This window comes from Podarcis raffonei, chromosome 5 (assembly GCF_027172205.1).
Source record: "Podarcis raffonei isolate rPodRaf1 chromosome 5, rPodRaf1.pri, whole genome shotgun sequence".
In the NCBI taxonomy this organism is placed as follows: Eukaryota; Metazoa; Chordata; class Lepidosauria; order Squamata; family Lacertidae; genus Podarcis; species Podarcis raffonei.
Window position 1 is genome coordinate 29,471,260 of NC_070606.1, and position 144,179 is coordinate 29,615,438.

General features: G+C 41.7%; 1 long non-coding RNA gene across 1 annotated transcript; it reads right to left on the reverse strand.

Annotated features, from left to right (window-relative positions):
* Window positions 1-111,583: 111,583 nt before the first annotated feature.
* On the reverse strand, window positions 111,584-113,634 carry LOC128413899 (uncharacterized). Its single transcript, XR_008330514.1, has 3 exons — window positions 113,588-113,634; window positions 112,566-112,709; window positions 111,584-111,633 (listed from the first exon to the last, which is right to left on the reverse strand). It is a non-coding gene; the product is annotated as an uncharacterized LOC128413899 (long non-coding RNA).
* Between the last annotated feature and the right edge of the window lie 30,545 nt (window positions 113,635-144,179).

Sequence of the window (144,179 nt, forward strand, 5' to 3'; positions counted from 1 at the left end):
ATTTGAGAACAAATTAGGCTGATCTCTGTCAGTGCACCCTTTAGCCTGTGGACATGGTCTATGTGGAAAGCCTATGGTATTTGAGATGCTCTAGTTCTGAAAAAGCGATTAAAGGAGAACATGGTTGAAGTTCATAAAACAAGATGAAAGATGAAAAAATCTTTTTAAATAATTCCAGTGGCACCTAAATATAAGCTTTTAAGGTATGAGCTTTCGTGTGTAATACACACATCGTCAGATACTCTGAAGCAGAGGTTGCTTCAACCTTATAACTGTACTGTTATGGCAGTTGGTTTCAAAGGGAAGGGCAAGGGATTTTTAAAGGGATAGATGACCAAAATTAGCTTTAGTATGTATAATGGGATATGAATCCAATATCTACAGGGAGGTGGGACCAATTCGGATGGTCCTCCCCCGCCACTTAATGGATCCAAATGGTTTCCAGAGAGTGGTAGGGGATGCTTTATCCCATGTTGATGGCCTTTCAGCTGATTCCCTGGTGACCCGCTAGAATGTGGAGTTAACCAGGGCTATTGACTGTTTGGCTCCGAAGCGCCCTCTCCAATTGCATGGAGCCTGGACAGCCCCGTGGTTTTCCACGGATCTGAGGGCAATGAAACAATCGTTGAGACGGCTAGAGCGCCGGTGGCGGATAACTCATTCCGAATCTGACTGGACACAGGTTAGAGCTCAATGTCGAGCCTACCAAGTGGCGATAGCGACGGTGAAGAAGAATTTCTTCACCGCCTCTATTGCATCTGCAGAAAACAGCAGCAGGAGACTTTTTCAGCTGATTCACAATTTAGCGGAACCACCTGCAACATCGGGGCCCAGTACGGGCCACATGTTCTCCTGCAATGATTTTGCAAAGTTTTTTGCAGATAAAATCGCTCAGATTCGGGAAGAAGTAGACTCCACCGTGGGAGCAGGGCCGGGGCGGGAGAGTGCTAGAGTTTTGTCTAGTCAAGTTGAGTGGGATCAATTCCAATCTGTTACCTCCGAGGATGTGGACAGGCTGCTTGGACGAGTGAAACCAACCACCTGTCTCCTGGATCCTTGCCCATCCTGGCTTATAAAAGCTAGTTGGGAAGGACTGGGCGATGGGCTTCGTGGGGTGGTGAATGCTTCCCTCCGTGAGGGAGCCTTCCCAGACCCGCTGAAAGAGGCGGTTATTAAACCGCTTCTTAAAAAACCACCTTTAGATGCCAACTATCCCCCAGTCTCAAATCTTCCATTCTTGGGCAAGGTGATTGAGCGAGCGGTTGCTGAACAACTCCAGGCACGCCTGGAAGAAGCGGACCATTTGGATCCCTTCCAGTCGGGATTCAGGCCTCATCATGGGACTGAAACTGCCTTGGTCGCACTGGTTGATGATCTCCGGCGGGCTAGGGACAAAGGTGAGAGCTGTTTCCTAGTTCTGCTGGATCTCTCAGCGGCGTTTGATACCATCGACCATAACATCCTTCTGGACCGTCTTGAGGGGCTGGGAGCTGGGCGCACTGCCATACAGTGGTTCCGCTCCTTCCTCCTGGGCCGTGTTCAGAAAGTGGGGGGGGGATGAGTGTTCAGACCCCTGGGCTCTCACTTGTGGGGTGCCTCAGGGTTCTGTCCTCTCCCCCATGCTTTTCAACATTTACATGCAGCCGCTGGGAGAGATCATCAGGAGGTTTGGGCTGGGTGTTCATCAGTATGCGGATGATACCCAGCTCTACCTCTCTTTTAAATCAGAACCAGTGAAGGCGGTGAAGGTCCTGTGTGAGTGTCTGGAGGCGGTTGGAGGATGGATGGCGGCTAACAGATTGAGGTTGAATCCTGACAAGACAGAAGTACTGTTTTTGGGGGACAGGAGGCGGGCAGGTGTGGAGGATTCCCTGGTCCCGAATGGGGTAACTGTGCCCCTGAAGGACCAGGTACGCAGCCTGGGAGTCATTTTGGACTCACAGCTGTCCATGGAGGCACAGGTCAAATCTGTGTCCAGGGCAGCTGTTTACCAGCTCCATCTGGTACGTAGGCTGAGACCCTATCTGCCTGCGGACTGTCTCGCCAGAGTGGTGCATGCTCTGGTTATCTCCCACTTGGACTACTGCAATGCACTCTACGTGGGGCTACCTTTGAAGGTGACTCGGAAACTACAACTAATCCAGAATGCGGCAGCTAGACTGGTGACTGGGGGTGGCCGCCGAGACCATATAACACCGGTCTTGAAAGACCTACATTGGCTCCCAGTATGTTTCCGAGCACAATTCAAAGTGTTGGTGCTGACCTTTAAAGCCCTAAACGGCCTCGGTCCAGTATACCTGAAGGAGCGTCTCCACCCCCATCGTTCTGCCCGGACGCTGAGGTCCAGCGCCGAGGGCCTTCTGGCGGTTCCCTCATTGCGAGAAGCAAAGCTACAGGGAACCAGGCAGAGGGCCTTCTCGGTCAGATGTCAAAGCGATAAACAACTACCTGACATTCAGAAGACATCTTAAGGCAGCCCTGTTCAGGGAAGTTTTTAACGTGTGATATTTTACTGTATTTTTGGTTTCTATGGAAGCTGCCCAGAGTGGCTGGGGAGGCCCAGCCAGATGGGCGGGGTATTATTATTATTATTATTATTATTATTATTATCTCTATTCAGACCAGGTCTCTCCATAGTTTTTATTTTGGTAATGAGTTGTAATTCAGCAACTTCTCTTTCAAGTGTATTTCTAAAATTCTTTTGCAGTAAGACAGCCACTCTAAGATCCTGCACAGAATGTCATGGGAGATTGAAGTGCTCTCCTATTGGTTTCTCTTTTTTATGATTCCTGATGTCAGATTTATGCCCATTTATCCTTTGGTGTAAAGTTTGTCCTGTTTGTCCAATATAGAGAGCTGAAGGGCACTGTTGGCATTTGTTTATTATGCTTCTTATGGCTATGACAGATCAACACAGCTATCTACTTGAATCTGAAGTTCATAAAATTACTCATGATGTAGAGAAAGTGGCTAGAGAGATGTTTTTCTTCCTCTCTCACAACACTAATGATCTACAGTTATCCAATGAATTTGCCTGGAGAGAACAGACAAGAGAATGCATAGCATCCTTCACATAGCACATAGTCAGCTTATAAAACTTGCTCCCACAAATGTGGTGATGGCTTCGGAAGGGGAATTGATGGCTGAGTGGAGGGGAAGGAAATGGATGACAATGGAGGAGCAGTGACTCCCAATCAAGATGGGTATACATTCCCTCTGCATTCAGAAGCAGCGTGCTCCAAATTGTTGGGGAAGAACAGGAGAGTGCTGTTGTCATCACCTGCTTAGGGCTTCCCAGAGACATCTGCTTAGCCAATGTGGCAAACATGACACTGGACTTGGAAGGCCTGTGGTCTGATCCAGAAGGCGTCTCTCTTTGTTCTAACCATCCACCATTGCCACACAGCTGATGCAAAAAAATTGTGGAGGAACCAATTTCTGGGTTTTATTCACATTTTCTGGTGTTAGATTTGAAAATCATGGGAGTATCTTCACCCAGTTTTATCCTGTGCTTGATCAGGTTGTTGCCGTGCAACTCTGTCTCTCTATTTCCATGGAAATATGGATTAATATATCATGCACAATCTGCTTGTGGTTAGTTTTCATGCACAACCATGGCTTAACTCGCTAGAGCTTACTTGTAATTTCTTAGAAAATTTCCCATGTTGACAGTACACTTATATTTTGTGAACATAAGTATTATTCTAAAGAGATTGTTCACTTCTAAACTTGACTTGATTGCTTCCAAATTGTGAATATTCCAAACTGATAGCATAGTTCTTGAGCGAATAGCCAATACTTAAGGCCAAAAATAATTTACCAGCATTATTTCTGGGTAGGTAGCATTTACTTGCACTGTTTTTCTCTTGCTAAATGAAGACTATAATCTTGTTTCCTAGCATCTTGAAAATAGAAATCCAAATCAATGTACCACTTTCACTAACAGTTGAGCTTTTAGAGACGTGCCCTTGGGGTGATCTGGGCACATTTTCATTATTTTCTGATGTTAAAAGGCCAATTGCAGAGGGAGGAGCAGCTGAGCAGTGACATTTAACAACAGCAATTGGGTAACCAGCATATCATTTTAACTCTAATATCTCAAACTAGTCTGAAGAGCAGAGAAGTGTGTTATATCTGTGGAAAGGATAGCTAGGTTGGTATTTGGCTACAATACCTGAATATAGGATTCATGACACTGGCCAAATGGTAATGGAATTATGGGAGTGTTGCTCATCTTTGTGCATAACCCAAATTAATTCACAGTGAGGAATCTGCTTGGTTCCTTTATCTAGCACAGTTTCATTTAGCCATTGTTGGTGTGTTTCCTATACCATGAAATACAAGCAACACTCCAAATTTTAAGCAAATTCTGGCTCAGCAAACAAAACCATGTAAAATGATCAATTTGAAAAACAATCACTTGGTGGTGAGAGAAGTTGAGATACTGGACTTGTTACAAGTGATCTTGAACTTCTGTCATTCTCTCAGCAAAACAGGAAGGTGACGTGCTAGCTCCCATATTGCTTGGGAAACCTCTGTTGAAGGGACTATAAAAATTAGCTAAAATGTTTGTTTTCATTTGAATGCAACTGTGGCACAATGTCAGATTCATTGGCAAAAGTAATTTGGCTCAGCAGTAGACCTCATCAGACACTCACCTCTGCATGTTTGCAGAACACAGGCAGGCAGGCTCAAGCAAACATGCTAACTCTGCCCACATTGTCCCCATCCCAGATTAGCTGTATGCTTCAGATCTTTGCATGTTAAGCGGGGTGGGGGTGGGGAATTGTTTATGTTTGGCTGAAGACCCTTGGAAACCTCCCCTGCACAATGAGGGTTCACATTTATGTGGAAAATCCTAAGCATATTCATCTGAATGTGCTAAGATTTCTTCTTCAGACCTTCTGCTCAATGCACGAGGGTTGGAGCTGGAGCTGGTGGGAAAACTGGAGGCATGCCCAGTGTATTTATTGTTCTAAAGGGGAGGTTGATTTAGCCCTATTAATTTCTACTTGCCCTTCCGTACATTCAGACTAAAGACCTGAAGAGGGCCAGGGTCTCATACTTCATTTATGTGGGTTTCTCAGCAAAAGTTTGGAAGATTTTCATGCCCAAGTAGGTTTCTTCCTCTGTTAAGCCGAGTAGTTCTTTAGAATCCTCCTCCCTTAAAAACTAATGCTTGATATTTACTGCAGATGCATAAACTTAACGTAGGTCAATATTTTGACTGAAAGGAGAGGCAGATGGGTTGAGAGAGAACAAAACATTCTGTTGAATGATCAGATTCCATGAGATGAAAGTCTCGTTCTTAAGATATTGCAGATATTAGGATAAAACCATGGGAATCTCTCCTAGAATTAAAACAAAAAGCAAAAAATCTTCAAGCCTGGTTCATTCAAAGTTCATGGAGTTTTTATGAGTTCCGTATAAACCCAATTAACAATTTAGGAGAAAAATGGAATAAGAGAAGCTGGTAAAGGCAATATTTGGTGGTGAAGATATAAAGTTCTCTTTATAGGGGACAAGTAGGAACAAAATGGGGAAGAGAGGACACTATCATTGTTACTTCGGTTTGCTTGGACTTTTATGTTAATGGACCTAATTCCACTGACCAGAGCCAGCATGCAGGAGAGATTAGCTTACAACAAGTGGTGACAGGCGGGTACCTCATCTACTGAATGCAAAGCCATAGGATCCAAAATGTATAGTGAGTAAAAAAATAATGTGGAGGTTTTCCTGGCTTCCTACCGGTGTGTGCAGCTCAAAGGAATCCATGTTTGTAAATGAGGTCTGAGTGGCATCCATGGTCCTTACCTGGGTGTGTGTGCACACTCTATGGCACTTTTCACTAAAATATTGACCACAAATATTGTATGGTGGTCAGATGCCTTTTGTTTGAGAAACATACAGAGGAAGCAGGAAGGAAGAGAAAGGAGCCTCCTTTGTTTAATAGGGTAGATTTCTATACAGTGGTACCTTGGCACACAAACGCCTTGGTTGTCAAACACTGAAAACCCAAAAGTAAGTGTTCCAGTTTTCCAACGTTTTTCGGAAACCAAACGTCTGATGTGGCTGTTGTTTATTGTTTCCAGGGCACCTGCACCAATCAGAAGCTGCGCCTTGATTTTCGAACATTTCAGAAGTTTGGTGCTTTTGTTTTTGCTAATTTTTTATGTTTTTGTTTTTGAGGCTTTTTCGGTTAATTTGTTTTTGTGACTGTGTGGAACCCAGTTCAGCTACTGATTGATTGATTGATTGATTGAGTGAGTGAGCGACTGCGGAAATGGATAAAAGCCCCCCATACAAACAATGACTATCATCAGTGCAGGTTAGAAAAAAATTAATGTTAATTTTTATCATCTACAATATTGTCTTGTTTATTTTATAGTACAGAACATTGATTATTACTTTCATTTTATGGATCTATTGTCTTGTTAGATAGTAAAATTCATGTTAAATTGCTGTTTCGGGGGTTGTTTTTAAAAGTCTAGAATGGATTAATCTGTTTTGCATTACTTTCTATGAGAAAGTGTGCCCTGGTTTTGGAACTTGTTGGTTTTGGAACGGACTTCCGAATGGATTAAGTTTGTGAACTAAGGTACCACTGTATGTAGGGAGGTTTTGTTTATGTAGAATAGCCTTGAACCAGGATTCTCCATCTGAAGCCTTGTGGCAGTGTCACACAAGAGCTGACTGTGCAGCAGAGCTCCAGGATGAAGCAATTGCAGTGGCAAATTAAAATTCTGGCCTGTATTTGTTCAGCTGGTCATATGTGCTACTTGTGCAGTAGCTGCAGGTTGTGGCTCATGAGACCATCAGGAATGAACACAATAAGCACGTGTTTTGTAGGTTGGAAACAGGTCACAACTTTAATTTATATATACAGCAGGTAATGCAGGGTTGGCAGTGACAGTAAGGCAAGGAATTTGACTCCATTCTAAGCAGCCCTCTATGCTGACATGTTGTTTTCATTTTGGTGGGAAGCATCCATAAACACCCATGAGAGTTGACCAGTGTTAGATCCTGATGTGGTGCAAGTGAGGGATTGATGCAATGCTGGTCCCCTCCCAAGATAAGGGCATAACTTGTGCATTCCCTTCCACTGCGCTTATGGGATCCCCCAAACCTCCCTACCCAGAGCCAGTTGAGGTTGGGAGTAAAATTCTTCCCTGGCCCTATCAACCAGTGGCCTAAGACCCAATGGAATACTAGCACTGAGAGCAGGTGGGGAAGCTTGTGGGGCAAAATGGCCCTGACAGTCAAGTGGCTGAGACTTTTAAGCTTTCGGCTGCCCCACCCACCTCTTGTGAAATCCTGCATCTTCCCTTGGAATCTCATGAGAACCAGCTGGATAACCAAACCCCACCTCTTGCTACCTAGATACGCAGCAGTGCTGGGCAGTTGATCTCTCTCTCTCTCTCTCTCTCTCTCTCTCTCTCTCTCTCTCTCACACACACACACACACACACAGAGAGAGAGAGAGGGGGGGCACATGGAGCAGTGGCACACATATTCACAGTTTGTTCAAATCTTATTAATTTATTACTTTTGGATCATTGGTCGGAAACCTTTCATGAAATATTTAAAATCACCGACCCATGCATAGTTAAATGCATTTTAAAAAAGAGTTGCCTTCCCGAATGTATCATGTTTCCCCCTATATTGCTCCCCCATTGAACCCAGAGAACTCTCGGAGAATAATCAAACTTGAAAATGTATCTCACAAGATACATTTAATCCACACTCTGATGTGGTATCACAACTGTAATCAACAAGACATTCAATATCCAAGCAGAAATAAACATTTGGAGCAATTGTATACTCTCCACATCGAGGATTTCCAGAAAATAATTTTAGTAGCAGCATTTCTGTAGGTGTGATACATTAAGAAAAATGAACCGTGTTTATCAGCTCTCAAACATAGTGTTTCCCCTATAATGGTGCAGATTTTGACGTTGCAAAAGGTTACTGAGGTTCTAAGCAAACACAGATCTCTTTCTGAAAACAGAACATTCAAATGAAAAGTTTTGTGACTAGAGATTGAGTTTCAGTTACTTTTCCTTCAGAACAGATGCCCATTAGGTTCAATTAATTTGAGTCAGCTTAAAAACTAGTAACAGGCAACTGGGCCCCAGTCTGACACCCCATAGTTCTTCATAGTTCTTCATCTTTGCCCAACAATCCTCCTCAGATGATGCACCACAGAGGAAAGACCCTTAAACCTTTATTCCAGCCTCCAGTGTGAGCTGCACCTTAATTGGCCAATCCTATGTGCAAACCAAGAGACAGTCAGATGAGAATCTATTGCCAGAGCATCTGTTGCTGTTCTTGTTGGGAAAGGAAGGATTAAAGAGCCCATTGATTACTCCTCCCTGTTTTTTGCACTGGAGTTTGCATCTAGTTACAAGCTGCATATACACACCATACATTCAAAGCACATGACTATTCCAAGATAATCCTAGGAACTGTAGTTTAACCACACAGAGCTACAATTCTCAACACCCTGAACTAACTACAGTTCCCATGTGCTTTAAATTTTCAGTGTGTTTGCAGCCACTGTGTGCATGTGTGTTTTTACAAGATGGAGGATACTCTTGTTCCTCAGCAAAACTAAACAAATCTCCCCCTGCTCTCCTCCAGCAACAAGCGTTTTAGATTATGAATTGCATTTTTGTAGTCTTTCACTGTAAATTTGGAAAATGCCAGAGGACTACCAAGACTCTAATAAAAATAAAATAAAAAGTAATATACTGTACAAAGCTAGATTCAGGCCATCCCTACTCCTAGATGCCTTTGAGATTCAGCTGCAACATGGAGTGCATGAGGGAATCCAAGCGTGTTCCTTGCTTCCTTGCTTTGGATGTCACCACTCATACATCAGTAGAGAGTGGAGAGATCCGTGGTGTATGAAGATTCCTAGCTCCGAATGGGCACAGAAAGGCGGCTACATCCAACATGCTGGTCTAATAGTTCAAGGCACATTGCAGACCCTCCCATGGTAGACTAGAGTGCTCCAGCACACTGTTCAGAAATCACAGACAGTGAGCCTTGTATCACTCAGTTCTCTGGAGTTAGAGCACTAAACCCCAATAAGCAAAATGTTTTAAAACATTGTTTAAATTGTTTCATTTAATCTCGGTGTTTCTGTACTTCCATTCCGCATAATCATTTAATTTAATGCTTTTCTTGGTCATTTCTATGGCCCACTCTCAGGAGGATCCTCCTTCTCCTTTCTCTAATATGTAAGGTTAACCGGCAGGATTTTTTTTAAAGCCTCTTTTCTGTACATTACCATATTTTATCTCCACCTCTGTAGCTTTCTCCCTCAGCCATTAATCTCTGGTGTGAAGCTTTGTCAAATTCTATTTTGAAAATTTATCTTCACTACATCAATTGAATTCCCCTTCATCTGTTATGGCAATAATATTTTCAAAGAACTCCAGCAGCCTAGTTAGGCACGACCTCCCCTGCATGAATCTGCACTGCCTCGCTTTAATCTGCCTATCACAGGCCCACACTCCTACTTAGATCTCTTAAGATAATTAATCCCTTAAGAAAACATGAATGTTAATACTTCTCCCACAAACAGTATTTTGATTGTGGCTAAATTGGACTGTTGAGTGGGTAGAATAGGAGAAGCTTTTGAGAATATAGCCCACACTACAGATTTCAACTGGTTTAAAAGACATTCCCTCTTCTCCACGGACCACTGGGAATTGTCCTGTGTGGAGGCGTTAGAGAGTTGTAAAAGATAATTCCCAACTCCTAATGAAACTACAACTCCCAGGATTCTTTGAGGAAAGCCTATGCAAGAATACAGTATTAAAAAAAAATCTAGGGGATTAGAAACTGGCAGAGCTGCAGCTACTCTAGTTAGATCTCTCTCCCCCTTAATAATTATTGTCCTGCAGCTTTTTGTCCCAGTAGGTGGTGGCATATCATGATTTGGGGTTGTTTGGGGTGGGTTGCTAGTGGTAAAGATGGAGCAACTAGACTCAGGTCTAATCTGGTTTACTTGGGGCTTTTCCAGGGTGCCAGGGTAATAACTCTTCAAAGACCCCCAAGACACCACAGTTGCCCTTCTTGAGGGGGAAGGGAGGAAATTGTTCAGTCATTCAAGGCTTCTGCAGTGAAGACTGAATGAAAGAATTCATTTAACTTCTCTGCAGTCTCCTTATTCTCCTCCAGCAAGCTTCCCCCTCCTTTGTCATTTTGTCACAGAATGATCCATCAGCCTCCTAGCTTGGTTTGTACTTCAGATGCATTTAAAGATTTTTTTTGGTCTTTGTTTTTAATGTCATTAGCAATGTGTTACTTTTCTACTTCTTTACCTTATTATCAACCTACTTTTGGTGGGACAAGGGAGTTTGTGTTTTTCTTCATTTGGAAAATACTACTTCTGCTTTGGGCGGCGGGGGGGGGGGAGCGAGTCTTGCATTTGATAGGACTTCTTGTTACTCTTCATAGTCCTATCACCTCACATTATCCCAGACATAATTTGTATCTAAGGTAGCAGCTCACATGTTCAGCTGTACATAATATTAAATGATGTATTCATGGGTGAATCCCCCGTCTAAAGACTGAAATATTAGGTATCTACGAACACACATTAAGCATTTTCAGCCTTAGATGGGAGTGTGTTTGTCCTTGCACTGAACTCCACCAAGAAATTACTATTGTTTAATCACTGAAAAATCCATAAAGCCTGAGAGCTCTATCAGCATCCATAAGCCTTGTAACAGCTGGGCACTTTAGACTCCATTGTATGTATCCTGAAAACATAAGAACCATGTTTCAGAGTACTCCCAGTTTTTCCAGATTCATATTGATAAAAGTCCCCGGAAGAAGAAACGCTTTGCTAGCACTGTTGCCTATTCATGTAGAAGTTCTTCATCAAGGACTGAGCAGGTTGTAAGAGAACCTGTGCTTGTTACAGAGCAACCTTTCTCAACCTTGGGTGCTTTCCTCAGATATTGTTGGATCACAACTCCCATAATTCCCTGGATATTGAAAAGGTTGGCTGGGGATGATGGAAGTAGTCCAACACCATCCGGTGACCCAAGGTTGAAAAGTGTTGTCATAGAGAGTAGAAACTCAAGCTGTACATGGCAGCAGGAGACCTAGAGTAAAGTCGGATTGGTTGCAGCCAATGGGCTTCAAGTACTTAAAAATTCTAATGCATAGGAAAGGCAGTTGGTGGAGGTAATTATGATGTCACCACCTCCTACTGGCCTCATGATGACTTTTAAAAATCAGTTTCACACAGTGAAATTGATGAGGTGGTCACAAGAGGTATTTTCGTAGGATTTTGCTTCACTTTGAAGCTGTGATAGGAGAGGATGGCACTAATTATTGTGCTGAACCTTCAACGTTTCAGAATATTGGGTAAGTATCCTGTTGGAAATCTTTTACTTCACATCACTATGTTTCTACACAAAATATGAATACAGAATATGTACCAGTTAAAGTTTGCTACAAGCCTAATGTTGAAAATTAAGTAAGTGATGCTTTGAATGATGCTTTGAATATCCTTCATCAACTCTCATGAAAGTTGAGTTGCATGATTCCTTTGTTATGTTCCTTTTACTTCGAGGAAGCAGAGCTCTTTCAAATATAATAAATGCAATGGACATATAATATATTAATTGCATGCTTCTGATCAATTAGTATCACTAAAACGTTCTTTTACTAACCAGGAAATAACAGTTTATCTCACACTGAGACTGACAAGCAAAATCTATTAGAAAGTGGTTTCTAATTAGCTAAGCACTGCGGACCCCCTGTTTTTTTTAAAAAAAGTCAAGCCATGGACCCACTACTTCTAAAAATGTTGATATCTCTATGGTAGTTTTTGTTACCCTGGGTGGGTTATGGAAACTCCCTGGGGCCTGTGGACCACCTATTGGGAACCACTGATATTATATATACTGTTCTCTGGTATAGATGGTAACATCGTAGCCCCAGTATATTTCAAGTGAGCTTTGAAGAAATATGGGTGCCGACCTTAATGCTGCTTTTTGCTGGCATGACTTGGAGATATAGGCTGTATGCATATATTATCAGTTACTCTTTTTGAGGAAGTTAAAACAGTTCCAACTGATATGCGGTGTATTGCTAAAGAGTAAATTAGCTTTCACTCTACAGGATTAATTAAATCTCCAACCTTTTTATATTCCCAGACCTTGTCTTGCAGTGTCTGGGAAGAATGGGGGGTATACTGTTGCACTTAGATTTAATTAACCTGGATATAGCTATGCAAGGGAACAATTCTGGTGTTGATTTGTATGCTGGTGAGGCTGTTAGCCTGTTGTTTTCATGCATCTTTGTATAATGCTTAATAAATATGTAAGTAGCTTGTAGAGCTGTTTGCTCTTCCGGTGAATTATTGTGATCCTTCATAACAAGTGTGATTATGTTTTTCACTCTACCAAAATGAGAAGTGATCTGAAGTCAGCCCATTAACTAGGAAGGCAATGTACAATAGACTTGACAAGGAAATGGTCTGGTAAAGTTTGGGCTGCTTGATTCACAGTCCACCCGAGTGAATGCAGCTAGCATGGCCAATCCAATGAATACTTATTTGGCAGTGAGTCCTATTGAACTAAGTGGGACCCACTTTTGTGGCAATCCTGCCAACATACCCCCATCATGGAGCGGCATGCCCATGACCCTTCCATGTTAGCCGTGGATGAACTGAGGCTATCCACATGCAGCAAGGGGAAACACCCCAGTGAGCTTACCCAAATGGACACCACACACATGAGGAACAATCCACCAGGCATAAAGTCCCCACGGTGCTCTCACATCAGCAGCCAGTGGCACAGGGAGTACCTAGAGCCCCCCTCCCATGATGAACAACCACCATTTTGAATGACTAACCACAGGGAAGGGTGTATAGGCAGTCCAATGCAACAGCTTGCTTGGGAGGGGGCATGCATGACAAGTGCATAGGCTCTTCCTCAGACAAGGGTTCAAACCCCACTGCAGGAGCAAGATCCATTTAAAGAGGAATTATATGGGGTAACCTAATAGCACTATGAAGGGTAGCTGGTAGCTCACTCAACAAGCCACTCAACTTACCTTGAGCAGGCAAGGTAAGTTAAGGCCAAACTCATCTTATGAGAATTTGCTTACTTCCAGTGGGAACGCTGAGCCCTTTTGCCTCTTTCTTTTGGATGGATGATTGACACACTCAGAGGAAATTTCATAAAAGCTTTATTCTTATCTCTCTCCAGCATACAATAAATGGTCATTTAGGGTTTCTAGTTTAATTCAGTAGGTGTTATCAGAGTAATTACAAGAAAGAGAGGCACCTTTTAATGTATGCATATATGAAATACCCCCCACTACACTGTTTTCATTATAGCATAAGTGTTTTGTGACCTGCCTCCTCCCTCTCCCACAGATTTGGCAAACTGCTAGAGATAAAAGTAACATAGGAACATGCCTTTTATAGAGTAAGATTCTGGTAATCTAGCTCACCATTGTCTGGACTGACTGCTCTCCAAGCTTTCTGGCAGGATTCTTTTCCAGTTTTACTTGGAATGCCAAGAATTGGATTTGGGACCTTTTGCATGCTAAGCATCTGCTCTAACACCAAGACCCCAACCTTCCACCATCCCCTTCCTATAATAAAAATCAAATAGTCACAATAACAAAATGGAGCCTCCATATTCAGAAGCAGTATACCAGCTCAGTCAGTGGAGCATGACATTCTTAATCTCAGGGTTGTGGGTTCGAGCCCCACGTTGTGCAAAAAGATTCCTGCATTGCGGGGGTTGGACTAGATGGCTCTCGTGGTCCCTTCCAACTCTACAATTCCATGATTCCACCGACCAACAAGTATAGGAAATGGGCAAAATAGGTGTGGAGCTTGCCTTGATGCTTTGCTTGCAAGATCTCAGAGTTCCCCGAGACATCTGGCTAGCCACTTTTGTAAACAAGAGTGCTTGATTTAAAGTCATTGTGGCCCAGTGGTTAGAGTCTCAGCCTAGGACCTGGAAGACCAGGGTAGAAATAGTCAATCAGCCATGAAGCTCACTGAATGAACTTGAACTAGTCTTAGATTATATTTAAAGTAAAGGTAAAGGTAAAGGGACCCCTGACCATTAGGTCCAGCTGCAGACAACTCTGGGGTTGCGGCGCTCATCTCACTTTACTGGCAGAGGGAGCTTCCAGGTCATGTGGCTAGCATGACTAAACCGCTTCTGGCGAACCAGAGCAGCTCATGGAAATATAGTGCTGTGAGGATTTCTGTTTGTGTAATGCAATTTTCTCCATCTCTCCTGCTCCCATGCCCTCTAAATATTTTCTAGGAATTCCCCAACCCTCCAATTTGGGGAGGGTGCTGGATGTGTGTAGGGGACACTGCAAGTTCAACTCTGCAAGTGCAAATCATTGTACTAACGAAACAAGTGCATTGGATACCATCCACTATCTCACAACCTAATCTTTATCACAGGGTGGTTGTGAAGATAAACTGGGGAGGGAGGGAGGGACAGCACCTTTGGCTCCCTAGAGGAAACGTGAAATATAAATGTAATTAAATAAAAACTAATCTTACTGTAATCTAGCAAAGCAGTTCCTATTAATCATGATACAAAGCATGAAATGTTAAAATTATTTTTGCCTGTAATTTCAAAGTAAATATGATTTCTAGAGGAATAGGATCCTTTTCCTATTTGCTGTTTATCATCCTTTCAAAATAACGTTGTTGCCTGCCATAGAAGAAAATAACAGCCTCTAAAACATCTTTGGAGTTAAATGGTGGGCAGTTAGATGCTAACTAGAAATGATCAAATCTGTAATGAACCTTTTCCCCACACACAATGGGGAAAATGTTTCCATTTTCAAATGATAAAACTAGGCAAAAGAAAATTTATGATCTAAACTTGCAGCAAATCATTTGTATTGATCTGTTTGTTTCAATTCTGCTGAGGCTAATGGAAATAATTTGTCACCTGACTTGTCCCAGTTGATTTGAAAAACTACCGTATCATTCATCAGGCCAGTTGAAGCCCTGGTACAAGTGTGCTGATACAAAGTAAAGCATCTAGGAACAGAGCGAGCAAATTATTATTTTTTTATCCTTTATCCTTTGGTTTCCCATGCTGAATGCAGTGACACTATGAATTTTGTTGTTTAGTTGTGTCCGACTCTTCATGACCCCATGGACCAGAGCACGCCAGGCACTCCTGTCTTCTACTGCCTCCTGCAGTTTGGTCAAACTCATGCTGGTAGCTTCGGGAACACTATCAAACCATCTTGACCTCTGTCGTCCCCTTCTCCTTGTGCCCTCAATCTTTCCCAACATCAGGGTCATTTCCAGGGAGTTGTCTCTTCTCATGAGGTGGCCAAAGTATTGGAGCCTCAGCTTCACGATCTGTCCTTCCAGTGAGCACTCAGGGCTGATTTTCTTCAGAATGCATAGGTTTGATCTTCTTGCAGTCCATGGGACTCTCAAGAGTCTCCTCCAGCACCATAATTCAAAAGTATCAATTCTTCGGTGATCAGCCTTTATGGTCCAGCTCTCACTTCCATACAACACTACTGGGAAAACCATAGCTTTAACTATACACCGTGAATTAGTGGAATGCAGAAATTACGAATTTGATTTTGTAGTCTCAATAGGACAGCTGGTCTAAGTTTGTTTTCATGGGATGCCTGATTTTTAGTTGGCTATTTAACTAGTATAGCTCAAGTTCTCAAAGTCATCAGGAGATTCCTCAGTCACAGAAAGAACATTACAGTACACAGTTGACATGCAGGTATAGCAGAGTTGCCAATCAGCTAAGAGAAAAATAACCTGGCTGGGTTTTTGTTTTGCTTTCATGCTGCTTGCCATAAACCCTCAGTGTACTAAGCTGTATACCTCTGGTGAACAGGCAGCTTTGCACTGGTTCTTGCTCCAAATCATCTACAAATAATGGCAGCTGGTAGCTGGTACACATATATTCATCCAGGGGTGTCGGGTGGAACAAGCAATTCCAGTGAGTAGTTTGGCAGCTGGAATCACATTTCCTCACATTTACATTTCCTGTAAACCAGCCCGTATACAGGATTAAGACTTCAGCCTCATATGTAGTTCTTTTTTGGTGAAATTTAAGCTCCTCCAGTTTTCTTTTTGCTATTTCCTCCTCAGTTCAGCTTTAGTCTTCGTTAATGAGTCATTTTTAACTGATTACACTTACATAAAATTAGCATTTGCAATTTGCATCTCCCCCTGTCCACCCCATTACACTGGCAGCACTGGCAAAATTAGGCCCATGTTGGGCTGTCACAGCTGTGGTCATATAAAATTCTCTCTACCACATTAGAGCATACTGCAGGGTTTTTGTTTTTGGTTGGGTGCAATTTTGTGGTTTACTTGTTAAAAGCGCCAAAGGATGGCTATATTTTTAATTGCAATATCAAAATGCATGAGAATGAGACTGCATTTTAAATTATAAAAATGGAAAGTGAAAAAACAAATTTACAAGCAACACAAGATTGGCGAATGTTGTTGTATCCTAGTACTTAATAGATTAATTGGTCATTTAATTGATTAAAAGCAACACAGTTAATTAACTAAACATTATAATTGGTCAGCAGCCCTTGTAATTACCCAATTCCCAAAAGACAAATGTCCTAGTAGTTGTTGTTAATATGCATGCAATTATTCTAAATTGTAGAGCTTTAGGCTTCAAATGTTACATCTTAATCAGAATGGAATCTAGAAAAGGTTTCCATGTAGCAGTGGCTCCTTCAACTTTCCACAGTCCTGGGCTGCTATGGAGAGGGGCTATATAACCTAAATGAGCTATTGTTTTAAGTGGAACTTGTCAATCCAAAACCTATTAAAAATAATCAATAATTTGTTTATTGAAAAGGATAAAAAACAGTTAGAGTAAAATGTCAGCCATTTGAGAGGTGCTCTAAACAATGGCCGAGAGAGTAGAAATCAATACACCCCCTAATCCTCTATTAAAAGCAAGCCTGTGATCAAAGTGAGCTCTGTTCTTCCTATGACACTCCTAATTTTCCAAACTTTCTTCTTTCAAGGAACACTTTCTACATCAACTTCTCTGCTGAGAAATCACTGTCTTCTAATGGAACCCTTGCACATTGCAGTGAATTTTCTGGGGCATGTTCTTTCAGTTAAATTGAGCATTGGCCAGAATTGGTCAGCCCCATTACTTCTCCTTGTGAACTGAGACCACACCATTAAATCATATTCAGCAATCCAGTGCAACCACCTGCTCCCATATAAATCTACCCACAAGTTGGGCTATTCCCCAGAGGCCTTGTCTGAGTGCCCCCACCCACTGAAATATGACAGATGGTAAAGGGCTTGCTAATCCTAAGGTTGGCAGTTTGAATCCTCATGATGGGATGAGCTTCCGTTGCTTAGTCCCAGCTCCTGCCAATTTAGCAATTCAAAAGCATACCAGCACAAGTAGATAAATAGGTACCGATGTGGCGGGAAGGTAAAAGGTGTTTCTGTGTGCTCTGGTACTCTTCACGGTGTCCTGTTGCGCCAGAAGCGGTTTAGTCATGCTGGCCACGTGACTCAGAAAAGCTATCTGCAGACAAACACCTGCACCCTTGGCCTGAAAGCGGAGAGAAACACCACACCCCATAGTTGAAATTGACTGGACTTAACCATCCAGGGGTCCTTTACCTATGGCAAATGGCAAGGTAGGGCAGTGCCTTGTTAGTGGAGAGCTCTCCTTCTCTTTGGAAATTTGCCTTGGTCCTTCCATATTCTCTTTTAGTAACAAACCATAGGTAGCTCTGAGAACTTTTGGCTGACTCTGAAAAGTTTCCTCTTGTTTCCGCTGTTGTGATTAATGTTTCTGTTAGCAAGTGGGACCGGCAGCAAAATGGTGCAGTGTATCCCCACTTCCCTAAGAAGCTTGCTGCTGCTTCAGCTTGGCTCAGAAGCATTGTTCAAGCCTCTTGGGGAATGGGGATGGTCATCCCTTTGCCTTCCTCTCCATCCTTCCTGTTATAAAGCAGGAAGAGAAGTTTAACTTCATGGCTTGTATCTCCCAGCTCTAATCCATGCACTCGATAAAGTTGTTAGGGGTCTCAGCAAGTCAATTCTTTCTCTCTTTCTTTCTGTGAGTCACCTGCTCTCAGTTATAGACTAAAGTGATAGACTCACGCAGTCTGTCAAACTTTTGGTTTCTTTATATCTCCCTGCTGCTGCCACAGAAGTGAGTGCTGCCCATAGGGAACAATAGAGAAATCCAGCATCATAGCATAGCTGTGCGTTTTCACCCACCTCCAACACAAGGTGGGAGTTTCTCTCTTTGGTGTTCAATATGATCCTGGAAGTTACACTTCCTAGAGAATGTGGTGAGTTACTCTATTCTTATCTGCATATGCTCAGAGTCAACTGTGCTCAGTACTTTGTAAACCATGGAAGCTTGCAGGTTCCTGTTGGTCTGTTGCTGTTTAATTAAAATAAACCATTTTAATTCTTTTAAATATAAAATAAGATATCCTTCTCACATTTTCTTAAATTGTTGGCAGCCAGACCAAGCAAATTATGCTTTATAGCTCTATTATCCTGTTGCATGCTGTTGTTGTGTTACATTGCTGTGACAAGGAAAAGGAATATATGTATCCATATTCCAAATTTGCACTCAGCCACCCAACTTTGCTATTAGAGGGAACAAAAAAGAATGGTTTTTATCATTTTTGGCGTGTGTTTTTCTAGGATTTCCTTATGCTTGTGTTAGACACTTGCTCAAAATATTTTAAAGAAAATACAGAATACATCTCTGGGTGATATAATGGATTATGGGCAATCTGTTTTTCAGGGAAGCTTGTCTGACATCACTGAGAAGCCCCTGGTAATCTTCCAAGGAACTTCAGAGTTCCCATGGAACAAAGTTTGAAAACCACTGCTGTTATGCTGCAGTGGATGCTAACCAGCATGCAGCCATTTTCATCCCCGCCTTCTCCAGATATGCAGAGTGGAAGTCAATTTATGGCTAATTCCTCGGCAGGAATGCTTGCTCAAACCCAACAGAGCTTCTAGTGGGTATACCAGTTTATGAGGCAATCTGTCATATTTAAGCAGATCTCTGTTCCCTGACTAGCCTAAAGCAGAAGCAAGCTATCTGAGTACTGCATACTGCACTGTTGTGAAAATGTACTAAACAATCATTATGGAAACTGGAATGCTTTGAGCATATTTCTACTAATGGATCAGTAACTTGCATTCTGATTGGTTGAGAGACAATATGTTTTAAGTCACCCATACAGAGAGATCAGAGCAGCCAGCAGCGTTGTAGACTTAAAGCTACTTGGCTGCCAATCCTTGCTTATGAGGCAGTTTCAAAACTATAGATTTTCATCCTATAATTCATTGTGTTCTACTCCTTTGTGGGAGTTGTGGACTTGGAGTATAAATGTGGAAAAGTTCCATAACATCTGCTGATAATTTCTGCCAGATGAAAGTGATAATGATGATGAATATTTCTGTTGATGCTACTGATACATCGGCGCATCTAAGCTCACTTCCACACTGTATGAATATCTAATTGAAAATACATGACTTGTAACACAACTTGTTGACTTGGACACAATTTTAATCGTCTTCATTCACTTTAGGATTTCTGCTTTCTAATTTTAAAGGAATAGCATATCTGGTGAAAGTTTCTTGGTGGAAGTTTTGCTATAAGGCGTTTGACTTTACCTTGGTAAATGCATTTTATGCTTTTGACCTGAAGAACTTGATATTTTTGTGTCCTCAGCTGAAACTGCCCAGCATTGCCTTGAAATTCTAAGAAATGAGAGGGGGGGAGAGAATGAGTTATGAAAGGTAAAGGTAAAGGGACCCCTGACCATTAGGTCTAGTCGTGGCTGACTTTGGGGTTGCGGTGCTCATCTCGCTTTATTAGCTGAGGGAGCTGGTGTACAGCTTCTAGGTCATGTGGCCAGCATGACTAAGCCGCTTCTGGCGAACCAGAGCAGCGCACGGAAATGCTGTTTACCTTCCCGCCGGAGTGGTACCTATTTATCTACTTGCACTTTGACGTGCTTTCGAACTGCTAGGTTGGCAGGAGCAGGGACCGAGCAACTGAAGCTCACCCTGTCACAGGGATTCGAACCGCCAACCTTCTGATCAGCAAGTCCTAGGCTCTGTGGTTTAACCCACAGCGTCGCCCGCGTCCCTGAGTTATGAAAGGATAGTGTAATTTGTTAATTTTAGGCTGTGCACAGTTTTCGCTCCCACCAACCCAGGGCCCCAAACAGACCCAGAGAACATATGTCTTGGATCTGTTCCTGAATTTGAAAGTCGGGCCAATATTTAATTAGGGGTTGTTTTTTTAAAATTCCACACAGTCAGGAGGAGGGCAAAGGAAGAAGACACTGTACCTCTTTTGCCTCTCCTATGACCATATACAGAGAGCAGAAGGATTCAGTCCTGCTGAAGGAACATTGGGAGGTCTCACTGGAGACACAGGATATCCAAGATGAACACTGATAAATTCAGACATACAAAAAGAACATACCAGAGGCTGCTGGCTCATGCTTCTGCCTCTGACTGTCAGGCTGTCTTTTTTTGGTGGGGTGGGGAGGCTGCTCTACCCAGGAATCCCAAAGAATGAAAAAGTTATTGTAAGTTCCGTTTCCCCTTTCTCCAGTGGTTTCAGGTTTATTCATTTGTTTGGTTTGATTTATAAACCCTCCCTTCTGCATACAGATAGACAAATCCATTTAAACATAAAACAGCCATTTAAAATTATTCATAGCACATCAAACAATGCAGTGGGTGAGGTGCACAGTCGCAGCTGACCACTTCACTTAACTGCTTCCAAACGCCTGAATAAAAATATGCATTTTAAAATGGTACCAAAACTCATGTGAAGTTGGCACCATTTCTGAGAAGAAGGCATTCCAGAGAAGGAGTGCTACTACAGAGAAAGTTTCATGCCACTATCACACAATGCACTTCTCCTGGTGGCTATTTGTAAGCCCAGCACTGGCTGAGACATTCCAGTTCCTGCAGTCAGACTTTACCTATCATGCTAATCTCCGCTGTATGGATAATTACTCTGTGGATCCTAAGCGGGAACAGCTGAACCAGGTGTCTTGGCTAAAACGTGTATGTGTATATATTTATTTGGCAGGCTACCCATTTGAAATAATGGAGATAGAGAATCCACTCTGACTCATTGATGAGCCAGTCTGCTGTGTTAATCTCAGTCATCCCTCCTACGCGCACTGCTTGAAAATGTAGTAAAATTTATCACCACCTTGATTATGATCTTGCGGACTTCCAGTTGGAGAATGAAAGATGTCATCTTTCTCTGGTGAATAAATAATATAGGATTTGTCAAAATGGATGAGAATTGTTAACTCCTTGATACCATTCAGAGAAGGCCCAGAATGCTAACCTGCTTACTCTCATAGTCTGCTAACTAATCCTTTCTTGGCTGTGCATCTGGCTTCTGAAGTCAGGATGCTTTGCTAATGCGGTAGTTATCAAGCCTAAGGAGAACACTCTGTGGGCCTCTCTGGGAGCCACTATGACAACTGTTGTTCATAGTTGACACCAATATAGTGATGAGTAAATATCCTTGTCATGCCCTCCAGTGGTAAGGTGTTTTGAACCTCCTTTTCTTCACAGGCTCCATTGAACACACTGGTACCAAACACAATATCCCCATAATTCAGAAGTGCTTGCTAGTTATAGCTGTAGCACTGTGGAGACATTAGCAGTTCAGCTGAGCTCAAGGCATGGACAAGTGACAGAACCTGGGGTCTTTGAGGAGAAAGCAAAATGCTTCTTCCTCTCATCATCACCTCATAGGGCATGCAAATATTCTTCTCTTCCTGGCTTGTCTGCTTTTTGAGCTTCTCCCTAGTTCTTTCCCCTAGCCAGTTCCTCTTCCTGGGATGTCCATCATCTCCTTCTTCAACCTTTCTCTCTCGAGACTATCTTGGGTCTCTGGGGAGGTGCATTGGTAGCTCTGCATGTGGTGACCATTGTTGGCTCCCAGTTCCAGTCTCCTGACCCCTCTTTTCCTCTGCTGTTCTCCTTCTGGTTTCAGGGACTCCCTCCACACCACTTTAGCCTCATATTTCCCACCTGCAGGTGACAACTCCCCACAGATGTGACCAGAGCTGATTTTTGATCCAGTGATGGGCGCCCAGTACCAGCCACATGTACTGACATCAGCCAATAAATCCTATCCCCATGTGCTCTTGCCCTACATTCAGTGGCAGCCATGGGGAGAGTCCGTCACCTAGTGGGAAGGCTGACAACACTCCACGGCCTACATCTGTAGTCATATTTGCTTTAACATCTCAAACTAGAAACGAGATAAGAACTCTCTGAAAACAGCCATGTGAAATCCAGAACAATCACTCCTGTCAGAAGACAATCATGTCTAGTGGTTGGCCTGGTATAATATCCACAAATGGTCAAAGTCCTGGTCAGTGTCTCACTACTGGATGTTGTCATCAGCAGTGCAATTTTGTCATGAATCTAGCATTTCTCATATCTGTGCTAAGGAAAAAAAGCTCTCAATCTGGTTGGGAAAAAATGAAGTAGTGGTCTCTGAGACGGGCAAAACAGGCCTCATCCCTGGACAAGACCTAAGAAGATATTGTTTGGGTAGGGAAAAACTTGCCTCTTTTGCCCAAGAGGGTGCCATAAACTTAACAAAAACTTGGATAAACACCCTCAGAACTGAAAAAAAGATAACTGGAAATCTTCTGAAGTGGAAATATTTAAGGAGACTGCTTTTGAAGGATCAACAGATGCCACAGTGATCTTAATCCTGGCACCACTACTGTCACTCTAGGATGAAACACTCTTTAATCATTGATTCCTCTTGCAATGAGCCACTTCAGGCTTAAAAGGGTTGAATATTGCCATTCTTGAGGGTCCTATAATTTACCATTTAGTGTCTTTGAGACATCTTGCTTTAGACTTCTGCAGCCGTGAGAACAATGAAATGATTGGTTGGCATTAGGGACAGAAACCTAATGCTTGTAAATACAGTAAAACTGCCTTTGGGCAATTTGGCAACTGTAAGGCATAGCGTTGGAGGTGGTCTTCTGTTCCCACTGATCAGATATTGTCTGAGGTAATTTCTGCTCAAGGTGCTTATTTTGAAGCCAGGAATTGCACTGTATATTTGTGTGACTTCATGAACCACTCGTTTCTTTTATTCAAGAAGGGTGATGAGGAAAATGCTAACATGTTGGTAGTATACAGATGTACGATTTGCTTTCTTTTAATGGAAATGTACCCTCACCTACATGGGCCAAGCCCCTACCTGAAAGAGTGCCTCTCTCTTGCAAAAGACATAAGCTGCTGAAGTAAAATTCAAACCATGTCACAAAAGCTCAGATACAAGCCACACCAGAAACCTTCTGTCTGTTGGTCAGGGCTGCCCAGGTTGCTCATAGGAAACCACTGTTGGTGCACGCCCTATCTCTCAGCCAAGAGGAGGTACTTCTCAAAAGTAAAGACTGCAAAACCAGTGAAGTAGTTCAAATTGTTACTTTTTCTTGATTAAAAAACAACACTGAATCTATGTGCCCACTGATGCGCAAACAGACACAGCTGTGCTGCTTTGCTTGTCTGACTTATTAGTTTAATAATCATGGAAGTGACTCCTAAAAACTGAATAGGTTTCTTGTTTCGTTTTTTAAAAAATAATAATAATTATTGCAACCATTGGTGCAAGAAAATGTTTCTCCTGCTACAATCTCCTGTTCTTCTGTCACAATTAATCGATTTTCGACTGTAGATGCATACTTTATTAATGCTGTTGATGTGGAAGCACTTGTTAGTGCTATTTAAAAATATTTATAGGTACAGACAGTACCCAAGAACTTACTGCACTTGCTAATTTAAACCAGTAGGCAGCTTAATTTGACAGGTATTAATCTGGGATGCAAAAGGGTCACTCAGCGAAAAATGTTGGGTTCGGAAGCCAATGAAACTGCTCAGAATCACCTTCCCCATTTAAAGCTATGCTTAAAATAGTTACAGACTCTTGGACGTGCAAATAAGCATTTTGTGTTGATGCAAAATCTACTACTTTGCTGGTAAGGCTGCAATCCTAAACAAATTTACTTGGTAGTAAGGCCCAATGAGCACAATGAGATCGATATACAGTACTAAGTAATCACATATTAGATCAGGCTTGTCAAACTGCTATAGTCATACATATCTCAGCCATGCAGTTAACTATATCTGGCTGAAAGTTTCTCTGTCTCCAGAACACAATCCAGCTCCAATAAAATCAGTTTCCATTGTACCTGTGTGTTGTTATCATCCATATAGTTAGGCTGCTTAAGCCCACAACTTTAATGGGATAAAATAACCCACCTAAGCAGGTACAGGGATTACAGAAACTGCTTTTGCCACTTTAGAATGATGCTTGCATTACAAATTTAGAAAATAATAATAATAATAATTTATTATTTATACCCCACCCATCTGGCTGGGTTCCCCCAGCCACTCTGGGCGGTTTCCAACAAAGTATTAAAATACTTTATTTTTTAAAAAGACCTATGACTCTCATTCAGAAAAAAATGTTGTGCTTAGGTCCCATCTGATGCCCTTTTAAATGTGTTGTGGGAGGAAGGGATTACAGTCGTACCTTGGTTGTCGAACTTAATCCGTTCCGGGAGTCCGTTCGACTCCCGAAATGGTTCAAAAACCAAGGCACGGCTTCCAGTTGACTGCAGGAGCCTCCTGCACTCAATCAGAAGCCACGTAGGACTTTCGGCTTCCAAAAAACATTTTCATACCAGTACACTCATTTCTGGCTGTGCAACATTCAGGAGCCAAAACGTCCGAGTACCAAGGCATTCGACAACCAAGGTACGATTGTATTGGTTTGTTGTGCTTAGGTTTACAATGTATTTGTGGTTTTTATATTGTAATTTTATGTTGTGAACCACCCTGAGATCTGTGGATGAAGGGTGGTATACAACCAACAACAACAACACTAATAAGGGTTGAGTGAGTTAATAACAAGTTTGTTGTTGTTGTTGTTGTTGTTGTTGTTGTTGTTGTTGTTGTTGTTGTTTTATTTATACCCCGCCCATCTGGCTGGGTTTCCCCAGCCACTCTGGGCGGCTCCCAACCAGATATGAAAAATACAATACAGCATTAAACATTAAAAACATCCCTAAACAGGGCTGCCTTCAGATGCCTTTTAAAAGTAAGATAGTTGCTTATTTCCTTGACATCTGATGGGAGGGTGCTCCACAGGGCGGGTGCCACTACCAAGAAGGCCCTCTGCCTGATTCCCTGTAACCTCGCAATGAGGGAACCGCCAGAAGGCCCTCGACGCTGGACCTCAGTGTCCAGATGAGAGTGGAGACACATCTTCAGGTATACAGGACTGAGGTCATTTAGGGCTTTAAAGGTCAACACCAACACTTTGAATTGTGCTCAGAAACGTACTGGGAACCAATGTAGTTACCTTGTCTCATTGATTTTATTTGGACTTAAGTGTCGGTAAGACTGTGCACACTTCTGTTCTGAACTCCATTGAATGACATACTTCAAAGTTAACATCCATAAGTTTAGCCTGTAGCTTTCTGGGTTCAGAGCTCCCTGTTTATAACTCCCACAAATATATTTTTTTGGTAACGCTATCCTAAATTTTCATCCATCTCTCAAGAGAGGACTTTCTGAAATGAGTTTCTAGTCTCAGATGAGACCTTGCAGTTTTTCCTTTGACCTTAAATAATTGAACACTTTAGATGTTTTTGATGGAGCTTTAAACATTCAATACATTTTAACTAGTCTTGAAATGTGTCATATTTTACTTTCATACTCTTCCATCTGTGGTCAGAGGTCATGTCTGAAGATAAAACTGTATCGTCATTTCAATGCATTTTAATATAGCTTTTAAGATTCAGGTGTGTGGGTTTTTTTAAAAAAGGGTATCAGTTGCTATTGGAGTGCATTAAAACATGGGAAATATTTCTAAACTTGCTATACCAGCAAAAAAAGAAAATAAGGGGGGGGGAGCAACAGCACATATGTACATAATGCTATACCAGTGTAACATTACAAAGCATTTTATAAAGCATAGGGTGGCAAACAACATAATGGCAGCAATGTTTGTTTGTTTGTTTGTTATTTCTCACCCACCCTTCATCAAACCATCCCAGGGCCAGATTACAGTCCAATTAAACAAACAATTTTAATTAAACTGAGAACAGGTGTAACCATGGCATAGCATTAAAAAAATCTCAGTTATAAAACCTGCATGGAGCCCTCAATGATTTTTCATTGCATCAGCTAGCTAACGTCACACAGAAATTAATATTACACAAACTGCCTGGGCAAACAGGTATTCTATCTGGTGCTGAAACAGGAACATTTAGCAGCAGCAGTTGTATATGCAAGAGGAGGGCATCCCATAGTCAGGCCACTACCACAGAGAGGGCCTGAGCCTGTGTCACCACACATTGCTCTTCCCCTGGTGATGGAATAACAAGGAGAGCCTCCTATCACTTTAAAAAAAGAGTGCATATAGATAGAACATACAAAACAATGATGTTATACAACAGTATGCAATATAAAGATGTAAGAGTTCTATTGTTCTGGATCAGTTGTTCATCATTCCCACACTTTCTAAGCACCTACAGATCATGATGTCTCAAAAGAAAATAGCACTTCCTTAGAAACTGAGGTGAATAACTTGAAGAAAATGATGTTTTCAGGGACAAGTCTCCAGGTCCTCTCTGTTCAAAGCTTCGAGCGAAATTTCTTCACTTTCCTGAGCCGTGTTTCTGATCATGGAGATCAATGCAATGCAACAAAGCATTGTGTTTCATGACACTTTTGGAAATAAAGACAAGTTTGAGTTGGGGGTGGGGGATTGGTCACCACATTTTAGATGTGACATCCCTTCATAATAATAATAATAATAAATTTTATTTATATCCCGCCCTCCCCAGCCGAAGCTGGGCTCAGGGCGGCTAACAACAATAAAACAATACAAAAGTACAACACAAACAACACTCTAAAATCATTCATTATAAAATTAATTAATTTTGAGTTCAAGTTCTTGCCCTATTGCATGAAAATACTCTATATTTGCCTCCGTACCAGTCATGGTGCTCCTGGAGTTCTTCCAACTGCCCCCCCAGCTATACAAAAAACACAGTAAGGACCAAGGACCTGATGTGTAGCACTGGTGTCCCTAATTTAGAACAGGCAATGTGGCTGGTGCTTACTGGGATGGAGCTGTGTGGGTTCACTAGCAGGGTTGCTGGTGCTGCACTAGTGTGTCCATGTAGCTCTGACCCCACCCAGTACCATAGCAATGGTGCAGTCAAGCATATATTCATTGAACTGCAAGTTTTTGGAAATGCTGACGCAATCACGTAACTACTTTGGGATGCAACAACAAATGTGGGATGGATGTTTGTGCTAAATCAAAATTATTTCTTGAAGTTGCATGCTGAGGAGGAAAAAAAAGAGGAAGGACTTGAGAAAGAGGGCTCAAGGTGTGTGTGTGGGGGGGTTAGTCTCTGTAGTCTTATACTTTAAGCTGTAACAATACCCAATCCACAATACATCTCTCCTCCCCCCCCCAAAGCCCTCCGAAACAGGGTTGGGAGGGAAATTAGCTAGCTGTACTGAGTGAATCTTACCTTCACCTCTTTAGCTGACCTGGATACACAGTATGTTATGGCCTTGCAAGCATCAACTTTATCCAGCTCAGTGAATTTTATGTTCAAGTCTTTCCCCAGGCATTTAAAAAAACTAACTTGTTACAAAGCTCAAATTAAATCACTGCAGGCAAAAACATAGAAAGCTTGCGGCAACTGAGACAACACAAAATGGCTTCCAGAGAAATGAGGGTAGTGTAATATTAATGGTATTTGTCTTGGGTAGTAGAAGGTGAGATATATGTATACGTGAGTGTGTGTAAGAGAAAGGTATTTATTTCTTTTTTTATGCATAACAAATGCCAGGTTAAGTAATTGGGGCCCTCTTTGCATATTATTGTTTGGGTTACAAACCACCCTGACAAATAAATGTGTACATAATATTGAAGTCATTTGACTACTTTCTGTAGCACTGGAATCTAGTATAGCCTGAGAACTGGATTGGGGATTAAAGAAGCAGAGAGTTGAAGTCAGGAAGAAAGAAGCTGACTGCCCTAGGTCAAATAAAGCTCCAGGAAACACAAGGAGTGTCAAAACCTTGCAGAATCTAAGATACAGCAGCCACCTCTTTTGAAACCAGCCCAGGAGAGGAAATAGGCAGGAAGAACCAGCTGCACAAATATAAGAGGGGAGACGACACCTGGCTTACCAGTAGTACATGTGAAAAGGATCTAGGGGTCTTAGTGACTCAAGCTTAACATGAGTCAACTGTGTGATGCAGCAGCAAAAACAAACAAAATGATGCTATTCTTGATGGCATCAACAAAAGTATAGTGTCCCCATCAAGGGAAGTGATAGTACTGCTCTGTTCTGTTCTGCCTTGGTCAGACCACACCTGGAGTGCTGTGTCCAGTTCTGGGTGCCCAATTTAAGAAGGATATTAACAAGCTGGAATATGTGCAGAGGAGGGTGACCAAGATGATCAAGGGTCTGGAACCAAGCCTTATGAGGAACAGTTGAGAGAGTCGGGTATGTTTAGCCTGGTAAAGAGAAGACTAAGAGGATATAAAATAGCCATTTTCAAATATCCAAAGGGCTGTCACATAGAGGATGAAGCAAGCTTGTCTTCTCCTGCTCTGGAAGCTAGAACCTGAACCAATGGCTTCAAGTTACGAGAAAGGAGATTCTGACTAAACATCAGGAAGAACTTTCTGACAGGAAGAGCTGTTTGGCAATGGACCAGACTGCCACAAGAGGTGGTGGGTGGACTCTCCTCTCTTGGAGGTTTTTAAGCAGAGGTTGAATGGCCATCTGTCATGGATGCTTTAGCTGAGATACCTGCATTGCATGGGGTTGGACTAGATGACCCTCGGGGTCCCTTCCAACTTCGATTCTATTATTCTATGATAATCACACTGCAAGTTTCACCACAGTATGACTATAAACTTAGTACATGTTAAAAATGCTATAATATTAATAAATGTTGATGATATATTGCAGAGTCTCAGGAACTGTCAGTTTACACCAGGGAAAAGGACAATATGAGCTGATCTCATTTCAGTACTAGGGAATGTGTGCTATTGAATTTCATTATAGTTGCTTTATTTGTTATTTTGAAATTGCTAGTATCTCCAGGGCAAGTGAACAGATCTAGAAAATGAGTTTTGAATAAACAAAATTGCACACTGTTCACCTAATTATTACCTGTGTTGCACTAATGGTCGAAAGTTCAAAACTTAAAATTTGTAACATAGTAGCCAACATTATTTGTGGTTGTGATTCTGCTCCTCAGTCTTCATATTTTCAGGGAGTGAATTGTATAGAAATAAATGAGACTTACTTCTGAGCAAAATTGCAATCCCAAACACATTTCCCTAGAAGTAATTTCCATTGAAATCAACAAGGACTTGTGTTTTAAGACTCTCTCTGGTAAAGAGCACTGGAGAAATAAAAACATCAGCTCAAACAGAATGGGCCAGAATGCCCCCCTCATAAATATAAATGATGCCAAAAAATGGGATGTATTAAAGATAAGTAAGAACAATATTTCAGAACTTAAACCATTACAATGTTATATTTTGTTAACCCCTTCAGATCGCTTCTAGTCTATAAATGGTATTCTAGAAAAACAACCCAGAATGTTAGTTTTCAAGCTAGCTAAACCAACAAATTCAGCAGACACACATACTCAGATGAGATTTATGTAGTAAGCCAAAATGTGTCAGGAAAAATAGACCAACTACTGGCAGGGGCAGACTTTGCTCTTTCAAATTTCAGTGGTGCCCTGGGAGAGGCCAAAATTCAGTGCCCCCTGCCTCTTGCCTTCCGTTACGCGTGTGCTGTACAACATAGTTGTGACACCCTGTGGTGCCCATCTCAGCTTGGCGCCCAGTGCAAGGGAACTGTTTGCACTGCCCTAAATCTGCCTCTGCCTCTGGGCTATCCAAACCAACCAAATTCAAATCTGTGTTTTATGGATATGAACTACTGTTGAAACATAGTTTCTGCAGACATTTTTGTGGTCCATTCCATGAATCCCATCTAGTAACGTGAAGCTGGTGTTCTGGATCACTTTTTCCAGAATAATGTTGCTTGGCTAGAATGGATATCCGAGCTTACCTGGCCTTAGGAGAGCTCACAAAGCCTGTGCCTCTGCCTTGCCTCTCTCTGCCTGGATCTCGGCGGGAGGGACGGACACCAGATAGTCATTCAGTGAGCTCACAATGACTTGCTCACTGGCATCTTGAGCAGTTCACAGTGAAGTCTCTCTAACCTTGTTTTACTCTGTAAAGCTCTAAACCACTTGGACCGAAAGCACCTGATTCCTCATGATCACTGAGACCCTCCAGTGGGGCACTTCTGGTGGTTCCCAATTCCCCTGAGGTTCAGTTGGCCATAACTAGGGACCAAGCGTTTAGCAGGCCCTGCTCTGCGAAACTCACTGCTGATAGAACTTCAAGCAGGAGCCAACCCTCCTTTTCCTGAGATGTCACTCTTCCAAACACTTCTTTGTCTAGACGGGTCTTTACAACATGCTTTCTAAACATGGAGCTTTGGTTGATTTCATAGTTATATGTTATGTGCCATCTTTCTGTATTTTTTATGAAACTGCAGGTGGTGACTTCGTAAGTAAGTAAGTAAGTAAGTAAGTAAGTAAGTAACTCCTGGGAATCACCCCCTGCCCCTGGCTTTCTATGTGGCCTGGACATGGTAGATCAGTTTCAATTGAATATAATGGTCAGACCTGGCATCTGGATCTCTGCAGAAGTCCCAGAGGGTGGTTGGTCTGTCACACGTAGTAAGGACTCCAGGAGTCCGGGCAGTATTTTGGAACCATCCTACTTGGAAGTTGGTGTTGTGTGCTGTTTGTCTGGAATACCAGTTATTTCCCAGGATGCTTATGCAAGCATGGTTTCTGTGGAGGTTTGGTGGCTTACTGCATGAATCTCAAATTCTCATATATGTACTGTTAATTTTGAGGATCGGTGTAGATTAGAAGTTGGTGTTCTGAGCCATTCCGGTTTGGATCCGGCCTTTATACCATTCAACTTTCAGTCTATATGCTCCATACAAAGGCAGTTTAATATGAGAGACATTTGTGTGAAAGGAGAAGGAAGGCCAAAACACCTGACCTATTTATTTCTACATGTTTCTATTTTACTAGGGATTCAGTGAATATGAAATTTATAGGCAACTTAGAAGTCTGTAGTCAAACGCCTGGCTGGAGAAGCTTATTTATTTAAGATATTTATGTACCACTTTTCAAACAGACCTCACAAAGCAGTTCACAAAAGGGCATTACAGCAATAACGATCAGTTTAAAAAGAGAGAGAAAAAGAAAATGTTACAATAGAAGGTGAAAACAATTGTTTAGAACAAGCTATAATGGCTTCCTTAGCATCCTGCCCAGGTCAGGATGCCCCTGTGGTAATGGCTGGAAGAAGGAAGAGGAACCACCACGGACATCTGGATTGTGGCAGCTCACCTGAATGATTTATTTCTTCTCCCTTCCCCTCAAGGCAAAATAGTCTTTATTGATTTTAAATCAATACAGAAAAAAATATAACTGTTCAGGTTGAAGCTGCAAGCCCTATTGACTACAGTGGCTGATAATAAGGCATCTGCTTTACAGTATTGTTATCTTATGTATTTTTACTTGGAAATAAATCTCACTTGAGGGGGGATTCCCTTAATGCTCCCCATTAGTGGAAACCCTGCACAAGGAATTCCACTTGCCTAACAGGGTTACCCCCTCTCCTCCCTCCATGCCCCCCCAAATTGGCTTGGTGGGTGGTTGGAAGAACCTCTGGAACAACATGCAGGGAGATGAGGGGAGATCATTCGATCTGGCAAGCTGCAGTGCTTGTGCAGATGGAACATTTGTAACAGAGCAATGTTGAATTCCTCCCACTGTATTTAATGGGTCTTATTCCCAGCAAAGTTGAAATTAGTGCCATTTACATCCCAGTGCAGCTATGGTATATTTGGATGTATTTCAGTGGGACCTACTTCCAATTACACATTTGGGAGTGCAGGCCTAAAGGGGGTGAACTTTGTTTGGACCATGCTCAGTGTGGTTATCAAACATTCCTCAACTACTTATATAGGCTTCAGGGTTATTAAAATAAGAGAGGCGCATTTATGGTAGTTTTGAGGTCATGTTTTTTTTTTAATTCTCACATGAGGGCCCCTCTCCTTCACTTTAACATATCGGAAGGTTTTGTTTAATTATTGAAGAACTTAATATTTTAATCCTCTGAAGTAGCCAGCTCTAGAGAGGGAATTGGTCGTGAAACTCTAACTTTCATTATGGATCTGCCAATATCCCAGCATAGTAATGTGCCATTGATTTTGCTATTATGGCCGATTACCTGCTTCAGCTAAGGGGTAAAAGGTTCATGGATTAATTCAGCCATATATTTTTCCTTTAGTATTGTGTATAAGACATGCACAGACATGAGATGTATGTGAATAGACCATTATGGGGAAAAATCTACTTAGTGTACATTTTAAAAAGCACCCTTCCACAGCCTTCCTCTATGAAAGATTTTGTTTGGTTTAATGATAAAGCTGATGAAACATTGATCCCGTGTTCTCTTCTGAAGCCTTGAAGAAATTATTGTTAATCAATGTAATGGAGATATCATGAATTCCTTGAATATAAGCTTGGTTATTGTCAAAATCATGATCTGAAGTCTACCATACTTACTCAATTAGAAGCCATTTTATGAAAATTATGTATAAGGTAGAATGTATTATCCCAATAACCTCCAGATTTGACTCCAAGATCTTCCAGATTCTATGTGCAAAGTTGTGGCCCTCAAATAATTGGTTTGCTTGAAGAAGGGGTAGCTGGCCAAACTGAGGCATTGTTTGTGAGTGGCTTCCACCAGTTGTTTGTGAATTATCAGAGTCAATGGTCTCGGGTAGTGAGTATGCCAGACAGTGAATTGGAGTTTGCCAGGGCTCCTGCTTGCCTCACTCTTAGCTTGGGTGACCAACCACCCAGATCCCTAATGGGGCAAGGCTCTTTGCTGCCCCCTCCACTTCCACTTTCCTCCCTGCTTCACTCTAGAAATATCTAAATTTTAAACTATCTTGCACCAGGTCTTGATTACTTTGGCCAGAACTTACTGCCATATTTGGATAGATGAGATTAACCCATGGAATGTTTTATACCCTCAATATTTTATCCATCTTTCAGCAGACTGATAGTTCCTATAGATTAAGCTACAAAGCAAGTGTACTCAGAAGTGAGTGTACTTAGGATTGCTTCCTTAAAAACACAATTTTAAGGATTACATATTGTAATCCTTAATTAGAATACAGTAATAATTTTGTAAAGTATACAGTTTGGGGTTTTTCCCCCTCCCCCCTTTACTTTCCCTTCTACATGGGTCCTGTTTCTCGTTTTCCTCTTTCTCCCTTTTATTTACGTCACACCATGTTTAGTGCACATAAAATTATGCACGTTTTAACTTTCAATAAAGATGTCTGAAAAAATAATTTTAAAAGGAATTGCTTCTTTAAAAGCATGAAACCTTTGGTGGCAAGCATCAGACTGCATTTGTAAATCACACTTGAGTGAGACTTTGTTGTTGTAGTTGTTGTAAATCCCAGTATAGTAGGCAGAACCAATTCAGAGTGGGAGGTGGGAGGGCTCTTTGGCCTGGTTCTTCGGGCTCAAAGGGGCCTCAGATTTAGACACTTGTTAGTGTTTGTTTTGTTTTGTTTTTTACATTTGATAAGCTTCACGACTTGTTTTTATGCACATTGGATCAAAATGTAAAACACACACTCAGCTTAGTGCTTCAGATTTAAACTATTAAGAGATGTGGTTTGGAAGAATTCATTGTTGTGGTTGCTAACTGATAGATTTTATCATATTAAAGAGTTTTAAATGTTCATAAATATTAATAAAAATGTATCTGTTCTGAGGGCACAGACTTAGACTGTGATGATTGTGCCCTCTCTGACAAACTGATTATACAAACAAACCACTTGCTCTTTTACATGGTGCCTTACATGAAAACAGTATTGCCATTTTTAATATTTATTATGGCTAGTGGCCTCAAAAGCTGGAAGTGGCCCAGCCTTTGCACCTGGGGTCAAAAGGCAGACGCAAAGGTTCACTATACCCACAGGTCTCTTTTTACGTTTCTTAATTTCCTGACCCAGATATGAGGCTGGGATCCCCACAGAAGCTCAGGTGTTTGGCTCCAAATGCTCTTTTTAGAACCACCACCCTACAGATGAAGTGCTAGCATTTTTTAAAAGAAGCCACTTTTGACAGGTGTACAAAACATCAAACAGATAACGATGGTGGTGATGATTGATTTTTTAAAAAATAAAATCTACTGGGTGATGTGTATTTTGGGGAGGAACTCATAGGAACTCATAGAGAGCCAGTGTGGTGTAGTGGTTAAGAGCGGTAGTCTCGTAATCTGGGGTACCGGGTTCGCGTCTCCACTCCTCCACATGCAGCTGCTGGGTGACCTTGGGCCAGTCACACTCCTCTGAAGTCTCTCAGCCCCACTCACCTCACAGAGTGTTTGTTGTGGGGGAGGAAGGGAAAGGAGAATGTTAGCCGCTTTGAGACTCCTTAAAGGGAGTGAAAGGCGGGATATCAAATCCAAACTCTTCTTCTTCTTCTTAGTCTATCCAAGACTCCATTGCCACAGTCCATCCCAAATACTTTATTAGGGATAAAATCAGACTATCACAATTGTTCTTGCAAGTATGGCTGCCAAAATTAGATCAGTGTTCATGGGAGAGCTGTAATTTAGTTCATGTCAAAATGACATGCCTTCAGGCACCTTGCTGCTCTGGTTCAGCGAAGTATGTGATTTTCCAGATGGTTATACTGTGATATTTAGTTTTTATAGTGAACATGTGATTGGTTTCTATGTCTGTTTTATGGCTAGCTGTTAAACTGACCTGACCATTGCCAGAAGGTGCTATGTAGCTGCAGTAGTTAAAGCCTCTTTTATTAGCTCTCTTGATACCATGGGCAAACAGATCGAAGCTACCTGCTTGAATACAAACAGCATACCCATCCTTTGGTGATAAATTCATCACAACTTTTCCGTTATTGGCAACTCCTGCTGTTCCATGCTGAAATGACTGCTTTGTATAAACAACCTGTTGCATGATAATGGCAATTATTATTTGAAAAGCAGTCATGAAAAATTGAGTCCCCAAAGCGTATCAACAGATCTCGCTAGATTTTTTAATACATCTAGGCTTAGGTCTCCTCCTCCTGCAGGGATGCAGAATTTCCTTTGGATGCATGCAATTTGTGAAGCAGTGTGAAGCTGAAAAGGCAGGCGTTGTGCAAATCATTATATGAACCCATTTCCTACTACTGAGGAGTGATACATTTTAGGGCAAAGGGTAGAACAATGTTATCTTCTCCCTAGAGTTGAACATGTTTATAATCGAAACAGGACTTTTGTGCTTGCTTCCTGACTGACATGTCTTCCTCCACCTTTTGGCCCTAAGACTGAATATTACTATGGTTTCAGATTCTTTGGCAATGACAGTTGACTTGAAATTTACTATAAACCTGTGGCCTCTTCTCCCACTGTACTCTTTTGTGACCTAAGGGCTGGAGTTAAATAGCACTTCACCTTGCCATCTCTCTCCAAGAAAGGTGATAGGGTTAATAGAGCAGAATAAATTCAAATGTGCCCTTGATAGTGTATTAAAAGGCTGGCTGGGATGCTCTGGCTTCTCCTGCCTCTGACAAACAGCCAAACACAACCTTTTCTGGTACCTGCAAGGATTTGTGCATATCCAGTGGGATATTCGTTTGAAAAGCAGGCCATTCCACCCAACCTATATCACAAATTGGTTTTGAAACTCCTTTCAGCTTAAAAAGGTGGCTTCCGTGTAACACAGGGAGGCATCTGGCCTTTGCTTCTCTGTCATGAACAATTGGTATAGCTGAAAAATTAGTTTGGATAGGCTCTACTAATCTGAGGTCCGGGGAAAGCATGTTAGAGAACTGATCTAGTTTACTTCACAATCATCAGTTTCTCGAAAGCTGTCAGCTAAGTAATGTGTAAATGTTTTATGGGGAGATTCTGGCTAAAGCCATGGTGGTGGACTTATTGACATTTGATTCCTCCTCTTTTACAAAGTACTTCTTTGCAGACTGGATAATTAACTTACGGAACTTGTTGCTGCGAAGGGTGGTGGAAGTTACTCAGGTTCGGCACTTTCATAAGACAAGCTGAGACCATTATTTCAGGCAATAGGTGCAAGGAAGCAGTGAAACCTCCCCAGGGTCCCCTCTTACTTGCTTCATCCTTGCTGCTGCTGCTACTGTTACCACTAACCAATCTCTCAACAAAGCTCTCTGCCTCTTCTGCCTCCCTCTGAGGAAGCCTTCTTGTTCTGAATTAGCTGGTCCAGGGGACACGGTGGATGCTTTTCACAACCAGAATGCCTCACTCTGAGGAAGGATGCCCGTGGCTCTCCCTCAGAGCAAGGCAATGAGAAGGGTGGGGGGAGAGAGAGACCATCAGTGTTTGGCTGGCTCCTGTGTGTGATCCAGTAAGGCTGCCCTTTAGGTGGAATTTTAAAATATCTTTAGGAGTAAGTGATCCAGTACACACAATCGTATCACAGCTTCTTGGAGCCATTGTGGCCCTTATAGCTTTTATGCACAGTGCTTAATTCCTATGGTCCTACACCAACTTGCACGTTGGGGCTTTTAAAGCAGTAAGCACAGTGATATATTACATGGTCATAAGAACAAACCATGATTTCAGGTCAACTGTGCTCTACAGCCATTCTTCTGCAGTAGCAATGCCAATGTATATTGTCTTTATTTTTAGAGAACAAAACAAAACAAAACACAAAACTCATGTCAGTGGGAATGGGATAAACATCCTTAGCAGTTATTAATTTGCTTTCTGGTGTGAAAACCATAAATACAACCTTGAATTAATGAATAACCCTTTTTCCCTTACCACAGAAGAGTAACTAAAGAGTTTGTTTTCTTATGGAGCTGCTTTAAAAACAACAACAACAACAACAACAACAACAACAACACAACACAACATAATATTTAGATCCATATGGGAGGTTTGTTTCTACATGGTAGCTTTGCAGGCAGGCATTGGCGATAGAAATTTTAGCCAATGCTGCAGTGTCAGGTTTGGACAACTAAGTATATGTATGTGGCTCTGGGTGGAAATGTACATTGTTATTCACATCAAAAGTCACATTCAGCTGTTTCAGTAGGGCCAACGTGAACCTTGTTGTGTGGATGAGGAGATGCATTCAGATCTGAATCTGCATAATCTAGACATTTTGGGGCTGTTTCCATTTGGCCCCCTCTCTTTCCTGTTTTCTGCACGGATCTGACTTCTTTTTATTCTGGCAGCCATTTGGTATGGCCTGCCAGGTTGAAGATTCTTTTGTGGCATCCCTCTGGTTTTTTAGATTGGTTTTATCAGCTGCACCTGCCTCTGTTTTCACTTGCTGTTTATTTTGCTGCTGTTGTTTTATGTTGGATTTTATTGGATTTTTAAACTATTGTAAGCCACCCGTAGGATCGCAAATGCAGTGTAAGGGCAGGATATATATCTCTTGCCAATCTTTTTGTCCTATGGTGGTTTTATTGTTGCTGCTGCTCTTGGTATTATTTTAATTTTATTGCAGGCCCCTTTTGAGCCATCAAACGTAAAAGCAGCAGGATATAAATTGAAATACGAAATAAATTTATTTGTCTATTCTTCTTTTTAGCCTGTGCAGTTTATGCATGATTTCCACATGTTTGGATGCTGTTGTGGGAAGCCAAGAATTAATAAACAGAATAGAGCAAATTTTCTAGAGAGGGGTCTCCATTAAAGGTGGCTATTATTATAGCATTTTGAAGATTGGAGAACCACTGAGAATTGCCGTATTCCAATTGAGCAAATTATTCTGCACATTCACAGCTCAGTGACTGAGAAAATAGCAACAGTGCTTTAATGGCAGTATCTGTGCTCTGATAGGATTACTCGCGGCCAGCTAACATGTAAGAATTGACATTTTAATAGTAAGATTATTGTTTGGGCAATTGTACATGGATTAGCCTCGTCAAACACCCACTGACAATAATAAAGAAATTATATAATTGTGTAGTAGGGCATTGGCATGTGCTATCTTGCATTGCAACCAGCATTCAGTTTTAGAATAATTGTTCATAATGTAGCCAGATAAAATGTTGCTGTAGCTGCTGAAAAAGATACATCCAGTTGCTTTTACTGATTATCAGTCTAATCGCTGGCGTCTACGATTTGCATCACGTAATAACTAGTATTAACAAACTTTTTATCAGGGAGTCTTTTTGTCCATCTCCTAATCTCACATTCATGCTTTAGAAAAATTGGATTGTGAATTAATCTCTGAAACCATGAAGACAAATGAAGCATTATGCATGGGGATCAGATTATTAGGGCTGACACTGGCTTCTAGAGACACCCATCCAATAATTAGAGTGTCTACCATGAAAAATGTAAAGAGAGCTGGTATAATCAAATTACTTCTACACACAATTGCCACAGGAAATAACTTCCGACTTCTCAGGTTGCATATCATGTTTCTTGTAAAATGTTTTTGTGGTCCATCTCTGTCCCAATGCATGCATTGCTGAGTCAGCATGGGAGCAACTGAAAAGTACCCTCCTATAGCTGGCTCCACTTGTCTTGACAACACATGGAAGCTCTGATCCAATCAGACACCCCTCTGCTCCTCTTCCTTTCCATGTGAGCACCATTCCCAGATCTAGTTGTTGTTGCTGGCATGGGACGAAATACAATATCAAGATGTCCCATGTGACTTCAGCCTCTGTACACCATAGAGAATATGTGGAGAACCACAGTTGTTTTCCCTATAGCTACTGCACACGTCTGTTGATAATGTATGAATTTTGCGAGTTGTTTGATGGTTTGGTTTAAAAGAATAAAAGGAGAATTTCCTGAATGCCTAGATTCAGATTTGGGGCAAATACTCTCGTGGTGAGAGAACCCAAGCAGAGATTTAAAATCACAAAACATGCAGCAAAGTAAAGCATGGAAATATAGGCTTTTAGACCTTTAAAATATCCCATTTTGATTTGCTTCCCAAGCTTCCTCTGACTTCCCTTTTAGCATAGAAAAGACTACACAGTTTGCTAAGTTAAAAATTGTTTACTTACAAACTCTTCAAAGGTCATATTTATAAGCAGTCAGAAAACGCAGCAGCCAAATTACCAATTATTGCAAAAAATGGTAAAAATGTTTCTAAACTGTTGATCTAGAAACACAAAAATGGCTTGTAAGCCATGCCCGCAGTCTGAGCCTGGAGCAACCAGGTTATACCTCCATTACACGTGAAGTTCACATGGTAGATGAAGTGTTTCTAAATTACTTGTACAGTAACACAAAGATGGCGGGCTTAAGCCATGCAGCCATCTTGGCTTGGAGCAATCTGTCCAGATGTCCTTCCCGGTTCATTAAATGTTCCTGGTTCATTAAATCATTAAATTTTGGAAAAGAGAGAGAGAAGAAACAAAGTGACGACTTCCAAGATAAGGGAGCATGCTGCGTGACCTAGCTAAGTCTAGGAAAACAGCTTACTCTATGGTCTTAACTCCTTTCTGCATGAACTAGAGCTAAGCATGCTGGTTATATGCTGATTTATCCCACAAATTTTGCCTCTACATTGTTAAAATGTGTAAAGAAGAAGATTAGCGGAGGTCAGATCTTCCTGTGAATTAGGTCTTGTAGTCCACATAAGTCGTGAGCCTTTACTGTTCTTCTACTACAATTTTATATTTACAAAGCTTGTATTAATGTTTAGGGCATTCACCTCATTACTCATTTTGGCATAAGCTTCTTTGGGGCCAAGAGAGGGAAGCATTATGCTATTCCATGGAGCAGCTACTTTAGTCAGAAGTGGTTTTATAATTTTGTTCTAGTGTCACTTGTGGATGTTCTTGGACTGAGGCCAGGCCCTTTTATAAGACCCTAAGACTCCAGGGCTGAAAGTTCATTTGAGAACTTCCTTTCTTCTCATTGCACCCTGTGCCAATGTCATTTTGTCTGGGGGGGGGGGAATTCCTAGATTTGACAACAGCATTTAATACACCAGCATACTAATATCATCAGCTGACAAACAAGGTCGCCATGACAACCAAGAATTTAATTCCGGTGAACAACCAGAAGAAGCCAAGTATCTTGCCCTTTTTGTTCATATTTTGACTGGCAGCATCAGCATCACATGTATTAATTTAAATTCTTTGAGTGGCATTCTTTGTCACCCAGCCACACACAGGAGGAAGAGACTTGTGTGAAACCAAAGCTTTATGGATAAGTTTTTAAAAAAGCGTCTCAGTCCCCAGTTCCCCCCCAAATGCCCAGTTAATACTGAGCATGCCTAGTCGAAGCAGAATGTTGGGTGACTGTTGAGGTGAAAATAGAATCCCCAAGAGAGGGAAGAATGGAGTGCAATATCCCGGAATGGGACATTTTGTTGCAGGTCACAATTGTTTTCCCTGTTGGAACTAAAGTTCACTGCATTGTCTTTTACTTTCTTTTTGTCTCTCGATAGCAATAGTATTTTTCGTGACAGAGAAATATGATAAATACGGAAATAATTCTTTAGTATACTCGAAAACCCATGTACCTTTTGGAATGTTAAATTTTACCACAACGTTGTTCTGGAGGAGTATGTGGACTTGATAACAGAAATTATTTTAAAAGGCAATAGCCTTTTATATGGCTGGTTAGCAGAGCGCACATAAGGCTGTTTTATTGTAATAAACTATATTATAATGGCAAATAAATTATACTATAGTCACTGTGCTTTGTTTTGACATTTAGCAGATGTCCTTCTAGAAAAGAATAATGGATGGAACAAATTTCCACTTAAATTGATGCAAAATTGATATAATCTAACTATTAACAATTTGTCATAAAACCAAAACTATGAATTGCATTTTAAAGCTTGTCATAATATTTCTGTAACTAGGTTGATTACAGGGTAGGCATTGGGGACTTGAGGCACAAGTCAAATTTCATATAAATGATGTTTCATAAAATGTTTCTGCTCCTTTTAATGCAGTTGGGAATCATTACGAATATATTTCTTCTTATTAAAAACTGCTTTCTGATGGTAATTCCAGTTCATTCCAAAAGCATAATTTACAGCTCTGAATATACTAAATTCACTACTTTTTGTTTGTAATGGAAAATTTACTTAGTGGAAGGAACTTCCTTCTACCACCAGTGAAGATGAGCCAACACTACCTATTCCTTCCTTCTTTCTTTTCCTTCCTTCTTTCCTTCCTTCTTTCCTTCCTTCTTTCCTTCCTTCCTTCCTTCCTTCCTCCCTTCCTCCCTTCCTATATGCTCTTGAAAAACTAAAAACTCCTGTCCCACAGCAAGTATAAACATTTGTGAAATGTTTAATTGTTCTTTTCATTGCTTTTTCCTGACTAAACTTTCATCATATTCACGTCATTAGATCTGGCTCCATAGCATAATGATCACTGTAGTCCATGAATTGCGAACCTCAAGGCTGGGTTACTGCAACGTGTTCTAAGTGGGGCTGCCCTTGGACCTGGTCTAGAAACTCTAGCCTGGTGCAGAATGTGGCAGCCAGACTGCTAGTGGGGGCACATGACTGACAGCATATGAGACTGTTGTTAAAACAAATGCACCGGCTGCCCATTTAGTACTAAGCCAAGTTCAAGGTCCTTGTGCTAATTCACAAAGCCCTGAACAACTTTAACAATTTTAAATCTTAGGTTCAGGGTACGTTAGGGACCACCTAAACCCTTATATCCTAGTTTGACCACTGAGATCCTATGTAAGAGCATCCCAGTCACACACACACACAAGTTAATGAGGCTCATTTGACAATGACATGAACCTGAGCCTAGTCCTGTGGAATGTTCTTATCAATAGAGATTCAGCTGGCATCCTCAATTTTAACCTTTAAACATTTGCTGAAAATGTTTCTGTGGCACCTGACTTATGCAGACAATTAAAGAAACATTTTCTGCTGATGATCCGTAATTTTAAATCCTCATGCGGTTTTAATTATGTATATATATAATTGTTGTACGCTGGTTAAAATTGTGGCATACACATATTTTTATAAATAAATAAGATAATTAAAATGTCACTCTGTTCACTGTGTCATCCCTGACAGGACATGCTCGTGTGTGTGACTTATCTAGAAACAGAAAAGAAGCAGTTAACAGAGAGAAGACAGCACTAAGGAAGTCAGGGGAGCAATGGGGCCAGAGAGAGAAAATAGGGTGCATTTTTGCACAGTCGTCTTTTGAGGGGGAGGGTGGTGGATTTTACAACAGAACATTTGCTATTTCCTAAATAAAAACGCGGGTGGCGCTGTGGGTAAAAGCCTCAGCGCCTAGGGCTTGCCGATCGAAAGGTCGGCGGTTCGAATCCCCGCGGCGGGGTGCGCTCCCGTTGCTCGGTCCCAGCACCTGCCAACCTAGCAGTTCGAAAGCACCCCCAGGTGCAAGTAGATAAATAGGGACCGCTTACTGGCGGGAAGGTAAACGGCGTTTCCGTGTGCTGTTCTGGCTCACCAGATGCAGCTTTGTCACGCTGGCCACGTGACCCGGAAGTGTCTCCGGACAGCGCTGGCCCCCAGCCTCTTGAGTGAGATGGGCGCACAACCCCAGAGTCTGTCAAGACTGGCCCGTACGGGCAGGGGTACCTTTACCTTTAAATAAAAACTGGAGAGAATTCAGTGCAGCTCCCCCTGCCACAAGCACAAGGAAATGTTGGTAGGGAAGGTGGAATCTCTTGCACTCAGCTGCTGCTCCATTGAGTAAGTGGAGCAAGTAGATTTCCAAAAGGTAAAGCAAAGGGAGTGCCAGACCCCCAAAGGTTTCTATGACGAGCTTTTACAAGCAACAGCCTTAACTTCTATTACTAGGGTTGCGTGCTTGTATCTGTTTAACGGATAGGTGAATCCACTGAACGTGAGTAGACTGAATAAAGCACTGGCTGATCTGTCAGTACCAGTTCTAATCAGAAAGGCTGAGAGTGAAGAATAAATTTATTGTTTGAGGCTATCTAAGTCCTGGTGGTTTACTGTAGAAGACAATGAAAAAGAATAACTGAAAGATGCCATTTCTTTCTACCAATAGGTGATACTTTTGATTCTTTACATTATAAATTCCCAAATTTAATCTTGGATTTAAGCAATTTAACCATCAGAGCAATCGTGACACCCTGATCAGAACTACTGGAGGGGATTTGGGTTAGATGGAGGTGTCCCTCTGCTGAGAAATGAAAGCGGGGAGAGGGGCTCCACCACCACAGAGGGCTCCTTTGCATTTGCTAAAACACAGGCAGTCGAGAAACTCCTACCTGGGGTATCAGGAGCTGGAGTCAGTAGTAGGTCAGCAATAAAAACCACTAGTGTTAGTGAAGTTAACTCTTTAGTCAAAGAAACCAAAACAGCACAGGCCTAGTGATCACAGCAACTGTTCCCAGTAAGGCTTGCCCCAGTGAGGCAGTTGTGAGGACTGAAGGTCCCCACCTTCCCATCACACTCTAAGGCTCCTACCCTAGTTCCTTGCATGCCAAGGCCCTGTGACCCGCAGTTCCCTAGTGGATAATCAACACACGGACACGAGTATTAGGTTGTGTGTGTGTGTGTGTGTGTGTGTGTATATAGTTATTTATACCTCTATAAAATGCTATTCACAATAAAGCAGTGAAATGAAAGATAAGATATCAGAAAAAGAAAAAAAGAACAAAGAAAGAATAAAGAAGTAAAAGAAAAAGATCATAGGTGAAAATTTTTAAAAGTAGATAAGTACTCACAATACATGGCCGTTTCCCATCTGTATTTATATTCAATTGTATAATTTCATCTTGTCCTTATCTACCTTAAATAGTTGTGTGTGTTTTTTAAAAAAAGCCTTCCACTGTTTACCTCACGCGTTTTTAATAATCCGTTCGTCAGAACCTCTGTTCTTCATATTTTCCCTTTGGATTTCCTTAATGTCTCACTTTGTATTTTTTATATTACACACAAGATTATTCTAAACACAACCAGATTTTTGTAGTCGAGCCCTGGTTTTGTAAATAATCATTTAAGAACTCCCATTGCTTCATAACCATAGTTGAGTATTAGGTTCATGGGTTCAAATAGGCCATAACTTTATTGGTTACTGATGTGAGCGGTTTGGCTTAGGCATTGGGTGAAGCCAGGCTATATCTCAACTCCCGCTATCTCCTGGGAGTCCGTCTAAGGGTAAACCACCAGTAGGGGGAGCCCTGTGACTTACATCAAATAGGGGCACACCGATGGGTCACTGTTGTGGTCGTGGCATGGCCCTAGCCCATGCTCAGGCATCAGACAGAACCCATACCCCTGGAGCCCTTTAACAGGATTCCCTTAATGAGGAGGGGCAGGCAGAAGCTACAACCTCCCCTCCATCCAAGCAAAGGCTTATCCAATGTCTAACCTCACAAAGTTGTAATGATTGCTACAAGATAGGTGAAAACCAAATGGCTGGTGCCAATTTGCCTAGTGGAAAAATTACTACCCGGCCCCAACAATATGGTGGCCAACCTTTGTCCATAGCAAGGTCATATCATTACAAAGCATAAAAAAGAGGGTGGGCGGGTTGGGAGATCTGGCGAAGGGCGAGAGAGGATGGTTGTGCCATGGTTTAAATTCCCCACGGTCACGCCCTCTACTGGCACTGATTGGTCAGTGGGGCCAACCCTGGGTGAGGCTCTGCTCAATGCTGGTGACACAGCCAGGAAGGTACAAGGGGGCATCAATCTCTACCCCCCGCCGGATCACTGCTGCAACGCCACCCACCTGCAAAGGTGAGCCGATTTCCCCAGCAGCCTAAGGCTTTGTCACCTTGCCTCTTGTTGTCCAGCCCTCTTTATTTATCTGAATGTTCTGGGAAATGAGGGGGGAGGTGAACTGGTTGCACATACACTTACTACAGGAATGGTGGTCTTGCAACCCTTCCTGACCACTGGGCATGCTAGGCTAACGGGCTGGGAGCACAAATATGGAGGGCATACCCTCCAACATTTCTCCAATGAAAATAGGGACATCCCATTGCATAGTAATAATTTTACTATTTATACCCCATACACATCTTATTGAGTTGCCCCAGCACTCTTGGCAGCTTCCAGCATATATTAAAAACGTAATGAAATGTTAGACATTTAAAAAAGCTTCCCTCTACAGGGTTGCCTTCAGGTGGCTCAGGGGTTGGATAACTCCATATCCTCCATTGTTTCTCCAATGAAAATAGGGACATCCTAAGGGAAAGTGGGACATTCCGGGATCAAATCAGAAACTGGTATGGCTTCTTTAAATCAGGGACATCCCTGGAAAATAGGGACACTTGGAGGATCTGGACTCTCTAGATTCTTCAGCAGTCTGACAGATCTCTGCCTCTTGACCCCACCCCCCGCTTCAGCCTCTGATTCTGGACTGCTGTCTGCCACAACCTCTTCCTGCTCACTAAACCCTGTTACCTCTCCAGCTTCCAACACCTCCTCTTCCCAGTCTGCTCCCTCTTCTCCTTCTGACCACCACCAACCCCCAGGCTCTAAGCCTTCTTCCCCTGGGGGTTCCCTTCAGGGTTCTGCATTCTTCTGCATCTAGCCGGTCCATGACATGCAAAAATAGTTTTACGTTATTTCATATTTTCTTACAAAGGAATGTAGATTATGGGCCTCTGATAACAAGGAGGCGACTGTGGACAGATACTTAAATCTACAGGATGGATTGTGTTTTGGCTCCACTGAATTGAAATTTCAGCCTTCACGACATATGAAAACGGCCAGGTAAACAGTTATTTTCATGGAGGAGGGTCAATATATTAAGTGATATGCATGAAATTTCAGATATAGCTATATAATCCCTAGTGTAGTAAGATAAGACCTTTGGAGCAGGCATTTTTTTAAAAAAGTTTTTTATGAACCACCCTAGTAGGGCAGTAATTGTTTCTTTTTGACACCCCCCTCCATGATGGAACCCAGGGCGCACTGCCCCCACCCCCTTCCTATGTCCTGATGGTGGTTCTGGGGCTCTGGTTTGTGCCCTGCTGCATTCCTCATGCCAATTTAGGATTGCTCTGCTCATGCAGGATTGTGGCCTTGCTCTTTCTGTTCATACATTTCTGAAGGATGGGCTGTAGCTACAATTAATTAAAAGAGCCTATCAATTTCAGTTTGCAGCGTTCACCATGCTAGAATGCATAATTCTGCCTTGCAGATTAGGTTATGATGTACTGAATGCTAATAGGTAACCCTTAAAACAATAACATTTCCATCAGTTTGCTTTCATCTTCAATATGTGTTGCTACATACCCATAGAATTAGGTCTCCACCCTCTTAATTTTCTTTCATATTTTAACATCATTCAATGTATTATTATTCCATTGCATTGATTATATTATCTCAGTAAAAGGATTTTAAAAGCCTGTAATTATAGTGCTATGTAGCCATAACACATTGATAGTATTATTTTCAGAACATCCTTTTGTCGTTATATTTAATGCTCAAAATAATGCCAAATGATGAAATTCCAAAGCAATACTGAAAATGACAAAATCGGGTCATTTTAATTATTCATTGTTGCCATATGGTAGTGGGACTAGAATAACATTTTCCCCCTCAACAGGTGCATCTATTCTTTTAACTAAAATGGGAGCACAATTTTTTTGTGTGGTTCTATGTTGTATCGGAATAAAGATGAATCCACCAGGCTAATCTGCAAAGATTATTCAAGTGTTAAAAGAATATAATTTCAACAAGATTGGATATTTAGTGAAAAAGCACCATGCAACACGCAACTACTAACTGATAGCATTTCCAGACCATTTATCATAAAATGCATTACTGGTTTTGTCATTAAGACAAGATTTATATCCTCCAGTTAATTGCTTTCACTTATTATTTTAAAGGCCATATAGTATATAAATCATATTGTTTTAACTTTAAAAGTATACAGAGCCTCTTCATGTGCAGTAGAACTGATGAAGGACAAAATGTATTTTGTTTCATATTAGACTTAAGAATTCCACCAAAGGTTTCAAATAAGACTATGACCAGTGTGCCGTTAATATATATTTTTTAATCCACACCGTTGAAATCAATTTGCACCTTGAAGAGGAAGTATGGGATTAAATAACCATGAAGGTTGAATTACTTTGAAATACAATTTGGCTTAGAGTGAATGGCAAAGTACTGCAGATATCCTCTTATTGTAGCTGTCAGCACTATTTCAGGATTGCTCAACTTAGTCCGTACATCTTTGTGCTTGGCTCTGATGATGACTGCCGAAGCCCTATGCCAGACTCTGGTTCAGAGTGTTGTACTCCTTATACCTCCAAGGAGCTTCCTGGTGGCCTTTCTAGCATCTAAGGTAGGGATTCCAGGGTGAAGGATGGGTTATGGACAGTCAGTTTGATTCATAGGGGGTTCTAGCCACTCCTCCAAGAATTCATTGGCTTTGGGTACCAAACTGATCTCTAGAAACCTATTTCTGGTCAATGTCACTTTTGCATGTGTTTACCAAGAGTCCTCCTGTTCTGTTTCTAAATTAATATGTGAAAAATATGCACACATGAAAATCTGCATATAAATATGTATCAAAATGCACATTTCTAGACATACAATGTATCAATATGCACAAGTAAAGCACACTTCGAAATGCCTTTTGAGCTGAGGATGGTGCTGGAATATTTGGGAAATACAAATTCCAGTCGATAACTAAGTTCCCATTTCTATGCTAGTTTGTGAAATTCAATATTGGACTTCAGAAAGTTTGAATTCACGAAAGATTTCTAGTTTCTTCTTTTTTAAAAAAGTATTTTTAAAACAATGTTCTTATATATTTAAATCGTTTTCATTTTTTACACATCTGAGATTACTTGACTCCCTGGACTTCCCCCACCCCCACCCTGGTTTCCAATATTTATCTACTCTTTCTATTGCATCTACTTTTTTCAAATTCATTTTATATCCTTTTTTAACTTTAGTATTATTACATTATAAGTGTTATAACAATCCTGCTAAGGTTTTTAAATATCTACAGTGGTCTTTAAGGTACTCTATAAATTTTTCCCACCCTTTGCTAAATTTCTTTTCATCTTGGTGTCTGATGAAAGATTTCTAGTTTCAAGGTACATCAAAGACTCCTCATCATAGAAGTTTGTGTGCTCTTTGCCCATGGACTTGGCTTTCACCAACGTTTAAAGCATTTGGGATTTCTGGTGCCTCCTCTGCATAGCTCTCAAAAGTTGTCGTTTGTGGCCAGAGTCAAACAGTAGAACAGGCGCAAATTGGATCCAGACGTACACGTCTGTTCAAATATATGCTTGAGTCCTCCCTAGCAGCCACTGACACTGACTGCTTCCTGCAACTTTCATGGGAACTCCTTAGGCCACACTGTGTCACCACTGCCATCTTTCTACACAGCTGTCACATAAAAAGTTCAGTTCTCATATGTGCAATGTTTCAAAGGCCAGCAAAGAAAAGATGACTGTAATAGAATATGATGGTGATACAAGACCTATGCCAGGGGGCAAGATGCTACAAGGAGGTAATATAAAATGATCTGGAGTTTGAATTAGGCCTGGGATGGGACAGATAGTGGCAACCAGGAGACAATTTGTAGCTGCTAGTGATTTACCATCCTTGATACTGAAGCCCCAAGGTCAGTGTGCAAATGTTCCTAAAATTCTCATTTGGATCATCTTTTAAAATTTTCCCTCTGCATTAGGTTGCAGGATCTTTGTATTTATTTGCTATCTTTTGTTTGAGTTATTGGGATGCTGATGTTTTGGACCTCTTGGATAATGGAAGCTACGTTTTTAGAGTTTCCCCCTCTTCCTTTCCTAGTGGGGGATTTCAGCAGAGAGAGAGTGCTGTGGTGCCTTTCCTCCCCTGGGAGTTTCCTGCAGGTAATTTCCCAAAATGTGCCTCCTGTTGGTCTGTTAATCTTAGCATGTGGTGGCAGTCTACGTTTAGGGAGTTTGTGTTCACCTGAGGACTCCTGCTATCCTGACACCCCACTTCCCACTCTATGCACTCCCAATTACATTTCTGAACATGTATTTGGAACCAAGATTAGGTAAAATTCAGGGTGGGGGATTCCAAGTGGAGAAGTGGCAAGTATGCAAAGGGTTAAACACCCTTCGCTCACTGCTTCTCCAATCCAAATTGTGTCCTCAAAAGCAGCTGCCCTCATCCCCTCCAAAGGTATCAGGGCAGGTGCGCAAAACATTTCCTTAGGCCCTCAGACTCATGTCTCTGAATGATGTCAAAACACCAGATTACTGTCCTTGAAACATGACATTTAAGATGTCAGCAGAGGAACACATTGCCTTCAGAAGCCAAGACAATTTAGATGCTTCATGGATATTGCTGCCCACTTGGAAATGCTGGTTGGTTTATCTTGCCTTCAACTTGTATTTGCATCCTCTTGCTTCGCTAGCGTTTCTCTGTATTTCTTAATGTGATTATTTATATGCTAGGAGTGCTGTCTACCCTGTTATCAGTGGTATAGTTTCTGGCCATGTATTTGTTCCCTGGAATTAGTTTTTCTTTTCCTTTCTCCCTGTAGTTTACTGCTAAACTTTGTTTTCGGGCGTTTTAAAACTATTTTATTTATCCCTAGCATTACATTTCTTTAATAAGTTTTTGCTATCGCACTGCAACATTTTCAAGAAAGATAACTGGAGTTAGGGATTTGGATGTTGGGTCACCAAGGAAGTTCACTAGACAACAGAATTATGCTAATCAGAAAGACGATTACTTCATTTTCTTTTTAACACATGATACTTTGCATATATGAATGACATTTTCTTCAATATTTCATCTTCTACGGTGTGGGGGTTATATGAATCTTCACATTATGCCACTCTCTTTCCTTTTTCATACTTCCAGCTATCTCAGGTCTGCTAAATGTCTCCCTCTAGCCAGTCTTGACAACTCAGCCAAGTGCTCCATGTTCATTCCCCATTTTTCTTGGTGCATTCGGGGGGACAGGACCCACAGCTGTGGGAATCATCGCTTGCTTGTTGCCTGACCTCTTGCTTAAGTTATGCAGGACTAGGAGAGCAAGATACCAGGCATTCCGTATTTCATGTTCAGGAAATGATGGGATCTTCAATATGAATGTTGAAGTAATCACCACCACTGGCACATTCCATAGGAAAGGAAGTGTGGGAGTGGCCCCATTTTCATTAAGTGAGAGAAAATAAGCTGAGAAGGGAAAGTGATTCCCCCTCCCCTCCAGGATTTAGCAGGCATTCCATGGTTCAGGTGGAATGCCATAAGGGTAAGTAGAGAACAAAGAGAGGAACTGGCAATCTTGGCCATTTAGAACCAAATTACATTTTTTGTTAATTGTGCGTAAGTAATTAATTATGTGTGGCTTTGAATGATTTAAGTTGCTGTTCCTGGGGGAAGGAGCAGGACTTTGGTACTCCTTCTGACTAGGTACCAGGCGGGAATGAAGAAGAGCAAAGATATAGTATTCAGTGTGTGTGAAACAGAGTATGAGTCTTGCCAAATAAAATAGAAGCATGTCAAAGATATATTCCCAGATTTTAAAAGGTGGACCAGTGGACTTGCATGCAACAGAAAAGCAAGAGTTTGGGTTTTTTTATTTAAATTTTTAAAAATGGGTTCTAAATGTTTTGTTTGAGGAAAATGCAATATGAAATCCAACTTAATAGCCATTAGCAATATAAAGAGAAAGATCAGAGCTTTCCACAGTTATCTGTGTGGATTTTCCTTTGAACATTCCCTTCACTTCCCAGTGAAATTTCCAGAGAGAAATGGGAAGTTGAGAAATGGGAAGTTGAGCAATAAGTAAAATGAAGCATTGAATGATAAGGATGACTGGAAGATATCACACTAAATGAAGAAGAGGAATCCTGAACTCATTCTGTTTTGGGGTAAATTCAGCAAAATACAAGCCGAGAGCTGCAAATATGCATTTGGCTTTGTATGGAAAATATAATGTACTTTGAGTAAATGAGGCTTGGCTGAAGAAAGAAAAGAAAGTGGTGTGATATTCAAAGACGAGTGTGGTGTTTACAGAAGATGAAGAAAATAGTGTGGTGCAGTACTGACAGTGGAAGGCTGCTCATGTGCCAATATTTATATTTCTGTTGTTTTCATGATATAAATTTAATTATGTATGGGTGCAAAATGCTAAACTCCTAAGTAAAGCCTCCCAGAAGTCCGATAGTTGATCAGTAGTGCCTGCATGGTGTCTACCTCACATCACATGAAATCAAAGTGCTTGTGTTGTTTGACTCCTGCCACCAAGGTTTGAGCTAGAGGTTAGCTAGAGATATCCCTGAGGTGACAGGGTTGTGCTCTGTTCCCAGGGCAGTTCTGCCAAAGAAACTGAGAGTTTCTCGCAGTGGTAGTCTGAAATCTTTTTGTTCTGCAATGTGTGCGCATGCTGCTTTGTGTTGGCCTTTGATGTCATTTTCTTCTTTAAGTGAAAACTTAGAAGTAATCATTCCTGCCTCCTTGAGGCAACTTCCTCTGGAATCATTCAGACACATACACAGGCTGTTCCATTTTTCCATACAGCATTCTCTCCCTCCCCCACCTCCTCTTTCTCTTCCAGCATACAAGTACTACCCAATAAAAGCAATTTTTTCTTTCTTAGTTTTCCTTCAGTTCCAAAACACAGCTTCCTTACAGATGAAATATGAATTGCACATGCCGGAGAATGGAGTAGTATCTACATTGTATTGGGAAGCAGTTAATTTGGGGCTGATGTTCATTTCCCTTTTTTGTAGTCAGTTTTTTATAATGATGTACAAAATATACAGTGTGAATATTGTAGAATTAGGCATCTGCCACTTTAAAAGCTGTAACAGGCAGTTAGGCAAGGTTATTGGAGTCATTGGCCCTGAGCTTTTAAAAGACGTATATATATATATATATATATATACAGTACAAGACATATTTACTCAAGAGTTCCTTGAAATCAAAGATTTTCTCTGAGATCCTATAGGGCATGGAGTGGTCAACCTGTGGCTCACAAGATGGTTGGACAGCTATCAGCCCCAGTGAAGATAACCAATAGTTAGGGATTATGAGAGTTGTAGTTCAACGACATTTGGAAGGCCACAGGGTAGCCACCCCTGCTATAAGTAAAGAGGCAGCGGTACACGGTGTTCGATGGTCACTTTGCTTGATCTGTTGCTTGCTGCTTGCAGTCCCGATGTCAAGAGCTGTGGAGATTAGGTTCTGCCCATGTAGGTTGCAGAGCCTGAAATGCTTCTAGCTTCCTGTTCAGATTAACTATCCCCAGTCCTGCCATGCTACCTCTGTCCTAATTCTGTGCATGACAACTGCTCCGTTGCAGGATGATGCATTTACACTTGGGAGGGCGGGAGGAGAAGAAATGACAAAGCAACCAATTAATATCTGTACAAATCAGCAAAAAAGAAAAAGAACAAGTGGTGTAGTAAAACAAGTGTCATACTTGGATTGATGAGATCTGGGTTCAAATCCCCACTCAAGCATGGTGCTTACCTTGGGAAAGTCACCCTCTCTTCCCCCTAACTTACCACATAGGGTAATTGTGCTTGTCAGGATATAGGAGGATAGAACCAGGGTATGTAGTCCTGAGCTCACTGACGTGTGATAAATAAATGCAAAAATTCACAGGCATATGACTACACCCACCACTTCCTAAATCTTAATAGCAAAAACCAGAAGAATATTAAAGGGATCTCAAATTGGCATTGGTGCCCATTCAGGTTTCCAGATTTCATATCTTCAGTCTGAACTGATATCTAGGGAAATGTTAGAAAGCAAGCTGCTGTAAAGCAGAGGATGTGCCATTTCTAGATAGCTGCTGGATTTTGCACCACATAATTTGTAGTGTTCCAGAAATTAAATCTCAAACATTGCAGTGGTAGTCCATCACTTAATTCTTGATGTGTTTGTTGTTTGATGGTGTTAACATCAGGCACATAAAATTGTGCAAGCCAAAATTGGTATTAATTATCCTGTGTCAGACAGTTCTAATACTTCTATTATTACTGTAATATGACTATATGTTTTGATTTTATTGCCAATCTGTCTTTGACCTGTCCTTTTAATGACTGCAGTCTAATTTACAGTGTGCTTGCAATGCTATTGGATTTCCAAATGAAATGAAATAAAGTAAACAGTTCTTACGTTAAATTATTTAAGCTGTGGTTGAAATGAGGATTGCAGAAATACAAGTGCTTTGTCTAAAGTACAAACAGTGAAGTGATTTAACCTTTAAGCCAACCTTTATGTTCTTAAGAAAATAAGTGAAAACTCCTTGTGAAGAAAGGCCAAACGCCATTTTCCACAGATGCACATAACCATATCCCAACTGCCCTTTTTAAATAGGAAAGGCTGCTTTCAGGTAGGATAAATGATGGAGAGGGAGGGGTGCTTAACGCTTTCCCCTTTCAATTGTTTTCATGCTCCAAATCCCTCCCCAGCAGCTTTTTCCCAAGTCAGAGTCCCTAAAGGGACCAACATGTGTTTTGGAACTCCAGTAGAGGAGGGCTGTTTGAAGGTGATAAATGGCAAGCAGAGAAATGATATAGTTGCATGTGTCTCTCTGTAAAGTTTAGCTCGGCCCTTTAAGGACACCCAATGTCCTTTTCCCTTTCAAGATGTTTTTCTAAGGCCTCATTCACCTACACATCACAGGTGTGTACTGAGGTTAATGCTAGGTTCTTAGATGATTATGAGGCTGCTTTGCTCTGTATCTTTAATGAGTTCTCCAAGGAAAGTCATATGGCTCTCACATTGCACAAACTTGCAAAAAGGAAAGCAGCTTCACACAGCTTTCCAGCTGGATAATTACTGTCTAAACAGGACAAGCTTACTGCCATGATGTGTGCAATGAGAGCAGCAGAGAATACCTCAAGTAAACGAGTAATGAGTCAGGGTCCTGGGGAAAAGAGTTGTTCTAAGATGTTATGGGTTTTATCCTGCCAAACTTGGCCTACCACAAGGTCTTGTGTCAATGAGCAACACTAAAATCAGACATCAAACGTTGGAATAGCCACAGCAGAACACACTAATTGCCCATTGCTGAGTAAGGACCTGGGATCATTATGTGGAAAGGCGATCCCAGCAGGAAAGTGAACCAGTCTGCTGCTTCTTCATCCTATTTCTACATTAAACTGTGGTTGTTGTTTTTTTAAAAAATGAATGAAGTACATATTTAAACAAATGCTTGCTAACATTTATTTCAGAATATTTTTCTGAATGTAGCTTCTCTCAAAATACACATTTGTAAATGTCTTTAGAGGTGAGATCTTAATTGGAACATTCACAAAGGGGGAATCTGGAGGATAACATGTGAATATGGGAGATCGGATTAGTTCATATCAGAGTGTGCAAAGATCCATCTCCTCAAGCATTTTAATTTTATGCTCAGTAGGAATGTATAAACTGCCATAGTTTAGGAGAAATTAGGTGCCCCTAACTCTTTGAGTATGGAAGAAGATCAGGATGAGGTGCTAGACAGAAGACAGTGACTGCAGTCATTTCCAGACTTCCCTGGATTTCTTGGGAATGGGGTACAAACAGCTACAAGCGATGGGAATCTACCTATGTACTCCAGCCATGTACTTGAATTGCATCCCATAGTATAGCCAACTTCTAAGGCAGGGATGGGGAAACAGATATTGATGGACTCTAACTTCCAACAGTGACAGCCAGCATGGCCAAAGAACAGGGACAATGGGACTTATAGCCCAACAACACCTGGAGGGTGAGAGGTTCCCCATCCGTGCTTGAAGGTTAGGGTGACACTTTGAATGAGAGGGTACACTGAGTGTTTGTAGATTGGTGCCAGAATGAAATCTTCTCACTCGACTAGAAGATGAACTGGAGTTTATGGTGGTCCTGCTCATAAACTATTTGACTAGCTGAAAACCCTGCAATTCCCTTTCCATGAATAATCCATTAAGTTCCTGGATGTTCCTAAAACAAACATGCAGAGGCTAAAACAATCCGTATTTTCAGAATATCTCTTCCTTAAACAAGAACATAATCACATGCTTTAATGCCCTATATTGATAAATTCTTCTAAACGGAATCTTTAGTAGCAAGTTCTATTTGTAATTTAATTAACACTGTCTGCATTAACTAACTTCCTTGTTCCTGGTCTTGAGAAAAGAAAAGCTAGCTAAGCACCGACCATTGATTTGTTTCCTTTTTTCTCATTGCAGGATTAGCTGAACATTGGCAAGTAGAGGGAGTGCAGGAGAAATTCTATTCAGTTCGCATTTAAAGGTAAACCTAGTAAATGTTCACTGTCCGAAAAATATGCAAACTGAAAAACAGCTGTCTTTTGAAATTTGCACTTTTCCAAATTTTGAAATTCAAACTGTGCATATAAATGTGTGTGTTAGGGACAATAATATACAAAATGCATTCTATGAGGGGAAATTGCTCCCCCAAAATGTGTACAGTGGTACCTCGGGTTAAGTACTTAATTCGTTCTGGAGGTCCGTTCTGAAGCTGAAACTGTTCTTAACCTGAAGCACCACTTTAGCTAATGGGGCCTCCTGCTGCTGCTGCGCCACCGGAGCACTATTTCTGTTCTCATCCTGAAGCAAAGTTCTTAACCCGAGGTACTATTTCTGGGTTAGCTGAGTCTGTAACCTGAAGCGTATGTAACCTGAAGCGTATGTAACCTGAGAGTGGCCAAGGGATGGAAAGATCACGAGGCTCCAAAAATAACAGATTGGCAAATCAAATTACAGGAATTGGTGGAGACGGCTCAACTGACTAGTAAACTCAGAGGAAACTCAAAGCAAAAATTTGCGGAAAAATGGGATGGTTATAGAAGATATGTTCAAAAATACAATAATAGTTTTGACTCCGTGCTAGCATTTGAGTAATAAAGGAACTAAAAGGAGGTGGACAAAAATTAAGGATTTATTATGTTTTCAGAATGTATTAGAAAAATTATATAGAAAGGTTTATTGTTTTGTGTACATTCAAATGTAAGATAAAATATATGCAAAGGGACTTGACAGGAAGTCAAAGTTGAGGAAAAGATTTTGGAAGATAAAAGGGGGGAAATTTACTTTCATTATTATCATTTTGTGTGCGGGTGTAGGTGTGTGGGTGTCTGGACATATGCGTGTTGTTGTATGCAATGTTTGGTAGGAAATAAGACAGTAAATAACAAATAACAAACTAAATATTGATGTATGTAATTTTTATTTCTTAATTATATTTAGTGGTAGTATGGCTGTATTGTTTTTTGTAACATAAAATCATTCAATAAAAATTATTTTAAAAATAATAATAACCCAAGGTACCACTGTATGGTAGACAGTCCAAATTGCACACCAAAATGTGTATATTAGTAGCGGAGCCTAGTGTAAATTAGAGGTTATAGGCAGTGCTATATATATATATATATATATATATATATATATATATATATATAGTAAAAAAGGTGCCAGCACTCACCATGAAGAAAAAAAGCACTGGTTATAGTGATGGTGAAACTAAAGTATTGTCATGCTGTAGATGAAGCTTTCTCAGCATAACTCGCCTTTGAGCTTATTGACTTGGGGATGTTTCCCAAGGAAAACTGTCCTTTCTATAATGTGATCCCTTATGGCATCCCAGGAAAAACAGATAATTGGAATTTTGCTCATAAATGAATTTACAAACAAGCTGTAATATCAAAATTATATCACAAGGCAAGCCATAAAGTATATGCAAAGAACTATTTGGTTCAGCACCTGGCTTCCCAAAGTGGCCAAGCAGAGGGTATAGTAAGCCCAAAAGAAGGACCAGCACAGAACCCATTCCCCACTGTTCTTCCCAACCAAGTGCTGTTCAGAGGCATACTGGAGGTAGTAGCATACAGCAGTTAAGATTATTAGCCATTACTAATGGCAACTTAGTGTGCCTTGAATTGGTTTGCTCACCATTTAAAGGCATCCAGTTCTATTTGGTCTGATCCAACAGGCTTCCTCTTTTAGTCTTAAAAGGCCGACTTAGACATATTTGACCAATGGGAAGTTACTGAAGCTAAACTTCAAGGGCAAGGCCAAATGCTAATCCAATATGGCCGGCTGCTACATTGAAACCTCCCTCTAGAAGAGTCTGTCTTACCAGTTTAGAACTTTCCATCTTGGGGTTGGTGGTGTCTGCTGCACCCCCTCGGTACACCTTTAAGATCATTGTGCTCAGAGGAGCACTACACGGGACTTATTCAAGACTGTCACAGGGCACCCTGAGAGGTCAGTTGGATATGTGTTCTCCTTTGATTTCAGTTCAGAGCATCAACTGTTCTCCATCACTAGAATGGATGAGGTACTGGGCTGAAAGCTCTTTCTGTAATGAAAATGCAAGTCTTTTTTGGCTCCCACAGATTTCCACAGCAGTTACCAAATGTCAGGGCCTGACCCAGAGTGTTCAGAATTGATGGTCCTGAAACTTCTCTCTATTGTTGTTCATAAAGAAAAAGGAAAGCTTAAGGGAAAAAATCATTTTTATTTTTTTTAAATAGCACAAATCCTATGCATGCTTCCTAGTTCAGCTTTTGCTAATCATTCATACAGCGCAAATTTTCTCATTAAAATGAGTATCCCAGAGAGGCATTTGATAAAAAAAATACCAGAAGTATATTTGGAAACACATCAAAACGTCACAGTAATATCAGAATCTCTGTACGCTGAGTGTTGATTTATAAGTTCAGAAGAATCTTGTGCTATGGCTCTCCTGGGGACATACTGCTTGAGAATGTGGGCAATAGATTGCATAATTGAATGCTCCTCCAGATCAAGAATTCCACATACCTTAGAGAGATAAAGAGAGAGAGAGAATGCTAGTAGCAAGAATTCTCACCTGCTCTCCTGCCCAAAATGCACAAGAAGGTTTTGATGTAGTTGCTGCTGTTGTTGTTGTTGATGATGTTGTTCCCTCCTGCAGTATGTGGATTGGGTTGTTTGCATGAGTAATTTACAGTTATCTCTATAAGCTTGTGGAATATTTTAGCCTGGACAGTGTTATCGAAGCTACTAACATGAGTTTGACCAAACTGCGGGAGGCAGTGGAAGACAGGAGTGCCCGGCGTGCTCTGGCCCATGGGGTCACGAAGAGCTGGACACAACTAAATGACTAAACAACAACAACAACAAATAATTCGCAAATGGAAGAAACACAAAAGAACTGTCAACCTTCCTCGGTCTGGGGCTCCATGCAAGATCTCATCTCGTGGAGTTGCAATGTTCAGGAGAAGGGTGATGAAGCAGCCCAGAACTACATGGGGGGAACTTGTCAATGATCTCAGGGCACCATGAAAACAGTTGGTAACACACTACGCCATGAAGGACTGAGATCTTGCAGAGCTCGCAAGGTCCCCTTGCTCAAGGCAGCACATGTACAGGCCCATCTGCAGTTTGCCAATACACATCTGAATGACCCAGAGGAGAAGTGGTGAAAGTGTTGTGGTCAGATGAGACCAAAATCGAGCTCTTTGGCATCAATTCAACTTGCCATGTTTAGAGGAGGAGGAGGAATGCTGCCTATGACCCCAAAGACACCATCCCTACTGTCAAATATGGAGGGGTACATTATGCTTTGGGGGTGTTTTTCTGCTAAGGGGACAGGACACCTTCACCGCATCGAAGGGACGATGGATGGGCCCATGTATCGTCAAATCTTGGGTGAGCACCTCCTTCCCTCGGCCAGGGCATTGAAAAAGGTTTGAGGATGGGTATTCCAGCATGGCAATGACCCAAAACACACGGCCAAGGCAACAAAGGAGTGGCTCAAGAAGAAGCACATTAAGGTCCTGGAGTGGCCTAGCCAGTCTCCAGACCTTAATCCCATCGAAAATCTGTGGAGGGAGCTGAAGGTTTGCGTAGCTATACATCAGCCTCAAAATCTTACTGACTTGGAGAGGATCTGCAAAGAGGAGTGGGACAAAATACCTCCTGAGATGTGTGTAAACCTGGTGGCCACCTACAAGACGCGTCTGACCTCTGTAATTGCCAACAAGGGTTTGCCACAAAGTACTAAGTCATCTTTTGCAAAGGGATCAAATACTTATTTCACTCATTATAATGCACATCAATCTCTGACTTTTGTCTTCCGGGTTTCTGGGGGTTTCCCTGTTGTTATTCTGTCTCTCACAGCTACAATAAACCTACCATTAAAATTATGGACTGGTCATTTCTTTGTCAGAGGGCAAATGAGCAAATTTAGCAGGGGATCAAATACTTTCCCCCCTCATTGTAGCAGGTAAGTCACTGCTGTTTACTGAGAGGGTGGGGGGTGTTTTTGTTTACAACAGGGGCAAGAGGGTGGTGAGGTCAGTGCAACTGTCCTAGTGGAGCCAGTCCAGTGCTCCTGCTAGTGTGTTCTCACCCCATTGCCCTCGCCACCACCTTATCTCTTCTGGGAGGTCAGGTAAGTGCTTCTTCCCCAGCCCACCAACTGCTCCCAGTGTTATCATTAGCACTCTTACTTTGAAGCTTGATATGTGTTGGAAGTTGTAGATGCATTGATTGGCAGCAAAGCTCTTCCCATCGGATAGTAAAGATTTTCACTTTCACAACTTCTGGGCTTCTGAGTACAGATGGCACTTAACTTCTCAAAGACAATTGGCTTTATCTTGGCTATAAATTGAGGAATTTCTTATGAGTGTGCTTTGATTTAGTCACATTGATTGCAGAAGCAATCTCTGTAGACTCTTAAAAGTTTAGAAAGGACCCCAGAAGCTATCCTCATTGGCTGCCATGAAATATGCACTTTAAGCTCTGCAATTGTCATTGTCCAGAAGCTCCTTTCTTGTATTAATGTCCTGAAGATGTAATCCCTCCTTTTCCCCACTTTGTCTACCTGGAAAGTTTTGAAGTTACCATTTCATTCTTAGCATTGCTTTCTTTCTTTCTTTCTTTCTTTGTATTCAGCACTGCAGTTGCAGACTGAACAGCTTCATACATTTCATAATAGCTCTAGTAGGTACTTTCAGCTTGCCTAGATTTATCTAATAATTAAGAAGCAGGTTTCGGCTATGGAATGTGTATTATAATTGGAGTAATTATGCATATGTTTGTCCACAGTTATGGCTTATGCTACGTTCATGTTACTGACATTGTCAGTGGCTAAAGCAAATGATTTTCCAATATCAGGCTCCCCAGACACATCATAATTTCACTCCCATTGTATTTTGTGGTGCGTTGTGGCACTTTTCTCTTATTTTGGTATACTCTGAGGGTGGGGTGTTATATTTATTACCAAATATTGGATTGCCTCCACCTGCATTTGTACTAAAAATTACAGAGCCTTGTTGGGGGTAACAAACTGAAGATGTTTGCTATTACACACAAGCATACTTGGCTGCATCTGCTACTAACTGAATGGGGAGATTCCTGGAGCCTCAGCCTCATGCTGTTATTTATTTAGTTAGTAGATTTCTACTCTGCTTTTCAGCTAGAATCCACAAAGTGTCTAACAACTAGGACTGGGCGGATCTGTCAATTTTGGTTTCTCATTTTTCTACTCTTAAGTTCAGTTCTCCTCATTTCCACCTAAGTATTTTGGGAGGAAGTCCTCAGGAAAATTAATCAGCATTTTAATGTGAGTGTTGATGTTTATTAAATTTGTATACTGCCCTTTGTGCATAGATCTCAGGGAGGTTCGCACCATCAGATTAAAATATAAAAAACACAATGTTTCTTACTAGACTCGTTTTTACGCAAGTTTGCCTACTATACTTTTTGCAAAGCAATTTCCCCTCCTGCAATGCATTCTATATATTATTTCCCCCAACATATGCATTTTTATGATCACTTTCCCTCAGTATCTGCATATTTGTACATCTTACTTGGCTGGAGAGCTACATTGCAACATTTGGAGAAGCAGGAATTCCAAATGATGGCTGTGTATCTGTTCTTCTATTGTTTTAGAAAGTGTGTCTTAGCTAGGTTCGCATTTAAAACCACATACTCACAAAACAACCAGCCCCACTAAGCAGGAGACAGCCTCAAGTGTTCTTTCCCACAGGGCAGAAGTGATGTTGACCCAGAGGGTGGCAGTGGCAACAGTCTGACTGAAGCAGGCCCTGATGTCACCTGTGTCCTTGCTTAACTTGGCAAAATTTACCGTGTGTTGACTTGTACTGTCAAAATATAAATGCAACGTCTAAGAGCAGACAGTTTCATTTTGCAAATCAAACAACTCTTGTGGATATGATTATTCATCAGTGAATGTAACTGTGCAATCCTGCCCAGAATAGCTAGCAATTTATGATGGCTGTGCAAATGAAATCTAACTTTGAGGTAGGAAAAGTTTGTTTGTGTGTGTGTTGTCACAGAAGTCAGTAAGGGAACCTGGTAGAAATGGGTTTAGATGAAAATGTAAATGAGGGCAATTCATAAAAAGCAGAGGTGCATGAAGTATTGGCTCCATGCCTGTTTCATGGCCAAACCATGAAATAGGTTTGACCATCAGGGCAGTGCCTCAGATTTTTGTGCCCCCCTCCTTCTCCTTTCCCCCCACATTCCAATTCTCTCCCTCTTGTCACAGGTCATGATAAATATAGCTTGCCATAATGTCTGAACTAGACCAAAAATCTGTATCCTGAAACACCGGGGTAGCTTCGAATAACAGCATTTTTAAAAGAAAAAAACAGAAAGCAAAACAGAAATAAAGCAAGTAACAGAGCGAGGTCACATAGAAAGTCTCTGGTTCCTACTGCAAGAAGATGGAACTATGGGTGGTCTTAATAACTCACCTTTGCCACTGAAGGTTGCTTTTGGCCCTGTTCCTGTTAGATGTCTGAAGTTACCACAGGTGGTGAACAACAGGAAAACCTGTGATGTGCTGCAAGTTTCCTCCCCGACTGCTCTAGGGTTAGGAGGCAAGTGATATTTCTGTTCTTGCTAACAAATAACACCATAATGATTTTTCAAAACAGCTTTCAAACCACAGTAACATTTTTTACTTTGTGGAATATTTGACAACATTTGACCAGGGTAAATACAGTGGTACCTAAGGTTAAGTACTTAATTCGTTCCGGGGGTCCGTTCTTAACCTGAAACTGTTCTTAACCTGAAGCACCACTTTAGCTAATGGGGCCTCCCACTGCCGCCGCGCCACCGGAGCATGATTTCTGTTCTCATCCTGAAGCAAAGTTCTTAACCTGAGGTACTATTTCTGGGTTAGCAGAGTCTGTAACCTGAAGCGTATGTAATCTGAAGCGTATGTAACCTGAGGTACCACTGTAACAGGCAGTCAAGTGGCCACATTTAATTGACTCTTGTGCCAACCCTATACCCAGTTCCTACGTAAATCCTTTATTATCCTTGTCTAATAATCCTAGCATAACCACTGTCTATCCTACTGGGCTAGGAGAATGCACACAAATGGCCTGTGACAGGGAGAAGGTTAAGATCAAAGTCAAACACTGCAATCTAAGCAACATCTTGATAAAACCAGAGGAAGAAGTAATATGGTCTGTGTGCCTTTCTCTGTTACGTCTGGAGGTCGGCCAAGATTCCTATCTTCTATTAAGACATGATATAAGTTTTTTTAAAAAAATTATGCATGGCATGGAGAAAGTGGATAGAGAAAAGTTTTTCTCCCTCTCTCATAAGACTTGAACTTGTGGACATCCAACGAAGCTGAATGCTGGAAGATCCAGGACAGATAAAAGAAAGTACTTCTTCACATAGAGCATAGTTATACTACAGAACTCGTTCCCCCAGGGGACAGTGATGGCCACCAACTTGGATGGCTTCAAAAGAGGATCGGGCAAATTCATAGAGGCTAAAGCTATCAATGGCTTCTGGCCCTGATAGCTGTGCTCTGCTTCCATGGTCAGAGGCAGTAATGCTTCTGAGTGACAGTCTCTGGAAACAGCAGGAAGGGGAAGTGATCTTGTGCTTGGGTCTTGCTTGTGGGTTTCCCCTAGGCATCTGGCTGGCCACTTCAAGAACAGGATGCTGGCCTAGATTGTCCTTTGGCTGATCCAGCAGGCTCTTCTTATGTACTTAGGTTCCTGTACCTGCCACCATTATCTCTTCTTTATTTGATGCTGAACCACCCTGTGTTATTTACTGTAAGTAGAAGCTCTGTAGTAAATGGGGTGTCTGCCTGGTCTCTCCTGCCCTCGCTCGGCTGCCTGTTTCAGTGAGAGAGATACTGAAAGCCACTGTGTTTGTCCCCTGTTGCCAGTCACCTCAGTGACCTCATGCTGATACTGCCTTAAGTATCAGCAGAAGACAACCTGGCCATTGTGACTTCATGATGGTGATGATGATGATGCCTGAAGAAAAAAACACACTGATTCTTGTACCCACATCTTGCTCATCACTTTCATGAAGAAGGTGTTGTTTTGCATCTCAGAACAGATGAAGTCTCTTAACTGTCTTTCCTACTCTCCCATCCTTTGGCCTTTTCTCAGGGAGGCTCCATGGCATCCACCACTGGTTTTTTGGACCTCTGGCAGCTGCCCTGTAATATATGTTAGCTGCCACTATCTCTCTGTTACCTGCCATTCATTTCTCCAATGCAGGGCCAGAAGGCCACATTTCCTTTTGCCAAGCCAATGTGTGGAGAGGCAAGAAGAACAAAGAGGGTGCAGCAATGGATGTGATCCTTAACTTTGTTTCATGCTGGGGGGAAATTAGGAGAAGTGAGGTATTGACTGCTTCATGGCTCAAAGAGAGGTGCCAGTCACCATAGTTAGTTGAAGGAATCTTGAGACTCCCTGCTAGTCAACCACCAATACTGTTTATTTTATTTTTATTTTTTGCTAAGTGTAATACTTTTAAATTGACTGCATTTCTGAAATGAATAGTATATTCATTCTCTTTATCCAGAAGGACAAGCATGAGTAGAGACTCTTGCTATTGCTTTTACGAAGTACATAAATGTATATTTTTATATGCCCAGTGACTGTGACCAGTATGGGCCATGCAACCAGCAAGGAGCATGACACTGCCTATACATTACAGTATTTCTCATTTTGAGCATGTTCCAGTGAAAGTAAGCACCATTGATTTCAATGGAATGGGGTTAGAGGGCAATCATTGGAATGCAAAGGCCGTCTTCTACTCCCCACAGAAATGTACACCACCTACCGTGGAAATATAGAAAATATACATTTTAAGAAGTTTTGTAAAAGTTCTCTGAGGCTGGAGTTTCAAGTCATTTCATACAGAGTCTGAGCAGAATCTAAGTCAGTGGATGATGCGCAGGTAATAATTCATTTTTCTGCAGAGAAAATCAAATTTCATGTCCTTGCAAAATCTAGGCTTCTTTGAAATGTGACATCCACTTTTCATTTAGCAGATGATACAGATGCAACAGAACTGATGTGGCTGGAAGGATATTTTTGATGGTTGTGGTGTGTGGGGGGGGAGGGTTGCTTCCTGTGACACACCCAGTTGGCTACAAAAATTGGCAGAATTTGCCTGGGATGCTCAGTCTTGTTTAGCATGCTGGACAAGAGAGAATGACATGTTGTTTGCGGGATTATGATGTCCTCTAAACAGAAGGGAGATGGGAAAGACTTTTCTAGGGATAACGGATTGGTAATGAAACTTTTTTATTTATTTTTTAAAAAATCACTAGACACATAACTCCTTGTGAGTCTTGGCTTTGGATATAAGAGAAGAATGCTCATCTGCCTTGTCTGTCACAGAACTGAGGTGTGCTTAGCACACCCAGCCCAAGGAGGACAAATGGCTGGTAGTTTAGTTCTTTATTGACAATGCACACACTTAACAGTAGCTCCAAGGTGCACAGAATACACACGCACATGCTTCTGGCGAATAAGTAGTTGGCATCCTATCCCCCAGGCTTGTGCTCTGAGCTGGATTGTCAGAGCAACAGTGTGACCACCACCACCCTCCCAAAAAAAATCTACATCTTATGGCACGCACACAAGCAACCTGAGACTTTAACTACACAGAAGTTGCCGTCGTGCCTGTCTCTTCAAGCCCCTCCTGGTCCTGGAGGACAGTGGAGAAGGGGACAAAGGGGATTCTACTGCCCCCCTTACAGGCACCATCTCTTCCTCTGCTCCTAGTCACTCTCTTCCCTTCCATCCAGCATTGGCTTCACCAGAGGAAAAACACCCCATAAATCGCATTCCCCTGCGTGGGTCAGCCTCTGGCCCCATGGCCTCTCTCACCCACTCCTTAGTGCCCTGCCAGTCCTTGACAAATAACATTCCCCTTTCGTCCATTTGTCCTTTGTTTTTGTTTTGTTTTTAAAAAATGTTCCCTTGCTGAGTGGCAAAGTGCAATGACAAGAGACTGTGAATTAGTTACCTAGAAGGACCAAGGGCTTAGGACACACACCATCCTGGCCAGTGTAGAATGAAAGAGGTAGAAGAGTATTTTTGTAAAATGGATGGGGTGGATTGGTTAACGTCTGAAATACCTAAAGAAATTAAGTCCCTTTTGCTTGGCCAAAGTCATGGGTTTCCCCAGTAAGTTGACCCAACATACTGAGTCCTTCTTGGAGTCCAGATACATTGCTGTGTATCATATATGCATGCATACTTAATTCAGTTGCAATCAATCAAGTGTCATGTTGTCTGTAGTTAATGGATATTTAGCTTCATTTTATGCAAAACAAAATAAACATTTTTACTATGGAGAAAAACCTGTTGTTGGAAACCACAGGAAAGGAGAGTGCTTTTTTGTTCTGGTCCTTTTGATGGGTTTCCCATAGGCATCTGATTGATCACTGTGAGAACAGGGTGATGGACTAGATGGGCCATTGGCCTGACCCTGAAGACTCTTTTTATGCATTTAAACATGAATAGGATTGTGCTGTAAATATGTTTCTTGTCCTTCTGTGTCCTTAATTCAAATAATAATTGAATCACTGGAGTGTGACTGTGCTTTTGTAGGTTTTGTTGCCAACCTATTGGCCAAGACAACATTGGCTCTTTCTAAGGAACATGCCAGTTGTCAGATTCAGACTGAGTTGGGAACAACTGGATTCTCATATATATACACAGAAAACCCATTAAACCAAAGTCACTCTGATGCCAGTCATTTTCTGTTTAACATTGTGTATGTGTTTTTAATATTTCAAAGCAGTAACGTTTGAAATTATTGCTTAGTTTTACATTTGCTAGGAATATCTAGGAAAATAGTTTGTATGAAAACAGAGTTGGAATTAACAAATGAATTGCCATAAAAGACATTTCCTGAGAGAGATTAATGCACGCACCAAGAGTCTAAACTTCCTTCATAGCCGAGCACTGCAATATATTTGTTAGTCATTTTTCATTGGTTCCATTTGACACTGTTAATGATTTCATTTCCTCTGGGAGGAGTTCTAGTTCCCAGTTGTTACATCTCATATTTATTGGGCTCTCAGTGAGGATTGTATTACCTTCAAACAATGCAAATAACTCATAATTCAGATTAGTCACTTTAAAAGAAAATGGAGAAGTGCAACATTAAAAGTTTGGTAATGGGCCTATTCCTGAGTTTGAAAAAGGACTCCTGACTCTTGGGACTATGGCACTAATGGGAACTGACTGGCAAATTAAATAATTTGGCAGGGTCTACTGTTACATGGAGAAATGCTCTTCTTTTAGTAACTCAACACTTTAAAGCAAAATAATGGTAATGTGTCATTGGGTGGTGGAGAGGGAAACATTTTTGAAAAGCTAATAACTTAGAGTGTTCCTGAAGCAAAAGAAAGCATTGTTTCAGTACCCAGACTGTGAATCAAAAAACATAATTGCTGAGTGGTAGAAACATCTGACCACATCTGATGTATTACTTTAAAGCCACCGCAAGGGAAAGGAGAGAGAAAGTCTGAGTGCCTCACGCTTCCTCCACCCCCACTTCTGGGTCTAGTTCAGATATGCTTGTTTCCTCCACCTATGTGGATATTTACCTGTAAGTGTGACTGATGGGGGGGGGGAGGAATAGAACTCCAGGTTCCTCTCTTGCTGCTTATGTGAAGTTACAGGGAACCAGCAGAGGGCCTTCTCAGCAGTGGGATCCTTCCTGTGGAACGCCCTCCCATCAAATACCAGGGAGATAAAAAAACTGCACACCTTTTAGAAGTTATCTGAAGGCAGCCCTGCGTAGCGAAGTATTCAATGTTTCATTTTTTAAATGATTTTGTATGTGCTGGAAGCCGCCCAGAGTGGCTGGGAGGGGAGTAATAGTAGTAGTAGTAGATTGGAACAGGTTACCAGAAATAATATTTTAGCATGTGTGTCTCTATATGTGTGTGAGTGAGAGGGGGGTGCACAATGTACACCAAAACCCACACAAGGCAATGTGGTGGGTCAGGGGAATATGTTACCCTCCCAGACCCTCCAAGTGTCCCTATTTTCCAGGGACATCCCTGATTTAGAGAAGCCATCCTGGTTTCTGATTTGATCCCAGAATGTCCCGCTTTCCCTTAGGATGTCCCTATTTTCATTGGAGGAATGTTGGAGGGTATGGAGTTATCCAACCCCCGAGCCATCTGAAGGCAATCCTGCATAGGGAAGTTTTTTAATGTTTAATGTTTTATTATGTTTTTATATATGTTGGAAGCTGCCCACAATGCTGGGGCAACTCAGTGAGATGTGTGGTGTATAAATAGTAAAGTTATCATTATGGAATGGGACGTCCCTATTTTCACTGGAGAAATGTTGGAGGGTATGTCCTCCATATTTGTGCTCCCAGCCCCTAGCCTAGCATGCCCAGTGGTCAGGAAGGATTGCAAGACCACCATTTCCATAGTAAGTGTATGTGTAAAGCAACCTTTAGTCTTCGTGCATGGATCAGGAGCACTGCCCAGTTTGATGTCTCTCGTTCACAACAAGGAAAGATTGAGGTCAAAGTATTAGAAGTATGATAGCTTTCTAAATAATTGCACACTGCTGCACATATTAGATCATGCTGTGCCAAGAATAGAGTCTCATGTGATTCTGAATAAGGAATGCCGTGCAGTAGAGTAATTTAACTATAAGCCACATCCTGGTAAGTGGACATATTTAAATGCCTATTAGAGAGGATCCTAAATAAATATCTTGCATAGGAAACATACCAGCCTCATTTCTTTTCCAATGCATGACAGGGATACAATAGAAAATTTGTTTACTGTAGCAATTTGTTAATCAATGTATTCATAAGACCATTAACTAACTAACTAACTATATCTATCTGAAAATACAAATTCTACTTCATATGATGGTTGTGTTTATTGAATTTCTGTATCAGGCACCCTCAGAAGAGAGTCAAGTGTGAAATTATTCTTCTGAATTTTGCCAATGGGTGGGTAATGATGACTAATGGAAGATGTAAAGCGAAGCATGATTTATTCATGCACTGTGTCTCAAAACTGAATTATCTTTCCTCCAGTTGTTTCCTCAGAAAATGCTAAGAATAAGGTAACTTTCACAACATCACACATTTAGCTAATTTCAATATGTGGGAGGGATTCGTGCCTCCTATGTGACCCTCTCCTAACAGAGGTTGTCCTTCAGGGCCACCAAGACAGATTTAATTCTGCACATGCTGAACCCACCCAGTCACACACACAGAGAGAGAGTGTGCTTGCACCTGCTTCTGTATTAGTGATCTAGTAGACTCCATTCACTTTTGGAGTGAAATAAAGCAGCTGTATTTGAGGAACTTCTCAAGGAGGAAACAAGGTAAGGCATGAGGACTGCATACCACCACCCCCAAGATGCAGAGAGGGGGGCAATAAGCTAATGTTCACCAAGGGCAGCAATACAACTTAACATGGCTCCAATTGGACAAACTGGAAGCTGCCCATCCAGTGGTAACTAGTGACCTGAGCCATAAAGGTAAAGGTACCCCTGCCCGTACGGGCCAGTCTTGACAGACTCTAGGGTTGTGCGCCCATCTCACTCAAGAGGCCGGGGGCCAGCGCTGTCCGGAGACACTTCCGGGTCACGTGGCCAGCGTGACATCGCTGCTCTGGTGAGCCAGAGCCGCACATGGAAACACCGTTTACCTTCCCGCTAGTAAGCAGTCCCTATTTATCTACTTGCACCCGGGAGTGCTTTCGAACTGCTAGGTTGGCAGGCACTGGGACCGAACAACGGGAGCGCACCCTGCCACGGGGATTCGAACCACTGACCTTTCGATCGGCAAGCCCTAGGCGCTGAGGCTTTTACCCACAGCGCCACCCGCGTCCCTGACCTGAGCCATAGTTTGTTCCTAATATATAACTAGTAGAAACAATAGCTTTAGTTTAACTGATGGTACTAATGATAGAAGACCACTTCGACTGGTTACTTCATCAAGCCACTTTCCTCAGTTTTCCCACAGTTATTTCAGGTAGCAGCTGTCTGCAATCAAAGCATTTGGCTAATGTTCTTATTTTTGAAATATTGCCGAACAGCTTAAAGACATCTATTTGTCAATATTAACAGGATGAAAGAAATGCAAACTGCCCCTATTATGCATAATATATGCAGACAGAATGCTAATAAATCCTGCAAATTGCAGGGGATATTGGGTATGATCCAGCCACAGCAAAGCCCATTTATTTCAGCAGTACAAAGTTGCAAATACATGCTTAAGGAAGGCTGCATTTCTGTCCATATGGGATTCCTGAATAAACATACATAGGACTGGGCTAAATGTCTCTCCCACTAGAATGGTGACTTTTAAAATGTTTACCATTTGGAAGGATCATTACCATTCTCTTTGGCTTTTTCCATTCTACATCCCAAGCTTCTCTAAAGTTTTATTTTTGGAATGGTTTTTAAGCAACATTTTCTTTTAAAGGTCTGTGAAAAAACATGGTGTGCTTTTTAGCAAATTAGAGCAGGCTAATGTGCCTGTAAAATACTAATGGCCTCCTAAAAACAACAACAACATACAGCTCTTTGGGATATGTCTGTCCAACCATACAAGTTTTCTATTGTTTTTGGTAGCAGTAAAGGTCATATTCTAAGAGAGTTGCTCTCCCCACTGCTTGAACCTGGCAGCTTATGATTTCAGCTAAAATAAAAGATGAGGCAGGGAAAGGAGGACAGCACCAAAACAGAAGAGAAGCAAAAGAAGAGGTGGGGCCTCAAAGCTTTGCTAAGATATTAGGGTCCTATCCAATGCTACTGTTCCACTAGCACACAGTAAAGCTAGCGCCAAATGTATTGCTCTTTTTTTCCTTTGGACCACATCAGTGAGGCCTAGAGGGGGTCTTGTTGCCTGGGAAGCCCAGGACCTCCATACACACTGCCTAGACTTGAGCCCTGGGGAGGTCACTTTGGTGCTGCAGTGGAAGACAGGAGTGCCTGGCGTGCTCTGGTCCATGGGGTCACGAAGAGTCGGACACGACTAAACGACTAAACAACAACAACAACAACAACAACAATGCAGCAGTTTTAATTTATTCCCGGAGGCACACTCCATTGTCTCTCGAGACAGATGAATGCCAACAACAGCAACAACAAATCTTATGAAGACTGACAGTTGCATCCAATGCCACGCACACCAAGTTCCACTTGTGCAACAGAACTTCCCCTTCCTCTGTTCTGGAGGCTCCTCCAACCCTCTGGAGCAGATTTTGAGGGTGTGAGAGGGGCTGCAGGGGAGAAGAGGAGGAGATACTTTCAGTCTGCAAGTGGATGTCTGCTGTGTGCTAGAAGGAACATGACGTGTGTCATTGCCCCCCTCCCCCGGGTACTACCACTCCCCTAATACCCAAAATACAGTTCTGGTAAAAATGTAAAGTGTTTTTCATTGATGTCAAAACTTTATTGCCTATTTTTGACAAGTGCTCCTGAAGAAGCTTGTTTTGAACCATAGCACCCTGGGCTTTTACAATAACTTTTTAAACCAAAACTAAGGGCCATTTCACACATTTTGCATGGCAGGGCTAGTCTGATACCTTGGTGCCTCTACCTGTACGGTGGACTTGTTTGTCAGTAGCAGGTAGTGGGGTGGGGTAGCAGCGCAACCTCTGATTGACTACATCGCTGCTGTATACTAGGATGGATAAAGGGAAGGGCGAGGTGGCAGCAAGCTCAGCACAGTGAGAATGTTCTTGCGACGCCAAGCCATCATTCCCACAAGTCTGTTTGCTCCATGCTGGCCTTACCCTTCCCTCCAAGTGTTTAGGAGCAACATGGGTGACTGGAGGTCAGGTGAGCATCACTGCTGTGCTCCACTGTTGCTTGTTTCCTTCATGTTTTGCATATTGATGAGCAAATTTAAATGTAGGTTCTAATCAAATACATGGAGCAGTTTGGCTGGTACACATGTAGCCAGCATCTTTAGAATGCTAAAATCCTGTTGATTGTGGTGTGGAAGGAGACATTTGTATGCATGGATTGAACCTGGCTCTACTCCTGCAGAGCCAATCAATAGAGTTTTAGATTTTTAAGAAGGGGCTGCTGAATTAGGGAGAGAAAGCTGCTCGTGCAACACCCAGTTGTATATCCCTCATTCAGCAAAGGCAGGGATGGGGATCCTATAGACCCTCTCGAGGTTTGTTGGGTTCCAGTTCCCACCAGCCTCAGCTAGCATAGCCAGTGATCAGCTAGGCAGGAGTTGAAGTCCCGTGACATCTGCAGGGCCACAAGTCCCCTATCCCTGACCTAGAGACATATATGCAAAAGTCTGCTTTCTCACACAGTTACCTGGGTGGAAATGTGCCAATAAGCTGAAACAAACTCAGGGCTACTTGTCCGACTCCACTTTTTGCCTGCCGGTGTTTCATTCTCCTATCCCTTCGGAGTAGTTGCAGTTCAGTGATTCTGTGGTTTTCTTCTTTCATTTTCATTTTCTTTTGCGCAGGAAAGTCAGGCACAGCAATTTATTAACAATATGTGATATTGACAAGAAAGCCAAATCATCCTCTAGGTGAGTGCTTGTGATTGATGTGTAACTTTAAAAATTGAATTTGGTATTGCAACTCACCCAGGTCAATTTGTTTAATTGTATTAGAAGATCATAAACCAGACAGACAGCAAACTGTTTTAGCTCTTGCAGTGTGGTGTGTGGCCATAACTTAAAAACGATAAGTGACTTATTGAGGTACATAATTGAATCCTGAGGAATCTCATGCATCATGCCCACTCCACTGCCACACAGTCTTCTAGTGATCTGTAATACCCGTTCTGTTGGATGGAATATGGTTCAGTGAGCTTGAAGATGAAGAAGAAATAAAAATAAAAGGTGCAGATGTAGACGAAAAAGAGAAAATTGGCTTAGATCTGCAGCTAGAGTTTGCACACACACACATACACCTGCTCTTTTTATCCTTTCAGATAAAATAGAATCTAAACAACATTATACGAGAGGAAAAGAAAAAGAGGATAAGTAATCTAAAGCTACAAGGTCCAATTCTAAATGTCTACCTCAGCTAAAATCTTAATTGATTTCTATTGGACCTTTGTCACCCAGAGCCTGTTAAGTCAAGAGTACTTGGATTTAGTCTTACTGAGAAATAATCTTTATCCAATGGAATAAGAAAGTGCAAGCAAACCTATTTATTCACTGTTGAATGAGCTACCCTTGTTCTTCTGCCTTCCTCCCCACTGTGGATTTTACTTTTAAGTATGGATTATACGTGCTGCTTGCTTGTACTGGATTCTCTGCTTTCATTTGAACCCTTGAATCTATCCTGTTGTATCATAGCCACACAGAAGTATGGAATTTGCTGGACCTATGCAAGGGAGAGGGTCCCTCCCTCCTCACCTTGCATGGAAGAGCTTTCCATGCAGAGACCCCTTTCCCACAGCACCCAAATGAGCAGTTTGGTGGGGAAGCAGAGAGCAAGGGGCGGGGATAGCCTGTGTAAATCCTCCACTCCCATATGTTCTTTGTGAACCCTCCTACTGTAACATAGGTGTCGTCTCCTAGGGGCCAAGGCAGTTTTGGCACCCCATTTTTTTTAGGGATTGGACCCCCTCACTATTCAGAGGAAGTCATGCAATGTCGTGCTGCCGCCGCCCTCCAAATCCTCTGGAAAAGCTGGCACCTCTGTACTGTAATATTGTGATATGATCACATTAGCTTTCAATGTCTCATTGGATAGAATAGCCCATGTCAGTAATATAGGAATGAGAAAGAAGGGCAACAATAGCACTGAACAGGATTTTTTTTTTTTTAATTTAATGCTAATAGTCTCACAGCTAGAGCATTTGGGGATGGGGACACTGCCTCCCCAGCTATTTCAGCTTGTTAATAATAATGGAAGACATTTCAGACTAACTGCAATATTACTTAGTTTTTCCTTCTCTTGATTCTGATGTGATTCTGTCTCAGGGGAGGGGGGAATCAGTGTTGACCAACTTCTGACCCAACCTCAAAAGGTGCAGACCCTCTGCCCACAAAACCTTCATTAGCAAATGGGGGGTGAAATGTTTGTTAAATGGTAGCAAACATTTTATGCAATATAATCAGAAGAGAAATGCTGTATCCATCCCAGAATGTGTTTGTATCGAGGATGTATGATTTGCACTGGTGTCTGGGTTCTTAAGGCTAAACAAATATTCAAGTTCACAGTACATAGCTATAGCTGTCTGAGTTTAGGTGATAAATACATAACATACTCTTGTAACACTGTATAGATAACATCATTTAACTGAACCCACAGAGCTTTATCTGCAGGTAATTGAAGTTATAATTACAATGGTGTAGTACTTTTATAGAGTGTAGCTGTCACCTAGGAAACCAGTGGCATACAGAATAAAAACATACCTATAAAATACACAACTGGTAGAAGTGAACATCTAAGCAGCAATTGTCCTCTAAATATAAAAAACCCAACTCTTCTGGTGCAAAAGGTTGCTTTCAAAACATTATTTCCAGAGAAAATGTTCCCATTAAATTTCTCTAGTAGCTTTTGAAATTGTTACTGACCACGTTTGTCTGTGTCTGGATTTCTACAGGCCTCCCGGCTCTTTCACGCGCTAGCCTTTTTCTTGATTTGTGTGTATTTTCACATATTTCCACGTTTCATGGCCTGACCTTTATAGAGATACTGGCACCTAAACGTGCGCAAAGAACAAGATGGTGAGTGTCAACTGCCCTCTGGCAACAAAATGCTATCCAGCCCTAGCACTGATCAGAGAACTAAGGTTTCTGGGAGTTTGTTCCAGCTGTAAGATCTCCAAGAAGGCCAGGCTATTGCAGACCCACCTCTTTCCTTCTGTGATGTCGTGCCTGTTTCCTGTGCATCTTCTTTCCTTGCATCGTCTTCTTCAGAACTGTGGTATGGCCAGTCAGAAGGTCCATTCAGTTTCACTGATGCTTCCTGGACCCTCCTGCTGTACTATAGAAATGCGGGACAAGTCACCTGCACAGCACTGGCAGGGATGGAATGGCAAGAGTCACAGATTTTTTTTTGTGTGTGTGACTTTCTTTGGGCTTATTGGTAGCTTTCTCAGGACTATGTAATAAAACATTTAGTCTTCTCCCCATTTCTGTGTTCATTGTGTTCCAAATCTAAAGAGAACCTCTGCCCTTGGTAGAACACAGGGGTGGGGTAGCTTTTTATGTCTGAGGCTACATTGCCTTCAGGGTCCTGATGAACTCTCTGGAAGATGCATGCCGAAGGTAGGTGTAGCCAAAGCAAAAAGTTGGTGTGGCCAAAGCAAGAAAGTGCTTGGAAATCAATTTGTAATGAATGACAGGCTTTCCCCCTCTTGTAGTTTAGAAGGCAATCTAAATTAACTTGGAAGACCCTCCTCGTTAACTTGCAACCCCCTGCCTCCATTTAAATGACCCTGAGAGGCACTTTTATGTATATTTTTTATGTAATATCTACATTTATGTTCTCAGATATCTCTTTATATAATTTGCTCTTTATATTGATAATGCACATCTAGTGTTCTGGAGAGGGTTACAGAGAATGTAGGGAAAGTTGTGTAGGGGAAGAAAAGAGAAGCACTGGTTGCTTACACAACCATTTGTTAAAAACTATATAAATAAATGGCAACAATTTAATTCTATTTGACACTGAATTTGAGTTTCAGATAATGAAATTGCATTAAAATTTGAATGCCAACGTTTTGAAATTTTGCCTAACCTTGTTCAACTCTAATTACTAGTAAGGTTACATTTGTAATGCAATTATGTTGTGAATTGTTAATGTAGCCTGAGAACTATATCTTGCTTCTCTTCCTTGGTGGGAGGGTGGACCTTTAAACATTCTAGCCCTGTGAAGATTGTTTTTAGAGTTTTGACCTTGGCTAAATGTAATGCATGATTTTGTCATTCAACATTAGCAGATAAGCTTTCAAGTATAACTCAGATACAAAGGCTAATATATTTTTAAATATACTTGGTTTGCTCAGTAATAGAAATGATTAATAATGTAATATTAGGAGAGCTAGATTCATCAATCATAATGAACACAGAATTTGGCAGTAGATATAAAATGTTTTACAAGTGCTTAGAATGGATAGACTTGCAATGGCATGATAATAAAATGGTATGATAAGAATGTGAATCATTAACAGTTCTAGTGGTATAGTTCCCCATATGTAGAAGTAAAAAAAAAAGTTTGCTGGAAATGAGATGAAAAAATGATTAAAATGAAAAATGTAACTGCATTTATCTTCTGCAACATTGGATTTGCTGTGTGGAAACATATGTAAACTCCTGTGAGATGGAACGAGAGCAAGATTAACCAGAGCCAAAAAACAGCTGGCAGATGAAAAAGCTAAAAAGGAAATGAGAATATGTTGTCAAGATGAAGAGGCAAAGAGCAATGGAGAAGATGGTGAGTGATTCTTGATTAAAAGGCAGATGGATTCTGAAATAAGCAGTACCAGAAGAGCCAAAAAAGACTAGATGGCTGGATGCCGTGTATGGATGTTTTATGGAGAATTTGGGGGCAGGGGTGTCCCATGTTATGCTGGGATCAAGAAATTGTGGTGACCAGAGAAGAGAATCATGGTCACATTTCTGCAACCCTGATTATGCTGTATAAATATATTCCTGTTTTAAAGTTGTTTTGTTTGATATTACTGCCAAGAAAACATTGAATATGTCTTAGATAAATTGTGCAGATATAAATAACATGGAACATTGTGGAGGTACGAAAAGCTTGGAACCATTTGAATTGTGTGCATAGATGGGTAGTGCTGTGAGACTCTATTTTCTTTAAGAGCTGTCCACCTATATTCAGCTGGGTTTGCTGCTGAGTGTAGGATCAGAAGAAAACATGCCATATTATATATGGAGAGAGAGAGAGTTTATAACATGTAAATAACAATGCTTTGCATTTATATAACTGCATTAGGGGTGGCTCCTCTTTCATTTTTGACTAAACCATGGTTAAATATGAACCCTGAAAACTGTGGTTTAGTTTTTAAAAATGGCAATGGAAGCTTTCACTACCCCCACCCAATGGAAAGTAGAAGGGGGAACACATGAGGCTTCCCACAGCTCATGTATGAACCTGTGGCCCTCCAGATACTCTTGAACTCTAACTTCGATTAGCTCCAGCCAGCATGCCCAGTGATCGGGGATGATGGGATCTGTAGTCCAACAACATTTCTGGAGGGCACCAGGTTGGGGAGGCTAAACTAACCCTTGGTCTAAACTAATCCTTAGAATGTGACAGCTGCACTCTATAAAAGCACTACACCATTGTTGCAATTTTGCAAAAGGAGGTCAAGATAATAACTTGTTGAGTTAATAACAGAGGTAAGATTTGAACTGTGGACTTCACGGTCTGCAGCTCAGTCTCTTAGACACTATTTTGTATGAGCTATCAGGAAATAGGGATGGCTGAACCTGGACTAAAAGGACTGTTTACTTAGCAAAGCAAAAATGAATGCTATCTTTGAGAATATTAATGCATCTGGGTAGATGAAGATGCCCTGCTGTTGAAGGATGGTTTAAAAATAGACTCCGTGTTAGCTTTTGCTGTGGAGTGGGTATCAAAATATTCTAAGTGCAATTTCTAAGTGTCAGCCTACAAATGAACAAATGTTAGAAATGTTTTTGTACCTCATAGTGTATCCACAGGAATAAACATATTTGGAATCACACAGAGTTACAGCTGCTGCTATATTCAGTCACTAGTCAAAGCAAAGACTAAGTGACCTAATACTGACACAGAGAGATAAATGCCATGGTAAGATACAAACAGTGAAAATTCCATTGAAGGTTTGCCTCACTGAAAAGAAAGTCAGCAAATTGACTACATCAACCTGACACACATCAACCTGACACATATCAAAAGGATACTTGCCCCAAAGTGACACTCCTTGATTTCCTACATCACAAAGGGTTGTCAACAAGAGATACTATATTTCAAAGAAGCAACTGATTCATCACACACTGTCAATACAGTTTCTACAGAAAAACACACACCTTTATTTGTCTGTTTTTCAAACTTTTCGCTATGGGTAATTTTGACATCATGGTTACTTATTTGACTCTTCTGTCAAAATCAGAGGTAGACATTTCAAAATGCTTATTTGTTAATAGTAGAATTGTACACAACAGTGTTTTGCTCAGTGCTTTGTTCTTTTAAAATTATTCTCCGACATGGTGTGCCCTAGTCATTCTTGGCTCGTTGAATGATATGCCATCTGGATGATCATGGCTAATCTGCCTGATATCTTGGCAATAGAAGACTCTAACCCAGTTCAGTAGGTTGGAATACACTATGTCTTGGAATACAGTATATGGTGACTGTGATGGGAAAAATGCAGAACAAATTTGGGGCATGTCTGAATGCACTGGCATATTACATATGCACATTGTGACATGTATCTCACCACATACTGTTTCTAACCACTATGTGTTCCTTTTCTAGGATTTGGTGATATCACTGTGCATATGTAATGTGCATTCACAATCATGGTCATGGTGTGGAAAAATTAATGGTATTATGATGACATCACATCAGTGATTATCACTTCAGTATTTTGCCGCTGTCCATGCTTTCTCCTGATTCATAAGTTACTGGAATATCATGGGAGTCCACACATCTGCTTGCCAGTTTAGGGGATTTTTGCATCTGGAATCTGTGCCCCCCTTCATAAATGACACAGGGTCAAATCTATGCAGTAGCTGGACAGAAGATTATCTTACATATATTGTGGTGATATAAGTACAGTACAACAAGTAGCAGTAATGTGTGCCAAGTACTGTTCTCAAACTTTATGGGACTCTTCCTCATTTTGAGGCATTCCTTTAAGACCCTTCTGTCCTCTGATCTCATCAGTAAGTATTTTTAAGGCATGGAAACCAGAAAGAGTCAGTAGCCAAGATACACAGTATGTGCATTTATCTTTTGGAGTTATTCCAGACTTGAGGGTATCATTTCCTGTTCTTTTTCTGTATACCGGAAATGGCATCACTGTGAGATATTGTCCTGTCATCTCAGGACTTTGCCTTCAGTACAGTCTGTACACCAGGAAAAGACTCTGTTTTGGTTGCAGCTGGATGTTCCTGGTGTGTGAGTGAAGTTAACCAAACCTGATATAAACAGAATCAATTTGGGGGAAATACTGATCTAGCCTTTTTGTCCTCTTTCTCTTTCTGAGAGACTGTTAAGATACCAGCCATCCTAATACAACATTTTTGGCAAGTGTGCTGCAAATCAAGCCTACGGTATGAGTAGGGGTGTATTCTGGTTCCTCGTATCAGTTTAGGTGACAATTTGCCAGACTCATCATCCATTCCTGTTTCGTTGCAGATCTCACTTCACTACTTTTAATTAGTCCTGATCTGGTCCTTTATGTTTTTGAAAAATAGCATCATTGTTTTTGTTTTTTTCTAATGATTGCAGATGAGCTGAAAAATCGATGTGCCAGTAATTGCCCACTGAAGGATGCATTTGCCTCAGGGTTATTGTCTGTTCAAGTGAAGGAGGAGGTCACACACACACACACACACACACACACACAACCACAGTTGCTGTCGCTTGTCCTTTTTTCTTTTCCACTAGCTAGCATATTAACAACATATATTGCCCAGCAAATGTATTTCCTATTTCATCGATTATTTCTTTGGATTTAGCAAAGCAAAATATCTCCTCCCCAATCCCTGGTACAGAGACTCCAGACTCCTAAAGTATTCTGAGGTAAGCTGTGGTAAGCTGTGTAAGATGTAGTTCAAGCTACATCTGTTTAAAAGGTATTGATTTGAATAGGGTCATGGGAAGTTTACAAAGTGAAAAACATTTGCAAACGCAGTTTTGTGTGTGTGCTTGTATTTGTTTGGTTCAGTATACTCCATTCACTGCTTTGCAAAGCGCAACTGGTGGTCGCCTGCTCGTCAAGCCAAGGGGAGAGGAGACATTGTTTTATATGTTCTGTGTCATCCTCCCTCCCCACAGAGGAGAAAATGAAGTGGTGCACTGTGTATCTGCAAGACAAAACTATGCAAGGGGCAAATCAAATCAAGGGGTTGTTGTGGGAGGGGGATGTAGTCTAATAGTGCTGATACCTCCATGTCACACAGGTATGGGCATGGCTTGCAACTTACAGTGGATGCACTGAATTCATTGCAGTCAGTTCCCTGTTGTTCTGATCAGAAAGAGTGACTGCCACTGAAAGTGGAGGCTCCATTGGAGGCAGTGTTCTTTTTTTTAAGTAGTACTTCTGGAACTGTAATGAATTGCAGAGGGGAGTGGCTTTTGCTAATAGGTAGGAATTTGAGAGGCGGTGGAGAAATTAACATTAGCAGACCTTATATAAAAATGATTGTGGATGGAGGAGAGTCTCTCCCTGAAAGGGAAATCAAACTGATTTGGAGGAGAAACTGCTGGAAAGTGGGAGTGGGGTAGAGGTACTGGCAAGGGCAGGATAGGCTGTTTATGATTTCCCGAACCCACCAAATAAATAAACCACTTTCTTATATCTTGAATGGGACACATTTCAGGGCAGTGTGGTTTATGATTCCCACTCACCCACCTAACCCACCTCCAAAACCCCAATTCACTTAATTCAAGGCATAGCTTGCAGGGTATGCTTATGACTACCTACCCAACCTACCCAAAGAATCACGCTTTGCACAAAGAACCAAAAAAATGCAGTTTGTATTTTTACATTGATTCATAATGGTAAGTTATAAGCATTGAAGAATATACTGTGCATCAGACTTTTAATGCTAACAAAATAAAGAAAGGTTAAGAATAAAAGAAATACAACAAAAACCATATTAGAATACATGTTGTCACATTCAGAAAATCCTTAAATATATGTCTGGTATTGGAAAAGTCCACAAAAAGTCACTGCAAGCCACATGGCTTCACAGAGACATCAAGCAAGCATATGGTGGGCTAGTTTGGTGCTCAGTCTGCTTATAGTGTATTTCTCTACCTTCTCTAATGAGAGAGCGCCACTCAGGCCCCATTTCTGCTGTACCTTTAAAGCAGTATCATACCACTTAACAGTCATGACTCCCCCCCAAAAAATTAATATCCTGGAAAATGTAAGTTGCTAAGGGTGCTGAGGGTAGTTAGGACACCCATATTCCCCTCACAGAGCTACTGTTCTCAGAGTTCCTTAAGAAGACGGATTGACTGTTATACCACTTAGAGAACTCTCAGCTTTCAGCATCCCTTAAGTTCCCAAGCTTCTTTGGGAGAAACCATGTCACTTCAAAGTGGCTTGATACTGCTTTAAATGCATAGTGCAGATGGAGCCTTAGTGTGCAATGTGGTACATTTGCATCCTCTCTCCCCTGACCATTTATCTCTGGTCTGTGGAGCAAGCACAAGGCAAGAAGATAACACAAGAATACAAGCATAATTCTGTGTTACAACAATACTGGCCAATATCCTGCCCCTGCCCAGATGTGTTGCAGTGCACACAACTTGTACCATGGACTGTCCATCTGGGCCTCCTCAATTGCCTTGGTTTTATTTGCTTCCCAGAAACATCAAAAGCAATTGTCCATCCTCTGTTTCCCAGCTCTTCTTATTACAGTTGACCTCAGACAAGTGTCAATGTATTAACACATGACACACACATCACAGTTGTGTGGAATCAATACAAATAAAAATGCTACTTCAGATAAAAATAACTTTCCAGACAGCCCAATGGACCATCCTTATTGTACTGATAGAACAAGGATAAAACACTAAATTATATGTTTGTATAGACTGTTGACATCTGAAATTGATTACCACCTGACATTTTAAACCTAATTCTGTTATTTTTATAAAAGCCTTTTTGTCCAAGTAAGTTGTGTACAAATTGTTCTCCTAACTAGATGGGACATCTTAAGCATCACAAATCTATCCCTCTGCTTTAACAAGACACAATATAGATCACACGTCTGGGGTACTAAATATAAGTAGGGGATGAATGAAGTACATTCAAGTGATTTGGACTTTGTTGCATTTTTTAAGCAGTAAAACGTCTTTAATGTGAGTCAATCAATATTTGTCTGGTGAAATCAGAAAAGAATTCACTTGAGCCACATGTTCTCATTAAATAGAATGGCAATGTTCAGTTAGGGGGGAAATGTTGCACATTAATAGATCACTTTAGAAAAAGTGTATCTAAGAGAATGTGGTGAAGTGGCAGATGCAGATGCAATAGGGGCTCATGTACCTAGGAGGAACTACTATATTCCTGCTTTCTGCTACTTCTGTATGACAAAAGAGCTCTGCTAGATCAGACAAAGATGCTTCTCGGCCAGCATCTTGTTCTCACAGTGGCCAACCAGATGCCTGTGGGAATCCTGCAAGCAGGACACAAGTGCAATTGCACTCTCCCCACTTGTGCTCCCTAGCAACTGGTACTTAGAGGCACACTGCCTCGGATACTGGAGTACACGGTACACAGCCATCATGACTAGTGTCGTTGCTAGCCTTGGTTTCAATGCATTTGTTAAAACTAAGAACCTTCTGTCAAAAGGCCTTCAATCTCCTCGAAGTTGCTGGGGCTTTTGGGGGGTGGGGGGATATTTTGGCATATTGCTGTTTGTGGGTGTGGTTTGGGAGACTTCTGTTGCCTGCCATTTCTCTCTGACTGCTGCAAGCTGTCACTCTGCAAGCTCAGAAAAGAGCTATGGCAGATAGAGACACTGGCACTGAGTCAACTGACCGCCGGTGACAATTAGCCACAGACAAACTTTCATCACAACAGGCAGGTTCTCCATAGCTCTGGAAGACCCATAGTTCATCTTCTAATCTCCTATATTCCCACAACATTAGAATTACATAGTACCCTGCATTCAACGAATAAACAAATAAATAAAACCATGAAACAGATATCCCCATGTGCATGCTCACAACCATTCCTCCCCCAGCCTGGGGGAGAGAGAAGTCTCCACTGACTTGCATAGGGGAAGCAGGGGTGGAAAAATAGGATAAATCCACAGGAAAGACAGGGGCAGCTCCCAGTAAAGACCTTTTACCCCAAAGGTCACTGATGGAGACGTGAGCTTCAGCATCTCCCCACATGTATGTATGAGAATGCAGTGGAGATTTCTCTGTTGACTTGCATCGAGGGGAAAGCTCAGATCCACACAAAAGCAACACAGTTCTCAAACCCTTCCCCAAATACTGTGATCGGAGAAATAATTTACTGTGATTACAAGGTAGAGCTGCCCATCAAAACAGAAATCCCCCCCCCAACTTTTGCATACACAACCCTCTCAAGTTCAGAGAGTTTCCCAGTCAGCCTGGTATCATTTCTCACCACAGGGTTGAGATGGGGCAGGGGAGGCGAGTAATGCAATTTTTTACCACTTCTCTCACAAATCTGCTAGGAAGTTGAAGGGGTACTGATCCAACCTGAAATGCCTTGCTAATGATACGCTTGAACTTGGAAATGTGAGAATCTTTCCTGAATCACCCTGATTTGCCTCACAATTCAGGGTACTCTGGTAACCAATGCACAGCCCTAGCGATGACACATTGTGAAATTTCCCACTAGCCTCAGGGAGGCAAACTGCATAAAATTTCTTATGCAGGTTCACATTAGAACTTCAGTAGAAGTCTGAACCACTATCAGACGAAGTTCACTTACGACTGACTCGCTCTCTCCAACAGGGCTCTAACTTAGATATTTTAAACTCTTGCCACATCTCAGTTAATAAGTAGAAGCTGACTTCTAAGTTTTATTACTAACTTTTGTTGTTGTCGAATGGGATGGGGGGGAAGAAGGATAAGGGATTTTTGTGACCTTAGTTCTCTACCTGAAATAAATAAACCTCATCATATCTTGCTTAATGTTTCTCATGAAGAAAAACAGGTCATAAATAGCATTGGCAATGTAAATGCATTGACTTTTTTAAAGAGATGAATTTGACATTAACATGAGGCAATCAAAAGATGAAGCGTATGGGAATACTCATAATGGCTTATGAATAAGGAAAGGTGTCTGCATGTGTATGTGCTTCCCAGACCATTTGGAAATATCTAAAACAGATATTTTTACATCTGCAACAGGCAGATATAAATTATCTCAGTGATGCTTAAAAAACAACAACTTGCCTTTATCCAGTCAGCTTTCATGGTGTGCCCATTGAAGCTTGCTTTCTTTCTTTCTTTCTTTCTTTCTTTCTTTCTTTCTTTCTTTCTTTCTTTAAACTTTTTGTTTTTAGAGATACCTTCAGCGCCACCAATGGGAATAGTTGTGATACACATCAAGAAACTCTTTTCTTGTCTCAGGGCCAAACTAGATATTCCATTGATTGAATGAATAGAGTTAATGTGCATAAAAACACAAGGAGAACCTGCTGGATTGTGTCAATGGCCCATCTAGTCTGGCATCCTGTTCTCACAGAGCCCATCCAAATGCCTATGGAAAACCCACAAGCAGGACTTGAGCACAAGAACACTCTCCCCTCCTGTGGTTTCTAGCAATTGGTATTCAGAAACATTACTGTCTCTGACTGTGGGGGCAAAATATAACCATTATAACTAATAGCCATTGATAGTATTATCCTCCACAAATCTATCCAGTCCTCTTTTAATATTGCCCAAGTTGGTGGCCATCACTGCCTCCCCTGGGAAAGAGTTCCATAGTTTAACTATTTGCTGCAAGTTTTTGCTTTGTGAATTGCAGCTGTGGGGAAGCTTGAGTGGCCTTGGAATGTTCAGCGGGCAGTAAAGGGAAGTTTAACTATTTCACTCCCTTTTACTTTCTTAACAAACAAAAAAAGTGCCGCTGCTATTTGCATTTTGAAGGAAAGGTTGCAAGGGCCCCCCTCAGCTGCTATTTACTTAATAAAAACACCAAGTTTGAACCTTAGGCATAGCATGGGACACTTGCAGGAATTGCGACATTAATAAGAAGTTTAAGGTGGTTACTGTATTTCATTGCCATACATCACCACCTTGAGCTCTTTTAACAAACAGTGCTAAAACACAGTGGATTGCGTCCAATGCTGCACAAATGGAGTTCCCCTTTTTTCTTCCTCTTTTCTCCCATTGCCCCTGCCCCAGATCTGCTCTTGAGGGTACACCCAACCCTTTGGAGCAGATTTTGAGGAAGGCAGGGGGTTTGCAGGAGAGAGAGGATGAGGAATAGCTAGGCTAGCCTCCTGATGAGGTGAGTGATGAGCCTGAGTGATGAGCCATTTAGGGGGATATGGGAGATTGGTGCAAGATGGCAAATGGGATAAAGCTAAAGTAGAGAGTTGGAAGTATGTTTAGCATGTAGTTACAGTGTTTTTTTATTGCATGTGAGACAATTCCAGAAAATCAGATACAACAGTGATGTTCATCATTCTGGTCTCTACACCTCTGACTCTTTATTTTTTGTGGTCTCTAAAACTGGGAAGCCCAGGAGTCTGTCTTCTGGTACATCTTTTAAGCAAGCTGCTCAAAATCATCATTGGACTTCCTTCTGCTGAGCTTGTCATAATTCCTAAAGCACCTGATGAGCTGAATGGAAAATAGTTTAATAAGGTAAAAGGTAAAGGACTCCTGGACAGTTAAGTCCAGTCAAGGGCAACTATGGGATTGCAGCGCTCATCTCACTTTCAGGCCAAGGGAGCCAACGTTTGTCCACAGACAGCTTTCTGGGTCCAGCATGACTAAACCACTTCTGGCGCAATGGATTATTAGTCCCCAAGCTGGGATTTCAAGCAGGTCCCTGTGGGGCTTTCCGGCTGCTCCCTGTCAAAAAAGCTCAACAACTACCTTGGGTGGGTGCTCAGCAAGTTCCACCACCTTTTTTTCTAGGGGGAGAAAGCCCTGGATCCCTGCACTAATTTCTCAGTTGTGACATGCTGTGCAAAACAGATTTGCTATCAAACAATTCCTTAACATTCTATTTCCTTGGGGAGGAAAGTGTGTTTTCTACAGAATATGTAGGATTTTTTGACGAGGCCATATAAAGTGCCGTTTGGGGCCTGAAGGAATCTAGCACTAGACTCATTCAATAGATGTCTCTGTCATGAAGGAAATATGTACAATTGCCTCCACCCAGCCAACATAATGCAATCTAATTACAGTGGGAGATAATTTGGTGCCATTCTCTACATCATTTGGCAACTAAAGCAGTCCAGAATGTACGTTCAGTAAATTTGAACAGTCAAAATTATTAAGCGGCCAGGCGTCTTCCTCTGCTACAATAAGATTGCTATAAAGGAAGCAGAACCTCTGAGAGGGAAATGTCCCTGCTCCACATAGTACTACAGAAAGTTTAGCAAGTCTCGATTTTGAAATTTTCTACCTCCAGGCGACGGCATTTTCTGCAATGATTTGCAAAGGAATTCTTTGAGCATCTGCCACAGAACCCCTTTGTGCTTCAGAAGATTTTGAGTCATCGCCAATCAGTTCACATGAAGCACTAGCCAGGCATGTGAGGGTCATTGCAGGGTAAGGAGATCAGTAGTACTGGGCAAGCTTATCTTTGGTTTGTTTGCCATTATTGATCTTCTCATTGGGGGCCTCCAGCATTCCTTGGAAACATGTTCATTTGATAGGATGAAACAGGGTTGTCTTATGTTGTTCACATGGCTGGAAATTGAGCTGGGATAGCTCAGTCGGTAGAGCATGAGACTCTTGATCTCAGGGTTGTGCCCCACATTAGGTGAAAGATTCCTGCATTGCAGGGGGTTGGACTAGATGACCCTTGTGGTCCCTTCCAACTCTACAATTCTATGGTTCTTTTAAAAACAATGCTACAGCAATTTGGCTTCGGTGTAGTCCTTCCAGGAAGATTTGTTGAGGGAGGAGATTTTAAAACCTAGATAATATTGTCATGAAAAGAAGTATGTGTTTAATTTTATATTTCCCTCCCTCTCTCTTCTGGAGAAAACTGTCAGTTTGTGTGTGTGCGTGTGTTAGAATTATCCTTGTGTTAAACTCCAGATAGAACCCTACTGATTGGAATCAGTTAACAGAGGCATTGGCTTGCGCCTTTTTGAAGCTGATTGAATTCTCATTAGAACCTCCCTGGGCCAAAGAGAGAGAGAGAGAAAAGTTACGTTTCATGTGTTAGGGAGGTTTTTAACAGAGGTAAATGAAAGGCACCCATTTTGTATCGCAGCTGCTAGAAGCACGTCTCTAATTAGGGAGGCTGCTTCTGAGTGCTCTGTTTTAGAAGAAAGAATCACTTGATCTATCATAGTATTTTTCCATTTGCACAATCTCTTCAGTGCTGCCAATTTGTAAATGTACACACACATCAGAATACAGAGGAGCCCTGCTGGATCAGTCCAGTGGCTTGTCTAATACAGCATCCTGTTCTCACAGCGGCCAACCAGATACCTGTGGGAAGCCCAAAAGCAAGACCTGAGCACAGCCACACTCTCCCAGCTTGTGATTTCAGAAGCACTTAGTTCTTCCTACAGTAAGAATTACCTTCATGTGACTTTACTGTGGCATAATAGCTTTTCCATATAGGTGGAGCTTTCAGGGACAGCAGAAACTTGAAATTTTCAAATGTTTAATAATAATACAGCATTGCAATAATGTAGCAGTTTAGAGTAATCCTTACAATCGATCTCTTCAAGGGTCCTTGCAATTGCTTCCTTCCCCCTGCTTCCTTCCTGGTCTCCTATTGGTTAGGTGATAATTCCATTGCAGAAAACAAATCAAGGAATTATAAAATCTGGTTTGGAGGCTAAAATATTTTGCTTCAGTGAGCCCTTGGTTTCTAATATTCAGAAGATACAAGTGTGTAAATTTGGCTCATTTTGCACCTTCTGTCTTTTACCACATTAACCTTGCAATCCTATGCACACTTACCCAGAGAGCAAGCCCCATTGGACATAGTACTTACTTCTCTGAAGATATGCACAGCAGGCTATAAATCAGGGGTGAGCTCTTGCTAGTATCATCTTATCACAATGAATGACTTTCAGGAATGTTTGTGCATTTTAAATGGATTTAATTCTGTATTATAACTTTTTTTGTTGAAACAGAAAGCCTGTGTAGTCACCACGACTCCTTTTATAGACATCAGTTCAATATTTGTGTGGTAAAATCTTGGCAATATTTTTGTATTCATTAGTTAAATGCAGGTTGTACAATAAAGGAAACTGGCGCAATCATCAGTACTATGGCTAAGTAAGAAAATGGCCTCTGTTGCTTCTGAGTTAATCAGAATGAAAACATTATACTACCTAACATTACATCCCCAGCTGGTTTGTATACGTCTAAAATCTTCTATTTGCAGCAAGCCTGCGAACACAGGTGAGTGGCGGAAGATGCGATTGCACTGACAGATGCTGCTTCCCAGTTTTGGTTGGCAAAAGCAGAGTGTCTGGAAAAATGGCCTTCCACACTCATGCAAATTGCTGCCAGGAAGCAAGTGTCTGTCAACATGGTCGTTGACAGCTCATACATTGCTACCTCCACATTTTTGGATCCACAGGATTGCACCACATAGAAGATTTTAAGATGTATGAACTTTTCCTCCATTAGCGTGTTAGTCAAATGGTCTCATAAGTCTAAGCGATGAAATCACATTCTCTCTACTAGATAAACTACATTTCAAACTCCTACTGGGAAAACTTTCAAGCTTTTGTTTTGACGGCAGTAGCTTAAGTGCTGGTTTCTACTGCCTTCTTATATAAAAGTCAACCATGAAAACCTGGTAACAGATAGAAGGATCCAATTATATGTGTGACATGATAACTCAATGTTTGATGTTCACAGAGTTTTTCTAACCCTTTGTCTCCTTGCTGCAACACCGTGGATGTCCACCAGGGAACAAAGGGATAGGGTCCCCCTTTCCAACAATGCCCCCTTCACCACCAGATGACCCATAACCTCTAGATCTCCAGCTTTCTTTTTTTTTTAAAAAAAGGATGTGTTTCTAAAATTTGTAGACATTGAGAAGTGAAATGTACAGGCAATATTTAATTTTTTGGGGTGTCTGCTCCCCCTTTCAATGTTTTATTTTGCTCCCCGCTCTCAGAAAAAAAATCCTGTGGATACTCACATGCAACACCAATCTGAACCCCTCCTTGTCAAGCTATTGTTAGCCACGGAAGGGGAAATGAGAGTTTAGGAAGCCTAGCCTAAGTATTGAGAAATCAAAGTTTCTTTCTGCTGTTACTCTTAATATGTCACGGGTGCCTTTTGAGCCAGTGTGCTCTTCATTAGGGGATATTATTTCCATTAAAACAATTTTAATATTTGCTTACTGGATGTTTTACAGTCTTTTTATCTTTTTATCAACCTTTTCAGTTGAGGTTATCTGATCCTAGTCTTTCTGCAACAATAACAAGCCATGGCATGTATTTAAAAAACAAATTCAAGTAATTTGTCACTGACTCAGTGACCCAGTATCCCATGATTGTAGAGGTTAAACTGCCTCATTGCACTCCTTTTGATCTTAGAGTGTATAGTAACTTTTTTTTTTTTCTTTTTTGGAGATCCACAGAGGCAGTGATGATGTATGTTCCAACATCTGATGTTGGATGCTATTTTACTGTTAGCAGTTAGAACAGTGTTCATGATCAAGGTTATATAACACGTTCAATGATAGCTAAAAAGAAAACAAACAAACAAGTAAATAAAGAAAAACTTCTCAAGGACAACAGTTGTATTTCATCAAGGTTATAAAATACATAGAAGGACGCAAAACAGGTCTACCATTTTATACATTACCTTTTTTTGTTTTTAAGTTAGAGTTTGCTGTTTTATTGTGAGACACCACAATTGCACAAATAAATTTTTCCAGAGATGCACAGTTCAGTGATGCTAAGATAACCAAAACCTCTTTAATTAGATTATTACTAATAATTATTGTTTATTAAATGTATATATCCATAGATCTCAGGGCAGTTCATTACATAAAATTACAATATAAAAACCACAAAATATATAATAAAAATGAGAACAAAACAAAACAAAAATCCCCCCTCCCACAACACAACAGAATGGCATCAGAAGTCAATCAACCAAAGGTCTGATTGAAGAGGAACCTTTTTGCCTAGTACCTAAAGGTGTATAATGAAGGTGCCAGCCAAACCGCCCTGGGAGAGCTTCATTAACTGCCCCTGCGGCCAGATTTGCTTCCCTTTTATGCTTTGCATGTTGATTGCAGCTTCTGGGCTTGATGAGGCATCTCATCTCCTCCCCAAGCTAGGGAGCCCCACCTGGGCTGTTGAGTCCTGGCCTCCTTAGCCTCTGTGATATTTGTGACAAATATGTACACTGAGTGACAAAGCAGGGTGCAGATAAATTGGTCAGGCCTAATTGTTTATGTGTTAGGAAACGTCACAGTGACCTAAAGATCAAATGAGCAATCACGATGCCATTATAGAATGGTATGTGCTCCTATTGGGGTCTACTTAACAAGCGTCCTTAACAAGACATACAGTTGAATATATATGCGAGGGATGAAGAAATTGTTGTCCTCCAAATGTTGTTGGAGTATAACTTCATGCTAGTTGGGGTCCTGTAAATCTGGGGTCGGGGGGCAAAAATTCGTCTTCCCTATAGCTGCATGCAACTGCTCCTAAATCCCAGAACTAGTAATGGAGCACCGGGAAAATTGTAATACATAGAAATATAAAGCCAAGTCTTGTTTCAGTTTCATCTAAGCCTTAGCATACTGTGGGTATTCTTTTTGGACCATGAATCCAAACATCTGCCAACGAATATTGGCATGTTTCAAAACATTGTTAATATAGTAATCCCTAATGTTCAATTTGTTTGTTTGTGCCACTGAGTTCTTTACAAATGTTTGCAAGTTTGCTACGGGACCAGAAAGATGCTTTCTCAACCCATTGTTTGTTTAGCTAATAAGTACTTGATTGTGCTGGTGTATTTTGACCAAGGGAAGTTTCTAATCTTATTTATTTAAGCTGCAGTCCTATACACAATTAATCTGGGAATAAGAACCATTGACCTTGATGTGAGTTACTTCCGAGAAGAAATGTATAGGGGAATTGTTCCAATGGATAAAGAGATTTTGCTATCCTTTAACTTCTAATGTAAATAAACAGTTAAAAGATTTTGAGAAGGCCTTTAGGAGTTTTGCCTCTGGACAGCTATGTGTGAAAGCTTCTGTTCTTGGTATTGATAGCATCTCGTGTCATCTTCTTTTTAATGTACATTGAGTTTTGTATAAGGTTTTGAAAATCTATGCTGTTGTGATAATTAAATTTTTGGAAAGCTGAAATCAATGGTGCATGTTATGAGTGCCTAGCCTTGGTCGGATCATTGTTTATTGTTTTTTGGGTCCCTGTGGAACATCTACCAGCTGTTGGATCCACAATTTTATTTTCGGTATCAAGAGCTTGGAATATGTCTTCGATAGCTTTATTTAGACCTTCACAATAATGAAGGTGGTGAATTGAAATACATTAAAAAAAAACAGTGCCAAATTTTCATTTTTAAAAGGAGTATATGTGAATTGCAAACTAACAGCAGACTATTCAGAGCATAATTAGTAGCTTACAAAGAAGAGCTTTAGTGTTAAGCCAGCTAAAGTTTTAAGCTTCTGAATATTGTTCTGTTCATGTCATATTTCTGTGCACAACTGGCCAAAAAGAATATAAAGAAAAGGTTTAATGCTTTTCATGGTGGCAGGGTAAATGCCTTTTATTAGAATAATTTCTGACCATTTACTAAGATGGTTTCTGGACATATCAATCATGGAGTGTCATTTAGCTACTATATGGAATCCATTCATTTCTGCAGTTCAGTGAGCAAACCATTGCTTTTAGTTCAACACAATTGAATAGTCAGATATCAGAATGAAATGTAGTATGCACATGCAGTGAACAATTCTGTATTTAAACCCCAGCTTAGATTCCCTTATCTGATTTCAAATTTGTTTGGGGGCATGGGAATGCAGCATCTCCTATGAAGACTGATTCACAGTAGCAGTTGGTGGGGCAGGACACTGGCAAAGTCAGTGCAGTACAAACATATGTGGGGGAAGCATGGGGTGTGGGGAGAGAATGCAAATAAATGGAAAGCTACTATGGACTGCCAAAGCACAGTGGTCTGTACAAAAAATCAGAAATAAAAAAGCAATAATGGAGGATTCCTATCACATCAAATTCACTTTGGAAAGAAGACGTGGCAATTTGGGGCTTTAAAGCTCCTAATAGGCAGGATTCCTGATTGCAAAGAGGCTCATAAGTGCTCAGTCAAATGTTCTTATAAGCCCCTTCAGATATTCCTGCTCAAGCGGGGAACGTTGGGTTGGCCTTTTGAATGCATGAATAGGACCTGTGATGTCAAGACAAATGAACCAATGGCAGCCAAGGCAGTAGAAGAGAGGTTTGATGACCCTCACAACTTGTGGCACAAATGGGCTTTTCGCTAACATGAATATAACAGGAAGAACATTTAAGAAAATGACAGGTAGAGAGCAGTTTTTTTAAAAAAAGAAAAAGATACCGCTGTTGCATTTTTGGGGGACTCCTGGCAAAGAATGCCATTTCTTATATTCAGGCATTTTAAAAAATATATATCTAAGGCTAGCACAATTTTGCTATCATCTATCAAGAACAATGTGAATAAAATGAGAAATAAGATGAATGCATTTTTAACACTGTGAAATGAATATGTCAAGGTAGATGGACAACTCCATATTTTTGGTGTGCATGATGAGGTCAAGTTGTGAATGATAGATAATTTTGAGAAAATTGGATCGTATTCGTCCCATTGTTGATGCCAGCACAAGGGAAATCTAGATTTTGGCAAGAGTTCTTTTCTGCTTAGCTTGACCTGCAAAATCTCATGAATTAATTCTTGATCTGGTTGTCAGACGGAAGAAGGGTTTAGTATTTATTGTTTGTATGTGGGTGGGAAACTAAACAGAAGCAGCTGTATGCCATGCATATGACACGTGCTCGATTTTTCTAGATATTGGGCTTGATCTTTCTAACCACCACTTTTTCAATTTCATTTAGCCAATAAAATTTCCTTCTAGTGAAAATAACACCTAGGTCTGAACTTAGTGGAAAGTAAGCCCCATTCAGATCAGATAATGCTAAGGTTTTCAAGCAAATTACTATGGTTTAACTGTTGATTTCAAAACACTAGGGATGGGCAAGTTGTCTTTTCCTCCCCTCATTTTTCCAATCTTAAATTAAGTTTTCTGTATTCCAGAATGGGTTTTCAATTTCAGAAAAAATCAAGTCCTCATGAAAATTCATCAGCGTTTTAGCACAAATTTCTTCTAATATTCACAATGTATACCACATTGCCTGATTTACACATTTCTTCAAAGCTTATATAATGCAGTTTTGTGCACTCTTTTCACTAATATATGTATTTTAAGGTACTCTTTACCCTAGTATGTGCAGTTTTGTAAACATTACTTCTCGTATTTGCCCATGTGGTATGAAATCAAACAGTATAAGCAAAGAAAACATTGTCACCTGATGACATGGTGGCGTTAGATGGTTGGCAGGTAGGTAGTCTCACCCACCTGAGTGGCCTGTAGGGGTTGGGAGAGGTCAGGAGCCAGCCTGCCAGCCAAATCCAGTTCTCCACCCCCAGTTGAAGAGGTATGTGGCAGGAGTCATAAGTGACAGAATTGGCATGGTATATGCAGTAGCCATTGTTTGCCTGATAAAATCCTGGTCTTTTATAAGGAATTGGCACTTTATAGACTACAGGCAACACCCCCTTTACGTGCATTCAAGGCACAGGTAACTGTGCACGAGCGCATTGTCACAAACCCAGAAGTGGCACGAAAAGGGCCCTAAAAGAGTGTGAAGGTGGCAAAAATGGCATGAAAGTTGTGTCTAGCCATCTCACGAGCCTTGGCACTGACCTCTGAGACCTATGGAGAGTTGGAGCTCTGAGCAAGGAGATTTGGAGGAAGCAATTGTAGTGGAGTTTGGTGGATTTGGGGGGGGGGGGTTTAATGGTCTTTCAAGGGTTTGCAGAGGTTTAGAGGGCATCTGCAGGCTTTTTCAATGATGTTCCCAATATACACGAGTTCACCTAAATGTGTGGTGCCTCGGAACATAACCCCTGCGCAAATGGGGAGTTGCCTGTACTTTGTTAATGCACAAAATACATATTTCAAAGGGTTTCTTGGGCATAATTATGTTTTAATCAAATACTCAGATTTTGATTTCCTAACACAGTACCCTAATATACGAATATAAATGGTTTTTAATAAAAACATACCTGTGCACAATATTAATCCATATAATTTAATACTTAACAGCTGAGTGTTTATATACATATTAGTTTGATGATTTAATCTTTTCTTATAAGAAAATTATAAGAATTAAGACCTTGATAAATTTCAGACAGTTTGGTGCAGGTGGGCGGACTTGTGGTGGGTGCCTTTGAATTTCTGAGTTATTTAGAAAAAGGAAGGGCTAAACTTAGGATGTTTCCAGATTTTTATCAGAATTTCCCCCCTCTTTACTTCAGAGAAAATGCTGCGACTACACAAGTGTTAAGAATACAAATGAGGGTTTACGTCCAAGCAGCTGTATAACACTCAAGCTTTGGTAGAGAGAAAAATTGAACCCCACCAGATTTTCCTGCCCTTTTGCTCGCAAACATTTGTGCCTTTAATGGGGAGGGAAAACAAGTTGAGACCAGGCTCTATTTATCTTGGGGAAACTTCCCCACCTGAGTTTCAAATGTATGATTCCTTAAGGATACTCCAGTGCTGAACTGCAACATCACTCAACGTCAGCCAGTGCTTATCTCTCTTTATTTCATTATTCATCAAATGTGACTGTGATCTGGCAGGCTTTCAGAGTTCAAATGCAGGGTTAAACAGAATGGTAGCGTTAGAGGTAGACAGAAGCAAACATTTCCATCATCTTGGCATGGCTGGGCATGCTGAATGGGAGAGAGGGAGAGTGGTAAAAATAACTTTGCATCTGACAGTCATGTGTGTGTAAAAGACGTCTGTACAATATATCCAGCTATTCTGAATTCCAAGGCCTGAGCATTGTTACAGTCATTCTTCAATAACACAGTTCCGGAGTTCAGCAAAGAGCACAGAACTATATGATACAGCTTGTCATTTACCAAATGTTTACACACAATTTTTTATGCTAGAAGCAATAAAGCAGCATGTTATATGTGGGGCCACCTCTGAAGATAGTTCAGAAACTTCTGCTAGTGCAGAATTCAGCAACCAGGTTGCTCATTAGGTCAAGACAGTTTGAGTATGTTACACTGATCCTGGCCCAACTGCACTGGCTTTCCCACTGGGACCAAGAGAAGGGCCTCCTCCAAAGATCTCAAAAGCCAGACAGGTTTGTATGAGGGAATGCAGTCTTTCAAATAGTTTGGACCTAAGCTGTGTAATAGTTTGGGTGAAGACTCTATCTAGACAAGCCAGAGGTGCTATTGCTGCATGGTTCATCTAGCCATGGGAGGTAATGTTCAGCCTTTCTCCAGTGTGGCCACAATCACTCTGAAGGTTCAGGTTAATAGTTGTGGGTGGTATGGGACTTTGATATGAAACTGGTTACTGGAGGCTTAAGTCCGCTTGGTGGAACAAAACATCCTTCTCCACGTGAAGTTGGTCTACCAGTAAGAGCCCCTCCTGGACAGAGACTGAATAGAAACTATTTACCCTATTTTTGAAGAAAGCATCTATGTGTAAGTACTGTTGCTTTTATCTTGTAGTATAATCACCACCATGCCATGATATGTCTAAGTAAGAATTTGAGAGCCTTGTTCAGTCCTTTAGTTTTAAAAAGCATGCATCAGGCAGTTCAGCAATCAGCGAGGGTGTGTTTAAACTGGTAACCTAAATGCGTTTGAGGTCTCTGAGCTCATTAATGGCATCTTGAGGCCATTTTGCCCTGTGTCCTTCCCACCCCCTTTTTAAATCATGTGTTAATACCATGTCTGAAATTGCTGAGTACTTGGTGCTCTTCCTATATTTCCAGACAATTAATAGCTCTAATTATTAGCCATCAGACGGCAGCTGCAGATGAATATTGTTGACGGATGACAAGGATATTTGTCTTCTTGTATCAAGCAGGACACATTTTATTACCCAAGTCACACGGCATGCAATCAACTAGGCTTACAACTCCCCAGATAAAGGGCAGCCTGCCTTTCAGCAGGGTTTTCATTAGCATGCCGTTCTAAAGGGAAGATTTAGCTATAAGAAATTTCAATGCATCAGAAATCCATGTGTATATTAAATTACCTGATCCCCACCCAGCAGCTCCTGGCATGTGAACGCTTTGGGCTAGGTTTTTTCATTGGTTTTAAGGAGGTGGGTGAAAAATGGTCCCTGAAGATTGGAATGATCTTCAGGGGCTTGCCAGCATTGAAGTGGTGGCAAAGTTTACACAGAGAGAGAGTGAGAGACCAGTATTTTTCACCTTCATCCACCCCAGAAGATTAATCCAAATTTTGGGGGTGCTTTTGTCCTCACCTCCTGAAATTGCTGGAAAAATCTGGGCCAAAGTACTCAGTCCATGGCAATGCAGAACACTCAGAAGTGAGTATGTGGAATTAGGAACCATAACAATAATAGCTAACCAATCAGTGCATGATTTCAAACCCTAATTGGAGGCGGGGAGCACTTGGATTGCAGAAATATCAGAAGAATCCCCAGTGCAAATCTCACTCCTACTGGAGGCAGGGAGCACTTGGATTGCAGAAATATCAGAAGAATCCCCAGTGCAAATCTCACTCCTAGCTTTTCTGTCTCAATCTGCCACCCAAATCTAATTTGAGGAGATTTTTCTCTCTCTCGATTTAGTATTATAAGAAATTTAAGTATAAATAAATAACATAAAATGTTGCAGTGCTTCTCAAATCAAAGCTTCTATGTGCTTGTTGTTATTGTGGCTGGGATGGGGAACCCAAACACAGCTACTTTGAATGGGAAGTAATATCAGGACTCTGCTCCATGGTCTTTTTATTGGAACTAAACTAAGTAGTTGCCAGATAATCAGAGTCACATAGACAATCCCAGAAGAGCATTTTGTTCTCATTCCATGAGCGTAACTGATACCATCATTCTCAAATGTCAATATAGTATAGCTTGGACCTGCCAAAAGCTGAGATACTCACTCTCTGCCTAGAGGGACTTGGAGGAAAGTTCGGCAAGGAGACTATTGGGAGTCTCTAACAATTTGTTATCAAGAGCATTGAAGTGAAGCTCCAAATGGTCTCTGACTTCCCATGCTGCTTGCTCCAGTGACAAGAGCAACAAAGCGGTCGTTTTCAATTACCATTGGACTTTAAAACATAAACTGTATTACTCCACTGTCAGCTGCTCAGAAACCTGGAAAAGAAAATAGCCTGCATTTTTGTTAAATTGCTTTCTTAAATCAAAGGATGAGCTTTTCCTCCCCTTTTTTGCACTGACAAAATAAGGTCATTTAAATAGTATAGAATGGTGGTGTGTTAGAATAATAATAATAATTGTTCCCTATTATACTAAATGTGAATGTTAATCCCTTCAGCAATATTTTAATAACTTGTAGGGAAATGTTGGATTCCAAATTACTGAACGCTTCTCAAGGAGAATCTGTGAGAGCCGTGGCCCTAACCCAGAGGCAGATACACACTGAAATCAGTGCACGAAGTTAGTTGCAACTAACTTTATTTCAATGTCTTTCGATAGGACTTGGCATTTGTTGCTACAGAGAACTGTAGTACGTATATTTGTGTTTTTGTAAACTGCTGTGTGATTCTTGGATGAAGGGCAGTATAGGAATTTAATACATCCATCCATCCATAAATGGAATTGGGGGGGGGGGGGCTCAAAGGAAGCTTTCCAACACTTTGCTGGGTGACCATAAAGCCTTGTAGAACACATCATGGTATCACAATATTTATTGCTCAGACAATTAGCTTGAGTACTATGGTATTGAGACAGTGATGTGGCATTCTTCTTGTCCTACAGGGATGTTTTTCAAATATCATTAAGCATGCATAAAACCCACCAATTCACTGCACATTAAACATATTACAACCTTTGACTATTCAGAGCATTTCTCGATCTCATTGGCAACTAAGCTCCTACCTCATGAGCATTGGTATCAGAGGAGCAAATATGGCAGGGGCTGTAAAAACAAACGTAAGTACCAATGATGCTGTGATGTTAGTTTATTTTCCTCTTGATTTAAACCCTAATCTGCTCTTGAGGGTAGATAAACATCAGAGATCTGTGCTTCAGCTCAACATCTTATTAAACAGTCTTGCTGCTTGCAAATATTCACTGCAGGAACCCAAAACCACATTAAAGTTTTTGTTGGTGTGCGAGTGATCTGAGAGATTATTAGGTATTTATGTAATCTTATTTCAGCTGCAGAGTCAAATTATGTATCACTTTGGGGTAGAGCTGGGGTAGAGCAACCTATGGAGAAGCCCAACATTTTCCAGATCTACACAACTGAGAGTCCTACATCCAAGTCTGATCTTCATCCTGGACCTCTGTTTCCTGGTGCCCTTTTCATGGGATCAGGCCATAAATTATAAAGACAGCAGAAGACCCATGGAGTTGGAGTCATCCCTGACCATTGGCCGTATTGACAGGGGCTTATGGGAGTTGGAGTCCAACAATATCTGGACGGCCACAGGATCCCCGTTCCTGCAGTAGATAATGGGAGACTATGGTTTATTCAACAGGGAAACCTTTTGGTCTTCTCCTCTCATGCATTCAGATGGAGGAGAGGATTGGGGGATGCACTCACCCAAGCTTGCTGCAGCTTGTTCCCACCCACCCAAACCATGGGTTAGATCAATGGTCCCTAGCCCTTTGGGGACAAGGGGTGCATTTGGAAGTGGAAGAAACTGTCGTGGGAATCACAAAATAGCAATTTCACACAAGACAAACGGGTGAAGCTCCCCTCCCCCTCCCAAAAAACAGGAAAAGCACCTACATATGCTACACACACCCCTAAAACAGGCAAAACACCTAGATACATACACAGCCACCCACCAGTAAAAGACAGACAATAAAGCAGGCAGCACCCCCTCAAAAACACAAATTGGGAGGGGTAGCAGGCCTTTAGTGTGCCCCAAATGGGGTCAGAAGCTGCTGTGGTGCCCAGGAGTGCCACATTGGGCACCCCAGGGTTAGTACAGTGATAACTGGAAATAATTTTGTTCTCTTAAATGCTTTAGAAATGTTATTGTAAAATGTTTTAGAATCCTATTGATAAATATAAAGGACTGCTTTGCCAGTGATTTGGGGAGAGTTTAATAAAGAGTTACTGGCATTTGCTCACAAATTCCTAAAGAATTCTTTCCAGAGTCATTTGTGATAAGATTCTGGAGTGAATGAAAAGGTCCGGCTTAGGCATAGACAGTTATTAAGCTGCTTATTATAATCCTCTCTAAATATTTTAAATTATGTATATTTGCATGTGAAAGTTGTTGCGTAATCATTTGAGTACCAAGATGCCAGTCATTGCTGAATTCATCTTAATTTGTTTTTAGCTAGTTAAAATCTTTCTGGAGAAGCACCACCTCTTCTTAAATTGCCTTAGGATTTTACAGATGGAGAGAAACCCCTTAGGTGAATGATGCTTTGTTGGGAACTGATAGGATTTCTAAGTCTCTTGACCCAGTATAAAATTGCTGCCATTGGAGACAAAAGAGAAGCAATTACCTACTTTTACAATTCCAACACGGAGCATTTTTACAAGACATACAGTACTTTACGTGCATACATTTAGCAGGATATGTGGGAAAGCAGAAGGCTTTTTGTCAATGACATTGAAATATTGCTATAAATATTCCCCAGCCTTACAGCTTGTTATACCAATGAATATGTGCTTAAATAGGATTAGGGCTGTCTAATGGCAGGGGCAACCCAGTCAGATGGGTGGAGTGCAAATAATAAAATTGTTGTTGCTGTTGCTGTTAAACCAGACCATGCTATCAGGCTTGTGCTGCAAGTGCATTAGGCTTGCACGTGTATATGGCTACTACTATACCTTCTGGGTGTTTGTCTGTACTCTTCTGGTTTTGCCTCAAAGGGCCACAGTTCAGTAGAAGAGCATATACAGTGGTACCTCAGGTTAAGTACTTAATTCGTTCCGGAGGTCTGTTCTTAACCTGAAACTGTTCTTAACCTGAAGCACCACTTTAGCTAATGGGGCCTCCTGCTGCCGCCGCTCCGCCGGAGCACGATTTCTGTTCTCATCCTGAAGCAAAGTTCTTAACCCAAGGTAATATTTCTGGGTTAGCGGAGTCTGTAACCTGAAGCATATGTAACCTGAAGCATATGTAATCCGAGGTACCACTGTACTTTGTATGCAAATGTTCCTGGTTCAATGTTTGGCACCTATGGGTAGGACTGAAAATGGCTTCTGTCTGAAACCCAGGGGCTACTTCCAGTTCCTGTAGACCAGTTGTACCTAACCTGTAGCCCTCCCTGATTTTGCTAAGCTACAACTCCCATCTTCCCCAGCCTGCCTGGCCATTAGTCAGGGAACAATGGAAGTTGTAGTTTGGCAACATCTGAGAGGGCCACAGTGCAGACAGCACTGGATCAGATGGACTAATGATTTGATATCAGGTAGTTCCCTGTGTTCCTAATCTCAGGCAAATAACAAAAGTGAGGAAAGCGGCAGTGGAGGGGGGAAGATTTATCAACCTTGCCCTACCTTACTGATGTACTGTGCTCAATTTGGTATCTCCCAAACTGTTAGAATAGCCAGCTTTTGAAATATTGGATTTGAGTGGGATAGCAGAGCCCAGAGAGTGAGTTGAGTGTGGACACTAGCTGTTTTTTGAGGGAGAGCTCAGGGGGAAACAATACCTATTTACCCTAAACCAGGGGTCAGCAAACTAAGGCCCGGGGGCTGGATGTGGCCCCCATGCTCATAAAAGTGGACCCTGCCACCCGCTCGGTCAATCCCTGCGTGCTGCGGATGCCTCGCTGTGCGGGGACTGACTTCCATGACGCTGGCACAGCTTCTGGGCGGCCGCAAAGCTGGCGTGGCTTCGGATTGGCTGCAGGAAGGTCCTGCATGCTGCCTGCCTAGTGCTCCATGTGCACGTTCTGCCCGCTGACCTGGCCTCAGCCGGCAGGCTGCAACACATGGTGCATGCCGCCGGGGAGCTCTGCGGGGACGGGCCCATGGAGCAGCTGCTGCTCATCAACAATGCCGGTGAGCGGGTGGTGCCAAGACGCGCTCCTGAGCACGTGCAGAGTGTGTTCCTCCTCCAGATCCAGAGGCAGCTGCGGGACCGGCTTGCAGGGTATTCATCAGCCCCCTGATGAAAAGGTTTGCTGACCTGATCCCTGCCCTAAACTATATATAACTTTAAAAAATCTGCTTCAGCTCCTTGTTTTTCTGACAACCCTAAACACTCAGCAGGCCCATTGAGCTTGTGGGGAAAGATAGCAATTAATGATGATAATGATCAATAGCGACATTTTACGCACACACAGAGAGAGAGAGAGAACACACATTAATTCTGCTATAGTATTAAGGCTGTGCTGAAGAGTAGTATATACATATTTTAAGTAAAAAGTAAATATTTATTATATTATTTATTAACAATATTTATATACTGCTCAGGAGATGCATAATAAGAATACAGGTCCAGGGCTGTCATACTCTGTCAACAACAGCATTAACAATAATCTCAAACCTTATGGTGGGAGACTCTAATGGTATACCCAAACCTGTATTCAGCAAGAAAGTATAACCTTTGAAGAGCTGCTTTCTCTTCATGATAGAGGTAGGTCCACAAACCAGTTGAAATAACAGGCATAAAGCTGGAATAATTTGAAAGTTCTTTCTTATATCAGATCCAGCTGTTTTATCTTAGTTTGTTAACTGACTTTAAACCAGAGTTTCTGGTTTAGGCATAATGGGCAGTTCTGGTTCAATGCAAGAAAGCATCTCTGGGTGAAGGCAGAGCATGCAGTCAGAATGTTTGTCCCTGACTTTTATGAAGCTGGGGATAAACATCTAAATGACTGCCTCTGGCTAGAGGACAACCTTACAAAAAACAGGGCCTACTCTCTATTTTTTTTTTTAACAACGGGTATCAAAGAGATTACTGAAACCAGTGCTGCCTGTCAAGCAAGCCACTTAATGACTATTCTCTGCAGATGACCAAGCAACTGTGATCCAAGTCTCTTTGAATTTCTTTTATTGATGTCCCTCTCCAGTGAAAACATAAAAAATGAGCCCCTACTAATTGTGTATGAAATTATTCATCTGTTTTGCTTTAACGCTATTCCAGTCCTACAGTATTAATTCCCTTTTAGTTGGTGGTTTGTGTTGGGCATACAACCCAAACTTAACAGGATTCTTATATTGGAGAGAAGATAAGAATGTCTTGTTTATTGAATACAGTTCTTAAACTCAAGGAGTGCTCTCTCTCTCTCTCTCTCTCTCTCTCTCTCTCTCACACACACACACACACACACACACACACACACAACCTTAGCACACAAGCATACACATTAACTGTGGGATAACTAACTTCATATAACCAACATGCTTAAGTCTAATTGATGCATGAAGCGGTTAATACCATAGAATAAGCAGTCCTGCCAGGCTTAGTGAGGTCACTTCCCCTTACCATGGGAGGAAATGGGTAATCAAGCCTATTGTTCAACCCCCAGTCTACCAGAGAAGCTCAGCGTTTGAGGAGCTCTGAGCTGATTGCTGCAGTTCAGAATACATGGCTCTTACAAGCCACTCTTGATTTCCTACACCAGTAATTTAAGAACTTTCAGCACTTTGGAACTAAACTTAGTTTACTGCCTGTGCAACTTTTTCTGAATGCTATATGGAAAATCACCTGAATTCGACCTTTGGATAGCTTGTAAGTAAACCTTTTTTTGCTTGCCAAACTGTGGGTTTTTTCCTATGCTGGGGGAAGAGGAGAACTTTGGAAGAAACTCACAAGGGCATATTTTAAAGGTCCAACAGCCTATATTTTAATGATTTACTTGCTGCATATTTGGTTATTTTAAATCTCTGCTGGGGTTCTCTCACCAAAGAGTACTTGCCCCAAACTTGGATCTTTGCATCTAGGAATTCTCCCTTTATATCTATATTTTTCCTTTAACCAACATAAACAAACTCATACATGAACAGCATTGGCTACAAGGGTATTGTTGCAAGGGACAGGTGCTGTGACTGGGAAATGGCTAGGAGCTTAGAGTGACAAAGAGAAGGCAAAAAGTAGGAGTGTGGCTGTGGCATCAGGTGTGTTAAGCTGCTTCAGGTGGATGCTTGATTATAAGAGGCTTGTCATGTTTTCAGAGGAAGAACATACATGAGCACTTGAAATAGAAAGAACATACCTGAGTACATACTTCATAAAACATCTGTTTTGCAACTTGTTTTCTTTTTATTGTACTTATGGTTTTACATTAATTGCAATTAAGTTTTTTTTTAAAAAAAATGAAACACATCTAACATTAAAATATGTAACATTTGCCAGCTATGTATCATATTAGTTGTTCATAAGTAGTTCAATTTTACATCAGAGAAAGAACATTCAGCCTATTGCTGTTCTGAAAATTTCTGCATTTTTTTACCATTCTCCAGTGAAAATTATTAAAGACAAGAGAGAAATTCATTGAGAATTTCATGGTTGGGGTACGGTGGTACCTTGGGTTACATATGCTTCAGGTTACAGATTCCGCTAACCCAGAAATAGTACCTTGGGTTATGAACTTTGCTTCAGGATGAGAACAGAAATCGTGCAGCAGTGGTGCAGCAGCAGCGGGAGGCCACATTAGCTAAAGTGGTACCTCAGGTTAAGAACAGTTTCAGGTTAAGAACAGACCTCCAGAACGAATTAAGTTCTTAACCCGAGGTACCACTGTACATTGTTTTTTGTGCACTTTTACTTGACTTTTGAGGTGGCCAACAAGTGTTTGCGGATGTTCTTTCATTCATTCTACAAATCATCACTCTTGTAGCCCTCCCAGTTGCTCATGCAATCAAAGCCCAGGGGAGGACATCATGAGTTAATTCCTCCCATAGGGCTTTTTCAGATCAGGAGCATGAGCAGCTGGGAAGGCTGCCGAATGCTAGAGAAAAGTTTACCAGAAGAAAAAACGCACACACCACCCTTGGTCACCTCACAATAATAATTTATGCTCAAAACCTCAAACTGACTGAAATTCTAAAGAAATTTTCAAGTGCTATGAGAATGAGACAAAAAAAGAGGAAGGCATTTTACGGAGGAAGAAAACTTTCAAGAAACTGGAGGATAGGCACAGCACTAATTCACACTGTATGGCACCTAATTGTGGATTTCGTAGAACAAATCCTGTCATTCACAGTAGTTGAATATCTGACTCACTTCCGAAGGGTGAGCTAAAGTTACAACTGTCCAACCTACTGATCAAAATTAACATAGATACTATGGATTTTTACCCTTCTTTTCCAAGTATCTCTCACAGGGCACAGGTCAGTGGCAATGAACAATGGGGAAAAGGTTTACAAAAAACCTGGTACTCCCATTGGTTCAAATCTCTCAGAAATTCTGTAGACTATTGGCACCATCAAGTCTCCCAAGTAACCCAAACAATTATGATATCAATAGACTATAGTTTTTCAAGAAGTCAAAAATGCCACAAAACCTCACAGCAAGCAGGTCATCAGCAAAGAGGAAAATCTCTTCAGCTGAAGACTTTACTAATGGCCCAATCTCTGAAGCAAGGGACGCGGAGGGTAAAGGTCTTGGAAACTTAGACACTGGAGCAACTCTGCAATAGCATGTTAGAAGGATCTGACAAAGACTCTGTTCTTGGCTTCATAAAGGTTCCTTGGGCCACACAGTGACCTTCATTTCCCATTCATAACAGGCATGGAAGAAGTGCTTGTCCATAATTCTTACTTCAAGGACATTCACTGAATAAGGTAGTGGTTTTCAAGCAGTGTACCGTGGCACCCTGGGGTGCTTTGAATGATGGTCAGGGTTACTGCACTGTCCTCTGTCCCACTTTCCTTTTCTCCCTCCTCTGATACCATCTTGCCTCTCTGCTTCCCAAAAGCTCGCACAGCTGTTTGTTGCAGCAATCCTGGCTACAAGCTTCCCAGATGAATGGTGCCTCTGGGGCTGGCCAGGGGTTGCTGTTTACCAGGAGCTGAGGCGACCGTGGAAAGAGGAGAGGATGAGGCTGAGGGAACACTCCACAAGGGAGGATGTTTGAAAAGGGGTGAGGGGCTGCCGACTCTGCAGGCAAGGGGTGACATAACTGGGCTTCTGAAGCCTGGAGTGCGTTTCCCCACAGGGGAGCCACAGAAAGAATGTGCCGGTAGCTGGTCAAGGGAGCTGTGGACTCAAAAAGGTTGGAAACGTCTGGAATAATGTATTCTTAAGTTCGTATGACAAAAATGATTGTGTCATGCTTTACGCATTTCAGTTTGTTTTGAAAATCATTCTGAATATGTGACTGGGACTTCATTTTCACATTATTTTCGACCACACTGTTAGAACTGTAGTTATCAGATTACAAGCATTGCTTTTATTCCCTAGAGCCCCATCAGGGTGAAGGGGTTGGTAGCAACAACATCATAGCAATGCAAAAATGTGGCCTTGCAGCCTAATTCACTGGGTGATTTATTTATTTTTAATTTGGAAGAGACTACCACTGGGTTCAATTGGGCTTGCTTGAGAGTAAGGCAGCAATCCTATACACACTTTCCTGGGAGTAAATCCCATTGTACTTGATGGAATTTCCTTCTGGGCAGTCTTGGGTGATGCATGTCTGTTTAAGAGTACACAGTACAGGATTACACTGTTACATTTCAAACAGCTGGTTTGCTTTCAGGCGCTAGTCACTACTTAACTGTGACTCTGAAATCTCTGACAGAATATCATGGGCTGTTTCTCACACTGATACTTTTACACTAAAGTTTATTTTCTCAGCCTCATGCACATTTCACCTACTGTTTATTACAGTGTTTTCTCTATCAGTGCAAAGAAAAAACAAACAAAGAACCTAAAACCAATAACTATCAAGGCACAATTTTAAAGATACATGCTGATATACAGGAAAAAAGGAGGAAGGAAAAGAAATTATAATCTAGTTGTGTATTGATTCTGTAAACATTTGCAATGAACGCCAAAATGCATGGATGTTTCAGCAGTGCAATTTGGGATGAAAAACTGGATCTGTCGGGATCCAAATTTTGCACAATATGTTATTGGGAAAGTGCACCCAGGGCATCCATTTTCTATACAAATAGTTATTTTTAATACTCTGTTTCCTTGAATTATAGTGGACTTTACTTTTCCCACAGAGAGCACTAAGCTAGCATAACAATGAAAGTCATTGTGGTTTATTTACTAGCTGATACTAGGCGCTCCGCTTCCTCAGAAGGAATTTGCATTTCAATGTTTTTTGTTGCAATTGTTTTAATAACTGGCAATACTTATCCCACAGCAATTTCACTGGTGTGTAGAAAAGATTGGGAGATGGGTTCCTCCATACAGACAGCACACAGACATGTCAGAATCATGTTGCTGTTCTGATGCATTTGTTTGGGGCAAGTCACATAAGCACTGAGGCACAGAAATTTCTGGCATGAATCTCTAAACACAACTTGAACATTATGGAATAGGTCACACACTGGTGTCAGCTCTTAAGGCAGGGGGAAAGTGGCAGTGTTCATCTAATGGTGTTTAACAGAAAGCAAACTCTGCCTGTACATCTTTAGGAGCAGACCAGTTGCCCTAGTACAACCTATGCACTGTCATATGGCTACATGAAAGGATAGGAGAAGAAACAGATGTGAAAAGACAAATTAATTATGAACAATATGAACAGCTGTACAAAGTACAGTTGTGTAGCCTAATAAATGTTGGCTTATTTTTCCATTATTTTCAGTCTAGTGCCAAATAAATACACAGAACAGAGCTTTGCTGTTACCTGTATTTTGTATTACATTACATCAGGGAATTAAATTAATAATAATAATAATAATAATAATAATAATAATAATAATTAATAATAATAAAATTTATTTATATCCCGCCCTCCCCAGCCGAAGCCGGGCTCAGGGCGGCTAACAACAATCAAATAATCAAACAATCCAATAAACCAACATTCTAAAAATATTTCATTATAAAAATTAATTAAAATCAAGTTAATGGCAACCATTAAGCAAAACTCTGTGCAGGTTGCCAGAGGAGGGAGTCAGGCTGCGCCCTGACCAAAGGCCTGGTGGAACAACTCTGTCTTGCAGGCCCTGCGGAAAGATGTCAAGTCCCGCAGGGCCCTAGTCTCTTCTGACAGAGCGTTCCACCAGATTGGAGCCGCAGCCGAGAAGGCCCTGGCTCTAGTTGAGGCCAGCCTAACCTCTCTGAGGCCTGGGACCTTCAGGATGTTTTTATCTGCAGACCGTAGGTTTCTTTGTGGGGCATACCAGGAGAGGCGGTCCCGTAGGTACGAGGGTCCTAGGCCGTATAGGGCTTTAAAGGTTAAAACCAGCACCTTAAACCTGATCCTGTACTCCACCGGGAGCCAGTGCAGCTGATATAGCACCGGATGAATGTGGTCTCGCAGCGAAGACCCCATAAGGAGTCTCGCCGCGGCATTCTGCACCCGCTAGAGTTTCTGGGTCAGTCTCAAGGGCAGCCCCACGTAGAGCGAGTTACAATAATCCAGTCTGGAGGTGACCGTCGCATGGATCACAGTGGCTAGGTCAGGGCGAGAGAGATAAGGGGCCAACTGCTTAGCTTGGCGGAGATGAAAAAATGCCGCCTTTGTTATAGCTGTAATCTGCGCCTCCATAGAGAGGGAGGTATCGAAGATTACACCCAAACTCTTAACGGACGGTGCTGGCACTAACTGCACCCCCGCAAGAGATGGGAGTTGCCCCCTCAATCCCATATCGTCCCGTCCCAGCCAGAGGACCTCTGTCTTCGAAGGATTTAACTTCAACCGGCTCCCACGTAACCATCCAGCCACAGCCTCCAGGCATCTGGTCAGTGTGTCTGGGGCCGAGTCAGGATGGCCATCCATCAACAGATAGAGTTGGGTGTCATCGGCATACTGATGGCAACCCAGCCCAAAACTCCGAACAAGCTGGGCGAGGGGGCGCATAAAGATCAGGGAAGATCAGGGAAGAGCATAGAGTTATCTCTGTATGTGGACAGCTAGTTTTGATTGTTGTGCCTTGAGTCAAGAACAGTGGAAGAGGTAAAAGGAATTCGAGGACAAAAAATTCTCAATCAAATTCTCCTAGCCTGAGTTTTCTTGCTGAAATTTAATTCTGTCATGCTCCCCACAACACATTCTCAGTGATGTATTGCTGATATAAGGTATTTTATTAGAAATGAATGTTTTAAAGGAGAGTTGGTAGATCCATCACACCACTACAGTTCAATTTTAAAAATATATGACTCTTGAGGTTGAGTTTCAAAAAGGAATTGTGAAAATGTTTGCAATTCTATGTGTCAGATTATTTCTGAAACTTTGCTGAATTTTGAATGCATTTGAAATTTCTTTGGGGCTCTAATGATCAGTAAATAACTTTGCAGTCAGTTCTCTTGTAACACTTTCTTCTCATGGTGTATTTGACTTACTGGTAACACAGAGAGAGGTAAGCTACAACCCAATAGTTTCACCATATCACATTTTTAGTACAGCAGGATAACATGAATTAGGACTTAAGGTACTGTCTCTGTAGTTCTGCTGCTTGGGTTTCCCCTATCTCCTCAAAAGTTTATCTAAATGGGATGGGGCAGGAATCCATTATAAATGGATTTCTACGTGGAGTATGGCATTTCCAACTTGTTCAAGCTTTGTCTCCTCTTGTATTCAACACCCCTTATGTCCAAGCCACTTATGTGTTATTGCTGTTTTGATTTTAAAGCCTGACTGTATGCCACCCCCCAATATATGTATAATATGTATAAAACAGTCAAGCTCCATGCAGTACTATATTCCTGCATCAAAATTTTAAGGAGATGTCTGCTGTTGTGGTTTCCAGAGTGGTTTATTGCTTTCTGTGATCATCCCACCTCTGATACACAAGCTTCTTTCTTTCTTTCTTCTTACATGGTTCACAAACCTGGATATCCCTTTCCACCACTCCAGAGGGCCTTCTGGCAGTTCCCTCACTGCGAGAAGTGAGGTTACAGGGAACCAGGCAGAGGGCCTTCTCGGTGGTGGTGCCCACCCTGTGGAACGCCTTCCCATCAGATGTCAAGGCAATAAGCAGCTACCTTATTTTTAAAAGACATCTGAAGGTAGTTTTTCATGTTTAATGCTGTATTGTGTTTTTAATATTCAGTTGGGAGCAGCCCAGAGTGGTTGGGGAAACCCAGCCAGATGGGTGGGGTATAAATAAATTATTATTATTGCCCCAGTTCAATACAAGAAGGCCTTGTAATGGGGCATATCTGAAAGACCACTACCACTGTATTTTGAGGAGGAATGATGTGGCACAATCTCCCAGTTAATGCCCCAAAGGTACCTAAAAGCACAGACCCAGACTTGGCATTTGCTCATAGTTATAATATTACAATTTGTAGACTAGAGTTCTGAAAGAGTTAGTCATATTTTGCTAGAATCAGCAATTATTATAGAAAGGTCTCCCCACGGGAGATGTGGGGCCACATGCTGTTTAAATGTAGGGCCACCTGGGTCTTAAAGTGCTCTGTAGACTAGCATGGGAATGTTCCAACCGTCTCTTAGTAATCTGCATTTTGTTTTGACTGTTCCTCGGACCTTGCCGGACATCAGCATTGACAGGGTTGTGGGAATGTGACTCAAACGCAGATGATCAAGGGTCACCAGCACTACAAGATAGTATAAAAGGCTCATGTCCACTTACATCATTGAGAATTTCAGTGCAGACCTCACTGTTGATACTGGGTGCTGCACCCATTGCCTGTGAGGAGTTCGAACCTCTGGTCTGCCTTGGAAGAGAGGGGATTCTCCAGCAGCAGAAAGGGTCATAAGATGATATGAGCTTCTTGCTTTGTTCTTTATTTTCCTAATCTTTTAAATAAACCTGTTAAAGAGCAACTCTGGTGGTAGAATCATAGAACTGCAGAGTTGGAAGGGACCCCGGCGGCAATCTAGTCCAACCCCTTCCTTGCAGGAATATGCAGCTGTCCCATAAGGGGATCGAACATGCAACCTTAGCATTATCAGCACCATGCTCTAACTGACTGAGCTATCCCAATGGCTGTCTGAAACCAAAAGAACTACTACCTTTGGAAGCCAAAACCTTTGGCAGAACAGGTCCCAAGGACAGCCCCTTATAAAAACTGTGCTATGAGGGGGAGATGCTCTCTTTCCTGTTTGTGTTATTTTTGCTGCCTTTCTCCCTTTCATACACAGATGGATGAATCAATATTGGGAAATTGGGAAAGTTGTTATTTATGATGACCGGCAATAATGCACTGGCATGGAAGCGAGCGTTCCCACTGTTGCCGGAACATTCAAAATGCTAGTTCAGTCTTCAGATGTAATGAGGCATACAGTAATGGGACCACTGAAGTAAATAATGTGCTTCATAGCCCACTCCTGTTGTACTATTAAGAAGAGAAGGATTCATCTCTTTTGCACTCCATGCTCCACCGAGTAAGTAGCTCATGTTCTCTCTAGAACTCCCCGGCCAAACTCCCCCAAGCAGAGATGACATAAAGATTTAAAAAACACCTTATGAATACATGTAATTTAAAGTAATAATTTTTGTATCTTGTGGAGTTGTTGTATTGCTATGCAGAGTAGAACTAGTTTAAATTGAAAACAAAGAGGTGCAGTAGCTCTTCCTATGAATGGAATTGCTCCGTGGAAATGTTCTGAAAAGGAAAAGAGGTGTAGGTCAGTAGAAGAACACAGGCTTTGTATAAAACAAGGCTAAGTTCCTGGCATCACCAGGCAAAGCTAGAAAAGACCCTTGTCTAAAACCCTAGAGAGTTTCTGTCCGTCAGTACAGGCAACAACTGACTGAGGTGCATCTGAGTGACACGCAATCGCCATGCATGCACAGCACCAAGCCTGGAAGTAGCCCAAAATGTTGTAAAGATGTGATGAAAAGGTTCGGAAAAGGGTGTTAAGGGTCAGCAAGGGGAGGGGTTTTTAAAAATTTATTTAATCATTTTTTCGATACAAACAACAACCGCAAAAGACACATACAACAAAAACCATAATAACAATAATTTGAAATTGAATTCACTGATATACCCATGACTACACCTTTTAAACAATATTTTCCCACCTCTCTCTCCTCCCCCTACTTCCCACCACTGTCTGCCTTATCGCTTAAATATTTGTCCCAGATGTCTTCATATTTATCCATTCTTATTTTGCGTCGGCATTCAATTCATTCATATGTAGCTAATCTGTCCATCTTATCAATCCATGTGCTCAATGGAATCTTTTTTGGTCAGCAAGGGGAGGTGTGGCAGAGCGGGCTTACGTGCATTCCGCCGATGCACATTGGGGTCCAGAACATAACTGTCAGGTTCTAGTGTGGTTGCTCGAGAGTAAACAGGCAAGACTCCGACCCGTCTTTTCCAGGCTTTATTCTTGGTGCAAACTATTTACAGTGAAGAGCGTCGTAAGTTCATGTCTGGCTCAATCACTAGCAGAATCTGGGAGTGGTCAGTCTTTGTACCTCCCCCAGCATAAAAATCGCGTCACCACCAACCTTTTCCGCCCCTCCCTGCGCCGAAGCCTACTGCGCAGAATGGGCGCTGGCAGGGGCCTACTTCCCGCCTTTCCGGTTTGCTCAGGCTCGGTGTTGAGGCTCTCCCTAGCATTCCCTGTTCCCTGTGCCTCTTCTCCACTTTGCAGGATTTTCGGAGGCTTCCTATAACACAACTGCTCTTCCATCTCTCGCCTCTGAGTTGATGGCAGTTCCCTGACAATAACCCCCACGCAAAACGGGGATTGCCTGTATAGACAATACAAATATGGAAGGATCCCTGATCCCTGATCCGATTCAGCAGGAGGGTATGTTCCTAAAGACAGGAATCCAGCAATCTCTAGAATGTTTGTACCCACTGGTACATAAATACCATTCTAATGTTATCCCAATCTGTTTCCACCCCTTAAAAATGCTTCATGTTGGTGGTTTAGAAGGAACATAAGAAAACAGGAAGCTGCCTTATCCTGAGTAAGACCATTGATCTATTTACCTCAGCCTTGTCTACATTGATTGGCAGCAGCTCTCCAGGATTTCACACAGGGCTCTACAGGTGACAAGGGCACAGGAAGTTAACATCTCCCTTCCTTTCGTTTCGTTTTTTCAACTGGAATTTCTGTCATTTCAATCTGTTGTAGAAGAGATGTGTGAACAATAATAGTTCTGTGACTTCAAGAAACTTCCTCAGTCCATCCCTATAACTAGGGATGTGTGAAAGCTTCTGGATAAATTTTTGCTAACATATTGAAAGCCCTATTGTCTTTTACCTGCTCTGCGGTTTTACATGCAGAAGAGTCTAAACTTGCTATGAATTTTCCTCTGGTGCCAAGAAGGGATGCATGAAACCCCATTGAGAGTTCTAATTGAAAATTTGGCTTTCATCAAAAATTCTTCAGAGGTTTCACCTAAAGATGAGCTGCCAAATTCTCTTCAAATATCACTGCTTGCTAGTTATGTTTAGGAATGGATGGATCAGTCTGTTTTCAGACCATGTCAATTTCAGATGTAGTTGTTCATCAGGTTGTTTCATTCCATTTGTGCATTAATGTGTGAACTTTTTAAAAAAAAATAAAAATACAAAAACTCATATTTAAATATGATTTTGACACATTTAAATACACATTTTATCGCAGTGTTAGCATTTCTAGATGTACTATATTCTAAAGCATGCATGCTTAATGAAATTTGGTACATTGTACCAAATTTCACCAGTACTACATTTCACCAGTACTACATCTTTTCCCCCCCTTTAGCTTAAAATTATACGGCAAAATTCAGAAAAATGAGATAGTACCAATTCGTGGATTAGTCCAGGAGCTGCAAATTAGGTCAGTTCACTTTAAAATGCAGACCAAATGAGATTCTCCTCCATCACTGTGCATGAAACCAAAGATAAAATATAATTTAAGCTGAATAACTTTCCTTAGTTGATCTGTCAGGAAAATATTCTGCACACCATCCATCAAGCAATCTGTGTGTTCGGCACTGCAAATCACCCTCCTGCTCTCTCTTAACTTTCATATTTAAAAAAAACTCCTGCAATGCAAACAGCCAGCAGTACCAGATGCTTCGACACAGATGTTCTGTCCAAGCATATTGCCTTGGTGTTCCAAAGGCATTATCTTGAGTCCTCCCTCAACGTGACAGTTGTTTCATTTCACCTGTTGGAAGCCATCTTCTTTCACAGATGGTTATATTCAGTTCACTGACAAAATATGCAAATGGCGATGGGTTATATCTACCTAGTCCGTACTATTATCACCCAACGCTGCTGCAGCTTCCTTCCAGCTCATCCAGTTCTGCAAATCCTTGCCCTTTGTGGAAGGGACGAGTTTGCCAAGTGCCCAAGGGGGTCTATTTAGACCTGAATGTCTACTGACATGGAGAGATGACATATTGCTGCTATAATTCTGAGGTGTGAACCCACCAGGCTGGAAAGGATTAGCAGAGAATCCTCTCAGCTCCAGGCCCAACAACTGAACTACTCTCTTTGCTCAAGCTGCTGGCAAGGAAACAGAACAGACCAAAGCAGGTCAGCAGCCCAGGGATTGGCTCTAAGTTGTTATTAACTGTCAGCCTGCTCAAAAGCTCCTGATTTAGAAACTAACATAGGAGGTAGAGGAAAGTCAGCATTATATCTATATTGTATTGTGCTCGTTGTGGTGAAATCTCTAACACCGATTTGACTCATCTGGTGTGAGCGTTTCAGCTAATTCCAAATATGCGTATTTATTTCCTACACTGATATGCCACCACTCTGCCAAGCACTCAAGGTGTTTTATGTTTTATAATAATGGCCTGCAATCTCAGAAGACGGGATACAAATGGGAATTTGATGAGAGGAAGAAGGAAACTAAGCTTATGCAGGTGTCAGTGATTTCATAGGATTACACATCATGAAGTCCCATAACGGCCAAATGGAACGGTTGTTGTGGGAGACAGTTCTGGGAGGGGGAGGAGCCAAATGGCAGTTGCTCTGAGGGCTTCTTGCTGTGTCATTTCTCCATTTGCCTCATCCAGGTATGATGGCAGCTGATGAGGGTGGTTTTGGAAGAGGAGGAGCAAAATAGCAGTTGGCCTTACCTGAGCTAATGGAGGATGCCTCACTTCACTCTCTTGGGAGAAGCTAGTTGATGGACACAAGGATGCATAGAAATGCTTAGTCAGACTCAAGGCTGGGGAACATGCGACATTCCAGATGTTGTTGAGCTACAGTACCCATCATCCTGTCATGTTAGCTGGGGCTTATGAGAACTGGAGAGGCTAAAAACTTCCATAGAGTCTCAGGTTTTCTACTCCCTGGTCTAGACTTTGACAGGGTTGCTGTTCATTTGAGACAGAAAATTTTGCTGATTTTGGCTTGTGTCACTGAAGCATTGTGACATGATAACCACTAGGGGCCAAAAGCTGCAACAAGCAGGGAGATGAATTTTACATATTGACTTGAAGTAACCAGGGAATTTCCTGGCTTCCAACTTCTCAGAGGGATGATGGGAGGTGTCCAGCAATATTTGGAAAGCCACAAGTTCTCTATCTCTGCTGAAAGATGTAGGATTATCATACACTAGGGGTCGGCAACCTAAAGCCCATGGGCCATAAGCGGCCCATGGGGGTCATTTAACCGGCCCATGGACCCCCACTGCCCACTCAGGGACAGCCTTCCGCAACGCTGGCCGGCTTCCCATTGGCTGCAGGAAGCTCCTGCAGCCAATGGGAAGCTGCACACGTGTCCTCCGCGCCGGAAGGAGAGCCGGAAATAGCGTTTGTGCATGTGTGCGTGCATGCGCACTCCGGCCCACTGCGGTGTCTGCAGGACTGTGAACTGGCCCAAGCCACAAAAACTTTGCCGACCCCTGTCATACATTATACCAAAAAATGCTTAGTTTTAATCAGTGCTATTTTTCTAGAAAAAGAGGTGCCAGAACTCACCATGAACGTCTCCCATGTTCACTTATAATGGCAATGGCACCCACCTGAGAGCTGCAAGAGCTGAGTTCCAGTGAGTTCCTGTTCAAAAAAGTCATTATTTTAATTACCGTGTGTTGTCACATAAACCTTAGGAAAGTGGCATGCTGTATAAGCTTAACCTTACAATGATGCCAACAAAAAGTTTTAAACATCACATTATGTCTTGAAACCAGAGACTGCTGGATCGGGAAAAGGGCAGAGTTTTGTCAGATTAAAAGTGACAATGTATTTTATAGATAAGGCATTTTTTAAAAAATCTCAAATTACCTTTCTATAATCTCTGTAACCTTTACCCTCCATGACTCTTATTTCCATCCTTTACGTTTTTAATATCTTGACCTACTGAGAGACAAGTTCAAATTCTCTGCTGGTTTTTTAAAGAAGAAAAATTCTTTTAAATGCTGGTGGGAAAAGATTGCTGCAGAGTCATCATTCCCTCTGATTACAAGTCAATTTAGCATGGGTCAAAAATGGGTTTGATTTCCAAGACTGTGTCCCAATGTATTATGAAGGTTCAGAGGCAACAGTGCTCAGCATCACACCTCCAAACTACCCTTGTGATCATCTGAGAGAATGAAAATGTAAAAAGAAGGTACAGGTGAGGCTTCAGCAAGTGGCACAGTCAGGATTGAAAAGGTTCAAAGGAACATGGACCTTGGTAACATTTTCCTCCCTAGAATGTCAGTGGACTAATGACTTAATACCTGATTTGAGAAGCTGCTTCAGAGACTTGATGTCTCGTAATCTGATCACCCTGCACTCAATAAGGTGTCCATGAGTGCTATGGCTATCTGCTCCAAGTTTGGTCTGAAGCACATGAAAGGAGAACAGTGGCCTTGAAGTAGCCCATAAAAAGCTAGCGTGCGCACACACACACACACACAAATGCAAATTTTTATTTGTTGATTTTATAATTTTGATGAAACAGATACAGAGCAGGGATGGACACAGCAGCTAATTCTGTCCCACTATGGATTTTGCTAGCATTTGATTATAGATGTGCCCTGTGTGCCCAAAGGGTGCATTTTGTTCTGATTTGCGCTGCACTTATTACACAGCTTTTACATGTATGTATTTTTTTATGCAGTGCTGCTTTTGGGGGGAAAAACAAAAGAAAAAAGTGCTGGCACCCACATCTGAGTAAAAGTTCTGTGGGCAACAGCACAAAATGCCTGTCATAGACAGAAAAAAAAGAGAGAGAGGTGGTGCTACTCTGTTAACAGCAAATACTGTCACAAAAAAGCATTGGCATCGTGTGAAATACGTACTGTGTGCACATTTTGCCCATAGAAAATGCACTGCAAAATCTGGAGTTGTGAGCAATCCAAGTGGGAGATGTGTTCTGATCTGCAGGGAAGTTTGGAAGTGTTGAATCTGGAAAAGTGTATGATACAAAAAAAGAGACTAAATCTCTAACACAGAGCTACGAAATGTCAGATTCCCAAGCAAATCCACATTTAAGAAATAAGCATTTGCTTTTAGATCTCATACAAAATATGCCCTGTATTTCTGCACTATGTCACAGGAAATTTGGGACCCGTTGCCTGTCAAATCCAGCATCCCATTACCTGACACTGATGATAGATATACTTTGCTCCCCATGATTGAACACAATTTCAAGCTTTGGGATTTTCATTAAACTATCTTTGAACAAAAAACATCTCCCTCCCCCTCAAAAAAACCTTCCTGTATCAGAGATAAGGATCATGGCAGAGTGGGTCTACATAATCTAAAGTTGGCAATGTCGTCCTACAACAGGTTTGCATATATTCATAAATATGTTGAGGCAGCCACAAGCTTCAAATTACCTATTGTTGTTTTTTAAGTATAACAAGGAATGGTTTTTACTGTTCCAGGAAATAAGCTTTTTAAAGTCTTCAGTCAACCACTGAGTTCTGTTGTGAAGGAGATCAACAACTAAATAGGTGTGAAGGGATCTTCTAACAGCTGCTAACTTTTATATTTTTTCCAGAGCCAAACTTTGGCTGGATCTAGACACTTAAAAAATGGTTTCAGGAAAACATGTTGTAAACGTCATAATAGGAAATCACGTTGCTGAAAGACGGAACTCCACAGCACCATCTGGTGTCACGGTGTTATAACACATTTAAAACACTCCTCACCCCTTACTTTTTAATAATGAAGATGAGTCCTTGATCACTGCAGCATCACCCAAATCCAGACCTGGGATGAGGAGTTTCCAGCCAAGCTGGGACACCAACTCCATGGGACTGAGGTGTCTTCAGCCCCCTCAATATTTGTTGGAAGGGAGCTGAGGAGGCCGAGCGTGGAGCTGAGTTTGACGCAGCTTCAGAGGTTGGCTCCTCCTGAGCATGAGAGATGAGGAGCCATCGGCCATTGAAGCCGCCTCATTCTGGGCTCCACTTTCGGCCTCCTCCCAATGATGTGACATCGAACGTGTCGCACATTGCACACACGACGTCACACACATGTGATGCATCCTGGGCCCTCTCAATCTTGGGTGCAAGTTGGCACCTCTGCAGCCAAGAGTCCCTCTTATCTGCTAGAACCAGAACTGGAGAAGTGCAGTATGCAGAAGTCCACAATGCCTATGTACTGTCTCCGGGATCAGAGACAGCATGCCTATGAATTACCAGCCACTGGGAAACCACAACAGGAGAGGGCTACTTGTGGGCTTCCCATAGTAGTAGTAGTAGTAGTAGTAGTAGTAGTAGTAGTAAATTTATTATTTATACCCCGCCCATCTGGCTGGGTTTCCTCAACCACTCTGGGTGGCTCCCAAGAAATTAAAAACAGAATAAAACATCAAACATTAAAAGCTTCCCTAAACAGGGCTGCCTTCGGATGTCTTCTAAAAGTCAGATAGTTGTTTATTTCCTTGACATCTGATGGGAGGGTGTTCCACAGGGCGGGTGCCACCACCGAGAAGGCCCTCTGTCTGGTTCCTTGTAACCTCACTTCTCGCAGTGAGGGAACCGCCAGAAGGCGCTTGGCGCTGGACCTCAGTGTCCGGGCTGAATGATGGGGGTGGAGATGCTCCTTCAGGTATACTAGGCTGAGGCCGTTTAGGGCTTTAAAGATTCACACCAACACTTAATTGTGCATAGGCATCTGGTTGGCCACTGCAAGGCGTTAGATGGGTCTGTGGTCTGATCCAGTAGGGTTCTTCTTATGTTCTTAAGCTCTGTTAACCATGAAGACCAGAAGGGCAGGGCTTCTAGTATTTAGATCAGTCTTGGCCAGTCCAGAGGCTTTGTTGGAACAGTGAGTTCCTCTCGTAGAGGGGATTGGGTGGGGGGTGTCACAGGGAAAGGTGTAAGGGGATAACCTTTTATGTAACACTCATTGAGTAACAATGAAGAAAGTGAAGGCAACTCAGTTGCCCTGCTTCTTCCCCACCCCTTTTCTTTACAGTTTGTAAAAGGCAGTGTTGGGTTTGTTATAAGCAAAGTTTGTCAGTTAATGAAAGAAATCTATGTTAAAGAAATCAAGCGTCCAAGAATCATCATTCCTGTTAAAAATACCTTGGCTGTTGTAATAGGCTATATATGTTTAACATTCCTCTTTCCATCTGTGCACGAATAGAGCTCCTATGCCAAGACAAGGGGAAGCAGCCATAGCTTATTGGTATGGCCGAAACCTTGCAGGCATGGGAGCCTAATTCAATTGCTGGTATCTCCTGCAAAAAAATTCAGGTAGCAGTGTAGGGACTGCACCCTATTCTCAGTTCCCAGGAACTGTTTTGCTAAGGGCCAAATTTGATGTGATAACTCACCTGCAATCAAGTGAATAATAATAATAATAGTATTAATTATTAATTATTATTTTATTATTCAATTAAAACATTCCATGGGGGCTGCAATACCATTTTAGTAAGAATGACAGCCACTGGGCAACTCCCAATAAAATATTGTTGTTGTTGTTGTTCATTTAGTCATGTCCGACTCTTCGTAACTCCATGGACCAGAGCACGCCAGGCACTCCTGTCTTCCACTGCCTCCCGCGGTTTGGTCAAACTCATGTTCGTAGCTTCGAGAACACTGTCCAACCATCTCGTCCTATGTCGTCCCGTTCTCCTTGTGCCCTCAGTCTTTCCCAACATCAGGGTCTTTTCCAGGGAGTCTTCTCTTCTCATGAGGTGGCCAAAGTATTGGAGCCTCAGCTTCAGGATCTGTCCTTCCAGTGAGCACTCAGGGCTCATTTCCTTAAGAATGGATAGGTTTGATCTTCTTGCAGTCCATGGGATCTTCATGGATCACTGCCTTGCCATGGCAAAGGGGGTTGAATAACTCAGAGAAGCTATGAGCTATGCCGTGCAGGGCCACCCAAGATGGACAGGTCATAGCGGAGAGTTTTGACCAAATGTGATCCACCTGGAGCAGGAACCGGCAAGCCACTCCAGTATCCCTGCCAAGAAAACTCCATGGACAAAGACAACAGGCATATAAAAATAAAATATTAAAATCACAATAAAACCCTCAAACATTAAAAACATCCCTGTATAGGCCTGCCTTCAGATGTCTTCTAAAACTCATATAGTTGTTTAACTGTTTGGCATCTGGTGGGAGGGCATTCCACAGGGTGGGTGCCACTACCGAGAAGGCCCTCTGGCTGGTTCCCTGTAACTTCACTTCTCACAGTGAGGGAAATGCCAAAAGGCCCTTGGAATTGCTCCAATAGGATAATTTTTGTCCAGATGGCAGCAGAGAAGAAGAGATTAAACCCATTTCCTGCTGCCCCAATGAAAACTGCCCCTTCACCTGCTATTGCTACTTTAAAATAAAATAAAAAAGATTGCTGATACATTTAGCACCACACCTACTTTGACCCTTAGTCACAGGCTTCCAGCCTCAATGAAAGGTTCGATCCCAGTTCAAGTTTTAGACTTCCTGACAATTCTCTCCTTTGTGTTATATATTTAGCCTTTGGTCCAAACAGTTATCTTTTCTTATATGATACATTCTGCTCCACTGATCATTCATCTTATACGATGATAGAGACCTGGATGGTGTTATTGCTTCAGTTAAACCTTTGACCTGGTTGAGCTTTAAGTAAATCGTGACTCTCCCTTACTTGGTATTTTAACTGTGTCGGTCACATTAACGTTTTAAAATTAAAAAACACCCTTTCACTTATTTGATATAAACATGCATCTTATCCCTGAATAGCCATAAGTACATTGCTCTGATCTAATACACCAGTGGCACTTTATCCCTCTTTTCCTTTTAACTGCTCTTCCCCACTGTAGCTGAAACAGAAGTGTAAAATGCTGAAATACTGCTATCAAGGTCAACAGTACCAGTAAGTATTGTGCACACAGAGAAAATTGGAAGTGTCCCCATTATGTAGGTTCATATGGAGGATATGATAGAATGGTAGCTTTGGCTGAGGATAAAAATCAAGTGAAAATGATACCCCTTGAAGTGTCTAATTGCATCATTTCATTTGTAATCACTGACCTTTCTTCCTTGCACAACGGAGAAGAGATAGGAAGGCAAATTCCTCCTCCCTCCTACCCAGCTTCATTTGATTTGGTGCCAGCAAAGGATTATTCACTCTTGGCCCCATCCTGGGCCCAGTTACAATATTGATGCTCAGTGCATTTCACTTGAATGTTTTTGAGCTTCATGGTGTTTGGTTTTATGTGAAAGCAAAGGATACCAAATAATATTCAAAAGGAGGAAGAAAGGACTTTCAAGCAGATATTGAAGGTTTCATTGACTCTGAACACACGGTAAGGTTTCGTTGGGGTTTTTTCAGCTGTCAGTAAAAATCTATATTGATATAAGAAGGGCAACAGCTGCAAGCTATCTGCGTAAAATACTTAGTCTGACGGCTTGACAAGAAATGACATTTGTCACATTTCTTCATGCAGCAGTAGAAGGAATCATGAGACATGAGTTCATTCTTTGTGATTTGATGATTGTAGCTACCCCAAAGACCCTTATGTCTCTGAAAACTGGCGGACAGCAACTTATATCACCTGGGCCAAATCTGCCCCATAAATTGTATCTTCTGTCCCTAAGTGGCCTGCTTCAAAGTAAAAAAAAAAAAGGATGCACAAGCAACATTTCTAACAATAAGATTGGCAGCAGACCACTGGAGTGGAGGTGGAGCATGGTGAGTGGATCCCTCCTCCCTTGAAAAAAAAATTTGCCCTCCAGCAAAATAGTTCATATGTGCATGCATGCTTGCATTCACTCTGATTATGTTGTTGTCAGCTGACCTTGTAGCTTGGGTGAATTAGATTGGAACAATCACTTAGCTTCTGGAGTTCAGAGGCTTTATTCATGTAGGAACTATTTACAGGAGGAGTGGAAATGAGACAGAGAAAATATCACATATTGTCTGGAGAGAGCAACAAACAAAATGGCTCAGTTTTTTGGAGTGGACAAACAGTGCCCTTGTGTTGTTTAAAGTAACACATGCATTAACTAGAAGCTTAAGAGAAGGAAATGTATTTGCTTTTCTCCAATAGTCGTGTGTTAGTGTGAGAGGAAAGGATCTCTGTCTCTCTGTGTTAGATGTGTGTCAATTACTGTGTGTAAATGGCTCCACCCACCCACCAGTATTGGCCACATGGCCTCCGAGGAGCAATCCACCTCCACAAGTGGACTATGGACCAAAAAGGTTGCTCACTTTTAAAAATATAGCTCCTTGAGGTTGCAGCTGTCTTTCTGAGTTGATCCTATCATCTGTGGCACTAGAACACAGCTGCCATGTTCAGAATCAGATATGCATAAATAAAATATATAATGTGTTTATCTCCAGCCAGAGAGCTGCAGCCAATCATGATTTTGGGAGTTCTGTACCTGCATGATGCATGCATTTTCAGAACTCATGCTTGCATCATGTTAACATTTTTTAGGCTCACCCATAAAATCTCTTAGCTGTACTCCGAAAAACATGCAAAGTGTCCCAGTGTCTGTCTTAACATGCTTAAATAGAACCATACTTGTTGAAGAGGCAGGGAGTTTTGCCCTGCTCCTTACTCTCACTCTCTGAGACAATGTTTGTAGTTTCCATATATTTTGAAGATGATGCCATAAAGGCCCAGTCATACTGTTCTGTAATGATGAATTAAATAATATCCCCTGGGTGTCATCCGTATTTTTAGCTGTCAGTTCCTTCTACCCTCCAGTTGCCTCCTCTGTGTGCTGTTTCTCATGAAGACATTAAAGGAGGTTTAGAGATCACAGGAGGCCTTTAGTTAGAGCAGCAGATAATGATTCTCAATTAGTTCAGGTAATGGTAGTTATCAGCATTTTGGAGGAAATGGAGCTTGAAATGTTTTGTGGATGAAAGGTGAGCGGGATCTCACAAAAGAGGGGAGGAAATGCTCCCTCCTGTTTATGCATGTGGTTTGTACAGAGATATTTCATTTCCTTGTACAATCTTTTGCTGGAAACAGTAGTTTATTGTTGAGTGACTTTAACATCATTTTTTAAAAAAGCAACAATCCTTAAAGAATTGTCTTAAGGAAAATCTACTGAATCCAACAGCGGAGTCTACTGTCTGATGTGGGTGTAAACCTGGGTTGCCATGTGTCCTATTTCACAGAGGACAATGCACTCTTTGAAGGGCTGACCAGTCCTCTGTTTCCAGGGTAGGCAGATTTCAGACTTGCAGGATATATGTTGGTTTTGTGATTTGAACACCAAGGTCTACCAACCAGAGTCATGTGCAAAATTGTGGCATGTGGAAGTGCAGGACACAGAACTAAGAAGCGGACTGCCTCTGAGCTCAGCCTTGTTGGGGATCTGAGGTGAGATAGCCACAAAGTGGAAGTTGCTCCTGGTTCCAGTCACCACACAGCGGCTGCTTAAGGTATAAAACAGTTCACTGCTGCAGAAGATCAGGCTTCAGTAATACAGTTCTGGATACTGATACAGTGGTACCTCGGGTTACAAATGCTTGGGGTTACAAACGCTTCAGGTAACAGACTCCGCTAACCCGGAAGTAGTACCTCGGGTTAAGAACTTTACTTCAGAATAAGAACAGAAATTGTGCGTTGGCGGCGTGGCAGCAGCAGGAGGCTGTCGGGATTCAAGCCAAAAGTCAGAGCCTCCAGCTCTTCTCTTAGTCCAGAGGAATTTGGCCACCCTCCAGGTGCCCGGCTTGATTCCTTATGACCTCCCGTCTGCGACTCCCGGCAAGATCAAAGGAGGTCTCCAATCGGCGATTCTCCTCAACGTGAAGGAGAACACACCACTCCCCCTCACTCCTCTCCCAGGGAGGGGGAGAGAGACAGACAGAAATATATCTACATGTCTTTATTCCTGTCGTTCACCAGTGCAGAGAAACATGTCTGCACACTCTGCTTCCCACTGCAGAGAGAGAATAAACTCCACCCATGTACTTCCAGTACAGGGTCATGTGCTGCTCTGAGGTAACATCCGGCTCTCAGAGCACTTTACAGACAGTCCCAGTTTCCCACGGGACAATCCAATAACACCCGCATCCTGTTTACCATTCCAGCCACCTGGTGCTTGCTTCTGCATTGCTCCTTTTTCGTAACATCCTCCCCCAAAAGAATCAATGCGTGTTGCAGCAAGCAAAGCATGATCCAGAGAAGAAAACAAACAGTTGTTATACACATAACACTCCCCTGTTGTTTCAGTTCCACCTTTGGAACTCCCCGCCACTGGTTTCCCCAGTGTACCTCTCTGGTTGTCTGGTTTCCAAGGAATGAGTGCATCTGCATTACCTTGGCTAGCAACTCTCTGTTGTGTCTTTGTCTCTGACTTAGACACAGCTCCAACCTGTCCTCGGTTGTTTACAACAGCAACACATGCAACAGCTAAGTTAGCAAACTCTTTTGAGTACCTCTTGGGTGGTTGACCCTTTGTAACTCTCTCAGACCTACGTATGAGGTGCTGATCCTCTCTGCTCACTGGTCCAGTCTCAGGACTCTTTGGAGAACTAGTTCCAATGGTAAACAGTGGTTCATCCTTCAGTTGTGAAGGCCTATCTATTGTGTGAGACTTCCTCTCAATGACTGTGACAACTGAGCTCTCCGAGCTTTCAGTGTCATCACTTTCTGTACAGCTGAAATCAGTGAAATCATCATCATCTGAATCGTCCTCAGTGGGAAATGTGTGTACTATCACTCTCTCCTGTTCAGGAGCACTCTCTAGAAATTTTGTGAGAATCACCTGACCAGATTCAGACAAAATTACTCTGTAGAGACCCTTTTCATACCCCACAAAAATGCCTCTGGCATTCTTTACTCCACCTGGAGCTTCTGTTCTCACATGAGACCCAAAAACTTTGAAATGGGCAACAGAAGGTTTTCTGTGGAACAGTTTCTCAAAAGGAGAACTTCCCAACTCTTTTGAAACCTCTCTCACTTTCGTATAACAGTACGACATCAGAGACTCGGCCCAGTACTCATGTGGCAGATGTGAACTTAGCAATTGCGCTTCCATCCCCTTTTGCAATTCTCTGTTCACCCGTACACAGACACCCCTGTTCCACGCTTCCGCTGAAACAGAAACCTTGTGTCTTATTCCCTTCTTCTGCAGGAACCTCTGGAAATCCTGTAAAAGAAAAATCTGCTTCTCATCTGTGAATAGACAATCAATGTTAGCATCATGCATACTCTTAACTTTGTCACAAAACTCCTGAAACCTCTCCAAGGCTTCCTGTGGCTTTCTCAACACATAAACCCAGACATAGTTAGAGAAATGATCCACACACACAAGATAGTATCTTGCATTGCCTCTAGATGGTTCTAGAGGACCAATCACATCAGCATACACCCGCTGAAATGCTCTGTTGACTCCGGTCACCTTCTTGCTCACACCTGCAAGAGAAACTAGGTTAGACACAGATGAATTACATTCCATGTAATCACTTTGTGCAAAAGTCAACAAATAAAGTCCATCCTTCTGTTTGGCAGAAAGATATAACTCTCCATCTTTGTAGATCTCGCAGCTCTCAGCATCGTAGGACAGTTTCAGTCCTCTCTTTGCAATCTGCGAAACACTCAGCAGATTGAACTTCAATTCAGGAACCAAGTAAACATTGTTTATTGTCAAGTCCAGACTCTTAAGATAGACAGTCCCCACGCCAGCCGCTTCTAGCTCCTGACCATTGGCCTGTGTCACAGTGAAGCTTTGCTTCTTAAACGTTGAAAAGAGTTCTCTGTGTGGGGACATATGAACCGTGGCTGCAGTGTCGATAATAAACGCGTTCCCAACGTCTGGCGTGGTTCCTTTCGCCATCAAAGCCTTTGCAGGTTCCACCGTAGGCTTGGTATGACCTTTGCCTGACGCCTCAGGCTTTGCTGAGCGGCCCTTCACTCCTTTTGGCTGATGTGGCTTCTTGCAGCTCCGCTGAAGATGCCCAGCCTGTCCACAACTGTAACACTGCACAGCATTCAAAGCTACAGCATCCTTTCCAGTAGCCTCATCGGTGGGGGAATTAGAACTCCGTTCCTCCCTCCCCCTGTTCTTTACTTCCAGTGCAGCATGCCGGCTGTGTTCATCTAGAACCACGGCACTCAGGGGCACTCCCCCCTTCTTGGCATCCATGCTGAATCCAAGGGTCAGCTTTACAGTCAATCTCAAGCCAGCTTTCACTTTTCAAGCCAGTAAACTCCCAAAAGTCTCTCTGCTTGTTTACTGCTTTCACTGGCAGGCAAGCCTTTGGGTTGTTTTTTCAAAACCCTTGCACAGCTGCGCAGATACACTTTCGATTTCCCAGGCTCTTTTTAGGCCACTCAGTAACTGGCAGACGTTGCCTAGCAACCTGCTCAGGACGGAACTCCTTATCTAAACCACAGGAATTCCTGGTATGCAAGCTTGCTCTTTCAGAGCTGTTTTTCTCAAACGCAGCTCTTGTGAACCAGAAATTAAGCCTTTCTGCGTTCATTCTCTCTTGCCCGAAATGCTGCATACCTTTTCTGGCTCCGTTGCCTTGGAACACACTCCTCTCGGTGTCCAGCTGTCTGTTTCAGCTTCTGGCTGCAGGCAGACGCTTTCTTTATCTCCTTAGGTGCAGAGGATGGCAACGATTCATCGACCTCTCACCTCTCATGCAGATTCCCATAGATCAGATAACCACCGGTCTGCTACCAGTTGTCGGGATTCAAGCCAAAAGTCAGAGCCTCCAGCTCTTCTCTTAGTCCAGAGGAATTTGGCCACCCTCCAGGTGCCCGGCTTGATTCCTTATGACCTCCCGTCTGCGACTCCCGGCAAGATCAAAGGAGGTCTCCAATCGGCGATTCTCCTCAACGTGAAGGAGAACACACCACTCCCCCTCACTCCTCTCCCAGGGAGGGGGAGAGAGACAGACAGAAATATATCTACATGTCTTTATTCCTGTCGTTCACCAGTGCAGAGAAACATGTCTGCACACTCTGCTTCCCACTGCAGAGAGAGAATAAACTCCACCCATGTACTTCCAGTACAGGGTCATGTGCTGCTCTGAGGTAACATCCGGCTCTCAGAGCACTTTACAGACAGTCCCAGTTTCCCACGGGACAATCCAATAACACCCGCATCCTGTTTACCATTCCAGCCACCTGGTGCTTGCTTCTGCATTGCTCCTTTTTCGTAACAGAGGCCCCATTAGCTAAAATGGTACCTCAGGTTAAGAACAGTTTCTGGTTAAGAACGGACCTCCGGAACAAATTAAGTTCTTAACCAGAGGTACTACTGTATATACATACAGCTTGTAGGTTTTGCAGATACAGATACAGATATATATGTCAAAAGCATGTCTGTTGCAACAGCAATTCAAGACTTAACACAAACTCTGACTCATGGACTCACAGACATGAGCTAACATGCCTTAATCACTGGACCATTGTTATGGCTGACCTTTCCCCTGTTGGTTTATCTCATACATCTCATACATATGGGTCCATGAATGAAATTAACCTCTTTCTCCATGTCCAGTTCCTCCAAGAAGCCCAAACTTTTTTTTTTTCAGTACAAGATTGTGAGCTCAAAATCCTATCCCATAAAACCCATGCCTAGTTTTCCTCATCCCAAGCTTTCCTCATCTCAACAGCATCTGCTGTGGAAGAAGTGAGGATCAGAATGCTTTGCTGATCAACTGCGAATCATCCAGAGCTCTTCAAGTAGATCCTGATCTACCTTCTTTCCATCCCCGCTTTATTTGGAGGCATCTTTTGTTTGAAGGTCTGTCTTGTACAAAGCCAGCTTAAGGATTCAGAACCCTTAATAAGGGAGACAAGGCATTTTAAGGAAGTTTCATTAATGATTAATTTTAACTGATTTTATGCAATATATATGCTTTCTTGCTTTCCATAGTTTTTAGGTACACAGTGCAGAAACTTCAGGAATGACACAAAATATAAATAACTGAACATGCAACTTGTTTGCAAATCTGTGCCTTCTTTTTTGTGATGGGTGGCTACCCTAGTGCAAAGGTGCATCCAGTTTGCATCATTATGCTCATTCAGTCCCCACTCTGAATACAGCTTGTGATGCCGATAGGATCACACATCTAGGGCCAATAGTTGCTATGGGTGACTAGTTGTACTTTACTTTTAGTTGAGTTGAGATCTCAGTGCTTTCATACCCTAAACAATGAGTAACATAAGCATAAAAAATGCAATCATAACATTTTAATTTATTTTACAAGATAAAGACACCCACAAAGCAAAGCATATGCACACACACACACACAAATATATACCGTATATATATATATTTACAGTCTATTCAGTTGCAATGGCATGTTCAGCTGTAGATGTCAGGAAACTACTTTGCCCTTTTGTTGCAGTTTTATTTAATTTTTTCCCCTGAAGAATCAATACTTGTGTTGTGAAAGTCACTGTAGCCCTAGAGCTATTGAGTCTCTTCTAAAATTAATTTTATTTTCTAGTCAAAGGAAAATAGATTGAAAATGCCTTTAATAAAGTAAAAAAATAAATTATTTCAATAAAATATAAGTTAGGATCCAATAGATGTTTCCTTGTGCAGAAATAGGCTTCCACATATGGAGGGGCTTATAGGAATGAGATGAATTATCCAGATAAATGCAATTTAGTCTAAATGAAACTCTTTTTTGTTGCCCTTGACACCCTTTGGATTTTTTTTCTGAGCAGAAAATTCCACATTTACCTTGATAGGCAAATTTCTGGGTCAGATGCATCTCTGATCTTATCAGCTTTGCCCACTGATGGCAACTATTGGACAAATTCATAGAAGATAATGCCTACTAGCCATTCATAGAGGATAATACCTAGGTTGGAGAAAGTATGACTTTCGTTTTGGGGAATCACAACTGGAGTGAGTGCTATTTGTTGGAAGACTCCCCCCCCAAAAAAAAAAATCACATAAGAACTTTTGACTCCATCTTCCTAGGATGTGGCCTTGAATTTACAGAGATCGCAATAATGTGTAGAGAGAATTCCATGCACACAGTGCAGGATGGGGAGGTGGGATTCTTTTATCATCTTCTCTAAGCAGGAGAAAGTGTGATGTGCTTTGACTGAATAATCCCTGGGTATCTGGCCCAAGGGGCTTTGGTTTGTTGTTGACCTTTAGTCTTGAAGCACAGCAGCCTGGAAAATCTGATGAGGCCAGGCATGCTGCATCTCTGCTACACACATATCATAAAAAGCTCAGGGGGTGAGAACATTTGTAACCAGCTGAGAGAGAAATAAGGTAGGGGGAAGCACCCACTGAGGTGTGCCACTGATTGCTTTAAACAAGTAAGTTATCAGTGGGACAAATTGGTGAATGGTGAAGATTCAAGACTGATTTCTTAAGTAGAAAACTTGATATATCCAATTATGGTTCTTTGAGCAGAACTAAACTGCAGTGTGTTCAGTAATCACACTGCACATGAGGTGTTCCGAGTAATATTCTTGGATGAAGAAAAAAATATTCATGGAGGGAAGGGAGACTTCATCAAGAGAGTCTGTAAGTGCATGACTTAGATGAGCAGTGGCAATGCAAGGTCTTCATCCATACTAATCTCTCTAAGTTTCACTGATGATGACTGATTTCTAAACAAGAGGCAAAGCAGCAGTAAAAAAAACTTCTGGGATTCTTATTTAAAACCCCCCAAAAAACACTGCCTTTCCTCCACTGAGTAGTAAACAAAAAGCCATTTGATGCTAATATCATATTTGGGTGCAGAATAGAAGGAAGTTGCAGTCTGGAAAGAGCAACAACTGACAATCTTCCATCCCCAAATCTTGGAAAAGATTTATTTCCCAGAGTGAGACAGAGGAACTAAATCTGTTACTCTTTAGGAAGTCTAATTTGAGGCACTGGCATGCTTATGCAGTTTGCATATGGTCTCCTGTCCAGAGGCACAGATCTGAGATAAGTCCAATTCCTGCATTTACTCATAGGTAGGACACTCATCTTTAGCAGCAGGAGTAGAGATTTTGACATACTGCACTGAATAATTGCATAAAATTAAAACATGCTAAATTGGAAAACAAGAATTTAAAATCTACAGCCATAGACTTTTTCAATGAATTGATAGGCATATATATTTGCATCATTTATTCATATCTATGATAATGAGAGGTAGCTAGCATTTGTTTTAAAATCAGAATAGAAAGTTTTGAGAGGGTTTTTTATAGCAAAGATGAAGTTATAATCAGCAGAAGTGGCTCCTTTCTTATCAGTTGAGAAGAGTAAAATAAATAGTTATGATGTTCTTCATCTTCTCTCAAAGGCTGGCCTGAAGTTCCCTCTCACCTTTCATGATACCATTCTCCACCTGTAAAAATGGACAGAGAATTTCTGTCCATTTATAGGGAGAAGGGAGACTTTCTAATAAATTTCCATGGTGGGCTTGCCTTACTTGAATAGCCAGTGAGTTGCACCTTCTCCCTGTAGTGTTGTTGGAGCTGTCCCAGTCAATCAGATTCTGGGAAGTATGGAAGCGAGGGCAAAGAAGGCCAAGTGCTTTTTTGCCTTCATCCCTGTTAGGTTGGTTAGGTTGCTTCAAGTCATGTGCTAATCTAGAAGCAAATGTAGAAATTAAACTTCACTGCAGGTGCCTCCTGAGAGAGAGAGAGAACAAGTTCCCAAACCACCTAAAGAAAAGAGAGTACCATGCAATGCTACAAATCCCTGGGCTGCATTCATTTTCCTAAAGTCAACACTCTGCTATTCTTATTGTTCCTTAGCCTAATGGAATTTATTGAGGCTATTCATCCTCTGTGTGCACAGCAAAAGTGCACTTTTTAAAGCTGAGAAAGCTATAGAGTTAATAGCTTAATAATTCACCAAGAAAAACTGATGTGCTGCTGACCCATGTATCAGGCTGTCAGCAGTGCTTGAGGGTAGTTCATAAATTGCATAGGAAGACTCTGTGGGTGCTCAGGACCAATCCTCTTTTCAAAAGAAAATGGCCTTGTATAGGAGGTCATGAGGGATTAATGCAGAGTTATTCTCCAACTTAATTTGCATGCCAGTGAAGAGGGTGAAGGGGCAGGAGAGAAGCAGCTCCACCATCAAGAGCTAATAAAGAGAAGTCCATTTCTTTAAAGACAAAGCAATCCCATCATTTTGTGTAGTAAGTAGCTTGATCTTCACTAGGAGTGCAGGCATTTCATTCCCTAGAGCTCCCTTGCAATTTGAGTGCAACATGGATAAAGGTATATGTGTCATCTGAGTCCACTGAAAAGCATTATGTTTTGAGGCATTGTGAAACTGGTGTAAGCCCCGTGGTTGTACCAGCAAAAATATTGTAATACTAAACTAAGTCACCATTTGTTGCTTTTTCATCATACCCATAATCAGCTGCTTGATATGTCAGTTGTCATGGTAGGGCCAATCTTTTTCCTGGTGCTGCTGTCAAAGTTCACCCTTATGCTCTTAAACTGCTCCAACTCTTTCATAAACCAAAACATAGGCAACTGGGGGATTGAATAGCTGAGGTGCTTAAAATGAAAAGACTCTTCCAAACACTCTTGGCAGCCATGCACTTTACCTCCATCTTGGCTTGAGGCCTCCAGTGGGTAGAGCCAATATGGATGGCTCTTTGGCCCTTGCTCATTTCAAAATATGACCCACACTACTACTACTACTACTACTTTTTTTTAGAAAGATTGCTGACAAGGGCCACATGTAGACTTCTAAGTGGCTAAAATGTAGGACTGTGGGGCCAGCATTGTCTTCATAGCCAGCTTTGTGTTACACGAACCATTCAACATCTCCCAACTGATTCACATACAGTCTTGGCATCATTATTTTTTAAACCCCATTGCTGAGCGCAGTCATCTATATCCTGCACATCTGATCAGTATTCCTCTCAAGCTTCCTTTCAGATGTTGAGATCAGTAGAGGGGGCCCTCTAGGTAGTTCCACTGCCATGAGAAGTATGGGAGCAGGGACCTGGGAGAGGGCATTCTCTGTGGCAGCCCCTAAACTATGGAATTCTCTGCCACCGAGGTGCAACTGGCACCTTCACTCTGCTGTTTTGGTCAGATGCTGAATATGCACTTCTATACCCCGCCCTTTGAAACTTGAGATAGATGGACAGATAGAGACATATTTTAGGACTTGCCCTAGTTTGTGATTGTAATTTGTTTTAAACTGTTTTTAATGTTGTATGTTAATTAGCCCTAGGACACTAGAAATATTGATTGAAGTGGAGAGGGCATGGGAGGAGTGGAAGAAGGAGAGTAGAAGAATAATTTCAGTATTATTTTACTATTTTCACATTGGTCTTGAGAACTGATTTTTCCTATATGTATTACACATCCGATGTGTGTTTGATTGTCTTGTCAAATGCTTGACTGCTGTCCTTTTTCTTTTTCATGTTTCTTTTTTGTCTCAGCTGAAAACATCCCTTTGCTTCCAGGGAAACTGTCCACGTTTTGCTTAGATGCTACACTGCCCAGCCATCTGGGTGGCAAATTGTTCACCCTTAAACAAGACAAGAGAACCAGCTCCCATCCCCCCACGTCTCAAACTGTGTAAACTGAAGTTTAAATGGTGCATCCCAGGTGACCTACACTTGGAACACACCAGGTCGTTTCATCAAGCTGAGTGGCCAGTTAAATCCACTTCAGTTTAACATGGCTCTGCAGTGCACTATGAACCAGAAGGGAGGAGAGAGAGGTGGCTAGTGTGGCTTGCCTATATAGTGTTAATCTTTTCAGTGACAGGAGGCCTGGAACAGAAGCACTGGAATGCAAACTGTTGCCAAAGGGAGTAGGAAAGATATATTCCAAGTGCAAATTTGTGAACAGCTGCAGTTCCAAATCAGAGGAAACATGACAGTACAGTGCCGCTTATTGATTATAGGCAGATCGAAAAGGGCTGCTGTTTTGGCTCAGGCAGAACAAATGGGATGTCACTGATATGGACATAATTGTATGCAACGGGTTCTATGCAAAAAGAAAAACAAATGAGTCAATAATCTAAATAATAAATTTGATAGAATCCGTGGCACACAAAATCTGAGATTCACAAAGCAAGCAAGATAGTAAGGGACTGCCTCATATTACTCGTGCTTCGGCCATTTTACAAGACAATGGTATGAGTCCCATCTTCCTCTGAAGGTGAAATGAATGGCTATCAAAGCTCAGGGCTTTTCCCTTCAGTGGTGCCCCCATTTTGTGGATTTATTCCAGAAGGCCTGTAGATTTTCTTGCTGAAAACTTGTATGTGTGTTTTGTGTTGCATTAATTTTTAATTTCATTTGGTTTTCTGGTTACTATCATTACCATGTTTCATTGGGATTGTTTTTGTAATGATCTTTTAATATGTTTCACAGTTGCTTATGCATTTTGTTATGGACAAAGATGTGAGTTATGAGTACTATAAATGAATGAAAAAATTCCTTCCAGTAGCACCTTGGAGACCAACTAAGTTTGTTCTTGGTATGAGCTTTCGTGTGCATGCACACTTCTTCAGATACACTGCAACAGAAGTCACCAGACCCTTATATATAGTGAGAGGGTGGGGAGGGGTATTACTCAGAAGGGTGGTAGGAATGGGTAATTGGCTGATAGGTGTGGTAAACCTGTTGACGACTGTTAACGACTGCAATTGGTCAACAGGTTTACCTTTGCTATGAAAGATGCCATTTTGGGGGAAGCGTGAAAGATACATGTGGGAGTGGACCTACCTCTTTCACACTCTTGCAAATTTTTCATGCCTGCTTGCAGCCATCCTTCCTCAGTCTGCTGCTGCTTGAAGAAGAGGGGATACATATGCACTGCTACTCACAAGGTAATCTTTGCAACTCTTCGAAAAGGAAGGCAGTGCAGATGCTGAGGAATGGCATCTGCATTGTGATACATGTCATGATGCACGTAGTTATACAGTGGTACCTCGGGTAAAGTACTTAATTCGTTCCGGAGGTCCATTCTTAACCTGAAGCACCACTTTAGCTAATGGGGCCTCCTGCTGCCGCCGCGCCACCAGAGCCCGATTTCTGTTCTTATCCTGAAGCAAAGTTCTTAACCTGAAGCACTATTTCTGGCTTAGTGGAGTGTGTAACCTGAAGCGTATGTAACTGAGGTACCACTGTACTCCCCTTGCACTACATTTCATTCAGTGGGGTACACATTCCAAGTTGAGGGAGCATCAATCTCTAGCTGCTTCATACCATATCTCTCTCTCTCTCTCTCTCTCTCTCTCTCTCTCTCTCTCACACACACACACACACACACACACACACACATTGCACCCTTTCACAAAGGTGTATAAAACTGCCCAAAGGGAGGGTTTTGTTTAACGGTAAGTGGCTTCTTGAAAGCACCTCCACCATTTCAGTTCAGCATTATTGGAAATATTGTCAAGGGCTGGTCTAAAGTGTAGATTGCAAGTGTACAGTAGTTGGAAAACAACCCATTTACAAATCAATAACAGAGGAGATGGTGGGCAGGGGGAGAGGAAAGCTATTACAGGATGCTCACTCTATCTTAACTTATACTTTGTAGGCTCGTGGTCATACAGTATTTTACTTTTTTTAAAAAGTTTGAAGTTTCTCATGCATGGCCTTCAAGCCCACCTAATAATCCCCCCCCAGACAAAAGAATTAGAAAGAGAAAGTTGTGTTTTAATAAAGAAGCATACTGTTCATCTGGGTAAGACATAGTGTGTAATCTTTCAAGTGTAAGATGATTTACAGTGGAGTTTCAACTGATCAGGTCCCTAAAGAAAATTGTATTGCATTTGATTTGCTGCCTTGTGCTTTCTAATTTTGTTTTCCTAATGACAATTGATTAAAAATAAACTAATAGAAAGTCAGTTGATTGAGCTGGTTACTGGCTAGGGGACGCTCCACTCATCTGCAGTGCTGTAATGAAGTATTTATCTTAGCAGGAGTCCAATTTCCAGAGCCATGTGAAGAGAAATCAGAAACAGGGTGGGGAGATAGAATACAGAACACTTTGATCTTGGGCTTAAACTTCTCTAAACCACAGAAGTGTTTTCTATCCCTATGCATAGTCTGCATGGGTTTACACACACCTGTCAATTTTCTCACGCATTTAACAAGTTGGTTTAGAGGAAATAGTTCTGAGTTCATGAAAGCATGAAGGATGGCACAATGGGCGAGCAAGTGAACATATGGCTAAGAGAAAGTTCCTACTCTTCTATGACCCTTTTCAACCTTCAAGGTCAGGAACAGAGTCCCTGCAAGCTGTCCTATTTATTCATGAGGCCAATAAAGAGAGGCGGCCTTTCGATGCCAGGACCAAGTTTATGCAACCTGGAAAGCTATGGTATACCAAGTCAGTCTGTTTGTCCTTCTGGCTCAGGATTCGTTACAGCAGAAGTAGATACTGTGACTAGAGATAGGCGAATCTGTCAATTTTGGTTTCTCATTTATCCATTTTTAAGTTCAGTTCTCTGCTTGTCCCCCACTTTATAGGCATGGATCAGAGTGGTTTTGTCTTTGCCCCCATCACTTTCCCCTGGAAAACCCACTCTTTGGTGCTAAATTGGAACAAATGGTAATCCACAGAAAACCCAAATGCCATTTGTTAAACCACAGATTTTCTTGGGGTAGATTGAACTCGGGACTCTGTCATGGAGTTACAGCCCTTAACATGGTGCCCTGCAGATTTACAGGCTCCAACTCCCATCAACCCCCACCAGCTTGGCCAACCATCAGGGATGATGGAAATCGAACTACAAAACATCTGGAGGGCACAACGTTGGGGAAGGTTTCCATAAGGGAACTCCTTGTCAGTAGAAATCTTCCATGTTTTCTCCCACATTTAGACTTGCCTGTTCCACCCAGCTTTTTTTTTTAAAGATATTTATTGAGATTTTACAAAAACATAAGTTTACAAAATAGAAAAAAGTCACATAGAAAGAAAAAGATACAAAAAAGAAGACATAGAAAAATACATAAAAAAGAAAAAAGAAGAATAAAAATACAAAAAACAAAAAACAAATAGATAAAAAAGAATTAAAAACAAATCCATTTTTAGTAAAGGTAAAGGTAAAGGTACCCCTGCCCGTACGGGCCAGTCTTGACAGACTCTAGGGTTGTGCGCCCATCTCACTCAAGAGGCCGGGGGCCAGCGCTGTCCGGAGACACTTCCGGGTCACGTGGCCAGCGTGACAAAGCTGCATCTGGCGAGCCAGCGCAGCACACGGAAACGCCGTTTACCTTCCCGCTAGTAAGCGGTCCCTATTTATCTACTTGCACCCGGGAGTGCTTTCGAACTGCTAGGTTGGCAGGCGCTGGGACCGAACAACGGGAGCGCACCCCGCCGCGGGGATTCGAACCGCCGACCTTTCGATCGGCAAGCCCTAGGCGCTGAGGCTTTTACCCACAGCGCCACCCGCGTCCATTTTTAGTAACTTTAAACTAATTAGCTTGTTTCCTTGACCTCCTCACACCTCCCCTTTTTGTATTCCCATTTAAATAATCAAATCAGCAAATCCTTACCCTCTTTTGTTTATCTTAACTCTATATCTTAACATATTATAATTCTATATTTTCATCCATTTATCAATTCATTTTTGCATATTCTTATTAACTTTGTTGCTAATGCCACTTATTTTCAATCCAACATCATTTTAACATTCATTAATTTTACAGTGTTTCTGAAGATAGTCTTTAAATTTCTTCCAGTCTTCTTCCACCAACTCTTCTCCCAGGTCTCGGATTCTGCCAGTCATTTCCGCCAATTCCATATAATCCATCACCTTCATCTGCCACTCTTCCAGGGTGGGTAACTCTTGTGTCTTCCAATACTTTGCAATAAGTATTCTTGCTGCTGTTGTTGCATACATAAAGAAAGTTCTATCCTTCTTTGGCACAAATTGGCCGACTATGCCCAGGAGAAAGGCCTCTGGTTTCTTCAGGAAGGTATATTTAAATACCCTTTTCATTTCATTATATATCATCTCCCAGAAAGCCTTAATCTTTGGGCACGTCCACCAAAGGTGAAAGAATGTACCTTCATTTTCTTTGCATTTCCAACATTTATTATCGGGCAAATGATATATTTTTGCAAGCTTGACTGGTGTCATGTACCACCTGTATATCATTTTCATAATATTCTCTCTTAGGGCATTACATGCCGTAAATTTCATACCGGTGGTCCACAACTGTTCCCAGTCAGCAAACAATGTTGTGACCAATATCTTGTGCCCATTTCATCATGGCAGATTTAACCGTTTCATCCTGCGTAATCCATTTTAACAGCAAGTTATACATTCTTGAAAGTATCTTAGTTTTGGGATCTAACAGTTCTGTTTCCAATTTTGATTTTTCCACCTGGAAGCCAATATTTTTATCCAAATTATAGGCCTCTCTTATTTGATAATAATGAAGCCAGTCTCGCACTTTATCTTTTAATTTCTCAAAACTCTGCAATTTCAATTTGTCTCCTTCTTGTTCCAATATTTCCCAATATTTCGGCCATTTGGCCTCCATATTGAGCTTTTTCTGAGCCTTCGCTTCCATTGGTGACAACCACCTTGGGGTTTTATTTTCCAGTAAATCTTTGTATCTTATCCAGACATTGAACAATGCTTTCCTGACAATATGGTTTTTAAATGCTTTATGTGCTTTAACCTTGTCGTACCACAAATATGCATGCCATCCAAAAACGTTGTTAAAACCTTCTAGGTCCAAAATGTCTGTGTTCTCAAGAAGCAGCCAGTCTTTCAACCAGCAGAATGCTGCTGATTCATAATAGCGTTTAAGGTCTGGCAGGGCAAATCCGCCTCTTTCCTTTGCATCAGTTAATATTTTAAATTTTATTCTAGGCTTCTTGCCCTGCCAGACAAATCTGGAAATGTCTCTCTGCCACTTCTTGAAACAGTCCATCTTGTCCAAAATTTGCAATGATTGAAACAAAAATAACATTTTTGGCAATACATTCATCTTTATAGCTGCAATTCGACCCAACAGGTCGAAATTTGACCATATTTCCAAATCTTTTTTCACTTCTATCCAACATTTCTCATAGTTATCTTTAAATAAATTTAAATTCTTAGCAGTCATATTAACCCCCAAATATTTTACTTTCTTAACTAATGTTAAACCTGTCTCCTTCTGAAACCTCTCTTTCTCATTTGGTGTGAAATTTTTCTCAAGCACTTTAGTTTTTGACTTGTTCAACTTAAATCCTGCCACAGGAGCAAATTCTTGAATCAATTCTAATACTCTTTTCGTACTAGATTCTGGCTCCTGTAACGTCAAAACTAGGTCATCTGCAAAAGCTTTCAATTTATATTGTTTGGCTCCGACCTGAATACCTTTAATTAGACGGTCCCTTCTAATCATATTCAGCAAAACCTCCAGAACCGAAATAAAAAGCAATGGGGAAATTGGGCAGCCTTGTCGTGTCCCTTTCTCTATCTTAAATTCCTCTGTCATCACATTATTAACTATTAACTTAGCATTTTGTTCTGAGTAAATTGCACTTATACCATTTTCAAACCCTTGGCCCACCCCCATTCCCTGAAGATTTTTCTTCATAAAATTCCAAGAAATATTATCAAAAGCTTTTTCCGCGTCTATAAAAATTAAAACTGCTTTGGTACTGATGTTCACTTGCAGCTTCTCCAAAATGTTAATTATATTCCTCGTATTGTCAGACAGATGTCTACCTGGGAGAAAGCCGGCTTGATCTTTATGTATCTCTTCAACTAATACCTTTTTTAATCTATTAGATATCAGCAAAAATTTTGTAATCCACATTAAGCAGGGATATGGGGCGGTAGTTCTTAAGTTGTGTCTTTTCAGACTCAGTTTTCGGTATGAGTGTAATGTAAGCTTCCTTCCACGACTCTGGCGCCTTTTCCCCCTCCAAAATTTCATTACAGTGGCTTTAGTGGCTGAATTAACCAGTCTTTCAAAGATCTATAGTATTTGGAGGTTAGACCATCCGGCCCTGGAGATTTACCCAACTGCATGTTCTGAATGGCACCTTCAACCTCCTGTTCTGTAATTTTGTGATTCAACATTATCTTATTTTCTTGAGAGATTTTTTGTAATCCATTTGTTCTTAAAAATTGGTCTAAATCAGTCTCTTTCTGTGGCCCTTGTGTATATAGTTGTTTAAAATATCTCTGGAAGCACTTTCTAATCTCCAATGGATTCTGTATGTTCTTTCCTTCCACATCCAAATTTGTGATGGTGTTTAATTTTTGTCTTTTTTTCATCTGCCAGGCTAGCAGTTTCCCGCATTTATTAGCCGATTCAAATGTCTTTTGTCTCATCTGCTTAATTTTCCATTCTACTTCCTGATTTATCATTTTCATGTATTGTACTTGATATAGCTTTATTTCTCTCAGAATCTCTTGCAACTTTGGTTTCGCTCTTAATTTCTTCTCTCCTTTTATTTTTTCCAAGATTTTATCTTTTTTCTCATTTTGAGTTCTCTTCTTTATTGCGTTCTGTTGAATCAGAAACCCTCTCATGACCGCTTTGCTTGCGTCCCAGATTATCCTTTTTTCAACCGTGGTATTCAAATTTATCTCAAAATAATCTCTCAAGATTTTTTGGGCCTTCTTGGTAACCTCTTGATCTCTAAATAAGGTGTGATTCATCCTCCATCTGAAGGAACCGATTGGTGTTAGTTTCATCTCCATCTTCACCACATTATGGTCGGAGCAAGTTTTTAGGCAAATTTCCACTTTTCGAGTCTTAGGTGCCAGTCCTCTAGTTATCCATATTTGGTATCTCCTTTGCAGAGTTAACCATTAAAAAGTTACATTGTCTATAAATAGTGCGACTCTCAGTGCAACAGTTCTAGTGAACCTGGCAGTCTGTTCCCAGGAGTTAGATAATTGTCTCTATTTTTTCCAGAAGTAAAAAAGTCACTTTTCCCTCTCCCCCCCCCTCCACTAGCCTGGGGGGGGGAGTTCTTTCACTTTGATGTTCAGATTTGGAGCTTTTAAAACACCGCTCTCCGGGTCTTAGCTTAAAAAAGTCTTTGCTTTGATCTGTGTACAGAAACGGAAGGCGGACTTCCTGTTTACACCTTCCCGCTTCAGTGCCAAATTAATCCCTTTTTTCTCCTTTTAGTCCCAATTTCTTAAGCTTCACCTACTCACGGGTAGTTGTTTAGCAGCCGAATTGTCACAGGAAAAAGGTCAGCGCTCTCCGGCAACAGCTGTGCGGCTTCACCCCACGGAAAGAGCAATTGACTCTCAGCACCGCGCCAAGCTCCCGTTACGCTCCGGAGCCCCTTGCGGGGTTCCTTCACAAATCCGGGGGGCGCTAAGGGTGCCCGCCGAGTCCCACGTTCACAGGCTTCTCCTGCCTGTGATTTTCGAAAGGGTCTCCGCTTCGCCGTAGCGGACAGACCCAATTTCCGCGGAGCTTCTCCCTCCAGACTAGAAGGAGACCGCCATTGCCGTTGGCGCCGCCTCCGGAAGCTGGAAGACTTCCAGCCAGCTTTTAAAACATGGGTTATGGTTTATTATGGTAAAACAAATTGCCATTGTAGCCTGATTTTAATGTTCTGCCTGGCTTGCTTCCGTTTTCTTTTGGTTGTGATGTATTTCCTATTTTTATTTTGTAAGTTGCTTTGTGAAAGTACCCTGCAAGTAAACTGCAAGGCAAAAGTAATAACATAAAGTTGGAGCTGTTGTTGGCTTTGCCAGCTGCCACAGTCACCTGGAGGCATGTGCCGTAGCCTTGCTTATATTTTCTGTGTGAATTAGGGTAAAACAAGGTGGAGCAGCACATATGATAGATTCAACTTCAAATGCGAATGGATTCAAATGTCTCCCCCAAACACAGTGGTGCCCTTTTGCCTAATATATTGGTTGTGACTACACGAGTGTGCGCAGATCATGCAGACCAGTTTGTGTTGGCATCCGATGTTATGAAAGTTCTGTTTGTGGTTTGCTTTGCAACAACTGAAACCGACCACTTGCTGCTACAGTTGCTATGGGAAGAAAGTGTATGTGTGAGCAGGCCCAGAGTCTCACTGATTTAGATGGGACTTCAGCACACCTAATGTCTCTGCAATGTGGCCATTATCTGCAATCACAAAGCACAGAAATTTGAAAAATCAAAGCTAGTATCGTATTCTCCGCTACTAACAGATGTCCTGGTCACTCAGGAAAAAAACATTTACTCGCACAACATGAAAACCAGGGTTGTTTGCATGTCTATTTAAAAGTTATTGGATGAGTGACAATTTCCCCCAAGCTCTTCGTGAACAGTCTTTTCATTGTCTATAATGGGGAGCAGAAGGTAAATGTCAACACCAGATGCCTGGGGCACACGCAGAGTACATTCATCTAGCAAAGTCGCAATTTGCTTTAGACTCATCTGTGCTGCCTTAACTATCGTCTGCTTCCCTCTGTTGCCTGAGGAGAGCACCACAGAGTATAAGATCATAGAACGGTCTTGAGGCGGGGAAGACTAAGGCAGGCTTGTGTGCTGTTAGGAAAATAAATGGAATGTGAGGGATTGTAATTAGAGCGCTCTGAAGAAAAGTTCGAAATTTGATTTCCATAAGCCAAGGTTTCCTCCGCTTCCCACTTCCAGAGTATTTCTAATTACATGCGCTGAGGCAGTCTTGCAAAAATCTATCTTGTTTTAAATCAGCATGGCAAATAAGGTAATTTTTCCTACACGCACGCGCACACACATGAATTTTTCACTTGAAGCATGGTACACGCATTGAGATACTGATAAATATGGTTCCTGGAAGACTCTTACATTTGAGCTGACATTGCACGTACTCGTATGACTGGCTGAAGGCAGAAGCTGTTTACTAGTATATTGCAAAGGAAATTGCTAGCAGAGTTGATATTTCTAGTGTGAAAAATGTGAGAAGCATCTACGGAGAGGGGAAGGAGAACAGGTTATGAATAGCAGCAGTAGCATTAGTGTTTACTACTATTCCCATATTGCAAATTGAAGCGGGTGCTGAAACTGGGAAAGAGTGCCTTGCCTGATGAGTTCCATATACGATAAAGGTAAAACTCAAACCAGGGACTTCTAATTCAAAGCTCCATCATTGCCACTCTAGGAGGGAGGGGGGAGCTAGTGCCCTCCGTGCATTGTAGGCTTGCAACTCCCAGCTTCCCTCATAACTGGCAATGATGGTGGGGTTTGATGGGAGCTGTAGTCCAACAACATCTGTAGGGCCACCGGTTCGCTGCCTCTGCACCATAGTATACCATCAACAGTTGGGAGTTAGGTGGTGTGGTAAGGATAGGAAAACAAATCTGAATTGCCTTAAGAAAAGGGATGGTTTTGACTTTGACTTGAGAAAGAGAGAGAGAGAGATCTTAAGGTGGTTCTGGTTGATAATGCTGCTTTGTGGACGGTAGCCTCAAGACTCGTAAAGGTAAAGGGACCCCTGACCATTAGGTCCAGTCGTGGCAGATTCTGGGGTTGTGGCGCTCTTCTCGCTTTATTGGCCAAGGGAGCCGGCGTACAGCTTCCAGGTCATGTGGCCAGCATGACTAAGCCACTTCTGGCGAACCAGAGCAGCGCACGGAAACGCTGTTTACCTTCCCGCCGGAGCTGTACCTATTTATCTACTTGTACTTTGACGTGCTTTTGAACTGCTAGGTTGGCAGGAGCAGGGACCGAGCAACAGGACCTCATCCCGTTGTGGGGATTCGAACCGCCAACCACCTGATTGGCAAGTCCTAGGCTCTGTGGTTTAACTCACAGCGCCACCCGTGTCCCTTCTCAAGACTCTTAGCAGCAATTATATCAGGCATTTGTCTGATTAACTTTCTGTGGCCTTTTAAATGTGTCTGTGGAAGAAGGGCTGAGGTCCCTGACCCCTGAGCCACATACAAACATACATAAATAAACAACAAGCCCACAAACAGTAGGGCACTTGGCAAGCATAACTTGGGCCATTTATATATTTTGTCCCCTCTGACATCTGGAATATTAAGGAGATGTCATTGCATTTAGGTATTCAATCTGAAGGCCATGCTTAGTGCTATGCATTACAATTGTACAAAGACGACTATCACTAGACAGCCTTTCTCGATCGTATTTTGGGTTGCAAGAGCAATATGAAAATGTCATCTGGGAAATGTAAAGCTTCAAGCTTTGGCCAATGTATTACCATAGAAATGACAGTCAAGTCCAGGGCTAATTTTTGTCAGCGTGTTGAGATCAAGCCAGGTCCTAGTATGGGAAATATACCTAGACGGCATTAGATTCATAACCACTACAGTGTTTGTTTCACCTTTGGGGACTCCTGCTGCAAGGCAAATGCATTGGGGCACAGAGAGAGGCAGAGTTCCTTGGAGTAATGCTTGCTGTGTGTGCATCTCACGCATATCTCTTCAACCTCTGCATTTGCAATGCAGCAGAGGTTTTCCTTCTCTCTTCTCTGACGGAAACTGATCCCGGTCTTTTAAAAGGGACCTGGAACCATCAATATTATAATTGCAGGGCTTTGTATATTTCAAGAGACAATAGCTTTTGATCTTCTGCCCTCTGAGCAAGCAAACCAAATTTGTAAACCAGGCAGGCCAAAACACATCACACTAGCTTTAGCTGCACAAAAGCATTCCTAGAATCATCATCCAGGGACTCAGCTACATCCGTCGCAATAATATGTTTTGAATGTGTTATAAACATGCAACACCAGATGGCGCCAGAGAGCAAAAAAAGAATTTATATGGATTTTTACATTTTGTTGTAACAATTTAATTTCTGACTTATTTATAGTGTTTTTAACCTGTGTCTAGATCCACCCCAGGGCTAAGTCCAGGTGTCTTCCATGGTAATGCAATCCCATATCTAAGACAAGTCAAAGTTCTGTTCCCTGATTTGCCTTTCTACTGACCAGAATCACCTCTGCCTTGTCTGGATAAAGCATCACATGGTTCCAACTCATCCATTGCTTTATTGACAGACACCAGAAACTTATTTAGAACTTGAACACTTTCCTTCAGTTGTGATGGAAAGAGATAGAGGTGGTTGCCAACCGCATATTAAATCAGAGCCACAGTTCCTCAATGACCTCATCTAGTAGTTTCATTCAGGACAAGATGGAGCCCTGAGGTCTATCAAAAGCCAATGGCCATGGGGCATAATAGGACACACCTTCAGGAACTGCCCTCCTATCCAAGCCCAAAGATCCAGAAGGGTTTTGTGATGAGCGGTACTGAAAACTGCACAGAGCTCTAGCAGAGCCATCCAGGACACACTCCCTCTGTGCAGTTCCCTTTGCAAACCCTTAGCTATTTAAACCAGCAATGTTTCTTTATTTGAGAAAGCATTCATCTAAAAAGGCAATGTGTCAGTTTTGAGAGAGGGTTAAGAAGCACTTGTAAAATCACAAAAGGAGCACTCTTCAAAACATTATTAGAAGACCAAAAGCCTATCATCTGGAATTTTTGCAGTCAATTAGAAATATGAATTTTCCTTGAACTTGTAATTGCTGAGGTCAGAATCTAAGTGATTGCTTTAAAGTGGGGTGGGGGCAAAATTACCTTGTGGACCAGGAAAACACTGGTGCTATTTGAATTTTGCGCTAGATTTCTTACCATAACATTTAGCACTGATCTAGAGCATTGCACATAAATTACCACAGTAATATAATAATTAACTCCTTGTTACACATGAGACATTAGAAACTCCTCATCCATCTATAGATCATTCTTTTATCCAGTGTTATTTTTCAAGAAAGAGGTGCCGGAACTCATCATGCACACCTTTCCTTGTTATTTTATAATGGCAATGATGCCTACCTGAGAGGTGCCAGAACTGAATTCCAGTGAGTTCTGGCTGGAAAAAAAGCCCTGCTTTTATCACTTTCCCTTCATTGCAAGGGTAGCAAGTACAGCCCTTTCAGGAGTTAGGGAGGGGGCACATGGTATTCCCCCCCCCCCCATCGTTAAATCAAGAGGGTTTAAAAGTTTACTTTTTAAGAAAAACACTCGTTAGAATTTAAGCAAGAGCCCACAGACTCCTCAAAAAGACTCTGGAGACACACACATTTCCTACCTGTGGCAAATGAGTGTACGTCATTGTCTGAGAAGAGATGCACTCATCTTACAGCGCATGGAAGTCATATGAAGACACAGAGGTGCCCAATTCTGTCTCACGTGTAATGACTGTAATCCCAATTGTCACAAATTGCACCCGCCTTGAAGCCCCAGGAATTCTTAATAGATTCTGAAAAAACACAAAATAGACATAAATCTGGAAGAATTACCTACTGATAACAATTGTCCGACCATGAAAGAAGCTCTATAAATCCTGCCTAGAGAGTTACTTGCCTACTTTGAAGCCAATTTTAAAATCATATATTACTGTGTAAGAAGCAGCACACTTCACAAGCTTGAAAAGAACAGTTGTT